This window comes from Gossypium hirsutum, chromosome A02 (genome assembly GCF_007990345.1).
Source record: "Gossypium hirsutum isolate 1008001.06 chromosome A02, Gossypium_hirsutum_v2.1, whole genome shotgun sequence".
In the NCBI taxonomy this organism is placed as follows: Eukaryota; Viridiplantae; Streptophyta; class Magnoliopsida; order Malvales; family Malvaceae; genus Gossypium; species Gossypium hirsutum.
This window is the reverse complement of record NC_053425.1, coordinates 7,243,160-7,387,338: the sequence shown is the minus strand read 5'-3', so window position 1 is coordinate 7,387,338 and position 144,179 is coordinate 7,243,160. Positions and strand designations below refer to the sequence as shown.

The following is a 144,179-nucleotide window of genomic DNA, read 5'->3' as shown; positions in this document are numbered from 1 at the left end:
GAGTACATAACTCATGTATCTCATTTAATCACAATATATCTAATTTTCATGTTTCAAACCACTATCCCATTTTAAATTCTCATACAATATCATCCAATATCAGTCATAGATCCGTTTTATTTAATTACCCCTATTAACACGACTCGGACTCAGACTCGAACGAATACACAAATCCAACCAACACACCAGTTTGGCACCCAGTGCCTCATCGGATAAATCCGAAGCAGTAACTGCACCTAGCGCTATATAAATTGACACCCAGTGTCTCATCGATTAAACCGAAGTAAATTGGCACCTAGTGCCTCATCGACTCAAAGTCGAAGAAATCCCTGAACTCTTCCTATCCTATGGCGTGTCATCTATATCCGACTCAGCCTGATACAATTAATAGGGTTCCAATTCACTTTCCAAATACAACCAATATCCAATTATCATATTTGCACGTATATATTCATTTCAATTCAAATAATCGATACATTCATAATATATATATACCAGTTCAATCCATTTCAATCAACTTTAATTCAATTCAATATCAAAGTGTCAAATACTCACCTCAACCACTTACCATATGCATTAAATCAAAAAACAAAAATTAGTAACTAGGTTTGGATTATAGAAATACAAACCGTGAATTCCGAGCTATTCGACGTCGATTTTATCCTTCCCCTTTTTAGTCGAGGATTCTAGTACGACGTTAGCTACGAAATTAAAACAATTAAAATTTCTCAATACAACAAAATTCAATTTCATATTGAATATTTAAATTTTTACTCAATATTTGCCTAAATTCCAATTTAGTTCCTAAACCGATACTACTTTTTATTCTTTACAATTAATTCTGTATTTTTATAAAAATTTCACTTTAAACTAAATTTAACTCCCTATTTTAGCTTAAACCCCTAAATTTTTAATTTTTTTACAATTTAGTCCTTATTACTCAAAATTTACAATTTAATCCTTTTTCATTTCTAGCTTTAAAAATCTATTAATTTAATCCCTAATACTAAAACTATTTAATACTAACAACATTTAAAATCTTAATCAATGCCAAAATTACAACATAGGTTGGGTAGCCCTAGGTACCGGGATTCCAAAGATATACAAATTACAGAAAAAAGGACTAAATTAACTAACCAATTGAAGTTTGAACCTAGAAGTCCGTAGGCCATGCGTTACATTCTTTCTCCCTTTCTTTCTTTTTCTTTCTTAGTTTTGTATGGCTTTCTCTTTTTCTCTTTTTCTTTTTTACCTATTTGTTTTATTATTACTTTAATTTATTATTATATAATATATATATTTACTTACTTATTAAGATAGCATATTTTAACTTTAATTATTATAATATATAAAATAAATTTACATATAATTATACATATAATTCACTAATGCCGTCCCACTTAAAGAAACAATGGAGTAATTGTTTCTTTAGTCCCTTCAATTATTTTTAAATTATAGATTAACTTTAACCTTATATACAATTTAGTCCTAATACTATAATAGCTCTTAATTCATACAAATTCACTTAACCGAAACTTAATTAACTACACAACTAGCTTCGTAAATATTTTTAACGAGTCCGATTTACAAGAACAAAGTCCCGAGAATGCACTTTCTTACACTCTTGACTATAGGGTCGTTACACTAAGGTGCTAATTTTTTTGTGAATGTACATGAGAGGCCCCTCTATTATAGGGACATGATCAAATTAGTCCTTCTATTATTTAGTGGATCAATTTAGTCCTTTTATTATTAAAAAGAACAAAAAAAAGACTAAATTGGAATAGAGTTAACATTTACCATTTAAAAAATATAATTTATTGTTTGATAGAGTTCATATTTTTAGAGTTATGATGAGTCTATAAATGAAATATTTTGTTTGGAATTAAATTAAAATTGAAAAAAAATATTTTTCAAAATACTTTTTACATAGTAAATATTAACTTTGTTACAATTTGAACTTATTTACTTCTTTTCAATAGTATAGGGATTGAATTGATCTATTTAATAATAGAGGGACTAATCCCTATAATATAGATAATTCCATAATTTTTTGTATTATATGTATCCATAAATATCTCTGCATTACTATTTTTAGTAAAAAAATTTAATTGAATTACACTAATTTAGTTTACAAGTCTACAATTAATATTACAACGCAACTAGTTATGCTTTCATATCCTTTTACTTTTATGAAATTGAATTTAGGAGAAATCAAACATTACTTAATTATCTTCTTTTTTTTAAATTTTGCTAGAGATAGAATAAACCATTAATTAAAATCAACTCAAAATTAATCAAAATAACTCAAAGTTCTTATAAACACAAGTTATAATCACATCTACTTAATTATGGCCAAAAAGAATAGTTGAAATAACTTAATTTTACCCCAAAAAAAGGCTTGATTGCTTGTTATTTATTATTATAGGTGTACCTCACATTTATCGGACATTTTGCAGGTATATTTTAACTTCAAGCAGAACTTCTTCTCCCAGTTAAACTTTATTATTATTATTATTTAGTTAAATTCTAATTACTCCAAGAATATTTTAGTACGATTAGACCTTTAATCTTAGCTTATTTAAAGGGGCTTTGTATCCCTATTTTGAGACGTAAGTTAAGAGGCAATTAAAATATGTAATACTATAGGGTTTTTCTTTTGGGTGCGAGAAGATGTAGTCTCAGATGAGTTTTGGTGAGAGTTTTTGTGGTAATTATGGAGAAAATTTTGTACCCCTTTTGAGAGAACTCTATGAGAATTTTGTACTCTCGTTTGTTTACTCATTTACTGAAAAATCAAATCCTCTTTTGCTCGTGATTTTTCCCTTTTTGAGGAATTTTACATAAAATATTTGTATTTACTGTTTATACGGATCGATCCCCAATAATTATTTTTTTAAAAAAATTATTATTATTTAAATAAAATAGACTAAGCACTGAAATCAGTTAATAAAGAAGTAATTATCTTGAATGTATCTTTTCAAGAAACGTCGTTGACGTGTACGTATGATATATAACATTTAAGGTTAAACCAATCATGCAAAACATAATATTAGAATCAAATAAATATGTACATGAAAATGAAAATGAAAGCATGACATAGTTGACATTTGAGGTTCTCCTTTTAGTTTTCTTGTGGGGATTTGCTTTTCTATATCATTTCTAAGAACTGTGACAAACGTGTTGGTTTTAGATAAGTTTTTTAGGGTAAGAAATGGAATTGGTGTTTATTGATTAGTATGTCTTTTGATTTAAGGATATACAACTAGATTTTGCTATATATAATTACCTTTTATCTTCTGTCATATATTAATATGTGTAGAAGTGAGTCCAAATGGCAAATTTGTAATAAAAAAATTTATATGTCAAATGAAAGAGTAAATTGATCTTCATTTATATGTCAAATCAAAGAGTAAATTGGTATTTCTGTTAAAATTTTCATTCATTTCTACTGTTAAAAACTGACATAGTTGACAAAATAATCAGACGGTTACATGTGATATACTATGCGTACTTCATTATGGTGTAAAAGAACTAATTTTTAACAAGAAGACATGTTTACTCTTTGATTTAATGTATAATGATTAATTTATCTATTTTTTAGTAGAAGAGGCAAAATACAGTCTAACTTCTAATACAAAGGCCTCTATGATACTTTTATTGATTTTTTTATTAATTATCAAAGTTGCCATCAATTATCAACAAAATATGAATTCAAAAATAAAATTAAATTTCTAGAGATATTTCTTTTCTAGAAATTAAAGTTTAAAAGGAAAATAAAAAGGATTACAGATGTCAAGATTTAAACCCCAAGTTTTTTAGATATAATAGAGTTGTCTATGGGTTGGGCCGAACCCTAACAAAATTTTAGGCCCGATTACTAGTTTTAGGTTCACCTAACTCGAAAAATGGGCTTAGATTTTTGCCCAAGCCTAGCCCGACCCACATTAATTTTTTTAAAAAATTTATTTATATAAAACAATTTAAAAAATATAATACACCAAATACACTAAAAATATTAAAATAATGTTTCCCAACAATGTGAAAATAAATTTAAAAAAATTCTTTATAATTAAACAACACTAAGATAAGTGCAACTTAATAAGCAAATGCCTCTAAAATAGTAGCAAAATTAACAATAAAATAAGTGTTATTCAATATCTAAATATTAATAACAAAATAGTAGCAAGATAATAATGAAATGGTAGCAAAACAGTGATAAAAGATGAAAAAACAACAACATAACATGCAAAAACAACAAAGATTTTTTATTGAAAATTTGGGTCGGGCTAGCCTGGACCAAAAAACCCTTACTCGAGCCCAACCCATTTTCTAAATAAGTTTTATTTTTTTACCTAAACTCATTTTTCAGATTCATATTTTTTTCCAAACTCTCTTATTTTTAAAGCGGATCAATTGACAACTCTAATATATATTTATATTTCATTTCCCAAAGAAATGAATTGGTTGGAGAATATTATAGAAATTTATGAGGAGATGTTCAACTGCTTAAATGATTTTTGTTTCTTTGACCCCCAACTCCCAAAAAAATAATTTTAATTTGATAGTTCATAAAATAAATTCTTGAAAAGTAGTCTTTTAACCTAGCTTATGTTTCATTAATGGAGACTTAATATTTGTTTTTTAAGGCATTCATCGAAATGAGTTCAACAACTAATCTTTTATGTTTGGTAGGTTCATTAAGGGAGCAGACGCTAGTCACGAGTTTTAAAATTACTCCAAATCTAGAGTAAAGATTAAACACTTAAGGTAAAAAAATATTTACTATCTCGCCTAACTCTCGTAATTTAAAACTCAGATATATTATAAAACATTAAAAGCTATTATTTTGAATTTAAAAACACTAAATTGCAAGACATCATGTTAATAATTAATAGTGTAAAATTATAAGGCTATGTGAATAGATATATTCAGTTATAAACTTTTTATTCCACTATGAAGGTATAAAATAATAGTTCATTATAAAGTACATAAACGTGTTTTTAAGATATTTTATAAAATATCTTTAGATTAGATAGCTTCCTAGCATCTAATATTTATAGTACCTAAAAATCTTGGGACGTTAATAAATATGCAATAATAGAGAAACAAATTATTATATTTTCTATAATTGTTATTATTATCATAAAAAAAAAAGTTTACCAAATTTAATATTTCACTTAAAGAAAATATCAAAAAGCTAACAAATTGTAAGTAATTTATTAATATTATTTAGTATACTTTTAATTATTTTATCATATTCTTTTCTATGTCAATTGGTAAGTTTTTTTATTACTCTATTAATCATTTAAAATAATATAAAAATTTATCGATTGAGTTTTAGTTTGATTGACATGAATATTGTTGTCAACGTAGAAAAACGTGGGTTCAAATATACTGAAGTGCATTATCCTCCTATTTATAGGTTGGGAGGGGATATGAGTATTTCTAGGCATTGTATTAAAAAAGTAGATATGAACAGAACTTATAATAAGATTATTTAAAAAAAGAGTGTAAAGTTTTAGAAACAGTTGAATGAAACGGTGATTAGAGCTCTTGTGAGACATCTACTTGGTATGGGCTCGAATCGTACTCCCGTTCCTTACCCTTCAGAGGCGGATACAAAGGGGGCTGGCAGTGGCCCTAGCCCACCTAAAATAGAAAATTTATATTTAAACCCTTGAAATTTTTTAAAAATTTTAAATTAGTAAAGGTAAAATTATACTTTGGCTCCTCCTAAAATTATAAAAATTCGATTTAATCCTTTAAAAATAATAAAGATATAGACTATAAAAAATTAAATTTTTATTCGGCCCTCCTAAAAATTTGTTCTGGCTTCGCCCCTATTACCCTTAATATAGAAAAAAATCATTTTTAATTATATATAATATCTGTAAAGAAGATAAATTTCATATATTTGGAGGAAAAAAATAAAAAGGAGCAGAATCAAACAAAACAAGATGAAAAAAAGGAGGGGTGGGGGAAGCAGAAAACGACAAGAAAATGAAATGTTGAAACTAAATAAGGGGGACACGTGGCAGATAAAGATCAGTACAAGTCAAATCGTTGGCTACGCTGATCTGATCGTCCTTCGTTACTGCTCTTTTTAATAGCTGTGTGGGTCCCGCCACCCCACCTCCCAATCTCTTATATCTCTCTTTCTATTTATTTTCCTCCAAAAATCTTTTTCATTTTCTCAATAACCAAACACCCTCCCCCACTCTTCCTACACTCTCTTCCACCACCATCATATTTCATAGTTAAAAAAAAAAAAGAGAATGAAATATGGTGGGATTAAGTGTAATTTTAGAGAATCAAAAGAGTGGTAATAATAGTAATATAATTAGTAAAAAAAGCCCACAAGTTATTAGCAAAACAAGCATGTTAATCAACACCACCACCACCACCAGCAAAGTTTCTTTTGTAAAATCTGAGTTAAATTACAGAGTTCCTGCTTTTCTCGAACAATGCTATCTTTGCAAACAAAAACTCTTACCTGCCAAAGACATCTATATGTACAAGTAAGTTTTTCTGTTTTCTTTTTTGGTTGGATTTCCCATATGACTGATTTGGGTGTTTTGAATTTTTTTTTGTAGAGGAGATAAGGGTTTTTGCAGCGTGGAGTGTAGGTGCAGGCAAATTTTAATGGACGAAGAAGAGATTTTAAAGAAAGCAAACTGTTCTTTGGCAGCCATGAAACCTCCTTCTTCTTCTGCTTCATCTTCCTCAGCTCAACGCCACCGTAAAGCTGGTAGAAACCATGCTTGTTGAGAAAGAGCTGCCAAGAACACAAAAACAAGGGTTTTTCTTCTCTTTTGTTTTGTACTAATTTGCAGTCTTAGTTTGAGGCTAGTTTTGCAATGAAAATGTTAATCCTCTATCGTTTTGTTTACTATTCCTGGATTGAAGGCTAAAAAGACTCTTTTTTTCCTTTTACTACGTAGTATTGTAAATAGATAGTTATATTTTTCTGTGTGCAGATAAATAGATAGATATAATATATATGTATATATGTATAGATATATGAGTGTCCATGGTTTGTTTTGTTCATTTCTCAATCTCCATTCCAGAAGTTCTTTTTGTTTTTCTTTTTAACTTGATTCCAGAAGTTTTTACAAGATATACATAAACAAAAAGAAAACGCTTAAGGTTAAAATCTACTATAAGTCCCTATACTTTGCAAAAATTTAAAATATATTTATTATACTTCTATTTTCAAAAATTTAGCCCTCTAATTTTTTAGATTTCAAATTTTAAATTTATGTGAAATTATCAACATTGTTAAATTTGTTGATATGACATTTTGATAATCAACAAAATATTGTGTTAACATAAGAAAAATAATAAATGAATTAAATTTTTAAAAATTGAAGTATAATAATTAAATTTTAAATTTTTAAATAGTATAGGAATTTGTGACATATTTTAACTAATATTTAAATATAACTTGATTTTATCACAATCACAAATTTATTTTTTAATAAAAACTATTAGCTCCTAAGTTTTTTTTAAGTTACCATTTATAATTAGATTAATTTTTAGATTAGAATTAAGTATTTAATTAATTTGAATGACTAAAAATATAATTGAGTTCTCGGTATTAAGTGTTACATAGTATTTTACTCCATTTATTGATAAAAGAATAAATTAATTCGTATACATTAAATCAAAGAGTAAATTAATGTTTTTTATTAAAAATTTTATTCATTTTTATTATTAAAAACTAGCATGAATAATCAAAGACAAACTCGTAATATAACCTTCTCGATAATACTTTTACTGAATGAATTTTCATAAGTAGGGTTGCATTTGGATGCTCAACATTTTGGTCAAACTTCATACAAAGAAGGTTACAAAAAGTTCATTGACCATATTACAAGTCTTACCCCAAATCAAAGAGCCCATAGGCTCACCCCTAAAGAAAAAGCTCGGAGGCAGAACCCTTGAAAACAAAGTTGATCCGCGTAACACCATCAAGCGGATTATAAAAAGAAGTCGCAATCGAGGTACGCCACAAGCACCATCAAGAAAAACCACCAAATCCACCTTGACAAAGTAAGCGGAAACAAGTTCGAAGTCAAAAGCCAACATCGTGATGCCAAGAAACGAGTGAAGGGGGGATCCAACCTATAGGCGGAGCTGATTATCGCTCGAGCCAACCGACCCCATGGCCAGGTAGTGATTCCTGGTCTATATCCAACACAATCCCGCTCGATCAAGCTTTCCCTAATTGATACATCATAACAACAATAAAGGAAGAAACATAAAATAGTCCTAATAAAAGCCTACACAACACATGTCGACTGTTTCTCCAGCTAGTCGGAGGGAATGGGCTCCCGAAAAAATCCAACTAGTCATATACGGTGACGGAATGGTGATAGTGGAGGCCCATTGGCCAAGAAACATTGAACAACCATGCGAATAGCCAAAGAGAATGGGTCGGGGACATCGAGGAAGGGGAATCATGGAAGCTCCCGCTTTCCCTCACCTAAGTCTACGACCAGACCAGAGAGGTGACAAGAACCAAACAAATCCATCTAAACACAAAACGGCAGCAAAGCTTGGATAGAGAAGGGTCACCATGAAAAAGGGGGGAAATGACAAAGGAGACGAAAAAGGGGGTAAGCAACACCGGCCAAGCGACAGGATGGCCACTCATGCACTGGAGGAACTAGGAATCTCAAGCAGTGCACGTTTGAAGAGAGAGAGAGAGAGAGAGAGGGAAACAAAATATTAGTTGATTGGTTTTTTGGTAAAGCCGTTACGAGTTGAATAGTTAATTTTTTATGATTAGTTTAGCAATATTTTTAAAATGTTTTTGTGAAAAGTGCGTAAAAGAGAAGTATTTTTGAAAAGTTTAGATTAAATTTAAGTGTTTAGTATTATCGTCAAAAAGTATTTTTAAAAAATAAAATATTTATTTTAGACATGTTATATTAAGTAATAAATATGTATTTAGATAGTGTTCAAATTAATTAATATTATTATATTTTAATAAGAATATAAAATAATTTATTATAACTTGTTGCTAATATTTTAATATATGAAATATAAATTTTAAATATTTTTAAGTAATAAATATTATTTTTTATAAATTTTAATTATAATATATAAACTATATTTTAAATATTTAAATATAACCATTAAATATTTTTAATTAAATATTAATACATTTGTATTATTTTTAAAATTTTTTATTTTTAATTAATGAATTTAACACAATTGTAATTAAATACAAAAATGGATAAAGTACTATGTTATTAGACAGGTGAAAAAATAATTAAGCACCAAAAGTATTTTTAGAAGAGAAAAAGTTAAAAATTTTAACTTTTCTTTTTGCGTAATGTTTTTCAAAAGAAAAAAAATTAGTCAAAAGTAGCTTGTTTAGCATAATTTTTTTTAAAAGTGTTTTTGGAGTTAAAAGTACTTTTTTTAAGCACTACTAAACAAGCCCTAATTAAAGATATGATGATAAATTAAGCTCATAAATTTTTTTATTTTGGTCGTAATTTTTTTTATTGTTTTACTTTTTTACCTCTAAATTTTACTCAAATTACTTTTTCCTAGATAAAAAAGTTAACTGAACTATTAAAACTTTAACAAAACATGATAATTTACATAATAATTCATATGTACTTCATTGTTAACACCGATAATCATTTTTAAAAAATTTAAAATTTTTTTATTAATTTTCATGAAATACGTGCAAATTATCATATGGACTATCATGTCACTGGTTAGCTTAGTTGAGAGTAGTTTCTTGTAATGCAAATGTTATTGCAAGAAAACCCAAATAGGAGATTAGACACCTCTGGAACTTGAATATGGTGCGAATGAGAATAGATTAAAAAATGGATTAAAAAATTTATTAGAGTGAAATAATTAAAAATAATATAATATAATGTAAACTATTTAATATTTTGATATACAAAATAATTTATATTTACGTAAATAATGAAAAACATTATACACATAAATTATGAAATCTATTTTGATTAATTTTAAAATAAAGTATGGGGACAATGAATGAGCGTTTGTTGTGTTCCAAAAAGACAATGTTCCATAAATGTTGCTTCATTCGGATTTTTTATTGTGAGAGGGAATGAAGATTTAGTACATTTAGTCAGACAAACAATTTTTATAGTCCCCATGAGATAAATACTACTATTTGCCATTAAGGACAAAAGAATTTCTTTATTTTTTTCAAACAACATGTGTTTGTTTTTTATCCATGTGTTTATAAATAAAAGGTTTATTTTATAATTGGGCCCCTAAAGTATACCTCTTTTCTTAATTATAGTACTTAAACTTTTTTTATCCCAATTTGATACTTTAAGTATACTCACTTCCCAATTTGGTACCTAAAGTATACTTCCATTATATTTTTTAGTCCTTTTTTTACAAGCGCTTTAAAATTTTTTCTTATAACCAATCACAAAGCACCGTATGGCATCTTTATATAAAAAGAACTTTATTTTATTAAATGTATATATACATTAAAAAATATAAGAATAAACTAAAATTAATATATATATATATATGACATCTAGAAAGTATATAAATAAATTATAAAATAAAATTTACAAAAAACATGATAATTGAAAAGAAATTAGTTGAATTTAATAATTACAAAAAAAATGTAAAAAAATTATAAAAATTATAAAAAAATTGTAATAAAAAAATTATAAAAATTATAAAAAAATTGTAATTTTTTTAAAAAAGGTTTAAAAATAAACTTTTTTTTATAAACTTTTAAAATATATACTTATAAAATTCTAAAAAGGCATTTAAATTTCAAGTATCTTTTTGTAACTACTAGAAATTTAAACACTTTTTTAAAAAATTTTATAACATTTTTCAATTTTTAATAAAAATAAGATTTTCCTAATATTTCAATCTCCGACAATGATACCAAAAACTTGATGGCCACTAAACTAACTAATAAATTGACTAATTCATGTGCACCCATCAATTAATAGTATAGTTATGGTAAGCATAGTTATCGTCCTCTTAAGGACTACAAATACTAGTAATTATCACCTTTCTATTATTTAACGTAATAATTCAAAAGATTGTTTAAAAATAAAATAAACTATCTAAATTAACTAATGAATGCACCAAAGAATAAAACATAAAAATAATCAAGTATCAACAAAGTGACAAAACTATACCTAGGTAAGAATCCACTTAAATTTCATCTATAATTCTCAATCTAATTTATGCATTTTTTTTCTTAGCTCTTTAATCCGTAGAAATCCTTAATTTATGCTAATATCTCTTTCAAGCAAAAGAGCAACTAACTCTAAATTGATTAATTGAAATTTATTTCTAATTAAAACCCCTATTATTGTATCAATTCGCTCTATGGATCCCCCTATTAGATTTGATTCTAATATGGTAGATTTATGTCGTTCTACTTCTAGGATTGCACACAACTCCATTTAATTATGCGGGATCTAATCTCAAAAGGGTCTATTCAACCTCAAACTTAAGCACATCAAAAATGGAGCAACACTTTACAATTATCAACCCAAGAACAATTAAGCATTCATAATTGAAAATAAAGAAAGTAAGGTTTTATGGCATAAAACTAGAAATTAAACTATAGAATCCATCCTAGGTTTCATCTCCCCTAAGTATTAAGAGAATTAGTTTATACTTGCAATAATAAACACAAAAAATACAATATGACCACTAAAATAAAAGAAATCCATGATAACTCCCTTGGAAATTAGCTTGGAATCTTGAATTTTGATGGAGAACCACTTGGAAATCGATTTCAATGGTGTTATTTGGGTAAATTTCGTGCTATCTCTTGATGGTTGCTTATCCCCTCATTTATTTCCTTATCTATGCCTTCTTAAAGTGTCAAAAAACTTTAAAAATCGCAACTTTCAGTTGTTAGCGCACACGGTTCCTGAGATCGACATGCCCTAGGCACACACCTGTGTGGTTTGTCCATGTGAACCTCTACTACCCGTGTTCAACTTCCGGACTGCTTCAATGTTCTAATTTTCGCCTGTTTTTAGGGGTGTTCAATCTGTTAACCGACCCGAAATAACATTAACTGAATTAACCGACCTTTCAAAATTTTTAACCGTTAACCGAACTGAAAATTTTTCAAAAAAATTAACCGAACCGAAATTTTTTCGGTTAATTCGGTCGGTTAACCGAATTAACCGGAAATTATATGTTTTTTAATTTTTGGTTAAAATAAGTATAAAATTAACCGAATTAATTGAATTAACCGAATTACCCGAATTACCTGAATTACCCAAATTAACTGAATTAACCGAATTATTTGTATAAAATTATATGTTTTTTATTTTTATTTTTATTTTTAGTTTTAGATTTTTATTTTTATTTATTAAATTACTTGTAATTTTTAAGATTGGGTTGGGTAATTGGGTTGGGTTGGGTAATTGGGTTAATATATATTAGATTGGGTATTTGGGTTTATGTTGGATTGAGTTTGAGTGATTAGTGGGCTATTTGTATATTATAGTTTTATTTATTAATTTTTTCGGTTAAACCGAAAAAATTAGGTTAACCGACTGGTTTCAAACCGAATTAACCGTTAACAGAAAACTCAAAAAATTATTAACTGACTCTCGACCGAATTAATTCGGTTAACCAACCGATTAACCGAATTTTTTCTGTTTTACCCGAATTTTGCACACCCCTACATGTTTTTCACTCCTGTTTCTCCTAAGTGCTCTATTAAGCATCAAAACATGAATATAAAGCATTAGGAGTATATAATTCACAATTAACACCACATAATCACTCAAAAATACACAAAAAATGAGACTAAATTAAGTTACTTTTGACAATTATCAGAGAGTATTATGTTAAATAACACACAAGTTTCAAAATGATAGATGAAAGATAGATATTACTATATCAAGGTGTTTGGTTTTTGAGAATTATGATATTTATTACTATGGTTATCTTGTGTTTGCTATGAAGTAAAACATAAGTGTTATTTATGAATGTACAATTTTACCCTTATATGTATTAACCATTTTTCTTCCTTTATAATATGGGTTAAATCTATCATCTATGAAGCTTTTACACATGAGAATTTCTTTAAAAAAAACACAAATTTAAAATATATACTCCATTTCTTAAAAAAAAAAACATAGCATTCATGTGGAAATAGTTAACTTGGTTTTCAACTAAATCAAGAGTGAGTTATAGAATACATACCAGTAATTGAGAATTAAATATCTTAGCGCTTGTTTATAGAGGAAATTTAAAAATGGAAAGAAAAAAAAACTGATAATGAATCATGAACACTGAAATTTTTCGATTAAAAAATTTACGTATTCATAAATATATCTGATATCGCTTGACAAATGATGAAACTTGAACAATTTTTTTCCTTTGTTTGACAATAGTGGAAGTAGAAGGTGACAAAAAGATTTGGAGAAGATGAAGTCTATAGAATTATCTTTAATACTCAACAATAAAAAAATTGTGTAATTTTTAATTTTAGATGAGAGTCTTATTGAATAAAAACATTAAAAAAAAGTGTTAACATAAGTGATTAGGGATGAACGTTTGATCGAATCGAATTAAATCAAATGAAAAAATTTTGAGTTAATCAAGTTGACGAATCTATTTTATCATCCTAACTCGATTTGAAAATTTTTCAAATCAAGTTGAGTGATTAGATTTAACTTAAAAAAATGATTTTGGGTCTTCGTAATCATTGTCACCCACCGTAATCAAATTTGTCTATCGTAATTAAATTTGTTATTAACTTTCATTCTCTCATAATTTATTTATTAATATTTTATTTACGGGTTAGCTTATTTGCTTGCTTAGTTGCTTCAATTATCTTCTGATTCTTGTCACTATATATTTTGAAATTAAAAAAATATATTAAATGTAAAAATTGTGATTTTTTAAATAAAATTTATCTTAAAATAAAATATTAAATTGATACCGACATAAAATTTTAACACGAATATTTTATAGCATCATCAATAATTCAATTTTAACAAAAAATTATAGAATTCAATATGATTAAACAATTCAATAATACAAATAGTACAAAATGTAAAATTTAATTTAATAGTATAGATAGTATATATAAATAAAATTATTACTATTTAGGTTTAGAGTTTTTTTTTGGATAATTTTAATTTTTGATTTAGGAGTAGAAGGTGAGAAGTAAAAGTTTTGGGGAAAATAAAAAGTTTTGGGGGCTGAGAGAGTAAAATTTGGGGGGAAAAATAAATGGAGTAAAATTTTGGGGGGGGATATTCAAAAAAGAATAGGGAGATGATTTTGGGGTAGGAGGGGGTGAGATGGGAGGGAAGTAAAAGTTCTAGGGGAAAATAAAGAGATTTGAGAGTTTGAGGTAAAAATATAAAATATTATAGTTTGATATTCGGTTTATTTGAATTTGAAAACCAAACTCGATTCGAACTCAAATTTTTAAAAAAATTTCGAGTTAACTCGAATAATTCAATTAATTCAAATAACTCAATTCATTTAACTCGAAATTTGATTTTTTATTTTATTTTATCAAGTCAAAATGAGTTTTGCTCACCCTTACAAGTGATATTTAAATATCACCTCCAAGATTGTTTTATTTATCCCCCATCTTGAAACAAAAAGTCATATGAGTAAAATTTCAAGCTTATCAAATAACTTATTATTTCAAAATTAGATGATACACTAGTATTAATTAATATATCACGTTAGTATTACCTTTACCAAACGGGTCATTAGTCGCTGTTACATGCAAAGAAGAGAGGAAAATAACACAAGAACTATAAAACTTCCAAGTCCCATGTAAAAAGTAAGGATGTTGGAATTGGATTGGATTGATTAGATCGATTGAATTGAGAATTAATTAATATATTAGTCTAAAGCAAAAGATTAAATAAGTTAAACCGTGAATCAATACGAACGTTGACAATAAGCTCAAACGCTACAGACGTTGGATGAAATAAAAGAAAGCAATTGTATTTTATTCCATTCAAAGTGAGTTTTTTCAGCACCCAATACAATGTATTTATATACTTTTCACATGCTAAATTTAGCATGATTCATCCTAAGAATATATAACTAAAAATCAGATTTTTTCTATTTATAGAATTTGACAATTTCAAAAAATCTATTTAATCTGTCACTAATTCTGTAATCTTTTTAATTCAATCTCTTTTCTTGCTTCTTGTTCCCATTTTGCTTGATTTCTAATTTTGGCACTCTAATTTCATTCCTAATGAGATTTAAGCAAGAAATCATAAATTTAGTAGTATTCTATTAAAAAATTAACCAAAAAATAGATACATTAAAAGCACAAAATTAACTTGCTATTAGTCACCCTACCTCTTTGTCCTTTTTATGAATATCCTTTAGGAGTAGTTGGATTTGGGTGCTAAGGCCATCTTAGCTATCATCCTAAGTGCCACATGATTCAATTGACTCATTTGTGTTTCATAGATGATTTTCCTATCTTTTGTAAGGTTAAAGTTGATTCTGTGATGGGTATTTGGAGTATCCTCTCCACTTTTTACCAGCTTTCTAGGCTTCAACTTAATGCAAGGAAAAGTGAGATCTTTGTAACAGGAATGTCTTGTGAGGAACTCAACCTTATTCATAGTTCTATTGGTTTTAAAGTTGGGCAACTGCTGGTGCGTTATCTTTGGCATCCCTCTAGTTACAAGAAAGCCTTTTGAGACAGGTTGCTAGCCATTGTTGGAGAGTATCAAATCTAAGATCACAGATTAGGCTGCAAAACAGTTAAGTTTTGCTAGGAGAATGCAGTTGATTCAATCTGTTATTTTTCAGATACAAAACTTCTTATGCTGGCATTTCATTCTTCCAAAAGGGATTCTCAATAGAATCAATCAAATCTGCTCTCAATTTTTTTTTTGGAAAGGCAACGAGGATCCTGCCGAAGGGGCAAGAGTGAACTGGAAAAGGATTTGCTCTCCTACTGTTGAGGGTGGACTTGAGATGAAGGATCTTAAGAGTTGGAACAAAGTTTGTATATCCAACTCATAAGAAACATCTTAGCAGGTCAGGGATCACTTTAGATTGTTTGGGTCCAAGAGTATATGCTTAAATGCTCCTCTTTAAGTCAAGTTCAACTGAAATGCAATATCAGGATACTAAAGCTTAGAGAAGAGGCTTTGGTTGTGCTGGAAAGCTCTGAGCTAAATGGGAGGAAGGTTACTATTTCCGGAATTTGAGAAATAATCAAACCAAAGAATGAGAAGATTGCATGGCACAAAACTGTTTGGTGTCCACTTCACGTTCCCAAATATTCATTTGTCTTTTGGATGGAAATCCTTGATCGTCTCCCAACAAAGGATAGGTTGATCAGGAGGGGATGGGTTTGTTTTGTCATGCTGAGAATGAAACCAAGGATCATCTCTTTGCTGAATGCACATTTGCGAAAAAAGAAAAAAGTCGTGGGAACAAGTTTTGCTTTTGTGCAATGTTCAGAGGACGACGATATATTATTTATCCAAGTTCACTTTGATTTTAGTTCAAATAGTGTTAAATGCCTAAATATGTTTTATTTATATTGATAGTCGACTGAAAGATGTGAATATGTCCAAATGCAACAACCGATGGCTCCCTTTGGATGAATGCGCGGTGGCTGAAGTTGCTGACATGCCTTAACAGCACCGTACCCCTCCAAAGGGACCTTTATAAGTAACAAAGATATGCAATCGGGAAACTATAATTGAAAATTATTAAAGAGAAAGACCGAAGAACCAGTAACCAAAAGACTGTAATTGACATCCTTGGTTCAGATCAGAGTTCAGGTGTAATAAGATATACAAGTTAGGCACAACAAGTCTAGGACAAAGGATTCACAAACAATACACGCATGCTTCATTTCATTCGGACCACTGCAAACCATAGCTGGCACAAGTAAAAGCCTCTCAATCTCAACATTATCAATCACCACTCTTCATCGTTATAACAAACATGATTAACCAGATTTGAAGAGCAAAACTGCTTTCTGGTCTAAGTAAAAATAAACAAAGTGGTTCGTCTCGTGAGTAACGTACGAGCCTGCATCAAAATCAAAGAAACAGATGTTTAATGAAACATGGTTTTGTATCGTAAACAGAATTTTCCCTCTGATTTGTTTTCAAATAAGCACAAGAAGATCACAAAGTAACAAGACCAAAAAGGCAGTACCTGTTTAACACCTAGAACACGAAGGAAATTTTCATCACGCAAAGAAATCTGAAAGAAAAAGGTTCTAATCTATGCATATAGTACAAGCACTACAACTCCAAATTCACTTTATGAATGACAGCAAAGAAGCCTCTAATAGTATTGAAATGATTAATATAAATAAAAACCAAGGAAGTGCAGCACTATCCGTCCAAGTTTATAAATACGGGTATTTTATCTAGGTTGTCTTCCATTAGAGTCTAGATCAAGGATTATATATCTAGCATACAATCCATAGGATAAGAGTATAATTTGGTTAAAGTACCTGAGCATTCCCAAAATTATAGCAGACTACATTACTTGGCATAAAGAAAAACTAGAGCTGCCTCTTTCAAAATCATTAAACGAGAACACGTGCAAATAAGAGTATATGATACCAATATAAATTGTAATTATGCCACATTAAGAAAGCTCTAACTGAATTAAAATCAAACATGGTATATTTACATATCAGTTGCCTATCTTTCCTTTCATCTAGGAGAAATAATGTGTTCTTTTAGTAATGAGCATCTAACCTAGTGACATCATTCCATCCCATAAACCCCATCCCTTTACTCAAATCCCTAGTTTTGTGCTCAGGACGTTAAAGCTGAAAGCTCCAAGGTCTAACCACTTTCTTATGCAACAGAAAAACCTATATTACAGATGATATACAGGTTGTAATATAGGTCCCACCTTAATTCCATTAACTATATGAAAGCAGCATAGCAACAATGCTGTTGGAGGTATTAAATAGGTTATTAAGCACATTGATGAAACAATATTAGCCCCATCGGACTAAATCCACAAATAACCAACTGCCATACTCACATCCGCAATGAAACTGCCTCTATGAAATCAAGTAAAATAGCAGATTAGGCATTAATTTGTTCGAAGAGGTGCCGCGAGAGCTGAAACCCTTGTTTGAACACAAAAAGTTACTAATCTCCCATTGAAGAACAACATAGAGTTTGAGAGCAAAAATTGAAGTAGGGGCATTCACCAAAAGCAATCAATGTAATAAAATTGCTTATTGATCTTAACCTAGAAATTACATAGCAATGAAGAAAGGCTGACCTTAGGACAATCCAATCTAACATCTGTACCATTAATGGTAACTAAAATAAATTGAAGTTAATCTCTGTTTTAAGCCTAGATCTGCTATGATTTCAACTATTTCGTAGAAAGTGTTTTCCATAAAATTGAACTTGTTTTTATACCAACATAGATCAAAATAAATCTAAATGGAAAAATGGGTTACCAAAATTGCGACCAACGATGCAATGCCAAGTGGGTCCATGTCTCTTATCGAATTCCTTCTTTATATGCTCGGCTACATCTTTTTCTACATTGTTCTTCTCAAATGCCTAATCAAAAACCCAGAAAAAAAAGCACTCAACAAATTTATTTTATTTACTAGTAAACGAAGATCAAATGAACAAAACCCAAAAATCGAATCGAATCGAAAACCAAGAAAATCGAGTAAAAATGGAAGATTGAAAAGAAAACCGAGAGAAAGAGAGAGAGCTAACAGCGATGGCAATATTGACAGCTTCTTTTTGCATGTCGTCTTTCATGTCAGCGCTTTTAATGACGACTTTCTTGGCAGCTAAAGTAGTCGATTCGGCGGCAAGCGCCGGAGAAGGCTTCCGTTCATCGGTTGCCGGCTTCACCGTTAGAGCTCCGCTGATGCTTCTCTTCGCTTCTTCACTGTTCATTTTCTGGGGGTGAGGAGGGGGTGTGTTCTTAAAAAATAATAATAAAATTCCAGAGCCAAATAAAAGAAGGAAAAGAGCTAAGAAAAAAGCGAAACGAAAGAGAAAAAAGACTGAAATTTCTCTCTAATTTCCTATTACTTGCATCCAGTCATTGTTCTGTTAAAAGTTGATTTTTCTTATGTAATAGTTGTCGTATTTGAATTTCATCCGTACATACAAATAACTCATTTTATCATTTTTATTTCCTAGATTCCACCTTCCACATTTTACCCACAAATATTTAAATTAATTTAAAAATTTTACTTTTTTTTTATTAATTTTGATCAAGATATATAATATATTTTATCATGATATTCATCATGAAAAAATTACTTATGTTCAGTGATTTGTTAAAACTTATTTTGTGACTAAATTGATATAATTATATGAATACTCTTCTGTTATGTTATGCTTGAAAGTTTTGATTACTTATATTTGCTTGAAAGTTTGTTATGAAATTACTTATATTTATATTAAATTTACATTGTACTTGTATCATTAATGTCGAACTTCATAAAACTTGAATTTGTAGCTCTTGATATTACTGGAAAGAACTATTTATCCTGAACGTTAGATGTTGGAATACACTTAGATGCATAAGGCCTAGGTGAAACTATTAATGAAGAAAATGAAGCATCTAGTCAATATAAGGCTAAAGCTATGATATTTCTTTGCCATCATTTGTCCTTTGGAATAATCTAAAAGAAAAATATGACTATAAGAAAACCGTAATACATTCTAAAGTTCGTTATGATTGGTTGCATTTGAGATTACAAGATTTTAAATTTGTGTGTAAATATAACTCAACTATGTTTGGAATCACTTCTCAATTGAAATTATATGGAGAGAACATAATTGACGAGGATATGTTAGAAAAAAAAAACATACTACACATTTCATGCATATAATGTTGTCCTGCAAACACAATACCATGAAAAAGGTTTTAAGAAATATTTTGAGTTAATATCTTATCTTCTTGTGGTTGAACAAAATAATGAACTTTTAATGAAAAATCATGAGTCACGTCCAACTAGTTCTACTCCATTCCTTGAAGCGAATGTGACATCATATAACAGAAATGATAAAGATCACGCTAGCAGTTATGGTTGAGGACATGGTCGTGACCCTGGTCGAGGACATGGTCATAAACTAGGTGGTCTTTTCAGGAATACCCACCAGAAGTGGGATCATAAGGATGGAAAGAATGATAAAGATACAACTGGGAAAGTGGAAAGTTTGTGTTATCGTTGTGGAGGTAAAACCATTGGTCCTATACCTATCATACACCAAAGCATCTTGTGGAACTATATCAACAATCATTGAAGGATAAAGGGAAGAAAATATAGACAAATTTTGTTTGTAAGAACGGCGAAGATGATTATGGCATCATTGGTACAACTCACTTGGAAGTTGTTGATTTCTTCACCATCATTGAAGGGAATAATTGATCTTTTAATTTTATTATTGTTAAGTATGACTCATATTTCAGTCAAATTTGATAAATAATCTTCTGGTTAAACTTTGTTTATTTGTTTCAATCAAACACTGATTAGTTTAAATTATTTTATTATTATTGAATTTAGCCTATAAATAGGCTATTTTACAACCTTAGAAAATACACCCATTAGATATTAGAACTCATAACACATTTAGAGAATTTTGTGTTTACGTTTTGAGGGTTCTTTATTTTCGAGTTTTCGGGGTTTAGTTTTTATCTCCATCTTTTGTACTCTTTGTTCTTTTACCATTATAGTAAAATTATTTTTACCCGTGGTTTTTTATCCTCTTTGGAGGGATTTTTCATGTTAAATTTGTGTGTTTAATTTTTCAATTTATTTTGCTATTTTTTTACTTGCTGCTTAATCAGGCTGATCCTAACAAGTGGTATCAGAGCTAATTTAATTTTCATAGATCAGCCCATTCAGATATGGTAGTAACAAAGTTTGAAATTGATAAGTTCGATGGTGAGACAAATTTCAATCTGAGGCAAGTTCTGATAATGACAATTTTAGTTCAAACCAGCTTGAAAAAGGTTGTTACTGGGAAAAAGCCTGAGAATCTAAATCAAACAGAATGGGAAGGGCTTGATGAAAAGGCATTTTCTGCAATCCAGTTGTGCCTTGCGAATACAGTATTGCAGGAGGTATTGATGGAGAAAACCTCATCCGCATTGTGGAAAAGGTTAGAAACTCTTTATGCTTCAGAAATTCTTTATGCGACTAAGTCTTTGGCTAACCGTTTAGTGTTGAAACAACGTCTATTTACGTTTCGCATGAACGAATGTGAACTTCTTAGAGATCACATCAGTTAATTCGTTATTCTTTTAAATGATTTAAAGAATGTTGAAGTTCATATTGACGATGAAGATCAGACTATGCTATTATTGTGCTCTTTACCCCCTTCATACAAGTCTTTCAGGGAGACCCTATGTAATACCCCTACCCGTATTCATTGCCGGAATAGGGTACGAGGCATTACCGGAGTTTACGAATTAATTTTTTTTTTCAATTCAACATATTTTCATGATAGATTCATGCATTTATATAAGATAACGTCATCACATATCTATAACCAGGTTTGTTAACCATACTAATGGCTAACTTTACATTCATTTCACGTTAACATTTACTTTGTTAGCTTATACATGCCATTGATTTCCAAAATAAAGTTTCTTTATATACCGAAATCCTGAGGTTGACAGTGTGATGTGTCTCCGACCAAATCCGACCTCCGAGCTCTTAACACTACAAAACAGGGAAAAAGGAAACGGGGTAAGCACTTTGTGCTTAGTAAGCTCATGTAACAAGAATTATACTTACCTAATATTTTCAATACAATATAATAAACATTCATATATCCATTCAATGCATTATTACCCTAACATGCACAAACTCAACATTCAAGTTAGTACAATAATTTCCATGTATCAATAATATATATATACCATGATTGATGTACTCATCAATACCATGATTTTCATTCCCTTATTATTTTTCATATTTATCCCGTTGAATTTATCGGAATTTCGATGGATTTTCAGAGGTACACTTTTAGTGTACAATTCCGGGTCCGTCAATTCATATTCATGTGCGTACATTTTCATTTCAGAGAGCACACTCCCGCGAACGTCAACCTTGCAGCGGGATTACCAGTCCAGGCTAAATCCCCTGCAATATAAACTCATAGAGTATTGTCGGGATTACCAGTCTAGGCTAAATCCCCTGCAACGACAATTACTCTAATGAGCTTGGATCTGAATTACTAGTCCAGGCTAAATTCAGACCCTAATTCGGATTACCCGTCCGAGCTAAATCCATTTTACACATATTCTTCGGGAGGGCTATATCAGGATAGGATCACCCGTCCGGGCTAGATCCTTTTTACCGTCAATTCCTTTTCAGAGATCCATCGAATTTTCCTTTCATTCAAACGGGATTTCTTCCCATTTTATCAAATATATCAATGTTTCATAAATTTCCATATAATGAACATTCAAATCATATTCATATCAAAAACATGCATTTCAAGCATTTAAGAATATAATTCAAGTTACATGAACTTACCTTGATACTTGTTTGTAAACAGTAAAAATCTATTAATCCCGAACTTTTTCCTTTCCTCGATCTAGCTTCGTATTTGAATCTTCTGGATCTAAATAAATAAATTTAATTATCAATTTAATACATTTCATGTTCATATGCAACATTCTCTATAATTCAACTATTATTTATAGTTCATTCAAAGCTGTCTACTTGAGTCATAGTCACTAAATTATTTATAACTTGAGCTACAGAACTCCAAATTAAGATCCGTTAATTTTCCCTGAACCTAGACTCATATATATTTTTACCATAAAATTTTCAGAATTTTTTGTTTAGGAAATAAGTACAGTTTATTCTTTAAAGTCACCCCTGTTCTGCTGTCGACAGTTCTGACCCTTCTTCACTAAAAATTAATTATCTCTTCATAAAGAATTCAAATGATGTTCTCGTTTATTTATCTTAAAAATAGACTCATTAGGGATTCTATAAATATAAATTTAAGACCCTAATTATTTTTATTCAATTTTTTATAATTTTTCAAAATCAGAACAGGTGAACCCGAATTCATTCTGACCTTGTCTCACAAAATTCATTATATCTCAAAATTTATAAATCCATTGCTTACAATATTTCTTCTATGAGAAACTAGACTCAATAAGATTTAATTCCATATTTTGTTCATCTTCTAATTCGATTCCTACAATTTTTGGTGATTTTTCAAAGTTAGTCTACTGCTGCTGTCCAAACTGTTTTTGTGCAAGCTGTTTATTACCATTTTTCCCCTAAGCTTTTAATAAATGATAATTTCGTCCCTACTCAATTAGCCTCTCAATTGAGATGATTTTTCTCAATTAACATTTTATTCTATCACCTTAAACTAGTTTACAACCTTTAGGAATCAGAATTTCAGCAATAGACTTTAATTCCAAACATTTTCACAATTAGGTCTCAAAAATCAATTTCCATTGAAATTGCCTAATAAAATCATCTCATAAACAAATTAAAGCTTTAATTTCATTCTATTTCATCATAAACTTACAGCACTCAACCATGGTGACTTTAAATTTCATCCATGAAATCAAAAACTAATGAATTTAATAGTAGGATCTAGTTGTAAAAGTCTTAGAAACACAAAAATTACAAGAAAAAGGCAAGGATTAACTCACTTGGTGCAAAAATTATGAAATACCAGCTTAGAGAACCCTCCTATGGCGTTTTTAGCTGCTGGAATTGAAGAGAAATGAAGAAAAATCTAGATATTTCCTATTTAGTCCTAGTTTTATTTAGTTAATTTTGCAATATTCCAATTTTACCCTTAATTTATCAATTTTTCTGCTGATTTCATGCCCTTGCCGTCTAGCCCAAATAAATTTTGGGTCTAATTGCCTTTTAAATCCTTTCTCATTAGACTTTTAAGCTATTTAATCATTCTAGCGACTTTTACACCTATTACAATTTAGTTCTTTTCATTTAATTGACTACCCAAACATTAAAATTTCCTAACGAAATTTTAATACCACACTAATAACATTTCATAAATATTTATAAAATTATTTTCGACTCGGTTTTACAAGATAGAGGTCCCGATATCTTGTTTTTACCCAATTTCTTCAATAATTTCTTTTTCTAACTAACCACTAAATCGGTAAAATTTTTCTATCAATATTTTCATACGATTTTCCTATCATATCAAATTTCATGTAAAAATATTGAAATAAATTTCTCTTTAAATCGGATTTGTGGTTACGAAACCATTGTTCCGATAACATTGAATTTACGCCATTACAACTTTCCCCCCCTTTTAAGGATTTTCGTCCTCAAAAATCTTACCAGTAAAGAGATTTGGGTATTGTTTCCTCATTGCCTCCTCCGGTTCCCATGTTGCTTCCTCAATCCCGTGCTTTTGCCACAATACTTTCACCAAATTTATCTTTTTATTTCTAAGCTCTTTTGTCTCCCGTGCCAATATCTTGACCGGTTCTTCACTGTAAGTCATATCCGGTTGAATCTCTACTTCTGTCGGAGAAATAACATGTGAAGGATCTGATTGATATCGTCGTAACATAGATACATGAAAAACATTATAGATTCTATCAAGTTCCGGTGATAATGCCAATTGATAAGCGACCGGTCCAATTCTTTCTATGATTTCATATAGCCCGATAAATCTTGGACTCAGTTTACCCTTTCGACCAAATCGGAGGACTTTCTTCCAAGGAGACACTTTCAGGAATACCTTGTCACCGACTTGAAATTCAATCTCTTTTCGTTTAAGGTCGGCATATGATTTTTGACGATCGGAAGCTGCTTTTAGACTATCTCGAATAACCTTTACTTTTTCTTCTGTTTCCCGGATCAAATCAATCCCATGTATCTTCCTTTCACTAAGCTCTGTCCAATATAACGGTGTTCTACATTTTCTACCATACAAAGCTTCATAAGGATCCATTTTAATACTGGACTGATAACTGTTATTGTAAGCAAATTCAATCAAAGGTAGATACCTCTCCCAATTACCTTCAAACTCTAGTATACAACATCGGAGCATATCTTCCAATACTTGAATTACACGCTCAGATTGACCATCTGTCTGAGGATGAAATGCAGTGCTGAAATACAACTGAGTACCCAAGGCTTCTTGCAATTTGTCCCAGAAACGAGACGTAAATCGGGGATCTCTATCTGATATAATGGAGACAGGCACTCCATGTAACCTGACAATCTCAGATATGTACAGTTCAGCTAGTTTATCTAAAGAATAATTCATACGTACCGGAATAAAGTGAGCTGACTTTGTCAATCGGTCTACAATCACCCAAATAGCATCTTTTTTCCTCGGAGACAAAGGTAGCCCCGATATAAAATCCATAGTGATTCTTTCCCATTTCCATTCCGGCATAGTAAATTGGCTGAAGTAACCCCGAAGGTACCTGATGTTCAGCTTTAACTTGTTGACATATTAAACACCTTGATACAAACTCAGAGATATCACGTTTCATTCCCGACCACCAGTACATCTTTTTCAGATCATTATACATTTTATTACTCCCCGAATGTACAGACATAGTACTGCTGTGAGCCTCGCGTAGAATCTTCTGTATGAGCTCTGAATTCTGAGGTACACATACCCTACCTCTGAATAATAAACAACCATCAGAACCAATCTGAAATTCAGAATCATTACCTGACTCACACTGTGCCCGTTTAACTTGTAACTTCTCATCATTCTTCTGAGCTTCACATATTTGCTGTAAAAATATTGGTTTAGCTCTCAATTCAGCTAGCATTGAACCATCATCAGTCAATGATAACCGGGTATTCATAACTCGTAAAGCAAACAGAGATTTCCGGCTCAAAGCATCAACTACAACATTAGCCTTACCCGGATGGTAATCAATAATCAAATCATAGTCCTTTATCAGTTCAAGCCACCTGCGCTGTCTCAAATTCAAATCTTTCTGTGTCATCAAATATGTCAAGCTTTTATGATCAGTATAAATATGACATTTCTCACCGTACAAGTAATGCCGCCATATCTTCAGCGCAAATACAATAGCAGCTAATTCAAGATCATGAACTGGGTAATTTCTTTCATGTGGTTTAAGTTGTCTTGAAGCATAGGCTATTACTTTACCTTCCTGTATCAAAACACAACCTAAACCATTTAATGAGGCATCACTGTAAATAACAAATTCCTTACCCGGTTAAGGCTACACTAATACAGGTGCTTTCGTTAATAGGTCTTTCAATCGGTTGAAACTTTGTTGACATTCATGTAACACCCCTTACCCGAGACCGTTTCCGGAGTCGAGCACGAGGCATTACTTAGCTTATCTTACCAATTCGGAGCATAAAAACTAGGTTTGAAAATTTATTTCATTATTCGCAGCAAATCTGTCCAATCGCGCAGCAGTTACTAAATTAATTATAACTTTAGATACAGAACTCGAAATTTAATTCCGTAAATTTTCCCTGAAACTAGACTCATATATCTACTCACCATAAAATTTTTAGAATTTTTGGTTCAGCAAATTAGTACAGTTTATTAGTTAAAGTCTCCCCTGTTTCACCACCTGACTGCCCTGACCTCTAGTCACTAAAAATAAGTTTTCTCACTGTAGGATTTTCATATGAAGTTCTTACTTGTTTCTACAGAAAATAGACTCATTAAGAAATCTAAGCATGTAAATTTCAACTCATAACAATTTTTGTACAATTTTTAATTATTTTCTAAACTCAGAACAGGGGACTCCAAAAGCAGTTCTGACCCTATCTTACTAAAATTCACATATCTTAAAATATAATTTTTTTTTTTCTACACCGTTATTTTTCCATGAAAATAGACTCAACAAGATTTAATTCCATATATCATTCACCCTATAATTCATTTTATACTATCTTGGGTGATTTTTCAAATTCACGTCACTGTGCTGCCTGAATTCTGTTTCTTTGCAAAATTTTATCCTTTCATGATTTCCATGCATAATTTATCACCTAATCTTTCATAGCAACAAACACCTTCATCCTTAACCATTTTAATGACCATACATCATCAAATACTTACACATCACTCATTAGCAAAATCATCATTACATACATACAAAAGAACTAAATCCCTATACATGCCATAACTCAAACGTGTTTCGATATAAAATACCGAGCAGTTGTAGTTGATAGTGTGGACGATCTCCGACTTCTTTAGGATCCTTGAAGTAGCTTTGCAATACTATAAGAGAAAGAGAAATAAAAGAAGTAAGCATAAAGCTTAGTAAGTTTACTAGCAAATAAATAACAATATTTAACTTAAATAATTAAACTCAATGTCTATATCTCTAGTTTACTCTTTAGTTAATCTCATACTAGTTCTCTTACTTGTTTACTTAGAATACTTGTGTGCATAACTTACTCAATCCTTGCTGCATCGTTGAACATCAATTGATAGTATAATAAGTTCTTAAGTCTCACAACTTACCTGAGCTTGCCATTTATGCTTTAAACTGAACTTTCATGAATATGATTCATTTACAAGCCCGTTGAGCTACATTGGAATAATAAGGATACTCGGGTCTCTTCTGATAATAACATGCCAAAGCCATGTCCCAGACATGGTCTTACATGGGATGTTCTCATGTTGGTGCCCATGCCATGTCCCAGACATGGTCTTATAGGGGACCTCCCATCTCGGTGCCAACGCCATGTCCCAGACATGGTCTTACATGGGACCTCTCATCTCGGTGCCAATGCCATGTCCCAGACATGGTCTTACATGGGACCTCTTTACCCAAATGTCATGACATTCGTATCCAGTACCATCCTTATGTATCAACGGGACTTTTTAATTTTAATTCTCTATCATTTCATGCTTAGATCATCATCAAATAAATTCATAAAATAAATTCATAGTTGCTGGAAAATAACAGCATTGATAATAAATATTGAAATATTGCATTTATTTACCGTAAACTTACCTCGGTACCAATTATAGCCAAATTCACCAACTTAGTCTTCAACTTTATTCTTCCCTTTGTCTAACCTCGAGTTTCGTACTTCTTGATTATGGAGCTTGGAAGCTTGAAAACCCTAACTATGGCTTCCCCCCTTGCTGATTTCGTTCATATGAAGAAGATGATGATTTTTGCCATCTTTTTCCCTTTTAATTCATTTTAATTACTAGATTACCAAATTGCCCCTAACTTAAAAATTTTCTATTTCACTTATCTCATGTCCATTTTTGTCTACCAAGTTACCAATGGTATAATTACCATATAAGGACCTCCAATTTAAAGTTTCATAACAATTGGACACCTCTAACATGTAGAACTCAACTTTTGCACTTTTTACAATTTAGTCCTTTTGACTAAATTGAGTGCCCAAACGTCGAAATTTTCGAACGAAATTTTCACTAAATCATTTTGTGAAATTGTAGACCATAAAAATATAAGAAAAATAAAATTTTTCTCATCAGATTTGTGGTCCCGAAACCACTATTCCGATAACCTCAAATTTGGGCCATTACAACTCTCCCCCCTTTTTAGGATTTTCGTCCTCGAAAATCTTACCAATAAAGAGATTCGGGTATTGCTTCCTCATTGTCTCTTCCGGTTCCCATGTTGCTTCCTCAATCCCGTGCTTTTGCCATAGCACTTTCACCAGATTTACCTTTTTGTTTCTAAGCTCCTTTGTTTCTCGTACTAATACTTTAACCGGTTCTTCATTATAAGTCATATCCGGCTGAATTTCTACTTCTGTTGGAGTAATAACATGTGAAGGATCTGATCGATACCGTCGTAGCATAGATACATGAAATACATTATGAATTTTGTCGAGTTCCGGTGGTAAAGCCAATCGGTAAGCAACTGGTCCAATTCTTTCTATAATCTCATATGATCCGATAAATCTTGGACTCAATTTACCCTTTCGACCGAACCGGAGAACTTTCTTCCAAGGAGACACTTTTAAGAATACTTTATCACCCACCTGAAATTCAATCTCCCTTCGTTTAAGATCGGCGTATGACTTTTGACGATCGGAAGCTGCTTTTAAACTATCCCGAATCAGTCTTACTTTTTCTTCTGTTTCCCGAATCAAATCAACCCCGTGTATCTTCTTTTCACTGAGCTCTGTCCAATATAATGGTGTTCTACATTTTCTACCATACAAAGCTTCATACGGAGCCATTTTAATACTGGACTGATAACTGTTATTATAAGCAAATTCAATCAAAGGTAGATACCTTTCCCAATTACCTTGAAACTCTAATGCACAACATTGGAGCATATCTTCCAATACCTGAATTACACGCTCAGATTGGCCATCTGTCTGAGGATGAAATGCAGTACTGAAATACAACTGAGTACCCAAAGCTTCTTGCAATTTGTTCCAGAAACGAGACGTAAATCGGGGATCTCTGTCTGATATAATGGAGACAGGCACTCCATGTAGTCTAACAATCTCAGATATATACAATCCAGCCAATTTATCTAAAGAATAATCCATACATACTGGGATAAAGTGCGCGGACTTTGTCAATCGGTCGACAATTACCCAAATGGCATCTTTCTTCCTCGGAGATAACGGTAACCCAGATACAAAATCCATAGTGATTCTTTCCCATTTCTATTCCGGTATAGTGATTGGCTGAAGCAACCCCAAAGGTACCTGATGTTCAGCCTTAACCTGCTGACATACTAAACATCTTGATACAAACTCAGAGATATCACGTTTCATACTCGGCCACCAATACATCTTTTTCAAGTCATTATACATTTTATTACCTCCCGGATGTACGGACATAATACCACTGTGTGCTTCGTGTAAAATCTTCTGTACAAGTACTGAATTCTTCGGTACACATACTCTGCCTCTGAATAATAAACAACCATCAGTTCCAATCTGAAATTCTGAATCATTACCTGACTCACAATGCACCCGTTTAGCCTGTAATTTCTCATCATTCCTCTGAGCTTCACATATTTGTTGACGAAATGTCGATTTAGCTCTCAATTCAGCTATGATTGAACCATTATTAGACAGTGACAACCGGGTATTCATAGCTCGTAAAGCAAATAGAGATTTTCGGCTCAAAGCATCAGCTACCACGTTAGCCTTACCCGGATGGTAATCAATAACCAAATCATAATCCTTTATCAATTCAAGCCACCCGATTCAGGCTGTACCAACACAGGTGCTTTCGTCAACAACTCCTTCAATCGGTCGAAACTTTGCTGGCATTTTTCTGTCCATTCAAATTTAACATCTTTCTGTAATAAACGGGTCATTGGAGAAGCTATCATAGAAAACCCTTGTACAAATCTCCGATAATAACCAGCTAAACCCAAGAAACTTCTAACTTCAGATACATTCTTCGGTGGACTCCAATTGACAATAGCTGAAATTTTACTCGGATCTACCCTGATGCCTTCTGCGGATACAATATGTCCGAGAAAACCTACCTCTCGAAGCCAAAATTCACATTTACTGAATTTAGCATAAAGTTTCTTTTCACGCAGAATTTGCAACACTATTTTCAAATGTTCTGCATGCTCAGTTTCATCCCGAGAATAAACTAAAATGTCATCAATAAAAACTACTACAAACCTATCTAGATACGGTCTGAATATCCGGTTCATCAAATCCATGAATACTGCAGGTGCATTAGTCAACCCAAACGGCATAACCAGAAACTCATAATGCCCATACCTGGTTCTGAAAGTTGTCTTTGGCACATCTGGCTCTTTTACCCGTAACTGATAATAACCCGATCGGAGATCAATCTTTGAAAATACTGTGGCACCTTTCAGTTGATCAAATAAGTCATCAATTCGAGGCAACGGGTACTTATTCTTTATAGTTACCTTATTAAGCTGCCGATAGTCAATACACAATCTCAAAGACCCGTCTTTCTTTTTCACAAACAGAACTGGAGCACCCCAAGGTGAATGACTCGGATGAACAAAACCTCTGTCAACAAGTTCCTGTAACTGTGCCTTTAACTCTTTTAATTCTATAGGAGCCATACGATACGGAGCTATGGAAATTGGGGAAGTTCCCGGAATCAAATCTATAGAAAATTCCACTTCTCTTTCTGGTGGCAACCCTGGTAATTCCTCTGGAAACACATCAGAAAATTCACATACAACTGGCACTGCTTGTATCTTTAACTCAGATACTTTAGTATCCAACACATACGCCAAATAAACATCATACCCTTTTCTAACACACCTCTGAGCTGTCATAACTGAAATCGTATCGGATAATCCCTCTGTCTGATTAGATTTAACCCAAAGTAATTCTCCATTCTGGCATTTCAACACAACATATTTTTGTCTTCCACCAATGATAAGCGGAATCTCTGAGAAGTGAGACCACACACTTCATACATTCTTCCGGTGTACAAGATAATTCTTCAAAAACCCTGATGGTATTCTCAAGCCAGAATTCTGCTTTTTCTGCATCGTCATCTTTGGTAGCCCGAAATTCTTCAGCCCCTTGCTTCCTAATCTTATCAACAGGTGGTCTCTCCCTGATAAATATACCTGCAGCTGGGGAAGATACATGGGGAACCTATGAATCTTGAGGGGGTGGAGGTCTTACAGCCGGATTCGTACAAACGAACTCGGCAAACCAATCAGTCATGGCTTGGAAGAAGGCTTCTCTAGCTCCTCCTCCCTGTCTATCTGATGCAGGTCTTTCACTAACATTAACATCTGATGGCACCGTCCCTTCTGCGGGAATAGGCGCATTACTCTCTACTTCATCTGTACTAGCTCGTTCAGGATCCATAACTATAAAAGAAAACATTTTAAAATCATCAGGAGTCGTCACACTATCAAAATATATAAGTATGGCATGTATAGGTAGACTCTTATTCTTACTGAGTATTTCCGAGAACCGACTAAACCTGCTCTGATACCAATAAAATGTAACACCCCTTACCCGAGACCGTTTCCGGAGTCGAGCACGAGGCATTACTTAGCTTATCTTACCAATTCGGAGCATAAAAACTAGGTTTGAAAATTTATTTCATTATTCGCAGTAAATCTGTCCAATCGCGCAGCAGTTACTAAATTAATTATTACTTGAGCTACAGAACTCGAAATTTAATTCCGTAAATTTTCCCTGAAACTAGACTCATATATATACTCACCATAAAATTTTTAGAATTTTTGGTTCAGCAAATTAGTACAGTTTATTAGTTAAAGTCTCCCCTGTTTCACCACCTGACTGCCCTGACCTCTAGTCACTAAAAATAAGTTTTCTCACTGTAGGATTTTCATATGAAGTTCTTACTTGTTTCTACAGAAAATAGACTCATTAAGAAATCTAAGCATGTAAATTTCAACTCATAACCATTTTTTTACAATTTTTAATTATTTTCTAAACTCAGAACAGGGGACTCCAAAAACAGTTCTGACCCTATCTTACTAAAATTCACATATCTTAAAATATAAATTTTTTTTTCTACACCGTTATTTTTCCATGAAAATAGACTCAACAAGATTTAATTCCATATATCATTCACCCTATAATTCATTTTATACTATCTTGGGTGATTTTTCAAATTCACGTCACTGTGCTGCCTGAATTCTGTTTCTTTGCAAAATTTTATCCTTTCATGATTTCCATGCATAATTTATCACCTAATCTTTCATAACAACAAACACCTTCATCCTTAACCATTTTAATGACCATACATCATCAAATACTTACACATCACTCATTAGCAAAATCATCATTACATACATACAAAAGAACTAAATCCCTATACATGCCATAACTCAAACGTGTTTCGATATAAAATACCGAGCAGTTGTAGTTGATAGTGTGGACGATCTCCGACTTCTTTAGGATCCTTGAAGTAGCTTTGCAATACTATAAGAGAAAGAGAAATAAAAGAAGTAAGCATAAAGCTTAGTAAGTTTACTAGCAAATAAATAACAATATTTAACTTAAATAATTAAACTCAATGTCTATATCTCTAGTTTACTCTTTAGTTAATCTCATACTAGTTCTCTTACTTGTTTACTTAGAATACTTGTGTGCATAACTTACTCAATCCTTGCTGCATCGTTGAACATCAATTGATAGTATAATAAGTTCTTAAGTCTCACAACTTACCTGAGCTTGCCATTTATGCTTTAAACTGAACTTTCATGAACATGATTCATTTACAAGCCCGTTGAGCTACATTGGAATAATAAGGATACTCGGGTCTCTTCTGATAATAACATGCCAAAGCCATGTCCCAGACATGGTCTTACATGGGATGTTCTCATGTTGGTGCCCATGCCATGTCCCAGACATGGTCTTATAGGGGACCTCTCATCTCGGTGCCAACGCCATGTCCCAGACATGGTCTTACATGGGACCTCTCATCTCGGTGCCAATGCCATGTCCCAGACATGGTCTTACATGGGACCTCTTTACCCAAATGTCATGACATTCGTATCCAATACCATCCTTATGTATCAACGGGACTTTTTAATTTTAATTCTCTATCATTTCATGCTTAGATCATCATCAAATAAATTCATAAAATAAATTCATAGTTGTTGGAAAATAATAGCATTGATAATAAATATTGAAATATTGCATTTATTTACCGTAAACTTACCTCGGTACCAATTATAGCCAAATTCACCAACTTAGTCTTCAACTTTATTCTTCCCTTTGTCTAACCTCGAGTTTCGTACTTCTTGATTATGGAGCTTGGAAGCTTGAAAACCCTAACTATGGCTTCCCCCCTTGCTGATTTCGTTCATATGAAGAAGATGATGATTTTTGCCATCTTTTTCCCTTTTAATTCATTTTAATTACTAGATTACCAAATTGCCCCTAACTTAAAAATTTTCTATTTCACTTATCTCATGTCCATTTTTGTCTACCAAGTTACCAATGGTATAATTACCATATAAGGACCTCCAATTTAAAGTTTCATAACAATTGGACACCTCTAACATGTAGAACTCAACTTTTTCACTTTTTACAATTTAGTTTTTTTGACTAAATTGAGTGCCCAAACGTCGAAATTTTCGAACGAAATTTTCACGAAATCATTTTGTGAAATTGTAGACCATAAAAATATAAGAAAAATAAAATTTTTCTCATCGGATTTGTGGTCCCGAAACCACTGTTCCGATAACCTCAAATTTGGGCCATTACAATTCATCAGTCCACTCGAACTTTACATCTTTCTGCAATAATTGAGTCATTGGAGAAGCTATCATACAGAATCCCTGTACAAGTCTCCGATAATAACTAGCTAAACCCAAGAAACTTCTAACTTCAGATACATTCTTCGGTGGACTCCAATTGACAATAGCTGAGATTTTACTTGGATCTACCCTGATGCCTTCGGCAGATACAATATGCCCTAGAAAACCCACTTCTCGAAGCCAAAATTCACATTTACTGAATTTAGCATATAACTGCTTCTCTCGCAGAATTTGCAACACAATTCTTAAATGTTCTGCATGTTCTTCTTCATCCCGAGAATAAACCAAAATATCATCAATGAATACTACTACAAATCTGTCTAAGTACGGTCTAAATATCCGGTTCATCAAATCCATGAATACTGCAGGTGCATTAGTTAGCCCAAACGGCATAACTAGAAACTCATAATGCCCGTACCTGGTTCTAAAGGCTGTTTTTGGCACATCTGACTCTTTTACCCGTAACTGATAATAACCCGATCGAAGATCAATCTTTGAAAACACAGTAACACCTTTCAGCTGATCAAATAAATCATCAATTCGGGGTAACGGGTACTTATTCTTTATGGTTACTTTATTAAGTTGCCGGTAGTCGATACACAATCTCAAAGACCCATCTTTCTTTTTCACAAACAGAACCGGAGCACCCCAAGGTGAATGACTCGGTCGGACAAAACCCCTGTCAACAAGTTCTTGCAACTGTGTCTTTAACTCCTTTAATTCTGTAGGAGCCATACGATATGGAGCTATGGAGATCGGAATAGTTCCCAGAATCAAATCTATAGAAAATTCCACTTCTCTTTCTGGTGGCAATCCTGGTAATTCTTCTGGAAACACATCAGAAAATTCACATACCACTGGAACTGCCTTTATCTTTGACTCCGATACCTTGGTGCCGAGTACATAAGCCAAGTAAGCATCATACCCCTTTTTGACATACCTCTGTGCTGCCATTACTGAAATCATATCAGATAACCCCTCTGTCTGATCAGATTTAACCCGGAGCAACTCACCATTCTGACATTTTAACACAATATATTTTTGTTTACAATTTACTACCGCATCATGCTGGGTTAACCAATCCATACCCAATATCACGTCAAATTCATCAAATGGCAGTAACATCAAATCAGCCGGGAAACAATAACCTCTTACCATCAGTGGACAATTTTTACAAATTTTATCCACTAACACAGACTGGCCCAGGGGGTTCGAGACTTTAACCACAAATTCAGTAGGTTCAACAGATAAATTTTTAACATTTGCAAGTTTAACACATATATATGAATGCGTAGAACCAGGATCAATTAATGCAGTAATATCAATATCAAGTAAAGAAAATGTACCAGTAATAACATCGGGTGCTGAAGCATCTTCTCTGGCACGAATGGCATATGTCCTAGCAGGTGCTCGTACCTCAGGCCTACCTATAGTATCTTTTGTAGCTCCTCGACTACCACTGACATTACCGGATGGTCGAGGTGGTCTGCCCCTCGAAACTAGATTACTCGGCTTCGATATATGTTCAACTTCTTTTTCAACCTTTTTCTGGACAATCTCTGAGGAAATGGTCAAAAGAACCACATCGGTAACAAGCCTCGCTCTTTAATCGACATTCACCAAAATGAGCTTTATTACAGTACTGACATCTCGGCTTAGGAGTGCCAACACTACCAATACTGGTCACTGATGGAGTAGAAGGTCTTAGATTAGTGCGTTGAGAACCTCGCTCTCTGCCCGAATACCCAATGGCTGAAGTAGAACGATCCTGATACTTCTTCAATTTCTTTGAAGCAGAAAACTGAGATTTTCCCATCGGTCTTTTACTAAAAATTCGAGCTTCCCTCTCAGCCTGTTTCTTTTCTTTGCTCAATTCTTCTGCTTTATAAGCTCTCTCTGCCAATGTAGCAAACTCTCGAATTTCAAGAATTCCGACCAGTAACTTAATGTCTTCATTCAACCCTTCTTCGAATCGTTTGCACATTTCAGCTTCTAACTGTACCCATTCTCGAGCATATTTACTCAATCGAACAAATTCTCTTTCATATTCAGATACCGATCTGTTACCCTGTTTCAATTCAAGAAATTCTTTTCTTTTCTGATCGAGAAACCTCTGGCTGATATATTTTTTCTGAACTCGGTCTGAAAGAATTCCCATGTAATTTCTTCTTTCGGAACAACTGAAGCTTTAGTATTCCACCAATGGTAAGCTGTATCTTTTAACAGTGAGACGGCACATTTCAGACATTCTTCTGGTGTACAAGATAATTCTTCCAGAACCCGAGTAGTATTTTCTAACCAGAATTCAGCCGTTCGGAATCATCATCAACTGCTGCTCGAAATTCTTTGGCCCCATATTTTCGAATTTTATCTACTGGAGCTTTCCCTTTTCTAACAGATTCAGTACCTGTACCTTGTGGGATCTCGGGAACCGGTGAAGGAGCAGGAGAGAGAGCTTGAACTTGCTGCACTACAGGGTTAGTTCTTAAGTATTGATTAAACCATTCATTCATTATTTGAAAGAAGGCTGTTTTTGCCTCCTCCCCTCGACCCTCTGTCTTGGGCCTTCTACTACTAGTTTCTTCTCTTTATACTGAAGCCGGAGCATAACTCCCAGCTTCCTCAGATTGAGCTCGGTCGGATGACATTACTATAAAAAAAACACATTTTAAATGGTCAGGAGATATCACACTATCAATAATAATTTAAATGGCATGTATAGCTAATCCCGTATTTGCTACATCGGTCCTAGAACTGGCTAAATTGTAGCTCTGATACCAATAAATGTAATACCCCTACCCGTATTCATTTCCGGAATAGGGTACGAGGCATTACCAGAGTTTACGAATTAAAATTTTTTTTTTCAATTCAATATATTTTCATGATAGATTCATGCATTTATATAAGATAACGTCATCACATATCTATAACCAGGTTTGTTAACCATACTAATGGCTAACTTTACACTCATTTCACGTTAACATTTACTTTGTTAGCTTATACATGCCATTGATTTCCAAAATAAAGTTTCTTTATATACCGAAATCCTGAGGTTGACAGTGTGATGTGTCTCCGACCAAATCCGACCTCCGAGCTTTTAACACTACAAAATAGGGAAAAAGGAAACGGGGTAAGCACTTTGTGCTTAGTAAGCTCATGTAACAAGAATTATACTTACCTAATATTTTCAATACAATATAATAAACATTCATATATCCATTCAATGCATTATTACCATAACATGCACAAACTCAACATTCAAGTTAGTACAATAATTTCCATGTATCAATAATATATATATACCATGATTGATGTACTCATCAATACCATGATTTTCATTCCCTTATTATTTTTCATATTTATCCCGTTGAATTTATCGGAATTTCGATGGATTTTCAGAGGTACAATTTTAGTGTACAATTCCGGGTCCGTCAATTCATATTCATGTGCGTACATTTTCATTTCAGAGAGCACACTCCCGCGAACCTCAACCTTGCAGCGGGATTACCAGTCCAGGCTAAATCCCCTGCAACGACAATTACTCTAATGAGCTTGGATCTGAATTACTAGTCCAGGCTAAATTCAGACCCTAATTCGGATTACCCGTCCGAGCTAAATCCATTTTACACATATTCTTCGGGAGAGCTATATCAGGATAGGATCACCCGTCCGGGCTAGATCCTTTTTACCGTCAATTCCTTTTCAGAGATCCATCGAATTTTCCTTTCATTCAAACGGGATTTCTTCCCATTTTATCAAATATATCAATGTTTCATAAATTTCCATATAATAAACATTCAAATCATATTCATATCAAAAACATACACCAATATTATATATAATAATACTAGAAATAATAATAACTAGTAATAATAATACATTAAAAATAATAATATGTTAATAACCAGAATATTAATAATAACAATAATAATAAGAGAAATAATAGTATTAATAATATTAGGAATGATAATAACAATATTTAAAAAACGAAAATAAATAAATAAATAAATAAAATGAAAAAGGACTAAATTGAGTTAAAATCAAAGTTTTGGGGCCAATTTAAAATAAAAGATAAAGACGAGGACCCATTTGAAGGCGCGTGCAACTGCAGAGGATCAAATAAGCAATTTACCCGAACACTTAAAACGACGTCATTGAAAGGAGGACCAAATCGCAAAGCATGATAAATTATAGGGCCAATTTAGAAGAAATAATAACCTGATTGCAAATTATTGAAAAAGCGGAAGGACCGCGCGCGCAATTAACCCCTAAGAGCAAAAACGCGCAGATCCTGAGTGGGTAGGGTCGGGTTGACCCGACCCGGGGTAAAATGACGCCGTTTTGGGCATTGAAGGCCAGCCCCAAAACGACGTCGTTTTGAGGGCCTTTAAAAGTCAAAAATCCTTTAAAATTTTCATTTTATCCGGGTTTTTAAAAAAAAACAAAGGGGAAGGGGATTTTTGTCTCTAGGGAAACCCAGAAACCGGCCAGGAGGGCCACCGCGCGCCATCGTAGCTCCGTCGCCGCCGGCCACCGTCCATGTAATAGCCCGATTTAGGCTTAGTCGGAACAGTGGTTTCGGGACCACAAATCCGACGAAAAAAAAAATGTAATGGCTTGAATTTTCAGAGGTGTCGGAACGGTGATTCGAGATCACTAAATTCGACAAATGGGTAGAAAATATTATTACTTTAGTAAGTATAAGTTAAATATGAAGTTAGGAAAATTTTTGAAATAGTGAATAGTGCACTAGAAATAAATATTAAAATAATTAGAATCGAAATGAGGTATCAAGACCTCGGGGATTTTAAACTGAGCCATAAATATTTTTATAAATATTTATGGAGTGTTAAAAAGTTAGTATTAAAGTTTCGTTAAGAAATTTTAAAGTTCCGATAATTAATTGAACTAAAAGGACTAAATTGTAACAAATGCAAAATTTTGGGAAATGATTAAATAGCTTAAATGATAAAAGGAAGAGGGCTTAAAAGGCAAATAGACCCAAGGTCTATTTGGGCTGGACGGCAGAGGCATGAAATCAGCAAGAAAGTAAGGAGAATTAAGGGCAAAATTGGAAAATTGCAAAATTTGCTTAATAAAGTTAGGACCCAAGTGGAATTATCTAGATTTCTCTTCATTTTTCTGAATTCTCATCAGCTAAAACACCATGGAAGGGCTTCTTCAAGCTGGTTCTTCATATTTTTATTACAAGTAAGTTCAATTCTTGACTATCTCTTGAAATTTTTGTATTTTTATGACTTTTACAACTAGGCCCACTTGTTAAATCCATTAGTTTTTGATTTTATGAAAGAAGTTAAAAGTTGATATGAATATGTGCTGGAAGTATATGATGATTTAGCATGAAATTAGAGCTTTGAATTGTTCATATGCTGATTTTATTGAAAGAATTGAATAGAAAGTGAATGTTTGGGACCTAATAGTAAAAGAGTTTGAAGATAGAGTTATATGTGGAAATTCTGAATTTCAATAGTTGTGTAACAACTTATAATGTCTAGTAAAGTACTAATTGAGAAAATTAGATTAATTGAGGGGTTAATTGAGAAAGGACCGAATTGTATAAACTGTGAAATTTGGGGCAAAATGGAAATCAACATTTTGCACTAAAGCAGTTTTGGACAGCAGCAGTAGTGTAATTTTGAAAAATCACCAAAAATTGTATAGATTGAATTAGAGGATGAATAAAATATGAAACTAAAGCTTATTGAGTCTAGTTTCTTATAAAAGAAATTATGTGAGCAATGGAATTGTAAATCATGAGATATAATAGATTTTGTGAGACAAGGTCAGAATGAATTCGGGTTCCCCTGTTCTGACTTTGGAAAATCATTAAAAATTGTACAAAAATGATTATGAGTTATAGTTTATATGGTTAGAATCCTTAATGAGTCTATTTTTAGAAGAAACAAGCTAAAACATCATCCGAATTCTTTACAATGAGATAATTAATTTTTAGTGAAGAGTGGTCGGAACTGTTAGACAGCGAAACAGGGGAAACTTTAAGGAATAAACTGTACTATTTTGCTGAACCAAAAATTATGAAAATTTTATGGTATGAAGATATGTGAGTCTAGTTTCAGGGAAAATTAACGGATCTTAATTTGGAGCTCTGTAGCTCCGGATAAAAATAATTTAGTGACTCTGACTCGGATAAACAGCTTTGAATATACATGTTAGTGAATATTGAAATTATGGTTAATGTTGTTTAAGTGTGTTATACACATTAAGGATGTGGAATGGAGAGGAGGAGGAGGAAAATTGGGAAATATATGAATGATTCGTGTATAAATGGTCATATGTTTGATTATAACTCATAAACGATGAAATATGAATGATGCTTATTTTTGTGCATTATTGATCATGGTTTAAGCTCATGTGTGAAAATAAAGTTTCATAGTATGTGTGTATGATATATTCAGTATATGATTTGGCATGAAATAATACCATGAATGGTTTATGAATTAACACATGTTGGTAAGCCTGATATATGAATAAATGATCAAATTGAGCGGAACGCCGGATTTGAGTACTTCTGATCAAGTGACAAAGTGATAAGTGGTAGCTTTAGCTACACTTATCTGATCAAGTGACAAGTGAAAAGTGATAAGTGATAGCTTCGGCTATACTTATCTGATCAAGAGACAAAGTGATAAGTGATAGCTTTAGCTACACTTATCTGATCAAGAGACAAAGTGATAAGTGGCTACACTTATCTGATCAAGAAACAAAGTGATAAGTGGCTACACTTATCTGATCAAGAAACAAAGTGATAGGTGGCTACACTTATCTGATCAGGGACAAGTGATAAGTGATCATACGTAAGACCATAGTTATACTATGGCAAAGTGAAAGTGAAGTACTCAATTTTCCGTGACCGTTCCCTAATTTGATTAAGGATGGTAAGTGACAAATGGGCCCAAAAGAATTAAAGTAAATGGATAAGTGGTAGTGTATTTATATCAGGACGATGTTGTTATTCAAACTAAAGTGATATTTTCATTGCTAAATTGAGAATTTCATAAATGTGTTATTGAATGGTATAATCAATAAACATTGAGTTAAATGGTAAATACGTATTAGTTTTGAATTTGATGTCATTGAATTGTACGTGAATTAAATGGAAATTGCTAGTGATATGATTTAAATTATGAGCATGAGAAATTGCGAATTGAATGAAATGGAAATGAAGCATTAAATTGCATGAGTATGTATCGGGTCTCGCAGGCCCTAATTATTATGATTATAATATTTTGAGGATATATTGTGAAAAGTTATAGAAACATGTTAATTATTTTGAAAGTTTTAATTTTGATGAAATTTTATAACTCGGTTAAATACGTTTACAAGTGTATGTGTTTTGGTAATGCCTCGTACCCTATTCCGGTGTTGGATACGGGTAAGGGGTGTTACAGTCCACGGTGGTCGGAATCTAAAAAAAGGTAATTTTTCTCTCCTTTTTTCGTTGTTTATATATATATGTGTCTGTATTTGCTTGTATAAAGAAAGAAAAAAAAGATTTAAAACTTAAAGGACGGAACGTCACCTTCTATTTCTCCGATTTCGTTTCTTATATTCTGATGTTCACTGCTTTGGTGTTTAGATCTGTCTTTGATATATGAAATCTATTGCTTGGTATTGAATTGGCCGAATCTATTGTATTCATTCATCAAGAATCCCTAAAATGGCCGACCCTTTTACAAAGTTATAAATCGGCTTTTATAGCCTTTACAAATTCTTTTTCTATTATTTTCTGTCCTTTCTCTTTATTGTCTTGCAGGTGCAGAGGGCGGTGGATGTGATGGGGCGGTGCTGCAGTGGGCAGGTGGTGGCAAAGAGTTGGTGGTGCGGCGCCAAACATAGGGTTAAGGTTTTCTGATTTGATTGGGGATGGGTTAGGCTAAAGTTGGGCCACGGTAGTTGGGTTTGGGTATTAGGTTTTAATGGGTTGTTGGGTTTGATTTGGTTTAGGTTAATGGGTTTAAATTGTGTGTGGGTTATAAAATGGGTTTGATGTTTGGACTGTTAGTTTTGGATTTGGGTGTAAATTGGTCAAAATTGACCTACAACAGCTGCCCCTCTTTGCTCATTGTCATGTAACGGTAATAGAGCAAAGACACAAAGAAAGGCCAATTTTGCCCATTCTTGCTGAGTCTTGACTTCTTTGGTGCTATTCTTGTTCAGGTAGTCTCTTTCCAGTCCATCGCATCTTATAGCTTTGGTTCAATCCACTGTAACTTCAAAGAGATAGAAACTTGTATTTTCAATCCACTCGCATCTTCAGGGGTATAAGATTCGTCGCGATCTGCTCTTCTGCAACTTCAGATAATATAAGATCTACAACTTCAATCCGCTCTTCTACCGCTTGAGTGAGATAAGGTTTGTGGTCTTTTCTTTTGCCACTTCAGAAAAGCAAGATCTGATGTCCTCGATCAGTGCAATTGCAACCTCAGGGAGACAAAATCTGGTGTCTTCAATCAGCTCCTATCTTTATTCTTTACTTGGCATGTGATCCTGAGCTCAACTCATTTCTTGCAATATGAATTGACTCTTTAAAACTAGATATTAAAACAGAAATTTAAAATAGTTCAGCACGTGAGCCAAAGCTCAACTCACTTCTCGCAATATGAGTTGATTTTTGAAAACAGAATTTGCAAAATAGATTTTGAAAATACCTCGGCATGTGACCCGAGGCTCAACTCACCTCTCGTAATATGAGTTGATTTTTGAAAAGCATAAACTGAAAAAACATCAATTGAAAATACCTCAGCATGTGAGCCGAGGCTCAACTCACCTCTCGCAATATGAGTTGATTTTTGGAAGAAATAGAAATTGAAAAACGGAATTTTGAAAATACCTCGGCATGTGGCCCGAGGCTCAACTCATCTATTGCAATATGAGTTGATTTTTTTTTTTGAAAAACAGAAATTGAAAATACCTCAGCGTGTCCTGAGGCTCAACTCATCTCTCGCAATATGAGTTGATTTTTTGGAAAATATAAATTGAAAAAATAGAAATTGAAAATACCTCAGTGTATCCTGAGGCTCAACTCACCTCTCGCAATATGAGTTGATTTTTTTGAAAAGCAGAAATTGAAAATTCCTTAGTGTGCCTTGAGGCTCAACTCACCTCTCGCAATATGAGTTGATTTTGACAAACAGAAATTGAAATTACCTCAGCATGTCCTGAGGCTCAACTCACCTCTCGCAATATGAGTTGATTTTTTTGAAAGACAGAAATTGAAAATTACCTCATCGTGTCTTGAGGCTCAACTCATTTTTCGCAATATGAGTTGAATTTTGAAAACAGAAATAAAAACATCAAAATACCAAAACCTGTCATCTGGTGGAACTCAGGTGTCTTTTCCTTTGATTCAGTACAGCTATCATCACATCCTCTTGCTCTGCTAGAATACTTGTATATGTCATGCATGATGTTATCATGATATGCACATGTTTGTCTTAAATGCCTTTATGCCTACATGATTTTGCTATGCGCCTCAGGCATGTTTGTCGTATGTCCTTTTTCGTCACGATTTTTGTGATGATCTGCATTCATTACTTCGGCTTTTGACTTTCTCTTTAGGCCCTGTACCAGTCCTCAAGCTTCATGAGCAATCTGTGTTTCTCAGATATCACTCTTTTGCCCCTAGTTGAACTTTGTTCTTGATTTGAGGCTCTTGTACTTATCAAATTCTTTTCCGAGTAATGCTTAACATTTCTTTTGTTTAGAGTATGTCATTTCACTATTTATCATGTAAATAAACCACATAATTAGATGCATGAAAATGGTCAGGTAGAAACAAAAGGGATACCTCACATTTATTTATTTCAAATGTAGCAAACAAAGAAAGTTGACCAAGAAGAGTTTAAAGCGTCATGAAAAGAAGGGGATTATATTCAATGGATACAAATGCTTAGATTTTCAACGTATGGACTCTTCCACGTTTCTTAATCAAGAAACTTTTCAAGCATGGCTTCTTGCGTAGAAGATCTCGAGCTTTCAGAAATGCTTCAAATACTATAGCCTTGTCGTTTGACCCACCGTTCAAATCGCCTAGCTCTTTAAGCCTAGGTTACTTTATTAGGACGCCCTTTCAGGTTTTCATCCTAATCTTTTGCACAATCAAGACGCCCTTTTCGGGTTTTCACCTTGATCATTTTTTTTAATATGCCCTTTTCGGGTTTTCATCTTGATTTTATTTTTTCAAGCATAATATTTCTTCACAACATCTGAGTTCACTGGATTCGGTAACTCTTTCCCGTCCATCTCGGTGAGAATCAAAGCTCCACCTGAGAAAGCCTTCTTTACGACGTATGGTCCTTCCCAATTTGGTGCACATTTTCCTCGTAAGTCTTTTTGTATTGGAAGAATCTTTCTCAGCACGAGTTCTCCTTCGTGGAATTCTCTTGGCCGTACCTTCTTGTCATGAGCCGCGGTCATTCTCTTTTGGTACATCTGTCCGTAACAAATCGCCTTTAAACGTTTTTCTTCGATGAGGTTTAACTGGTCATATCGAGCTCGAACCCATTCTGCTTCCTCTAATTTCGACTCCATTAAGACTCGAAGAGAAGGGATTTCAACTTCGATAGGTAACACAGCTTCCATTCCATAGACCAGAGAGAAATGAGTTGCTCCCGTAGATGTCCGTACAGATGTGCGATATGCATACAAAGCAAATGGTAGCTTCTCGTGCCAGTCTTTATATGTCTCGGTCATTTTCCCAATAATCTTCTTAATATTCTTGTTGGTCGCTTCAATAGCTCCGTTGATTTTCGGGCGATAGGGTGATGAGTTATGATGCTTTATTTGAAATTACTCACACACTTTATTCATCATCTTGTTGTTCAGATTCAAGGCATTATCTGAAATGATTCTTTCAGGCAAACCATATCGACAAATGATTTCTTTTTTCAAAAACCTGCAAACTGCAGTCTTCGTCATATTGGCAAACGAAGTGGCTTCTATCCATTTTGTAAAGTAATCAATAACCATAAAAATGAACCGGTGTCTATTAGAAGCTTTTAGGGAAATTGGCCCTATAACATCCATGCCCCACATAGAAAAAGGCCACGGAGAAGTCATGACATGAAGGGGCGAAGGGGCTGCGTGAATTTTATCACCGTAAATTTGGCATTTGTGGCATTTTCTTGCAAAACTAATGAAGTCGATTTCCATCGTCAACCGTAGTAACCAACTCTCATAATCTTCCTGGCCATAGTGAAACCATTGGCATGTGTCCCACAGATTCCCTCATGAACATCTTCAAGTATTTTTCTGGCTTTAACAGCATCTACGCATCTCAAGAGCACTTGATCTTTTCCTCTTTTGTACAGAATGCCCCCATCGAGAACAAATCCTACTGCCATTCTTCTGATTGTTCTTTTATCGTTCTCATTTGCTTGTTCGGGATACTTTTGGTTCTTGACATATTTTAATATATCATGGAACCATGGCCGTCCGTCTGGCTCTTTTTCAATGCTGAAACAGTGTGCAGGGACTTCATATATGCTCATTTGAAGAGGCATTATTTCTATTTCTCTATTTGCTTTAAACATTGAAGCCAAAGTGGCTAGGGCATCAGCCAATTGGTTTTCTTCTCTTGGGAAGTAATTAAAAGTTATTTCTTTGATCAGTCCTGCCACTAGATCGCTATATTTGACTAATTTCGTATCCTTCACTTCCAAATCTCCACGGATTTGGTATAACACCAGCGCTGAGTCTCCGTATACCTCTAAAGTTTTGATGTTTCGTTCAATTGCTGCACGAAGTCCCAAGATACAAGCCTCATACTCTGCTATGTTATTGGTACAGAAGAAGTTTAATCTAGCAGTAATTGGATAACGGTTCCCCTCTGGCGATACTAAGACTGTTCCAATCCCATGCCCCAATGCGTTCGATGCACCGTCAAAGTTCATCTTCCATGACTTCTCTTTTGATGACTCGCCCACTTTTTCTATAATGCACATCAAGTCTTCATCCAGGAAATCAAATCTCAATGGCTCGTATTCATCCGTTGTTCGAGTTGCTAAGAAATCAGCTATTGCGCTTCCTTTTATCGACTTTTGACTCACATAGATGATGTCGTACTCCGATAGTAAGATCTATCATCGTGTCATTCTTCCTGAGAGTGCAGGTGATTCCATCATGTACTTTATTGGGTCCAGCTTTGAAATTAACCATGTCGTATGATACAACATATATTGCCTGAGCCTCCGAACTACCCAAACCAAAGCGCCACAGAACTTTTCAATTGACGAGTTCTTTGCCTCATACTTTGTGAACTTTTTGCTGAGATAGTAAATCGCCTTTTCTCTTTTCCTTGACTCATCATGTTGCCCCAGTACGCAACCCATCGAATTCTCGAACACAGTCAGATACAATATTAACGGTCATCCTGGAGTTGGCGGTACTAGCACCGGCGGACTAGACATATATTGTTTTATCTTGTCAAAAGCCACTTGGAACTCTTCGTTCCATTCTCCCAGATTATGTTTTTGAAGGAGTCGAAAAATTGGGTCACACTGGTTGGTCAGTTGAGCAATGAACCGAGCGATGTAGTTTAACCTCCCTAAAAATCCTCTTACTTCTTTTTGCATGCGCGGAGGTGGTAGTTCTCGTATGGCCTTTAGCTTATCTAGATCAACCTCAATACATTTTTCACTGGCAATGAAGCCTAGAAATTTTCTCGAGGTAGCCCCAAACATACACTTGGCTGGATTAAGCTTTAACTGAAACTTTCTCAGCCTTCCGAAAAACTTCTTGAGGTTCACTACATGCTCTTCCTCCCTTCGAGATTTAGCAATCATATCATCTACATAGACTTCTATTTCTTTGTTCATCATGTCATGGAACAATGTTACCATGGCCCTTTGATATGTTACCCCAACAATCTTTAATCCGAACGGCATCACCTTGTAGCAGAATATTCCCCACATTGTTACGAAGGTAGTTTTCTCCATATCCTTAGGGGCCATCTTGATCTGATTTTACCCCGAGAATCCATCTATGAAGGAAAACAATAAATGTTTTGCTGTGTTATCCACCAACGTATCAATGTGTGGTAAGGGAAAATTATCTTTAGGACTTACTCGATTCAGGTCGCGATAATCGACGCACATTCGTACTTTGCCATCTTTCTTTAGTATCGGGATTATGTTAGCCACCCATTCTGGATATTTGGAGGCTTGTAGAAAGCCAACATCAAATTGCTTCTTAACTTTCTCTTTTATCTTTAACAGTATTTCAGGTCACATTCGTCTTAGCTTTTGTTGAATGAGTTTGCATTCTGGCTTTAATGGGAGCTTATGGACCACTACATCTTCATCCAATCCTGGCATATCCTGATATGACCATGCGAATACATCTTTGTACTGCGGAGCAAAGCAACCAAATTGTGCCTGGTGCTCCCTGAAATAGAGGTCTCAATCTTCACTTCTTGCTTCCTTTCTTCAGTTCCCAAATTTATTGTTTCAATAGATTCTTGATGAGGCAAAAGCTGTTTATCCTCTTGTTCCACTATTCTTAGCAAGTCAGGAGACGAGACATAGTCTTCAGCATTTTCTTCGGCTTCGAATTCTCCTAAACAAACAGCCTTCTCAAAATTGATTTCAGGATTCGCAACGAGTTTGTTCATGTCGTTGATATCTGAGCACCTGAAAGTTGAATGGAAAAGGAAACTATAGAGGAGCATCAAAGTATTGGGACCAACAGGCATGATGTAAGATATATGCAATGACAGGCTGTGAAAAGAGGGAAAAATTATGAAGTTAATGAGAATGTAAAGACTACGACAAAATGCATCTTCATTAATGTTCATTTAAATGATAAAGAACAAATCATAAGCTCTTACAAAAGAATCCCTCTATTACTTAGGGACACACAAAAAGAATAGTGTTAATATTGAGCATTACTCTGGAGAAGATTTAGAAACTACAAGGAGCTCCACAGCAGTCCAATTTTTCAAAACAAATTCAGGAGGATAAGGGCGTATCGTTGAAACATCTTTAATTGCATCACTTCCTTTGTCAATGACATTTATACTGACATTCTGAAGACCCCTTTCAATTAATAACATCGTGCTTCGTGGATTATCTTTCCCGGGGTATATCATTCCGGCATATGTAAATGTTTTTGACAAAGGAGGGTACGTTATGGGCTCCCATTCTAATTCTTGGCCTAAGGTTCTTGCGATCTTTCTTTCTTGATCTTTCTTCTATTGTTTTCTTCTTTGACGCACATCCAGTTGGAACCCTAAACCGTATCGAGTTTTATGATGTACTGGTTTTAAAGCCCTTACTATTCCTTGCAGGTACCTTCCCAAACCTTTCCTTGCTCGGGCTCCTCTTTCCACAGTCATCTTGATGCCCATTCTGGTATTTCTCGACAGTTTTGGCACGGGAATTTTGTTTCCCTCAGCGACAAATATGGCATTGACAAATTCAAGGGATTGGAAGGAACATTCTATAACATCTTTACTCACTTCAATGTATGGTGCGTCGGTAGAAATAGATGCTACAATGTCTTCTTCTCCTTCGACAGTGACCAAACAGCCATCCATGATAAATTTCGCCTTTTAATGGAGGGATGATGGGACCGCTCCAGCGGAATGGATCCAGGGTCTTCCCAAAAGGCAATTATATAAGGGTGTAATGTCCATGACTTGGAACTCGACATCATATATGTAGGGACCCACTTCTAGAGGGATCTCAATCTTTCCCATGACTTCACATCTTATCCCATCGAATGCCCTTACTGTGGAATGACAAGGCCTTAAATAGGACAGATCTATCGGAATTCTAGAAAGCGTGGCCAAAGGCATAACGTTGAGTGCCGACCCATTATCGATGAGCACGTTCGGTATTATGTAACCCTTGCAGCGGGTTCTGATATGCAATGCTTTTACGAAGCCTCTACCATTGGGTGGTATTTCATCATCACTAAAAGAAATGAAATTATCCGCGTTTAGATTATTCACGCATCTGTCAAGCTTCTCAACGAATATATTGTTTGCCACATTAGCTTGATTCAACACCTTTAACAAGGCATTCTGGTGTGGCTCTGAATTTAGTAGTAGAGACAATACCGAGACTCGTGCTGTCTGCTTGCTCAATTGTTCCACCACATTATATTCACTATGTTTGATAAACTTTAAGAATTCCTGTGCTTCCTCCTCATCCACAGACTTTTTAATTTCTTGCACGGGTGGAGTTCCCTGCTCGACTTCGGCCTCATACAGCACTACCTTTCCTTTTTGCTTCCAGTCACTGTTCTTCTTTATAGGCTCAATCTCTTTAGAACAGCACCACCTACTACGGGTAAAATGGCCTACCTCCCCAACATCTCCAGTTGTGGTTTCGGATTTTTCACCTTCAGGTGTGACGATGTTGACATTGTATTTCCACGGTATCGCCTTGTCATCCTTGTAAGGGAAATGATATGTACTTCAATGATCATCTTTGGTTTTACTGGCTCCTTCTTCGTGTCGTAATAAATTATTAACGGTCGATCGGCGTTATACGGGAAACCTGACGATTGATTGTTAGAGGAGCATATTTCTCCTCTATCGGCCTCTTCGCCTTTATTAATGATCTCAATCTCCTTATTATCCATCCGGTCTTGAAGTAACCTTTTAAATTTCTCACACGACTGAATGTCGTGCCCTACAATTCCATGGAAACCGTAAAAACCTTGACCTCCTTCTCTGAGATTTCTGTCGGGGCGACAGAGCAATCCCTTCTTAACCAGTACCTCCCAGATGTTCTGCAGAGGCGTTCTTATTTCTGAAACACATCTTCTGACTTGTCATTCGTCTTCTTTCCCCACCGCACTCACATTTTCTTCGGTATAATTAGGGAATGGGTTTCCGACCGTACCGCCAATACCATCAAATCGCAGAATGTCCACATCGATGAGTCCTTGAACTCTCATTTTGAAGGCAAGATAGTTTTTCGTAGAGTGTCCCTGGTTCCCAGCGTGGTACACACAACTAGCGTTTGGGTCGTACCATTTCGGGTATGGAGGCTTCAAAGGGGTCGTATAATGCGGGGATATCAATTGCTTCTCCAAAAGTTTTGGGTACAATTTCCCATACGACACAGGGATAGGAGTAAATTACGGTCTCTCAGGATTGGCCTTGTTGGCCTTGGTTCATTTCTGGGCTGGCTTTGAGCGGGTATAGTGTTTTGTGGGAATGTGGCGACGGGTCTTTGGTTGTTCATAGCATATACGAGGTAAGAAGGAGGTGGTGCTTGGTAGTAAGGGTTTTGATGAGGATAATAGAAATTCGGAGGTGGATAATTTCGAGGTCGGGGTTGGTTTAGATACGAATTAGGGGTATAACGGCTTCCCATTCACACCATATGGGCTTCTGGTTCTTTCTTCTTCATGGGCGCTACCCTTCCTGAACTTTCTTGACCTTCTATTCTACCGTTCTTGACGGCATTCTCTATAAGCTCGCCGGATATTACAATATCCGCAAAGTCCTTCATGGCACTTCCCACTAGTTTGTCATAAAATGGCGCCTTTAAGGTGTTGATAAAGAGAATGGTTATCTCCGTTTTTGTTAGCGGGGGTTCCACTTGGGCTGAGACGTCTCTCCACCTTTGAGCATACTGCCTAAAGGTTTCTGCTGGTTTCTTTTCCATCATTTGTAGAGTCATTCGATCAGGCACCATATCTGATACATGCTTGTACTGCTCACAGAATGCTGACACCAAGTCCTTTCAGGATCAAATATTTTCCCTACTAAGCTGGTTGTACCAACGAAGAGCCGCTCCTACTAGACTATCCTGAAAACAATGTATGAGTAGCTTATCCTCGTTCACATAACCGGTCATCTTCCGGCAAAATATGATGAGATGCGCTTTTGGGCATCTTGTCCTATCGTACTTTTCAAAATTCGGTACCTTAAACTTTGGAGGCAAAACTAAATCGGGTACCAAACTGAGCTCTTTAGCACTTAGTGCAGAGAAGACTTCAGTGCCCTCTATCGCCTTGAGCCTTTCCTCTAAGCTCCTATATTTCTCATTTGCATCGTGATCATCCAATTTCAACCTGGCTATCTCTGCTGGATCGTCCAAATCTGGCACGAGTGGATCCGCAGGACTAGCCCCCGGGTTTGATACGAACACTCCTTGCCCTAGACTAGCAGGTGGCGCGGGTCATTGCTCTAGGCCTATAGGTTCCCATTGAGCTTACCCTCTTTGTGTTGCGTGGGCGTGCGGTGGAGTAAATCCTGGAGGATGGGGCGGATCCTAATCAAGGTTAACCCTTGGCTGTGGTTCCACAACGTCAGGGTTCATAGGTCCCTTTCCTTTTACTAGAGTTGACATCATTTCCATTATCTTGGCCATTTGGTCCCTTAGCGATTCTTCTCGAGATCTCACCATTAAGTCTCTTGTCTCTTGCTGCGACTTGGCCAACTGCTATTGTAATTCCCTTTGGACTCTTTCTATCCTTCCAATTCTTTCATTGAATTCAGCCTCCATTGCTCTAGCTTATCGATGCGTTCTATACGAATGACGTGATTCCAGTCTTGTGGTATTACAACTACGAATTGTATGTTTTAACCTCAGCAAACGATTATGGGATATGCAATGAATGAATGAATGAATGAATGTATAAATGTCAAATGAATGTTAGTCATGCATGAATATGCAAGAATTTAGTGTTGATTTCAAGACGGCCTCTATTTAGGCATTTCATTTATCAAAAGAGTCCATTACAAAATATTTTGCCATTTTCGATTCAGCCATTACACAAACTTCCTAGCTATATCACCATATTTCTTTACTCGTGCTAAGAATTCTGATATGTTTGATCTTCAACTTGGAGGGAATTAGCAAATGAGAATTTTAGCTTCTTCCGATAATTGTACCACGTGCATGGCTACCCCACGAACTTCATTGATCAAATAGCTAAGTTGCATTTCTTTTTCTTGGAGGCCCTCTTCGTAAGCACGAATGTCTCTATCACACTGACTATTCTTTGCTTCCAAAGCCTCCAAGAAAGTATCTAGCTATTGTTGACGATCTTGCAGCATGTCTTCTAATTCTTGTATCCTCTCTTTTAGTTCTTAACGTTTAGATCGACTAGTCATTACTTTGACAGACACAGCTTCATATTCGGCATTCTTCTTCCTTAGCTCCATCATAGCCTGCGCAGCCTTTTCTTCTTCTTCCTTCGCTTTCCCTTTCCAGAATTCCATCCCGCCTTTGATGTTGCTTAATTCTTCTTTCCATTCCGCTGATGATTTGCCCAGCCCGCTATTCTTTATAGTGCCTCTTAATTTTTTATTTTCCAGATGGAGGTCCCTTAAGTCATTTCTTACAAGTTCAGCTTCTTTTTGCGCTTTCTCAATTCTGGATCTTTCAATCTGAACGTCGATCTTCAGTTGGTACTTTTCCTCTTGAAGAGCACTAAGGTCCTGAGACATCTTGGCATTTTCTCGTTCAAATTCTTGTCTTGCCATTTCTAGCTCAGATGGCACTTCTTCCGAGAAAGGATTCTGGACGGTGTAATTTGTCGATGAGACGTGCTGACTATTCATTTGTTGCTTTCTCCATATGACATAATCTTAGGTGAGAGTGTCAGCGTATAGGGCTAACTCCATGAGATGAATTCTCTTCCAAGACTTTGCGGTATCTCGGACCCTTTTCATATATCCTTTACCCGCAAAAACAAACTCAGACTGTGCTAATCCTCCGGTGGCGGGTATGAATTATCGTGAAGAAAATTGCCTTTGGACCATTAACGGAGCGTATCCAATTCCTCCCCATAACCCGAGTAGTGGCACCCAATTTTGATTTCTAACCTTGTATAACAGAACCGAGGGACGAATCCACGGTGCTCTCCATATTACATCTTCAGCTCGAAGGTTCTGAAAAACCGAAACCCGATACTCTTTGGTGACATCCTTTGGCCATTCTCTCTCAAGATAAGCTTCCAACGGAGCAAAGGTTTTCAAAAACATGTGGTACAGTGTGCGCTCTACTTTCCAGAAATGGCTCAAAATCCAGACATTGAGTAACTGCGCGCATCCGATAAAGTGTCATTTCCCCGTTTTCCTACAACTGTTTAAGGATCTGAAAGTCTCGGCCAAGATAGTCGGGACAGGGTTGATTCTTTGCTTTAATCTTTCGAAGAAATCCACCACCGCAACTTCTATGTGTCCAAGGACCTTCGAGAAGACGATCAATCTATAAATGGCCAAAGCGAAAAGATTCACTCTCTTCAACACATCGGGATGGCTTAGAACCAAATCTCGTAGGGAAAACCACGGGATATAGATGACTTCATTCTTCTTCTTTATTTGTTTTTCGGCCCATGTATCGGTCATATCTGTCAATTTCACTATTTTTTTCGTAAAGGTCATCAGTTTGGGCTCTTTCACATATATTTTGTAGAATTGCACATTATCAATACGAAGAAAAGCAGCTTATTCTTCTATAGTCGGGGTCATGTCTTCCTGATTGAAAGTAAAACATTGATAGGCCGGATCCCAAAATCTGATCATGGCTTGAATCAAACGCTCGTCTATGTTGATAGTGATCAGGTGGGCTATATCTCCGTACCTCTCAATGAAGATACCCCTAGTATCCAAGTCCTACTGATTCCAAATTTGAATCAAGTTTTCCAGATTATTCCGACGAACATTCACAGTTATGTGCTCGGGTAGATTAGAAACACATTCTTCCATTAAACTATCCCATTTTTTCTTTCTAGGTTTTCGAAGACCAATCCCGGACCACGGCATTTTTCTCGGTTGTTTGTACAATTAACTCTTCCATTAGAAACCCATTTTTTTGGCAACCGATCTCTAGTCAACACCTTCCTAATATGATGCCTATAATGCATGATGAAAAATAATGATGAGACAAACAACATTGGTTAGTAATCACAACAAATATAAATTACAGAAAATCCAAATAAAAAGTATAAATGTCAAAGAGATAAAAGGTAAGAGGCGTTTTTGGTGACTGTTAACGGATAGAGGTTCTGCATGGCTCTAATTAGGTGGCTCATACGGTTCACTACATGCAGTTTCGGTTCTAGACAGGTACTCGAATTGTTCGCGCTATCGTCTGCTAAGACTAGTACGAAGCCTCGGTAGTAGCCCATCACAGGCTCACGAGTTCAATTCGAGGGATTACATTTACTTATGCCTATGCGGAGGGACAAGTTAACTCACGAAAACATAAGTCATATGTAACCCGGAAGTACTCACTAGCCTGTACGGAGGGACGAGTTAACTCACGAAGGCGTAGCGTTTACTTTCACTTAAACGGACGGAGCCCGGGTAGAGAGCTCATGTTATGCAAAATGCAAGTGCACGGTGTGTAGGGAGAAACTCACAAACCTTTATGTTTTATTTAAAAACTAAACTACAAAAACTAAAAAACTGAGAGCTGAAAATCAACAAGATAAAACAAGTTAAAAGAATATTTACAGCATGATGTAAATGCATAATTTTTTTTGAAAACAAAATTTGAGGATCACGACTAAATATTAATGTGAACAAAGAAATTCGAAAATTTTAACAACACGTGTTTAATTCGACTCGACTCTCAAGAATGGTTCCCCAGTGGAGTCGCCAGCTGTCGCGACGTAAAATTTTTCTTTGGGTCGCTAATTGGGGTGTTTGTTTGAAAGTTTAAAGACCGAGTTTTGATTTTAAAAAGGGAGTCGCCACCGATCTTTTTTTTCTAGGTGTGATCGGACACCTAATAAATCATTCCTTTTTTGAAAGAAAATTGATTCTTGAACAAAAATGAATGCAGAGTTTAGGTCTACGTTAAAAGCCAGAGAAAAAATAGGGTTCGGGAGTCGATTAAGCGCGAGGAAGGTATTAGCACCCTCGCGACGCCCAAAATTGGTATCTTGTTAAACATGTGTTGTCTTATTTTTCAAAAATACGAGTTCAATTTGACATTTAATCGTGATCTGATCAAAACACGAATTTTTTTTTAAAAGTTTCAATTTCTTTTGAGAAGGGCGTTCCATTTTTAACATGAGCTGATGATATTCACCCAACATAGCGATGAAATCAATGACTTAATATTAAATCGACGCGTTGCCTTATTTATTGAAATTAGTTAAAAACAAGAATGAAAATATTTCTAGATAAAGAAAGTAAAAGGAAACTATATTGATGTTGAAATAAGATGTAAACAAATAGGCTAAATTCGGAACAGACAAATAATAATAAAAAGTTAAGAATATACGAATCAAATAATATGTAAAACATTAACAATGTACATGCGATAATAATGGTATAAAACAATAATAATGCATATGATATTAAACATGATCATAATAGTAATAATATAAACATAAAATGGTAATGAACATATATATATAAAAACATATAATACTAGATTAAAAGTATATAGCAGGAATAATAAAAATAACCAATGATAATAATATATAAATATATGTATGTACTAAAATATTATTAAAAATAAAAAGTATATACATAGCATTAAAATATATACATGACATATATAAAGATATAATATTAAAAAGATATATATACGTAATATATATATAATAAAAAAACACATATATATAATATAGTATTAATATATTTACGTAACATACACATATGAGAAATAATAATAATATTAAGAAACAACTATTAATAATATTACATAAATATAAACATATACATATATTAAAAAATTACATAGTAATATTAAAATACATACATAGTATATATACATATAATATAGTTATTAAGAAAATACATACAATATATAGTATTAAGAATATACACGATACATATGGTATTTAAAAATATAGTATTAAAAAAACATAATATATACATATAAGTATTGATTTTTAAAAAATAATACTAATAATAGTAACAGTAAAATACTAATAAATAATAGATATAGTAATAATAAGAACGTATAAACGGCAATATGTACAAGGGAAAATAATAAAAGAAAATTAGTAACGCTATATACACATAAACATAATAAAAATATTAAAATAAAGTAATTAGAAAATAATACTATGTACACAAATATATACATATACATATACATATAAAAAAATATACACTATTATTAATAATAATAATAAATATAGTAATAATATTATTAATCAAAAAAAAGCAAATATAACATAATAAAAATATTAAAATGAAATAATTAAAAATAATACCATGTATAAATATATATACATATATAATAAAACATACACTAATATTATATCTAATAATAATACTAGAAATAATGATGAAATATAAAAAGTAAATATAATACAATAGTAATATTAAAATAAAGTAATTAAGATAATACTATATATATATACATACATATATAAAACATACACTAATATTATATATAATAATACTAGAAATAATAATAACTAGTAATAACAATACATTAAAAATAATAATATGTTAATAACCAGAAAATTAATAATAACAATAATAATAAGAGAAATAATAGTATTAATAATATTAGGAATGATAATAACAATATTTAAAAAACGAAAATAAAATAAATAAATAAATAAAATGAAAAAGGACTAAAATTGAGTTAAAATCAAAGTTTTGGGGCGAATTTAAAATAAAAGATAAACACGAGGACCCATTTGAAGGTGCGTGCAACTGCAGAGGATCAAATAAGCAATTTACCCGAACACTTAAAACGACATCGTTGAAAGGAGGACCAAATCGCAAAGCATGATAAATTACAAGGCCAATTTAGAAGAAATAATAACCTGATTGCAAATTATTGAAAAAGCGGAAGGACCGCGCGCAATTAACCCCTAAGAGCAAAAACGCGCGGATCCTGAGTGGGTAGGGTCGGGTCGACCCGACCCCGGGTAAAACGACGCCGTTTTGGGCGTTGAAGGCCAGCCCCAAAACGACGTCGTTTTGAGGGCCTTTAAAAGTCAAAAATCCTTTAAAATTTTCATTTTATCCGGGTTTTTTAAAAAAAAACAAAGGGGAAGGGGATTTTTCTCTCTAGGGAAACCCAGAAACCGGCTGAGAGGGCCACCGCGCGCCGTCGTAGCTCCGTCACCGTGGCCGGAATCTCAAAAAAGGTAATTTTTCTCTCCTTTTTTCGTTGTTTATATATATATATGTGTGTGTGTCTGTATTTGCTTGTATAAAGAAAGAAAAGAAAAAGAAAAAAAAAGATTTAAAACTTAAAGGACGGAACGTCACCTCCTATTTTTCCGATTTCGATTCTTATATTCTGATGTTCACTGCTTTGGTGTTTAGATCTGTCTTTGATATATGAAATCTATTGCTTGGTATTGAATTGGCCGAATCTATTGTATTCATTCATCAAGAATCCCCAAAATGGCCGACCCTTTTACAAAGTTATAAATCGGCTTTTATAGCCTTTACAAATTCTTTTTCTATTATTTTCTGTCCTTTCTCTTTATTGTCTTGCAGGTGCAGAGGGCGGTGGATGTGATGGGGTGGTGCTGCAGTGGGCAGGTGGTGGCAGAGAGTTGGTGGTGCGGCGCCAAACATAGGGTTAGGGTTTTCTGATTTGATTGGGGATGGGTTAAGCTAAAGTTGGGCCACGGTAGTTGGGTTTGGGTATTGGGTTTTAATGGGTTGTTGGGTTTGATTTGGTTTGGGTTAATGGGTTTAAATTGTGTGTGGGTTATAAAATGGGTTTGATGTTTGGACTGTTAGTTTTGGATTTGGGTGTAAATTGGTCAAAATTGACCTACAACAAGGACCACATGGAGACCTAAAGTAATTGATTGCTAGTTGTCTTAACATGTCTCATCCTAATATGTCACATCACCACCACTGCAATGGTATCAAATCAAACTTTCATGTCAACAGTTCTAGACACAGCTAAGTTTGTCTCCCACTATAAAAGGGTCATGCAAACAACTCACGTAGGCCTATTCTTATATACTTCCCACACTAAACCTCTGAAGGCCTATTCTTATATACTTCCCACACTGAACCTCTGAACTATCTCCATGAGACAACAAATTCCTTCTGACCACCATACTCTCTCCTCCTTCATCAAACCAATATTAAGTTGGTGCGTTCAGTATACAGCTTCTACAATATGTAGTATCATTCACAATAGTGGAATTCATACATTAAGATATTGGTAAATGGCATCCTTTCATTGGCATTACATGATAGATGAAAAGTAAATGTGGTCACGGGTCGTTTGTCTTTGTGATAAATGACTTAATTACTATTTGATAGTAATTGATTTTTTATGAAGAAATATGTAATAGTTATAATGAGATAAAATAGTATCATATTGGGAGAATGGATTTATCCTAAAGAGATTAAGGATATCCGATGAGGGTAACACACTTATGACAAGGTTGTTAGACAAGCACTAATTGAGTAGCTTTCATAATGATATATAATTAGGTTGAGCGAAGTCATGATACTATAATGGAATGACTTCATGACTAAATGAGTTTATAATTAATTAGGATATCATGTATCCATTTCTTGGGTTATGAATTCCACTATTATGAATGATGCTACATATTGCAGAAGTCGTATACCCAACACACTAACTTTTAGTTATTTATCTATTTGAACTCAGGCTTTTACTTACATCAAAGTATACGAGTCATGCACACATAGTCCATCATCCACTTAGAATTAAGGTATGTCTCACTATGAACATCACAAGTGAATAAATCTATAAATGGATTCAAGATCTATTCTACTTGGGTCCTATTCTATGTACTATCAGTTCAGTCAGTCACATTTATGTCTCTATTTTCTGGGAGTCATCCACTTTGATGCCCAAGACAAAGCATCTCTCCTATTGGACCTGATAGACGGCATATTAGTCTTTCAATTGATTTTCTCATTTCCGATTAAACTTAAGACATGTTTAGGTTCATCTACTAATAAGTTATCTTTCTGTATTACGATTCGACCATACAATATCGTTTAGTATTAGTTAAACATTAGATAACCAATGAGCTAATATTTGCTTCAATTTTTCTTTGTGTACAAAAATCATTAAGGACAGTATACAAAGGGCAGTAATGTAATTAATGGATAATTTTATTAAACCAATTTGTTCGAAAAAATATAATTGTACATAGATAAAAATACTACACTTAGAGTACTAGATCCAACAAAAGGTTCCTCCAATGAACACACAACACATGTATCTACATATTAAAGATGATTACGGTTTCATTAGAAATCCAACCAACATGTCGTAACACATTACACGTTTTTCCAAATTCATAATTCAACTCAAATGATCAAACAAATAACAATCATTTATCATGGTATAAATTTAAACAATTTAAAAGGTTCAATTTTTCAAAATTCAAATTACATATTTAATTATATATATTTAAACTTAAAATGTGAATCCCTATACAATGTATAACACTTCGTCATAAACTTCAAGACACTTTCATCTCAAACACCCATGTTACTATTTTTTCACCAAACTCGTGAAGGTCACTTTATAATCTTCACTCGCCTAGGGGGCAATTGTTATACCTTGTATAGTGGACCTTGCAAACCTCACAGAAAACTCATAAGGAGCTTAACACGTGTCATCCAATGGAACCAACAATACCGTGAACCTGCAACTAGTTCACGAACCATTAATTGGTTCGTGAACTACAGCCTGACAAATTTTAGAACTATGCACCTCTGTTAAGGCAATATGAGGACAATCTGGAGACCCAGAATAATTGATTGCTAGCTGTCCTAACATATCTCATCCTAAGATGTCACATCAGTATCGCGGCAAGGGTATCAAATCAGACTTCCACGTCAACAATCTTAAGACACATAGCTAAATTTATCCCCCATTATAAAAGGATCATGCCAATAACTCACGTAGGTCTATTTTCATAAACTTCCCATGCTGAACCTCTAAACTATTTCCATGAGACCAAAAATTATTTCCGACCTTTGTACTCCCTGCTTCTTCATCAAACCAACATCTTATTTCCTTTATTCACTTCACTGATCAACACGGGATCAAAGTGGAAAAAATTGTCAAATTTTAAAACTAAAATGAATTGAAAAAACTTAGAAATCTAAGTGCAAAATAGTATCAAATTTAAAAACTAAATCTTACTTCATCCATTTTATCAACAAACTGTTTAACTGAGATAATAACGATGAAAACCTCATGGAGATGAGAACACAACTTTTAATTGCCCAATTAGACAAGAATTAGTCGTGGCTTGAAGACCCCCTAAATTAAAAAAAAGAAAAATCATATCTATTTACAACCAAATCATTCCACTTAGGTCGGACCAATTTTTATTTTTCTTTCTTTTTTAAGCCTTTGTGAAAAAATCTTTTCTCGCACCAAAGAAGAATCTAATGCTAAAATCTATTAACCAGTGCGAACATATTTTAATTAAATTATACCTTAACTAAAGTAACCCACCGAAGCATGACCCATTGACCTCTACTCTTCTTTTTCTTCACCTTGTTGGGTGCTCCAAATGTGCAAAGAGATCGTTCATGGACCTCGACAAAAATGTGCATTAATGAGACAACTTCGGTGAAAATACTATTGAAGAACTTATATTAAAAATTAAATTTTACTGTACTTTTTTATTTAAAAATTGAATAAATTAGTTCTTATACGTTAAATTAAAGGGTAAATTAATATTTTTCTGTTAAAAATTTCATCTATTTCTACTGTCACAAACTGGTGTGGTTGACGAAATAACTAAACAGTTACATGTGATGTGCCACATATATCTTATGTTGACGTATAGAGACTATTTTTTAATAGAATGACCAATTTATTCCTTAATCTAATATATAAAGATTAATTTGCTCATTTTCTAAAGGGACAAAATATAACTCAACTCCTCGTATAAGAACCTCTATGATATTTTTATTGACAACATTTAAAATTTAATCATTCAACTCAATTTATACAATAATTTAGATATCATATATCTAAATTTATTTAAATCCGTAATATTATAAATAATTTAATAAAGGAATAAAAAACGTCATTGTATAACTTAATAAACCAGCGGTAGGAAAGAACGTAATTTTCAGTAAGGAAAAGACCATTCAAGCCAATTGCTTGTCACGTTTGTGGTGAGAAATTAAGGGTTTTTTTAAGTTACAAATCAAAATTAATTATTATATTCATAAAATTCAAACACTGAATTTAGATCGGTTAAATTAAAAATTAATTAGCAAGTGAATTTGATTTTAAATTAAAAATTAAAATCGACTAGACTGATAAAAAACCGTCAAAACTAAATTTATTAAATATTTTGGATAATTAATAAGATTTTGGTCCAATAAATTATTTCAAATCCAACCAATGATCCAACATGAATAAAAATAATTAAAAATTGTTAAAATTTATTGGGTACATGAAAAATCTTAAATTTTATTTTATTTTTATATTTATTAGATAATTTTTCAGAAACATACGTATTCTTGTTACAAAATAAAATATTTGAATACTACTTTAACCTTTTACCTTACATTTAATTTTATTAAAATAAAATTCAAAGTGTGATTAATTATATACACTAAATGTTAAAAGATATATGTTGTGGCAAAATAAGCGGGGAGTTGGTGAGTAGTATTCGACAATGTTAATTACAGATTGATATTGAGGTGATCAAAAAATTTGTCTTATTTGATTTGATAATTTAATGAATATATTATGATCTATCTATGGAATATCAATAATTGGCATTTGGTGATTGGATTGGATGAAACTCTTGAAACAAGGAGGATCGATGAAGACTATGTAGCTATTTTGGAAATCAGATATTCGATTATAATAGTTATCTTCAAGGTGTTACTTTGTATTCACTTATATTCGATATTAGTAAGCTGAAATTAAATATATGCTTTAAGGCTTGTCTAGGTTTTGTAAGAGGGCTTATTGAGTGCATTCTAATATGTTCATTGAAGAATTGTTTTTGTGAAGGAGTGCAAATTGAATTGTAAATATTGTTGAGTGTTTACTGCCTAAGTTCTCAAGGGAAAGATTTGGAGGTGAAAGTTCTAATCTTTAGGTACAAAAATAAGATCTCTATACTTAAGGAATATACTATTTATGATGTATACGATCTAGGACGGTATTGTTTGAATTTTACTTATTAATGGGTCCTCCTTAATATTATTGTTTATGGAATATTTCTAAATTTGTCACATATCCTACATAAATTACTTGATTTTATTAAGACAGGTGATGAACAAATTTGTAATTTTCCCTTATCTTATATGATTGCAAGTTGCAATAGTTATACATATTTTTTTTTATGTTTTTATATTATAGATTATAGATATATTATTAATTATCAACCGCTACCTTTCGGTATGAAACTAATAAAATATAAAAGGGAAAATCCAAAAATATCAAATTAAACAAAATAATGTAGGGTCTAAAAGGAGTGATGATATTTTCTTTTGTAATAAACTATACTTTTTCAACTTGTCAGTTGGTTAGCTTAAGATATTCTTTTTATGTCGGTTTTAGAGTTTATGTTCAAGGTTTATGGTTGTTTCTGTCTCCAAGATTTGAATTTGCATTTTCCTTTTAGAAATGCAATGTGTCTTATAATTACACCCAGCCACTTATTTGTAATATATTTTTGTCCACTCTACTAAAAAAAGGGGCAATTAGTCCTTGTGCAAATTGGTCCTTCTATTAAAAATTCTATCTATTTCTATTCTTAAAAATTGACCTTTGTATTAGGGAATTGATTTCTTCTATTAAATAGGCATTAAATGCACTCTACTAATTCAATTAGGGTTTCACTTCCTCCCTCTATAAATAGATGGCACCGATAGGGCTAAAAATATAATAAGTTGCACACTACTTTGAGATATTGTTATTAAGCCCAAAACTAGTGAGAATTTATTTCTAAGTATAAATTCTATTTTCTTGGAATAAAAATTCACAGATTTCTATTAGAGATAGAGTTTTAATTTCCCACTGAAAGTAAAGTAAATAATTTATAGTTTTGTGTTTGATTCGGAATTATTCGAGCTCACACTCGAAGTAGATCGTGGTACGATAATAACGGAGAATGTTGTTCAGTTGAAAGGCGAGAACAAAAATGATCCATCTCGCTCAAAGCATAGGTATATTTCGGGAAAAGTTCATTGCTATAAATATCACAAACTGACTTGGTTTTTAAATTTTATTTTTTTCGCTATAAAAGAAAATCGTTCTCAAACCAGATTTTTTCCAACACCCCCAATATTGTAATGAACAAATTTGTACTTTAAGTTGCAAAAGTATTTTGGTTAAATTTTTCTGTTAGTCCATGTACTATGCATAAGTTGTGGATTTAGACCATATATTTTAATTTGGTCATTTTCAGTCATTGTTTAACTTTTTAGTACTAACAAAATGGTAGCTACTCAATTCATTAAATACGAAAAGGTCAAATCTTTTATGATTTCATCATACATGATTGAGTTGCGAAAACTTTTGGATAGGTATCCTACATTTGAACTAAATTCTTTCTAGTTAAAAATCTCTTTCTAGTTGCTCTTGAGCAATTAGGAGATTGTCTAGAAGAAATACGAGGTTTTGCTTTTGACGGCAACATGCTATGGGTGGTGATGTCGCTCATGGGGTCAAATCAATATGTTCTAAGAAGAAATATTTGAATATCAATCTCATCGATATCATCAATCTCATAAGTATCATACCGAATCCCATCAATCGAATCATTTTTGAGAAATGTGAGGCATATAAGGCATCTATTCATTAATAAGAAAAAGAAAAAAACATGAGCAGTGATTGGATTGATGATAAAATAGAAACTTAAGTCATGAACAGTGATTTAATTGATAATAAAGAAAGAGAATTATTGGTTCAGTTCTCCACTTAACTAAAAAAAAAAGAAATGATCAAATTCTATTGAGTCTGACTCATAGTAATTATTTATCAATGAATGACTCTGGTTATCAAATTATTGAACAATTGAGACCAATTTACTTACGATACTTAGTTGACATTCATAAAAAGTATCAAATGAATTGTGAGTTCAATACATCATGTTTAGCATAAAGGCTGATATTCCTTGCTCATTATCAGACAATCACTTATTCACAAACTTCGTGTAGGGCTAATAGTTTTCATTTCCCGTCTCGTGGAAAACCCTTTTCACTCCGCTTAGCCTTATCTCTCTCTCTAGGAGTATTTTAGTGCCATGTCAATTTACTATTTCTACATATAATTAATAGATTTAACAATTTCCGTTTGTATTAATACTAGAATTTTAAAATTCGAAAAATATAAAGACTAGAAATAATCTAGTTGGAGAACATAGCAGAATTTAACAAAATAGATTTAATTTCTATTGTTTGGTTAGGACTAAAATTTCAAAATTCAAAAAGTACAAGTACTAGTATTGACCAATTCAAAAAGTAAAAGGAATAAATTGATCAAATTGAAGTACATATACTAAATCCTCAACTTACGCAAAGTTTAGGATCTAGTGGCAAAAATTAACCAAATTTTTTAAAGAAAATTTCTAAATACAATCACAAAGTAATACATATATGATTAGTTAGAATTAGAATAAACTCTGATATAAAATATAACAGAATTGAAAATTAGAATATATCCGCATAATAAACTAAAAATTAAAATATATTTAAATCAAAATCAAAATAAATCTAAACATATCCTACATATCCTACATATAATAAGACTTAAACTTAAAATAATTTAAAAAATAATCCAAACCTACACTCAAACATAATAAAACTTCAACAAACCCCAATATCTCAACCCTACCAAAGCATAACTCTTGCAAAACTTATACATCTTTTGTTTTATTTATGTTTTTATGTTATTAATTATCAACCACTACCTTTTGGTATGAAGCTAATAAAATATCAAAAGGACAATTAAAAAATATATATCAAATTAAAGAAAAGAATGTAGGGACTAAAAATGAGTGATGATATATATTTTTTTCCTATAATATGCTATACTTTTTCAACCAACAATTGGCATTTAGTTTTATACTTCAAAAAATAAATTTGTATAAACTCTTATGTACTTCTTTCTCTCTTTTCTTCTCAAGCTATTGGCTTCCCCATCTTTAATCTTTCCCTCCTTTATAATTTAGTCCCAAACACATTCAACTCTCCATCTCTTTTTTTCTTCAATTTTCATTTTCACTTAATAATGGAAATTCTTAGCTTGAGTTTCTTTGTGGGTATTATTGGTAAGGGCTAACAACATCAATTTCCCCTTTATAGACATATACATATATATATATGTTCATGTAATATCATGTGTTTTATGTTCATGCAGGCAATGTTATATCAGTTCTGGTTTTTCTTTCTCCCATGTAAGAATAAATGACTTTTTTTTTTCATATTTCTTACATTCATTGTCATGTCGAAAAGTTATGTTGTTCGGATTTTTCATTTTTAAAGTATTTGTATTCGATAAATATATGTATCGGAATAACTAAAAAGCATGGGTTTGATTTGCAGTGGAACGTTTGAAAGAATAATAAAACATAAATCAACTGAAGATTTCCAGAGCCTACCTTACATTTGCACATTGTTAAACTCAAGTTTATGGACGTATTATGGGATCACTAAGCCTGGGGGACTCCTTGTTGCCACTGTTAATGGCTTTGGCATCTTTGTTGAAGCTGTTTATGTTGGTTTGTTCCTCATTTATGCACCAAAAAAGATGAAGGTAAATTGTTGAAATTAATTTCAAAAACCCTAATTTTTATTTATAACTTGATTGAATTATACATGTGAATTGATATGCAGTTGAAGACTGGGGTTTTGGTGGGGATATTAAATGTGGGTTTTGTAGCAGCTGCCATTGTAGTGACACAGTTAGCATTGGAAAGTGAAACCCAAATTGGTGCAATAGGGCTCATGTGTAGTGGTCTTAACATCATCATGTATGGCTCCCCTTTAGCTGCCATGGTAATAACTTTCATCTCATCTCTATTTTTTGATTTGTAGTTGGTGTTACGAAAAATCAAAATTTAAATAATCATCTTTTAAAAATATACAAAATTCGATCAAATAAAGTTCATTTATTTATTTTGCTAAGCTAAAATTAATTTAAGGAGAGAAGAAAAAAAAAGTGTTGGAGACTTCAATGAGAACGTCAAATATGCTTACGAATCTGAAATCAGTGATAAAAAATCTAAAACAACAAGAACCTTTAGTTGGTTTGGTTACATTACAATAATAATAATAGGGAATAATTTATATTAGGATAATCCTAAAAACTAAAGTTTTTAGACACTAATAAAATTTTGTCACATCGTCAAATTTTAAAACATAAAACTATTATTATTCACTCATCCATAAAGAAATTATTTCATGGACCCTTCCCACCACATTATTCATGGTTCATTTCCAATTGTTTAATAACATTTCAACAAACTTTTTCAGGTGATTGACACATAAGTTTGATAATTTTTTTATCTTAAATCTTAAACCTTAAACCTTGAATCTAGAATCACGAACCATGAACCCAAAATCCTAAACTCGAACATCGAACTCGTAACTTTGAACCCTTGAACCCTAAACAAGAACCATGAACCCCAAACTCGTAACTCATAACCCCAAACCCTTAAGCTCTGAACCTAAACCTTAAACCCTAAACTCGTAATCTTAAACCCTAAACCTGAACCTTAGGCCTAAAACTCAAACTTAAACCTTAAACCTTAAATCCTGAATCTAAACCCTGAACCTCAAGATTTAGGGTTTAAGATTTAATTTCAAGATTCAAGTTCAAGGTTTAGGGTTTTTGATTCGAGATTTATAGTAAAATAATTACTAAAATTATGTGTCAATGACATGAAAAATTACACAAAAATTACTTTTTTTTTAAAAAATAATTGGTTGCGCACAAATAAAAAATATTAACTTATGGAAAACTTAATTATTTTAAGTAATTTAATTAAAATTAAATTAAGTTAGAGAAGATATTAGATATTGATGAGTGTATAATAGTATTTTGTTATCTTTAAAATTTGATAATATGATACTATTTTATTGATACCTAAAAATTATACTTTTTAGGAGGATACTAATATAATTTATTCTCACCATAATAATAATAATAATAATAGAGTAAGTTTATCTTTCCTTGTCTTGTGTTTTTCTTTTAAAAATTTTCATGTCTTCTTTTTGGTGAATAGGCAGGGGTAGCCAAAGGGGACTGGTATGGGCCTCAGCCCCCCCTAAAATATAAAATTATATTTTAAACCTTTAAAATTTTTTAAAAAGTTTAAATTAGTAAAGATAAAATTACACTTTGGCCCCCTAAAGTTAGAAAAATTTAATTTAATCCTTTACAAATTATAAAAATATAAACTATAGAAAATTAAAATTTCATCCGGCCAACTCTAAAAAAAATTTCTGCCTTTGCCCCTGTGAAATATGACTTCAAAAGCTGAAGAATACCACATAGATAATAAAAAATATCTGCAAAACATATATATGCAATATTGTTGGGTGGGAAAGGATTGTATGAAATAGTGACGTCATGTCATCTGTATCCCTTTCTAATAGTTTTATGCCATATCAGTATTCTTATCCTGAATTTCAGTATTTTAATTTGGATTTGATTTTTTTCAGGATAAAATCCTGAAATTCAGGATAAGAATACTGATGTGACATAAAACTATTTGGAAAGGGATATAGATGACGTGGCGTCACTGTTTCATACAATCCTTTATCATTATCGGGTAATGAGGAAAATATCTTGACCTTTCAAAATAAATTATACTATTTTAAAGGTATTTTTGTCATTTCATATCTTTTATATAAAAAAAATAGAAATATAAATATACATAATAAGTTTTAGAACTTAAACTTTTATAGCTTTCAACATTTATATTTTCCCATCTAATCAAAATCATATTTACTAATTATATGACATATCATCGCAGGTGTAAATTAAAATCCTTGAAACTAAATACTATTAACTATATTTAAACATAACTAAATATTAAATATAATTGTTTTGTTTCACTTTCAAGTTTTAGGATATTCGAATTTCGAATTTTGAATTTCATGTATTTTATTTATTTATTTAATATTTGTATATATTGTTTCAGAAAACAGTGGTGACAACCAAAAGTGTGGAGTACATGCCATTTTTTCTCTCATTTTTCCTTTTTCTGAATGGAGGAATTTGGGCTTTCTATGCTTCACTTATGCATGATTATTTCCTTGGGGTAACTTTTTTAATTTCCTTCTTCATTTAATTTATCATCGTTAATTTCATAATTAAATGTAACTCTGTTAATATCGTTATTATTGAATATAAAATAAAATCATTTATTTATGTATATATTTATAGGTACCAAATGGGATAGGTTGTCTACTGGGAACAGCACAACTTTTGCTGTATGCCATTTACAAAAATGCAAAGCCATCAAACAACACCAGCTTACAAGGATTAATGGAACAAGGCTGGCAAAAGGAGCCCCTTATATCTCAGTGTTAAACACGAATATGTATAATATGGTATTTTGAATATAATTATATCGAAAAATATTTTATATATTTATCAGTGGAGCTTTTAAATTTTACGCATAAATTAGTGAGTTAATAATTATTTTATTTTGTCAATATATTAAATATTCATTTTAACTATACATAAAAATTTTAAATATCAATTCATATATATAAAAAAATTATATTTTTATATTTGTGTTGAAGCAAAAACATAATACAAAAATTGAATTACTCTAAAAATCTCATGACAAAACTATTAAAAAAGAAAACCCTCCATGGAAGGAAGAAGGGATTAGCTTCAGCAGCATGCAATTTATTATTAATTATTATTATTTTCCTATAAAAAGCAGTAAAAAAAATGAAGGTTCTAATTAATATATAGGTAGAGGTATTATCTTAAATGTTTTGTTTAGTCTAATATTAATGAGGAGGAGGACTAAGCGGTAGCACCACCGCCGATAAGTGTTTTAGGGGTACCAAAGATTCTTTGCCGGAAATCAGACACCATTAAAGGAAGGCCTTTGCGAAGGGAAATGGTCGGTTCCCAGCCAAGAAGTTGTTTAGCCTTTGAAATGTCTGGTTTCCTCTTGTGTGGATCATCTTCTGTGTTTGGTCTGAATTCTATCTTTGCATTTGGATCTATTGCTTCCTGTACCACCTGCAACATCATTCAATAGTACCCCCTTACAATACTCCCGAGTATGTGTCCGACACAGAGTATAAGATATTAGTGTTTTTTACCTCGGCAAGTTCGAGCATGGTGAATTCTCCAGGGTTTCCGAGATTGAAAGGACCTACGTGATCACCTTCCATCAACCGGATTAGACCCTCCACCTGTTGTAATTATCAGTGAATCAGATGAAAACTCGGTAAAAAGTTAAATGATGTAAAGTATTACCAGGTCTGAAACATATTGGAAACTCCTGGTTTGCTTGCCATCGCCATAGACAGTCATTGGCTCTTTCCTTAAAGCTTGGGCTACAAAATTGCTTACAACACGCCCATCATCGATGCACATTCGTGGTCCGTATGTGTTGAATATCCTAGCAATCCTCACCTGTTCATTCAATTATTTTAACAAACACACGTATCTGATGTTACTTATACCTAAGTTGGAATATATAAATATGAACCTCGATTCCGAGGCTTCTGTGATAATCCATTGTCAAGGTCTCCGCGGTCCGTTTGCCCTCATCATAGCAACTCCGTACACCTAACGGGGGCGGATCGGAAACGTGTTAATAAATCATCCACAGTAAACATGTATTTACATATACAGAGAGGCGATGGACTGACCAATGGGATTGACATTGCCCCAATAGGTCTCAACCTGGGGATGCTGCAAAGGATCACCATAGACCTCACTGGTGCTGGTTAGCAAGAAACGGGCACCAACTCTTTTTGCAAGCCCTAGCATGTTCAATGTTCCCACCACATTGGTCTTGTGGATCGATCCCAAACCCCAACCCAACAATCAAAAATCAAGGATCCCAAATCACAATCACATATAAATGTTATGTCAACTGCAGAAAAGAAAAACATAACCCAAATCTTCATATGTTATTGGGATGAATATTGTCTGAACCGACTCATTTTCATACATTGTAGAACACGAATTGTTGAGAAACTTCTCCTTCAGAAGAAATTCGAAGTGTCATTTGTCCAGAGTCAATAAATCCCTCAACAAATTTGGTATTGTCCCATATTAAAATTGTCTCCCAAACCAAAAGTGGAATTCATGGAGCAAAAACACCTTATATTGGACCAGACTTAACGCATGATCACCTATAAGGAATGCCATTAGATACCATTTAGGACATAGGTTCAACCCTACTAATAACATATAAACACCAATTCCTTGGTAGTGTATGTGCCTTCAGATATCATTTAAGGCATGGGTTCAAACCCTGACTGATGGTAGTAAATGGGCACCTTTTCTTTGGTGGATGGAAATATGTCATGCATAGTCTGATCAGACTAGATGCTATTTTGTGAATCATGTTGACAAAGTTGAAAGACAAAATCAGTCCCAACAACACTCCTGAAATAAAAAAATCTAAATATTTCAAGAAAAACGAAAAACGTAAGAAAGGATATGATGGTCTTGACAGGGTTGAACTTGTAATGAACAGGGGAAGCAGGGCAAGCCAAGTGATAGATTTGATCAACTTCCAACAGAATCGGTTCAACCACATCATGTCTTATGAGCTCGAACTTGGGGTTCCCAAAATGGTGCATCAAATTCTCTTTACGCCCCGTAAAGAAATTATCCACCACGATGACACTGTCCCCCCTCGCGATCAGCCGGTCCACAAGGTGGCTTCCCACGAAACCAGCTCCGCCTGTCACCACTATCCTCAAGTTCTTCTTCTTTAACCCCAACGGCACCTTACCAGTCGCCGCCACGTTCCTGCCTCGAAAACCTTCGGTGTAAGCTTCATACAACACCCTCCGAGTCACCTCACTCGACTCAGCTCCCAAACCACTGACCGAACCAGCAATCAAACCACTACCACCACCACCACCACTCAGTTCTTGAAACAACGAAGACGTCGAAACAGGGAACGAGTTAAAAAACAGAGCAGCAATGGCGATCCCGACAAGAACAAAGAAGAACCGCTGTTTCTGAGCAACATAACGGAATGGGGTTTTCCAGTTCCTGACAGGGGATGAAGGGGTCCCAGGACTGATATTTGGCGAACTTTGTGGGGTTGTCTGGTTCCTATGAATCAATTCAGACGCCATTTTTGTTAAAAAACAGGGGAAGAAGGTGTTTGGAAGGAGGAAAAACAAATGATCAAAAAAAAAAACCAGAGTTTAATTAAAACTTTTTTTTGGTTTGAATGTTTCCAAAGTGAGAAAAGGAGAGTAATGAGGAGAAAGTGAGCATTTGTTACAAATCACCGGTTCAGTAGGGCTCATGCATGAATATTGGCGCTGGATAATCGGTCTCGAGCTTTGTGGTTGGTCGGTGAGAGAGCTCTTCTTTTTTTTTTTTGTCTATTTTATTGCCATATTTTAACCATGTTTTTTTGCTTACTTATATGCCATTGCTTTTGTTTCACAATTACATTTTTTCATTATCGATGCTTTTTACATATTTTAATTATATTCACAATCCCTATACTCTTCGCATATTTAAATTTTAAATCTAGTTGATCACACTGGAACTCTATTAAATTTGATTATATTATATTTTTAAGAATAAACAATATACTTACTTAATCAATCTAAAATCGTGCGAAGACATTAAAAAAAAACATCGATTTTCATTCAGAAAATAATATGAATAACCTTATAATCTCATATTCAAAATTAAAACTTTCATAACACCAATATCTGATTTTTTTTTCACATGTGTAATATTGGCAACGAGAGAAAAAGAATATTTTGAAATTTATAATTCTTTGGAGAGTGATGCCAATTGGATTCCAATAATCAAATCAAAAGAATAGAAAAGCTAATGGATTAAAGTAAAAGGACTAAATTTAAAATGTGTGAAGTGTACAAGGACTTAAATAAGAGTTAAACAATTTCCATTTAAAAAGAAAAAATATATATTAAAGTCATTTAATCCTCGTAATCTATTTCCCTTATCCTCGTGTACGCGTTGCAGTTGCATTGGTTTCATTTGTGAAAAAAATGAAAATTATTACAATTGGTGTCTGACAACAATGCATTTCTATTTTTAGCCTTTATTTTGAAAATTGCTAATTCAAAGTTTACTTTTTCGATTATGCAAATTCATCCAACAAATTTAATTTAATTCCATCAAGGGGGCGTTTGGTTTGTCTAATATTAGATTACATTCTGTAATAAGATTACGAGAATGTAAGATTACGAATAAGATATGAGATTACATTGTTTAGTTATTTGGTTGGAGGGATGTAAGATTCCCTAAAATCACATTTTACTCTGTTGTCCTCGTTATAGAATTTTTTTTAACAAGTTTAGTTCTTTTAATATTTTTTAGTCTCAATTTCCATAAAATTATGATAAATTATTACAAATCTTACTTTGTATTACAACTTATATATTAATAAATAAATATATTGTGCTGAAATAAATTTATAAATCATAATTATAATAATTCATGAAAAGTGATTGCAACACCAGCCATATAATTGTAGTTATAACCATAATTAAATTATTAAAAATATATAGTCATTATAATTGTAATGTATGACATCTACTAGTTTATTATTAAGAAAATACATTTTTTTTTTGTTTTCAATTAGTTTTAAACTTTATTTAAGGAAAAACCTAAATTGATTAGAATAATAAAAATAAATAGCAAATTGTTCCAAAATTTAACATTACCTAAGGAACGGGTTGTAATGAGATTACACCCTATATTACAGGATAAAAATCACACCCTATATTACAAAATAACCATAATGTAAAATTACGGGATGACAAAATTACTATAGTGTTGGATGAAATCGAAATACTGTAATCTCATTACAGAATGTAATATTACGAATACAAACCAACTGCTCCTAAAAGCTTATTTAAAAATTTAATTACAATATCACAATTTAAAAGAATAAATTCAAATTTTAAGAAGATAAATTTATACAATTTTACCTTACCATTTCACCGAACACTTACAATTATAAAACAGCTTTACTCACAATTTAACCTCCAAACTAATCCAATTTTTGGATTGAACACTCCAAATTTATACCTAATAAATTTTCAATTAAAATAAATCAAACATTTTTATGTTAAGATCAAAAATTTGAAAATTTTGTGTAAGTTGACTTTGAGATGAAACTTCAACATTCTTGGACCGCCAGCAATGGCTTTAGAATATAATAATAATCTTAGTACGAACATCAAAATAGGGTCACTGAAATGTATCATTTATCAGGTGCTTTATCTAGGAATCAACAAAAATTGTTTTATCTCTGAAGCAAAGATTTATCATAATTAACCAAAAACTAGTTCTAATCTTACATTATCTCAAAATACATTGTAATAAAGCTGAAGATCGAGTCACCAAAACCGGACAAACCGAGGTGCGCAGCTAGAACCGGCGGATATCCTTGGGTGGTTTGAAGTTAAGAGGATGAGTTTGTTCGGTTGCGGTTTCATCTTCTTTCCACATTTTAATGGTCTTGTCTGCTTCACAGGAAATCAATCTTGTACCAGTTACATCATACGAGAGAGCGTAGATGCCGGCTTCACTATCCAACGAGCCTGTAGTAAAAGCAACCCTTTGTGTTAATCATCCTTCCTTTCCGACAATCGACAAGAACTAGTGCAAAAAGAAACCGGAAAAACATACCAGGTTGTACGATCGTCTGAGCTTGCTGGAAATTGTGACCACTCCTCCAATCCCAAAACCACAAACTCCCGTTGTCACCTTCAATGAAGGATTCATATCGGTAAATGATTAGGTTAGAAGCCTTTTTCCGGGCTAACAAAGAGGCATGTACACGATAAAGTTCAGAATGTCAGAATTATTTCGAAATGAAAACAAAAATTATAAGCACCTCCGGTAGCCATTACACCATCCTCATTGACGGCCATGGTGTTAATTATAGTCTTCTGCTGAGAGCTGCTCCAGCAACACAAACAAATGATGCTATGTTAGTTCATTATAAATACATACAAGCAAGCGTCTAGAATTCCAGCACGTAAGTAAAAGCGGCTTTTCACTTACAGCATATTGTGCAAGAATTCTCCCTTTGGAAGACTGAATTTCTTAATGTTGTCAGCTGATGCAGATGCAAAAGAATGCCTAAGACAAAATTCGAGAAACATTTTAAGACCATAGAATAGCAACATAAAATTCAGCCATAGCTCCGTTTCACATTAATTAATAAATAGGATGTAGGGGTACATACTCTTTAGGATGTGGTGCCATTGCTCGCACGGACTTCTTATGGTGTGTTAGAGTTGACATCGTTTTTCCTGGACATTGAACGAGTAATTTGTAATAAATGGAACAAAAGATGAGAAATATAGAAACCAGAAAGAAATTGTCACAGAAGTTCAGTTTACCGTATCTAAGGTCCCAGAATTTTATGGTTGTATCATGAGAACCAGTAACAATTTGCGGATCCTGTAACATGAGATATATAAATTCCATTAAAATATAATCTATCAACCCAAAACACAAATATTTAACAAAGTTGAATAAAAGAAACTTGAAATTCAATTTCTGCAAACATGTAAGGCAGAAATTTAACAATTTCCCATTTGAAGAATTGCGAAGGAAAGAAAAAGATCTTCGTACCGTTGGTCGAGTAAAAACTGAGCAAACAGTATTATCATGCCCAGACAGTGCAAAAATTTGCATCTTGGTGCGAATATCCCATACCTGAAATTTGTGATTTTATCAGATATAAAATCGATTGCATGACTCTACAATCCATAAAAAGTAAAACCATAAAGAAAAAAAACATAATTACATAAGCAGCTAAAATCAACTTGTATTACTAAAAACAATTTATGAGTTTCTGTGTTGAAGATTTTCATACCCGACAGACAGAATCACGTCCCCCAGTTAGCAAAATGTCAATTGTAGGATGAAGAGCCAAGCAATAAACACCACTTAGGTGACCATGATAGGACCGGATAACCTATACAGCAATTTATGAGTTTCAATAACAAGAACGATTTCATGGGATAAAAAATTCTTCTGAAGTTCTTATTTGTCCAAAGCAGCAAGTCTATGCAGTTCTGACCTTATTCTGTTCAAGGTCCCAGCATTTAACTTGCTTATCATCACCAGCAGAGAACATATATGTGTGTTTGCTACTGACAGCGAGGCCTGTGAATAAAACATAAATATCAAATTATTTTGAATCCCTGATTGATAATCATCATCCACAGCATGGTTAACCAGTAAAAACTATTCACACCTCAGAAAATTTCTCAAAACAAACCTCGTATCTGTTCAATGTGTCCAGTCAGTGTGAGCTTTAGCCTTCCACTTGCTACATCCCATATCTAGCATGCCAAAATTAAGACGACAAAAAGACAGAAGTCATTTTCAAAAAGTAATGACTCAATTTTCAAATAAATATCCATTTTATAGACTCGCATACTAGCAGAGGGGAAAAAAAGAGAGAGAGAATGGATAACTTCCAATCACACAGTTATATACCTTGATTGTACGGTCAGCAGAACCAGTACAAAACCAGTTGTTACTAGGATCAAAGGCTACTGATCTCACCCATCCCAAATGTCCACTGATGACCTGCATTACCATTTAAACATGTCAAGTAATCTACATGAACTGGACGACAAAGAAGCAGCCATTAAAGATGTTCAACAGGAAATAACTAAGGAAATCGACTGGCATTATACAAAAGTGAAATTACTGAATGTTAACTCTAGTAGCTTTAGTCATATAAACATGTTTATCATAAGACTAGACTAAGACATACAATCAGCACAATGGACAAGAAAGTAACCCAATAGAAAAGCGGGAAAGAGTCCAAAAGTGCTAGTGTGTGCCTGTGCCCACAAAGGGAAATAAAAGAGAAGACCATTTCTATGTCATTGCACATGCCCGTAAAATCAACAACAAACTCCCCTGACATTTCTATCAACCACCATGACAAATAGAAAGAGATTCTCACCCTGTAGTTCTTCCATGGACGATGCCACACGGGACGTGGCCATTTGCTTGGGATCCTTTCTATTATAGCAGAGGTTGTCAGCCTGTGTTATGAAGGAAACCATAAATCTACGATCTCTAAATGCCCTCAATTTGCAGGATATGAGTGGCATGCCACAACAGAATATAACTTAAATGGTTTCACCAATTTGCAATCCACTTATAGATCATATAACCAAATAAATACTTCTATATGCAAGTCACAACACATTTGTGCACATCCACCTACAAAGCTTGTCGCATGCCTAAACAAAGGTAAGTGCAAGATACAACAAATGATAGGTCTAATTGCATGAGAGGATTTTTCACATATTACAGCAGGTAAGCAACTAAAAAGAAAAGAAAAGAAAGGAGACCACCATGGAGAAGAATAAGAATGGTGCTTTAAAAATCACATTACAGTTTACTCAAAAAAGAATGATCATAGTTAATCTCAAAATTTTTGTTTTCACTATCAAAATATATGGAATAACTATCCTGATTACTATCCCTAACTAAAAAGGTGTCATCAAAAATGAAATTCTAAATGTCTTTGACGCCATCTAAACTATCAGCCTTACTGTAATAACTAGATCTGTCACTACAATCACGAATGTTTTTATCCGTACCATTTCTAACTGGGTCTTCATTTACACTAGTATTTTCAACAGGACGAAGGCTATTCTTTGATTTACTTAGCTCACATCTACATTCTAATTCTCCCTTAGACAATATTAAATTGAACCAGGATTTTTCCATAGAGCTTTCTAGCTATATTTACATGAAAGTACAATACATAAAATCAATTGAATATTTTATTTCCTATTAGAATAGGCATACTAGATACAATCACTAATGTTGTTAACAAACAATGATTGAATATTGCAAGAAACAATTCTCTTTTGTGAGAACCCAGAGTAGCAATTCATTATATATAATAGAACTCTTTTTTCTTTTCAACTAGAAATAGTGAGTTCCCCATGTTGTGTAAAATTTGCAATGAAAAAATTGAAGAAAGAAAACTTTCTCCTATCCTCCTATCAAGAACCTTTTTCGTAAAACCTCATCTACTAACATAATACAGAAAGTTTCTATTCCAACACGGAACCAAAAGGACAACATATAGGAAGAGCAGAAGAAGCTGTAATGCTTGGATCAATCCATTATCTGACACCATGGGATACAGGATAGAAAAGAATACAGCAATCCTAATGATTCATACATAGGATTAAATATGCACCCAGGAAAATATTTCAGTTGTGTTTAGTCTTTTATTTTTGTATTTAAGATCTTGTACATCTAGATAAGAATATATCTGTCCGAAATATAGACAATAGGATCGGCTCTATCCTTTCAGTAAAAGACTGGACCGAGTTTAATTGCAATTCAACAGCACAACTTCTAAAATCATCAATGAGCCAGAAGACACATAATAGGGAGAGAATGAGAAAACCTTTCAGAAAAGGGTGCAGAAGCAGAAGTAATGGCACTGCTCTTGCCTGAAGTACCATTTCTGGGAAAGAAAAAAGAAAGTAAAAAAAAAATAAAAAAATTAGTCAAATGAGTTGTCAACACAGTTTCTTCTAAATAACAGATTCCAAAAGAACTAGTATGTGCCAGCCTATACATCTATAATCGATCCTGTTTAACATTAAAATCAAAAACCAAATCCATTGTTTCATTGGGGAAGAAGATATCAGAATCAGCATATAAAAAATTTAGAACAAGAGAACTTACTGTCCCTTTGGTTGCAAAGATGGACCAACAACTAAAGCATTTTGAGCTCCTCCCTTCTGTGAATCCCTAGAATCAGCTGGACCTGCTCCATTTACAGCTACGGTTACGAAAGTCCCAAAATAGGCAACTAGCAACAAGCTACTAAAACAGAAATAAGGAAATACAAGCCAAAACCACGGTATAGCAGCAAGCTACTAAATACAAACCAAGAAACTTTAATTGAACAAAGTATAAAGCTAAAACCCTTCATTCGTTTCAATCAAATAAGAAAATTACCTGCAAGAGCAAGGGCATTCGATGGCACAGAACCTTGATTCCCGGTATCAGCTGCACCGGAATTAGATTGCCTAGAAGTCTGACCCGAGGCGGTTTTAATCCCACAATACTCAACATTTATCTTACAAATTTAAATAATAATAAAAGTCAATCATCCACATATAATTCAATAAACAATCCCCATTCTACAATACTACAAACAATAAAAACCTAAAGTTGAAACAAATCGAACTAACCTTGTGGCTCATGCGAATTTTTTTGCTACACTCAACCAAAAAAAGCAAAAGACTTTAGTTTTCAAGCAGGGTTTAACGGGATTTAAGTAAATAAATGAAGATTTGCAAATACCTTTCGGGGTCAGGAGCAGAGAATTGGCCATGGATAGGGCTAAAGAGATCGAGAGCGCGCTTTAGGGATTTAAGGCTGAGCTTCTTCAATGACTGTCGCTCAACTGGCTCCATCTCCAGCGTTGGTGCTGCCATCTTCTCCCAATTTCCAAGATTTGGGAGTTTTGGTTGATTCAAGCTAAACTGGAAAAGCTTAAACCCTTTCTTTTATTATTGAGAGAGAAAGGTGGAGAAGAAAGAAGGCTTCTAATACAATTTCGAACACAATAAAAAAAGGTTAATATGTGCTTTTAGTCCCTGTAATTATCCATAATTTGAGATTTAGTCCTGTAATTTAAAAGTTAAAAATTCTAATTCAATCACAATATCAAAAGGTTTTTTTTTTTTGTCAATGTCATGTGAAGATAATCTAATTAATATGTCTAGTTGGCAAACTTTGGCGAAAAATACTAACAATATTAATGATTGAACTGAAACTTTTAAATTAAAAAATCAAGAGAATCCTGATAATTTTTTAAGACCGCGAATAAAAAAAATACACTATCAGAGTATCAAATATTAACCCTATGTGAAAAATACTTTAAATAATAGTGTAAATAAATAGGTCTAATCGATTTCTTTGGATCAATTTTTCATATATAATCTATTTAAACCGCCCAACCTCCAATAATCTTAGTTTTAATCGATCTAATCGAACGAATTTAAGGTTGAATTGTAAGTCAATTAACCAACTTTTTTCCTTCTTGTCTAAAATAAATATTGTGTTTAAAATAATAATATAATATATAAAAATAATCTATATTATATATTTAAAAAATTAAAAATAATAATTTATTTTCTTTTCGTTTTCCATTCTCTTCTCTTATCCCTAACCCCTTAGTTGCGAAAGAAATATGATTCGGAACTTCCTTTTTCAAATGTTGCTTTAAGAGGACAACAATGGGTGCCATCAAGTGCTAAGAGTTGCTTGGATCATGAGAAGAATCTATTGGGTACTTTTTGCTTGCCTTTCAGGGATAAACTTCACTGCAATAAACACAATATTATGATTGTTATTTTGGAACTTCAGATTTTCTTTCATCCGATTGTGACAATTTATTATGCATGAAACCGTGATAACTAAACATGATACCAACATGTGCTTATGGACTCAATTTGCTGTGATGAAAATGTGTGGTTACATTCAGAATGACCCTCACAATCGTGGTTATCATTTTGAAGAGTGGCTCAGAAAGAACCGTTGCATCTTTACAACGTGCGAGTGTCATGCTCCGAGACTCAAGCTCTTACGCATGGTTGGAAGACTTGAGCACGGTCGGTCCAACTCTCAGACCATCACACGAGCATGCTTGGCGGGTGATTGATTAATAATTTTAATGCTTAATTCATGATTCCTTCTGCTTTTAGTTTTGCAGCCTTCATTGTTCACTCTGGCATTTGTTTTGAGTTCGAATATTTAGCATATCCACAACATATGAAATCATAAAGATTTGATACTCCAAATACATAAAAAGCTTTATAAAAAGTAAATCTACGCCCGGATGTGTATTCAACTCTCACCCGGAATCTACATAGCTTTGCAACCCAGACGAAAACAAAACTCCTTTCTTGTCACCCTCCTTAGGTATATCGGAGTTAGTATATGATTAAAGATTGATTACAATGTTTCATGATACTCAAAATACTTGCTAAATCTCCAGAGACTTCTATGTCGGTTGTTGGTCTTGTTTATGTCGCTCAAATATTCGTATCAGATGCCAAATGACTATGGCATATGATCATCTTTTAAGGAAAAATCCAAATATCCAATGCTAGTTCAAATAAATAACCCCCAACAAGTCTGCCTCCATTATCAATGGTCAACCCTATTTGTCAATTGCTAAGTTTTCATTTTGCTCAACTACAGAAGAAATGCTACAAAGATTAAAAGCCCTATGATACAAGAAATGGAGGATCAGATTATAGTGAACTAAAAATGGAGGTTGTAAATTGATGTTTAATGCCACATCCATGGGGCAAAGCAATGGCATAGATTGGTGTCATCCTAAAGTCTTCACCAAGAGCAGCAATAAGTAACAAAGTTTCCACAACTCAAACCAAGCAAAGTGAAGGATAGAGCAATAAATTATGAATAATGCTAATGTGATTATATGGATTAATCCAAGTTACGGATCTCAACAAAGAAGTGTAGACAAACTGACAATGACATCCCCAGAAATCAATCAGAACGAAACAACAAAAAGAACCAAACTCGAAGACCATTACTTGTTTGAATTATGTTATTATGCTAACTATCCTTCTATTGACACAATGATCATACTAGGTACCAACAGCAGACTGTAGAATTTTCATCACATTACCAAAAGAGAGGCATTATCGCTTGGAGGTGTCCACCGAAGTCTCATTGGCACCTCGGAATACATTGCAAATCAGTCCAGAACCATCTTAGCAGATGATCGACTATGGCAAAAGAACGCCCTTGGACTTGACAATATCGTGTGGGTTCCTTGTTGATCAATATACCATCTTCCTGATGCTTTGGCAGAATCTAATCATACCCTATTAGATCAGAAAAACCCAAGGTACATTATTTAACATTCAAACTGGGCATTGGTAACATCATATTCAAGAACAATCATATAAATAAACAGAAAGACATGGTTTAAAACCCACTACAGAATAAAGATATGACCATATGAGAGACACAATTTTGTAGTTAAAATTACCTTCATGCGAGTCCAAGATTTTGTAGTTTGTTACAGTGTGGAGTTGGCAAATTCTTATTCCAACGGCGTTTATGGCGTTCCACATGGCAATAGCGCCATAGCATATGTTTGTAATCCTTAATCACAGTATCCTCGACATTGGCTCTAGCAGCACTTCCCTGGGGAAAGTTCACATCAAACGTTGATGATTTGACAAAAAATTCCACCCCAAATTTCTCAGTTGTCTTAGGAATCTGATAGGAGTAATTCCTAAATAATGAGTACTCAGGCTCGGAAGTGGGCAGAAAAGCAAGCAAGAAAATCAACAAAATTGGCAACATTTGGAGAAGAATCAAGAAACTAGATCCTCCTCCTCTATGATGCTCCTCCCTCTGATGACCACCCATTCCTCTAGTCCTGTAAACTTGAGATGCCCTAAACATATCCCCTTGACCAAAAAATGACCTAAATATCTCATCAGGATCGAAATCATCATCAAACAAATCATGCTCATATCTTCTCCGTCTCTGTCTCACATTATGCCTCTGATTGTACTCAAATTGATCAACCAAACCAACTTGATCATACTGCCTCCTCGAATTATCATCGCTTAAACACTTAAACGCCTTGCACACAGTCTTAAATGCTTCCTCAGAACCCGGAGCCTTATTCTTATCTGGATGAACTTTCAAAGACAACTTCTTATATGCTTTCCTAATCTCATCAACCGAACAAGTCTTTTCCACACCAAGAATTGAATAATAATCCTTGTTTCTCTTAATCTGCCTAATCAGCTGAACATGTTCCTCTGTATAACTTCTGTCACCATCAAAACCCTCATCCAATTTAGTTGAACCGCCTTTATTCTCATCACTTAAAACACGCTTTTCACCAACAGGCGAAACCGGGGTCGTCCCAGAATCGAGATTTTTACAAGCATCCAAGAGTTCATCAACAGATAAAGTATGATTCAGGCGTTGAGCGATTTTAATGAATTTGAGCGCACGCTGTTTGTTACCAGAAGCAATTGCTTCTTCAGCAATGCGAACACATCTTAAAGCCTCATCTTTATTACTATCCATAACCAAATTTCTATAGTCCTCAAACCCTAATTTTTTTTTTCTCCCAACGAAATTCCACAAGCTTAAATTGAAACAAAAATTCCAAAATAGAACACCTAAATCAAAAGGAAATACAGATTATGGAATTGAAAATATTCAGACAAAATGTTTCGTATTAAGCAGAAAATTTAATTTTAAAATTGAAGATAAATTAAAGAGAGATTTGAGGAAACTTACCAGATCGAAAATTCGAAGTCCAAGAGAGAAAAGAGAAGTAGAATTCAACTGAATCACATAAATGACCCGTGTTTTGAAATTTATAGTTTATGGAAATCGAATGAAAATGCGCCACGTCATTTTCAATGACGAGGTATCAAGTAGAAGATCTAAGCTGCTTACTCTTTTTGTTTTGTTTTTTTTTTTTTCATTTCTTGTCCATCTCATGGAGGTGTTGGGCTGCAGCCTGCAGCACAAAACATTTTCAATTTGGGTAAATTAGTTCAATGTCACTAAAGTATTAGTAAATTTATGTTTTAGTCATCCATTTTTAAAAGGTTACAAAATGGTCTTTAAACTATTTGAAATTTTTCATTTAAGTCACCAAGCTGTTAAAATCATTGTTGTATGGTCTTATTTGTTTGCATTGCCTGCACCAATTGAAACCTCCCCTTCTTGATCTCTTCTATAGTTTGGTTTTTGTTTTTTTTTCATAAAATAACTTTGAAAGTTACGAATCTACAAACCAAAATCTAAACAACTTTTTTCTTTAATCTCTAACCCTAATCATCATATCAACTTAGATATAATATATGTTTTTCTACTCGTCAATGGGTACTAATCCACCATACCAGTCGTCGAATCATTGCTTGGAGCTCGCTACCCGGGCTTTTTTTTAAAAAGAAACTTAACATCCCAATGAGATAAATAAAGACTTTTGAATAATCTAGCAACTTAAAATGAAAAAATTTCAAATAGTTCAGTGACAATTTTGTAATCTTTTGAAGTTGAGTGACCAAAATGTAAACTTACTAATAGTTTAGTGACTGTGGGTGTAGTTTACCCTTTCACCTTTTTAATTCATTTTATTGTTTAAAAATGATCAAATGTGGGATTAAAATGTAAATTTTCCACTATACTTTATTTTGATTAATATTTGCCATTATATTTTGAGAGTATAGTTAAATTTGCCACACAACTTTTATGTTATTGAATTTTACTATCGAAATTTGAGTTTTACTAAATTTTGCCACTAATTGTCAATTGAGTTTTAGCATCAACTGGAATGGGTTCGAGTGCGCTAAATCGTATTATCCTCCTATTTATAGGTTGAAGAGGGACTATGGGTAGTTTTAGACATTGTACCAAAAAGAGCAAATATAATCAGAACTTATAATGAGATTGTTCAAATTAAAATTTGTCACTTAATATTGATTTTGATGATTTGAAAATAAAATTTAACAAGAAAAATATTATAAATTAATTTATAAAATAATAAAAAAATTAAAATATCATTTTTATTTAATAAAATAAAGACTTGAAAAATAAAAAATTAAGATTACTTTTTTATAAGTAATATTTTTTATCAATTGTTGATATTATATTAATTTATTGTTTTAAGTATTAATTTTTTATTAAATTTGTCTTCAACTTATTTTAAATTAAAATTGAAGAATAAAATTCAATAAAAAAATTAAAATTTGTGACAAAATTCAATCAAACAAAAATAAAGAGACATAATTCAAAAGTACAATTGAAAATATCAATCGAAATAAAGTGTAATGACAAATTTCAGCTTTCACCTAAAATATGGTAACAATTTTACACATTAACCCTAAAATATTTAAAATTATTTTTATATTAATAATACACATTTTATATAATTTATTTTTTTATGCTTATATAAATTAAAATCAAGAGAACAAACCATTAAGCTCAAGCCAAAATAGTTGGCTTGAGAAGGGAAAGCCTTATAACAGATGGTTATCACGTGATGGATGGCTAACAAGTCCTAATCAAGAGTCAGCAATAGTATCTTCCAAAGATCAAGGAGCAGGATCAACAAATGAATTGTACGAGTAGCCTTGCCAAATGAAGGAAACCGGTTTCAACCAATCACGAGTAATGAACGATTAAGCCTTCACACATGTAACCTGAGACTCTAAGGCACCCTCAACATTAAAAGACTCAAGTATATTCAATCTCGTACATGAACTCATATACTAACTATTAATGGCAGTTGCACATCCTAGATGCAGGGCCAATTGCATCTTTTTAAGGATTTGACTTACATATCTTAGATTATTTACTTACATCTTTTTAAGGTTTTCGAGTAGTAAATTTTGAGATTATAATTGGAGAAAAGATTAAATCAAGTAAGAAAAGTTTTCAAGAGTCCTAGTGTGATTTATTTACTTTATTTAAAGAGATACTGATTTTGAAAAAGTTAAAGTTGTAACGCCCCCTTACCCGAGACCGTCGCCGGAGTCGAGCACGAGGCATTACTAAACTTATTTGAGCACTTAAACAAATTTGAACAAGCTGTCCAACTGCGTCATAGTTGCTTAAAAATTCATATCTCGAGTTCCGAAACTCGAAATCAAATTCCGTAAATTTTTCCTTAAACTAGACTCATATATCTATCTACTAATTTTTTTCTAGAATTTTTGGTCAGGCCAATTAGTACAGTTTATTAGTTAAATTCTCCCCTGTTTTAGGGTTCGACTGCTCTGACCTCTGTGTATTACGAATTAGATATCTCCCTGTACAGAGTTTCAATGACTATGCCGTTTGTTTCTAATAAAACTAGACTCAATAAGGAATCTGTACATATAAAGCATAACTTCTAATTATCTTTTTACAACTTATGGTGAATTTCCAAAGTCAGAACAGGGGATCTAGAAATCGCTCTGGCCCTGTTTCACAAAAATTTAAACTTCTCATAAAATATAACTCATATACCTGTTTTGTTCCATCAATATGAAAATAGACTAATAATTCTTCAATTCCATATTTTATTCATCATCTAATTGTATCTCTACTATTTTTAATGATTTTTCAAACTCACATCTGAATCTATTTTATGGTAAATTTTGCCTATTTCATGGTTTCCATGGATTAGCTAGCAATTTAGCATACATAACACCAAATATGATCATGATTAGCCATTCCAATGGCTAATCATTACCAAGCATTTCCATACCACTCAATATCCATATCATAAGACCATATATACAAAATGATTATAATGATATACATGCCATACTCAAAATATACAAGCCATTATGCCAAGATGGTATACGGATAGTGTGAGTGGGCCTCCGACCGTTCCCGATTTCCGAGCTGGCTTGTCAAAACTACAAGGAATGAAAAGGAGGGAGTAAGCATAAATGCTTAGTAAGTCCATATGAAATTAATAAGCAATTACCAACATGCTTTTAAGATAACACACCACAATTGTACAATTATACATACTCAGCTTAAACTGTTTTATCGAGATACATTTACTAAATAATTTATTTCTGGAGCTAAGAAACTCCAAATTAAGTTCCGTTAATTTTCCTTGAAACTAGATTCATATACCTTTCTCCCATAAAATTTCCAGAATTTTTGGTTTATCCATTTAGTACAGTTTATTCATTAAAGTTTCCCCTATTTCGCTGTCCAACAGTTCTGATCTCTCTTCACTAAAATTATTTATCTCATAATTCGGACTTGGATGATGTTCCTCTATCTCATATAAGGATTTTAAATATATAAATTAAAACACATAATTATTTTTGTACAATTTCTAATGATTTTCTAAAATCAGAACAGGGGATCTCGAAGTCATTCAAACTCTGTCTCACAACAATTTAAATATCTTATAACATAAAATCCAATTGCATGCATCGTTTCCTCTATATGAAACTAGACTCATCAGGCTTTAATCTCATATTTTATTAAGCCCTTAACTCAATTTCCACAATTTATGGTGAATTTCAAAAGATACACTACTGCAGTAACCCAAAACTGCCAAGGCCATATTTATCCATTCACCACTATTCACTAAATCCATACAATATCATTTCATCCATCATGGTAAGAACACATAATTATGCTTCATAAGCATAGATCCATAATCTCAATGTCATCAAGTATTAAGAACTTATTCCAAATCGTGTCATTTTCATAGTATTCACCAATTCTTAATCTTTTCGGGCCATTTTACATTTTCGTTCATAATCAAATTAGGGAACGATTATGGAATTGAGTACCTCATTATCACAATGCCATAGTAAAACTATGGTCTTGCACATAGTCACATATCACATACCGAGGCCATAGCCCAGCCATGGTCTTACACGGATCACATATCACACTGATGCCATATCCCAGATATGGTCTTATACAGTAGCACATATCACACCGATGCCATATCCCGGATATGGTCTTATACGGAAGCACATATCACATTTCTCCGAAGCCATAGCCCAGCTATGGTCTTATACAGAAATCACATTTCACATGCTGCCATGGTCTTTTCCGTCAATTCGTCTTAGCCACTGAATGAAAGTACTCAAGTCCGTTGTTCCATTTAATTTGTACTTTTATTCAAATATCATTTTACAATTATCACAGTTTAATGACATTTTATATGCAATAATATACTATATCATTCATGAAATTTTCATTTCAAAACATTAAATTACACATTGCATTATTAAAAATCATATGAACTTACCTCGATATAAAATATTAGCAATCGAGCCTATTCCTCGTAAACTTTATTTTTCCCTCGATCATGACTTGAATCTCGTTTCTCTTGATCTATAATATAAATTATTTCTACTCATTAGCATTTATTTGATTTCTATTTCACTTCACAATTTATGCTGTTCAAATTTCAAAATTGCACTTTTACCCTAAAATTTACAGTTCTTACAATTTAGTCCCTGCTCAATTCATCCATCAATTGAACTAATTTTTTTCTCAATTAACACTTTTATTTTATCATTATAAACTAATTCACAACCTTTGATATTCTGAATTTCAACATCAACATCTAATTCACAACTTTTTCACAATTAGGTCCTAAATACCATTTTCTATCAAAATGACTTAATAAAACAACCTTAATATGAAATTAGAACTTAAATTTCATAATAATTCATCATATACTGCCCTTACTCAGCCAGGGTAACTTCCAATTTCACCCACCAAATCAAAAACTAATGAATTAGATGATTGGGCCTAATTGCAAAAGTCTTAAAAATACAAAAAAATATAAGAAAAGGGCAAGAAATAGACTCACATGCAGTGAAATTGTGCAAAACCAGCTTAAAGGCTCTCTCCCATGGCTGTCTGGCCGAAATTATGAGAAGAATGGCCTAGAAATCTCTTTCAATTTCAATTTATTTGTTTAATTTTGTTAAATTTACCATTTTACCCTTAGCTCACCTGATTCCAGATTTTTTTTTCTTGCTTATGCCGCCTCATCCTTTCCCTTTTGGCTAATTTTCCTTTTAAGTCCTCCCTCATTTAACACTTGAGCTATTTAATCATTTTATCAAGTTTTGTACCTTTTTCAATTTAGTCATTTTTAATTAATTGACTATCCAAACGTTAAAATTTTCTAACGAAACTTTAATACTAACTTATCTACACTCCATAAATATTTTTAAAAATATTTATGGCTCGAATTATGCATTCGAGGTCTTGATACCTCGTTTTAGACCAATTTACTTATTAAATTCTTTTCTCTCTCTTTTTTTTAACACAAAATTCACTAATTCAAAATTCTTCTAAATTCACACTTGACTCATAATTATTAATTTATTAAATTTTCAAACATACTTGTCGGATTTAGTGATCTCAAATCACTGTTCCGATATCACTGAAATTAAGTCAAGCGATGACTCTTTAATAAAGAGATCCAATTTTAAAAAGAATACTCCCGGAATATCTATTGTATCTGTTTCTTTATTGAAAACCTGCTTGAAACAAAAGTCAAGGAGATATATGTTCACATTTATTAAAGAGTGACAAGCCAATATACATTTGTTTAAGAGATGACTTGTTATTAGTTATGGAATGAGATTAAGAGCACTTATTCTATTTATTGTGAGGAACTTATTTTAGTGAAAATTGTTGTAAAAAAAAACTATTCTTATTGTTCATTTTGTAACTAAGCTTTCGAAGGTGAAGTCTTAGAGGGGAGAGTGGTCTAGCATCTGTATAGGAGTGAGTTTGACTTAATCACGTAGCGTATAAGTTGATTTATAGTGAATTATTATTCGAGAAATGCCCTGCAGACGTACAAAATTTTCAAACTATGTAACCAAATTTTTGTGTCAATGTTTTATTTTATAAATGTTAATAAGTTAGTCCATTTGCAACTAACATACATCTAGAATACAAATTCATTAAAATTTCAGTTGTTATCAGAGTTAGACACTTAAAGCGTTAGATAATGCTCCTACTGTTGAATTACCTAAAGAGATGGAATGAACCTCAATCTCAAAACCCCTTACGCTTGATGGCTAAAATTATGTCTATTGGAATGCACACATGAAAGGCTTTATAAAGCCTATTAATGAGAAGGCTTGGGAGGCAATTTTATCAAATTAAGAGTCACCTACTAAAGAAAATAATAAAGTTCAAATCATAAAACCTGAAATCACCTAGTCAATAAATGAAGACAAGGTAGCCAATTACAACTTAAAGGTCTTGAACATTATCTTCAACGATGTAGATCCTCAAGAATTCAAGCACATATTCAAGTGCATTTCCACTCATAAGGCTTGGATCATTCTTGAAATAGGACATTAAGGCACCACTTTTGTGAAACAATCCAAACTTCATATGTTAAACATCCAAGTTTGAAAATTTGAGATTGTCAATTGAAACAAGAATTTTTTATTTTTATTTATATGCAAAATTATATGGCATCTTTAACCAAGCTAATTTTGCTTTTGGTGAGGAGTACTTAAATGTGAAGCTGGTTCGAGAGATTTTGCAATCTCTTCCTAAACGTTTTGCAATAAAGGTGACCGTAATAAATGAGAAAAATAATATTTGATGCAATAAGAATTTATGAGATCATTAAATCCCTATGAACCTTGTGAGATGAATATCGATGAGTCCAAGAGGAGTAAGATTAAAGCAAAAAAACAACCTTGCTCTGCAACTTATTACTCTAGTTGTAATAAAAAAAGAAACTTATGTTAAAGATTTGCTAGAACAGTTGGCCCTTCTTAGAAGAAATTTAAAGAAAGTTATCTAGACGTATAATGACAGTGGTTGATCTTCAACCATGATTAAAAACAAAGATGATATGGTAGAACATAGAAACAAGAAGAAAGAAGTTCAATGTCATGAATGCAAATGTTATGGACATACCACGACTAAATGTGCCAACACTATTAAGAGGTCAAAGTCTTCTAAAGTTACATTGAATGATTCAAAAAGTGGAGTCATTGATGAAAAAGATAATATCAACAACCATGTTACTTTTACTTCCTAGTTGCAGACACTAGTTGCAGACACTAGTTGCAATTTATTAAAAAACTAGCAGTGACAATTATTCAGAATCAACAAAAGACTTTACAGAGATACACAAGGCCATGCTAGACAAATGGAATCTGGTACGTAAAGTTAATGAAAAGCTAACTAGTGAAAAAAAGTTCTTAATCAGGAAAATCACAACTCAATATTTTTTCTATCTTAAAAAATATAGGATTGAGAAACGAGAAGTTGGATGAGATCCTTGTTGTTGGTAGACGTGAACCATGACATAAATGCTTTGGCCGTTGCTCTTTCGCATAGTGATCCACCAATTTTTCACGAAAAAACTGCCACACAAAATATGGTTCATAGTTTCTTGGTGGTTACATAAAAAGGAGAATGGTTTATGAGCATTTCAACATATGGAATTTGAATTTTTGTGAGAGCTTTGATTTCTAAACTTTTATCCAAATATCATTATTCCTAAGTAGGTTTGGTGTAATTCAACTATCAATTGCTTCATAAACACTAGTAGGTATAAATGTTCCTGAATAGAGGAGTTTGAGCATAAAGAACAAACCACATCTTCATTTGTCGAGAGGGGTGCTTGTAGGAAATTATTAAGCAATGTAATGGACACAACATTTGTGCCCTTTCTTAGTCATTAAAATCAGACTTCGATAAAGCTCAATTTCTCTTCCTAGCCATAAGGGGGCATTTGATAGTAGCCTAAAGATTGCCAAATCTACACCAATCATCCGACTAAAAATTAACAATTGTCTCACTTTTTTCAACTACTAAAATCATTGTTTAAGAAGAGGACTACAAACTTGAAAACTAATTATCCTTAACAAATTTACCATTTTTATCCCATTGAAACCCAATAACATAACTCTAGCAAAGCAATGTGATTAATATAATAAAATTTAAGGCTGAGTAAAAAAATAGAAAAAATCGAAAAATTGAATTAAATCGAACCGAATACAACCCTAATAAAAATGTGTGAGAGATAAGTGACACTTTAGTCGCTAATATCACCATATAATGGCAAGACCTAACCAACTCAGTGTAACAATTTGGGCCAAGAACGAGAAAATCCCTATACCAATAAAGGACACACTTGTTCCTATTCCCAAACAAAGATAAAACCAAGAGATTCGCTTTAGCTTTAACCTTAAGCTCAAACCTCCACCGAAACCCTCGCTTATAAATACCATTCGTCCGATCTTTTCAAACCCCTCTCTAGCTCTCTCTCGCTCTCTGTAGCCGCCGCCTGCGTCTCTCTCTTCATCTCTCTGAACCAAAAAGTCTTTAGCTTTTCGCTTCGAGAGAGACCATGTTGGTTTACCAGGATCTCATCTCCGGTATTAACTCTTTTGCATCTTTTTTTTACCCAACATTCTCTCTGATCTTGATTTGTGTTTTCATCGATTTGTATCGCTTTTCATTTAGTTTTATAGCTTTGGTGGTTTTTATTAGATCTGTGTTTACTAATCCATGTTTTGGTTTTTTTGGGTTAGTTTCAATCGATAAAAAAGTAGAGATCCTAACAAAACTCAACATCAAAACAGATTTTAGCTATTGGGTCTATTAAATTTTAGTGAGCTTGAGTGTTTATAAAACTGGAAGAAGAACGGATCTTTTTTTATTGCTCTGCATAGAGTTATTAATTTTAGCTGTCGGGTCTTCAAATTCTAGTATCTTACTGTTTTAAAAGCTAAAAAAGATGGGTGCTTTTCTTTAGGTTTATTTATTTTGTTGATGCAAGTGTGTTGACCTTTGCAGAATGGAGTTGACTTTTTAAATCATGGCTTTTTAGCTTATGAGATTCAGCATCCTCAAATTTTAGCTGTTCGGTTTAATAATTGTGGTAACCTGGGTTTTTGTTTTTAATGCTAAAATTCATATATCTTTGATTATTGTGCTTAGGGTTTAATTTAGTTGCTTGTTGTTGCAAGTTTGTTCCGCTTTGTAGGATCAAGGCAAGTTGAACAAACTATGTTCTTGGTGTTTCTTAAACCTAAAATATAGGGATTTTTTATTGCTATACTTAGGGGAATCTTGTTGATGCAAGCGTGTTGGTTAGCTTTGCCGTGTTGAGTTGAATGAATTATGATGATTAATTTCAGGTGACGAGCTTCTTTCTGACTCATTCCCCTACAAGGAAATCGAGAATGGGATGCTGTGGGAAGTTGAGGGAAAGGTTAGTATATTGGGAAATTGTTAGCTTAAAAGGTTTTAGATTTTTCATACTGTGAATTGGGATCTAGATGCAGTTTGCCTTTTTTTTTTGCTGCTTTTTAGTGGGTTGTGCAAGGAGCTGTCGATGTTGACATTGGTGCCAATCCTTCAGCCGAAGGTGCTGATGAGGATGAAGGTGTTGATGACCAAGCTGTGAAGGTTGTTGACATTGTTGACACTTTCAGGCTTCAGGTTAGTCAGTTTTACTCTTTAAAACTATTTCACACTTATCAACTTTTGAGGTAGAACTTGAATAGTATATTTCGATACACACTTGCAGGAGCAACCCCCTTTCGACAAGAAGCAGTTTGTCGTGTTCATCAAGAAGTTCATCAAGAACTTGACACCAAAACTGGATGCGGAAAAGCAAGAGTCCTTCAAGAAAAACATTGAGGGAGCAACCAAGTTTTTGCTTTCAAAATTGAAGGACCTTCAATTGTGAGTTGCCTACCACTTATCGTACTTTATCAAATACTTTTTGGTTTTTAGTAAAACTAAAACTCGGGTTTTTTGTCGCAGTTTCGTAGGAGAGAGCATGCATGATGATGGATGCTTGGTGTTTGCTTACTACAAGGATGGTGCTGTTGACCCAACATTTTTGTACTTTGCATATGCATTGAAGGAGGTCAAGTGCTGAGGTTTGAAGCAAAGAAAAAAAAAGTGGTTGCTGAAGAATTTAGTCCTTTTTATTATTGCTTTTGTCTCTTGTTTTCAGTACTCTGCTAAAGACATAAATTATTTGTGGTTTTTGATGTTTTTGTTTTAATTGTTTGTTGTTTTATCATGGAATGGTTTCTATTTTTATGGGTTGGCTAAACAATAATTTAACTCTTTGTTCTATTACTACTTGATTTTATTGGAAGGACTTTTTTGGGACAAATATGGCATGTTAAACATAATATTATGACTAAAATTTAATTATTTTAAATGTAAAATTCATAAATCTATAAAAATAATTAAGTTATTTGTTTCTCTCGAAATAAGACTTTTTAAATGAGCATAGTTAAATGTGATATATATATATTCGAGTGTTCTGATGTCTAAACTATAATGGATGATAATCGTTTTGAAGAAGGATTAATTTGTGCATTTTCAGAATTGTCGGGGGTATTTGATTTAATTTTTTATTCAACTTCAATAATGTATCTTGGAAATTTACACGTAAGCAGAATTTAAGAACATCAAACTTTGTTGGAAAATTTAATGAAGTATTGGTCAACGTTGGTGCATGAAATAAAAGGCAATCTTAAATGGTTTATTCCATTATCACTTCAACCATTGTTAGAATCTTATTGTGTTATGTGTTACGGTTGTTAGTTTTGTGAAATTTCCCTTCAGTTCAGGCTTTTCACAAAATCTTAAATAATACTGATTTCTTGGTTCCGAATAGTCAAAGGCTTCTACGGATGTAGTCCACCTATGCTCAACACAACAATATGAAATGACACAAAATATATATAGAAATAAATACAAGATTATGTCAAATTTACATTGTATTTTAAACAAGACTGAAGGTATAAATTAGGGTCTAAACGTTATTCACATAAGAGATAAAATTTTTAAAATGATCATATAAAAGCTTAACATTTAGATTATGTAAATTTTAATGTGAAATATATGACAACTGAATCAAATATTAAACATAATAAAAACATAATTTAAGACCTAATATAAAACATTTGAAAAACCCTTACTTGAGTATTTTCAAAAAAGTTTTAACCTTCATTTTAACACTTTTAAAGAGTTTAACTCTAATTTGAACACTTTTGCAAAAAAAAAAAATTGACACTTGCGCAAATAACCCTCAATGTATCTCAACAAAGTTTAATAATGAAAAAACCTCAGCCGGTTAAACCGATTGTGTCATTGATTTTTTAATAATCATGAACAAAATAAAGAAAAAATAAAATAACTTCTAAAAATGAGAGGAAAAAATCAAGAAAGACAGTAAAAATATTAATATACATTCATTTTATACATTATAATAATAAAGTGAATGATTTTTTAACCCATTCACATTTTCATTGATAATACAATACAGTACCAACTGTTAAATCTGACAAACCGTCACCCATGTTGTGCTGAATTAAGCTAATCCCAATGCTTTATTGTTATACAAGAGAAAAGGTTGAAATTTTTTCATAATTTGATTTCCATTACAGATTTCTTTTTATTTAAAACAAAAGGTCTTTCACAATTCAGCATCGATTCAGAACCAATAGTAAACAAGTTATTTTGATACATTTCTTGATTTCAGCATTCATTCCATCCATTGGTGAGTGATACAATATCTGTATTTTTATCATAATTACATTATACATACAATTAACTATGCCAAATGAAATTAGGTAATACAAGAATCACAATTATTTTTCTGTTCCTTCCTTTTTTTTGAAAACCAAAAATGCAGAAAGCAATGTATGTCAGGTTTTAGTTTCCTACAATGTTCCATTCCCAGACTTATGTTGCTCCGATTCTTCAGTTTTTTTTTTCAAGTACCCATTAGATAAGGATATGACCTTCCAAAAAGATCCACTGATGCACAGGAAAACCTAAAAAAAAAAAATGAACATACCGGTATCCGATGATCCCACTCCGAAAAGTAACTTTGTACACAGCTAACATTGTTGTTTGATTTCAGACAAGCTGCACGATGGCAGCTACTCTCAAGGCGCCATTTTGAAGAAGATCAGCAAGTTCATCAAACAACAAAGCTGTCCTCCATCCCCAACCCTTGGGAGCTTTTGGTAGAAGAGTGCCCCTCTGTTTGAAGCTTCCAAACACCATTACTTCTCGCTTTGATGGACAAATTAGCTGAAAAAATGAAGGTATGAAAACACAAGGCCATCATAACCTATGAATAAGGGAACAGATTGCAAATGCTTCGATTTGAACTTAGACTTCCTAGATTTTTAAATTCTATATTAGGTAATAGAATCTATTACCTGATAACGAGCGGTGACCTTTTCCCGCGAATCGATAAACATGTGAACCTGAAAAGTGAAAACAGGATGTTTCATATTATTTAAAAGCTCCGGTTAACAAATATAGCAAAAGATTGTTTTCCATGGATTAAATGAAAGACCATCTCAAGCTTTGATTTGGCGAAACAGGGCTGACCTTTCCAAAAGAGTCGGTTATTTCAGCTTTCCGACGGTGAAGAAATAGTCCTGCGATGGGAGAAATATAGATTGAGAAAACAACTGCAAAATTGTCTTTTATGATCCTGAAAAAACAAAAGGATAAGTTCTCAAGTTTTTAGCCTTAGAACATTACCCAGAGTCCTACGTCCTTGAGGATCTTCATCATTAAAGGCCTGAACACTAACCTGTAAATTGAAACCAATCTTATAACGTAAATCTTCATACAAACATGGAATATAAAATTAAAAAGCTTAATAAATCAAGAAATATGCAAGAACATCAGGTTATTGGTTTATTAATTTTCTTTCAGATAAACAATCGAACCTATTCTGATTAAATAAGATATTAAGACAGTTGTGGAGTTGGAACTAAATCAGTCCTGGGGTTCTGAAAGGGTTTTTCATATTCAAATACCTTCCACAATGAACCGGCATAAAAGAACTCAGGAGAGTGCTTGACTTGACCATCACTGAGCCTGTGCACATCCTCAAATTGAACCCTGTAGAGCCAGCAAAAGATTTACAGAGCATTATCAGAATAAGTTTTTGACCAACAAAAATAAAAAAAGAAAAAGACAAATACTGAGACAAGATCTATGGATTTTAACAAAGGCAATATATAACAAATTGCACCCTAAAATCCCAAAAAATGTGCTCTTGCTTCTCTAGAACATAAGAAGTACGTCATTTAGACACAAGATCAAGAATGGCAAACCTATCAGTAAGTAATAGAGTTGAAATTATTACCGAAAACAAATTATCTTCCAACAAAATAGAATAACGCACAAGACACCAAGTGGAAGAATTTCCACCAACAACTAACTTCCATAGTTTATGGAAGCTTTTATATTACTTAATTGAAATTACAAAGCACAAACCAACAGTTATGCAAAAAACTTACCCAAAACGGAAGGAAGGGAAGTGACTTAGAGGGGTTTTCAAGTCCAATGATATAGAAGAACTAGTTGCATTCTCCCAGTCAATTCCAATGGCTCGATCTGGTGTCTCTAACATCTGCATGGCAATCCCACTAGTAGCTGGCCTTGCAATAGAAGTCATTGGCACTTTGCTTTGGGGATCCAACTCGCAACTCCTCTCTGTTTGTTCTTCACGAACATTAATGGCATTACTAGTGCCTCCTTGGCTTAACTCCACCAGAGCTGTTAAGCCACCTCCAGACATGTCTCCATTATGGTCGGCTCTAGCCTCTGAATCCTCATTAGCAGGAGACTGCTGGCCAATTCTGTTGCCCATACCAAAGGGCACACGAGAAAAGACAAAACGTGTTGGAGTCCACAAAGTTGCAGGAACAGAAGTAGCACCACGTCCAATACCTGCAAGCCCATCAATAGCCCCCCTAACCTGCACTCTAACTGGCCTAAAAAGGCCATTTCCTTCATCTTGAGCATTGTCAGCCACATACACATTTCTGATGTTGCCAGTTAGATGACTTTGTTCATGCTCTTGTACGTAATAGCCTGTAGTAGCTACTCCATGTTGAATACCAAACGGCTGCCTGCAACTGCATTGCATACTAGTAAGGCTGCAATTTGTGCATGTGTCAGCTCCAATTTCTTGCACCCTCTGGCGTAATAGCATCTACATTATAGCCATACAAGCAAAAACAATCAAATCCTCATCAAAGCCACATGCAGAGGCCAAATTTTTCCACAAGAGGAGGCCAAAATTTTAAGGAATTGTAAATGCTTATATTACAAAGGGAGAAACTCCCAAGATAAAAAGAATAGAAGTCTTTGCCATCTTCCATAAGTCTAAAATAAAATTACTCAAAATACCACCAGGTTCAATGAGTTCCTAAATATTTAACCTAAAACCCATTCATCAATGTCAATTGTGTTTGTCACCAGCATTACCGTTAACATGCTGATACATCAAGACTTCAACAGGTATTTCTTAATACAGCATCAGACATAACAGAAAAGGAAGCATATGGGTGCAGAAAACAAACCTGCAGCCAAAGGCCATCATTCAGAGCTTTGCAAGGAAACCCCAATTCTTCAAGTTGTTTCCTCACATTCAAAAGTGCCTCAAAGGACATATTGCAATATAGAAGAGAACCCCCTTCAAATATATTAACAAAGGCATCATATTCCTCACCAGCAACCCCGCAGTTCCCTTTAGCATAGCTTTTTACCTGTCGTTTACCCACAACCCTGCCACCCCAAGACAAAGAAGCCATGCTACATCTTCCCCAATCATTCAACATGAGCCCACTACAGGAAGAATCCTCAGAAGAGCAATGCTTTGATTGATCGCTTGCAAGCCAATTACTGTTATTCAACTGGTAGCACGAGTCTTCCTCAGATGGCCCCTCCATGGCCATTCCTCCGCTTGTTCCATCACCAATTGGCATTTCAACATATGAATGTGAAGTTCTTATGCCCTCTGAAAATGAACTACTAATTGATGAAGACTGATCCATGCTACAGGGACACAGAGATTCTGAACGAGCATATTTAGGTCGCTGAACCTGTTGGTCAGCGCTAGATATTCCGGCTGGTATGTCAACTACACAACCTGCAAGATCAGCTGGGAGCTTCTAAGTTCTGAGTAGTTATCTTTTAAACTTAAACGACTCAATTCAGATTCCAATTTCTTACCATGAAAGCTATCAATTAAATTTTTTCCCTTTCCTTTAGAAGACTCAAGAGAAGTGCCGACATCTATCTCAGAAGAGGAGGAACTTCCTTGACCAGATCTTTCCGGCTGATAAAAAGCACCTTTTGCGAGAACGGTGTACAATGCCAGTTCAAACCTTTTGATAAAAACAAATACAATGGTCACCCAACAGTATAAAAACAAACTGCCAAACCCAAGTTTAAGAAACAGGGCTGCGAATAAATCGTACCGTTTTTCTTCACTAGATACCCACAGCTCATCAGAGGTCAGTAATGCATGTAACGTCTGAGATGAAAGTTTAGGAAGCACCTATCCATGATGAGGAAAACCCAATGACCAATCAGATAAGCATACTGGAAAATTCATAAGAAATAACATTCACCATTAACCTATATTCCACAAAAAATGTTGGCTACTTAAAATTCGCTCTCTAGCATTCTAATTAGTTCCTCTACAATTAAGTCATGAAAATAAAATAACGAATACATATTAACTTGAGTTGATAAAAAGTAAAAACACCAAAATTGTAACCTTCTAAGCTTTACCTCTTTCAATTCCATGGCACCACTTTGACAAAGATAGCCCCAGCAAGCATTCCTCACCCTTTCTCCATGTATCCCATAATCTTGATTCTCGGCAAAAACCTAAATTTTACATCCCAATTTTGATTAAAAAAAGTAGAGAAAAAAATAAAAAAGAAACTTGTTAAATTATAGTTCAAACCTGATATGCTAAGAAATTCGAAGTCCAGAGCTCAGATATAATAAAATCCGTACATATAGCACATAGATCCTACAAGCAGTTTCGAGTTCCCAAAATCATAAACCAATAAACAAATTTTAATTTATTACCTCTGAAATGATTAAAAAACCATTTAACTTTAAAAGAACCTGAAGATCAAGAAATGAAGCAGCAGCTAAAACGCGAAACGCATTATTATCATTAAGCTTGGGATGGTGTCCGTACAAATAAGCCAACGCGACCGCAATTGCTTCGCCGTTAACGTTGCTGTCGTCGACGTTTAGCGTTACAACCGGAGAATTAGCTTCTTTCCAAGGCCCGTTAAGCATATTCCTCAATTATTTAAAAAAAATTAAAATTAGTTTATAATTAAAAAAATTTAAAACTTAGGTTTTTATTTTTATTATTTGTCATTCGTTTTAAACCTGAAGTAAGAGCTACGGGAGAGGATTAAGCGGTGGAGGTGGTAGGTGGATCCCATGGCGTTAACGACAATGTCGGAGAAGGAACCGCCGTTGAAACCTTCCATTCGGATATGTTCGCAAAGGGAATTGAGGTTACAATCGAAGGCTCTGAGTTCGCTGCAGCTACGGTCGTTGTCGGAGTGCTGTGGTGGAGGAGGCGGTGGCGGTGGAACCAACATTTTCAATTGCGGCTGGTGATGGTGGTGGTGCGTTGGTTGTCCGTACGATCGGTGCTTCGAGAATTGCGGTTCCATCTGAAAGGTCGCCGTTTATGGACATGAGGAAGAGAGAAGTTTTCTTTTTCTTTTTCTTTCTTTTTTTTTCTTCTTCTTTTAGTCAAACTTTAAAGATTTTTTTTAGTTTATTAATTAGTCAGTGACAAGGGAAAGGGAAAGGGAAAGGGAAAGGGAAAGTGGATTGAAACGAAGCGTTCTGCAGTTTAAACCAAAATGCATCCTCTAATTTGATAAATTTACTACACTTTTTGAATTTTAATATTTTAGTCTTCATTTAAACGGTAGCAATTAAATCTTTTAAGTTAAATTTTGCTACTAGTTATGTATTATGCATAAGTTATAAATTTAGTCTATATTCTCTAATTTGATCATTTTTAGTTCTTACGTTTTTTGAGTTTTAAAATTTCAATATTAACTTAAACAATATCTATTAAAATCGTTAACTAAAATAGCTTGACATTTCTATAAGTATTATGAGAAAACAGTAAGTAGTATGACATTACACATGCGATTATGTATTTGTTGCATGAAATTTTGAAAAGAATATAAATTAACATGGCTATCATTTGTATAAGAATAATATTTCAAAGTTTGAAAGTAAAAGGATTTAAAATAACTAAATTAAAATACAGAAACTAAATCCACCTCATACACCTAATATAAAGGAAAAGAATCTGACCAAAGTTCTCTGTAAATAGTATATATCACGTAACTTAAAAGATAAATCTCAAAACTACACATGTTATACTTCTTCCACATGTCCTTCCACGTGTCATCAACGAGCATCCCACATGCTAACATGTCCACGTTCATGATGGGCAAACCTCTAATCAAGTGAGCCTAGCGAATCTTGGACTATAGTAAACTTACAAACACCACCCTCGGTGGATACACGTAAGGTTTTAGACTCATTGATTATCCAACTGTCCTAAAATGCCATATCTTAATATGTCACATCACTGTCACTACTAGGAAACAATGTATAACTCCACTGTTAGTGAGCTCAGGACGCGTATACTTCTTTGTTCCCCATATTTAAGTTTACCATGACACTTGAGAGAGGGGGGCTAAGACATAACAACTTCTTCTCCTTCTTCTATCCAAACTAAACCTAACCTTCCAATACTTACAACCAAACATTTCAGACAGCGGTTCTTCGCCCCTACTAAGGGTGAACCACCACCTTCTCTTCCTTGTTAATCACACTGGTTAACAACATGAAATTTGGTTTAATATGTAATACTATATATGAACTTTGATTTTGTCAAACTTTATACATGAAATATGAACTTAATTCACTTTTCACAAATTACTAAAACAATTATCGATATAGCACCATTTTAAGTATACATATTGCAATACAAATAATTATATATATCTAATATAAAAATAAATTTATGTATTTATTCCTTTAAATGTATGCAATTGAATCAAAATTAAAATTTCATATATACATTTGAACCACAATTAAAATTTTATATTTATAATTATACCAAATCAAAATTCATGTATCAAATTGCCCATCTAATCAAAGTTCATATGTAACTTTGAAATTTATCCCATAACTTAATTATGTGATATTAAATTTGTAAGTTATGTATATTAAACACTTTAATGTTATCTTCTACAAGCCCTACGTGGATATCACACTGTGATTAATAGATTTATGGTCGATTTGCCAACTCAATTAATAATAAATTTTTTAAATTGAGTTGAACTCAAAATAAATTTTCAAAATTTGAATTTAATTGAAGAAAAATTGAATTATTTAAACTTATTCAATTAAGCTCATTAGCTAGTAAAATTAAATTTAATACCTATACTCAATTCAAGATTAATTATTTGTTCATTTGAAATTAGATTGGACCTTATCCAAAAAAAAGACTTGAGGGAGCAATGATTCAAACAGATAGCTTGGAAGTGGTCAAAGCTACTTAGGAATCTTCCTTGACAAATTTGAACTCCACCCTTATTAGAAGAATTCATCAACTTTTAGCAAAGGTCGGACATTGGGTCATGCAACACATTCCTAGAGAGTCTAATGTAAATGTTAATTGTATACTAAAATTGGCTTTTGATACAAGTCAAAATCTAATAGTGTTTGAAGAGATTCCGAAAGAGATGTTAGTAATTTCTCCTATTGTTAAAGCAAGTGTTAGCCTTGTTCAAATATCTCTGAAGTAATTAATTTGTTTTTAGTTTTGTTTCTTTCCATAAAAACAATGGAAAATTTTAGAATTAATTAAAAGAAATTGATTAAGCTCATGGTTTACTTAATCACTAAATCAATCAACAGCTCAAAGCTCAACTTGACTATTATGAAGTTGAATTTATGTCCCTTTTAGTTCATACTTTATAGGGTAAAATTGCATTTTTTCCCTCTTAATTTTTGAAAGATTATAATTTAATTGAAGTTTTTGTAATGCAAATTTGTTGTGATTAGCCTCCAATTAAACCTAAAGAACTTACCAACATAGATTCTCATCCTGACAAGAGGAGCTATAGGTGTTCATGGAATGTGCTTTCTTTAGTTGTTTAAATCTCATAATAGCTCAAATCTTAACTACATTAATTATTTTATTGTTTTATAATTAACTTTTAAATAATTTTTTTATTTAATATATTCATCGTAAAAAAAGATTATTAACTTTGTTCATAGGCGAAAGAGCGAAAGAATTATCTTTTTAAAAATATAAAAATAAGTTTATTTATTTAATATTATGTTTAGGAAAATCAATAGTACAAATTTAAAAAAAGATAAAAAAAACTAAGGAGTAGAGGTGCTCATGAGTCGGATTGGACTGGGTTCAGGTCGAGTCTAAGCATGATATTAACATGCTTTATGCTTGTCTAAGCTCGACTAAACTCAAAATAAGAGCCTAAAATTTTATCCAAACTCGCTCATATTTGCAAAAGATTAACCTAAACCTATTTTAGGCTTGAATATTATATTTTAGAAATTCTTTTAAAATGTTTACATATATTATTTTAATATTAATTTTTTTTAATTTATTGAAATTTTTATATAATATTAACATTATTTTAATGTATTAGACTAGTATTATATATTTAGTATAGATTTATTTTTTTAATGTGTTATAAATTATATAATATATAAAAAAACGTAATATAAAGTATTATAAACTTGAGAACGGGTCGGATCGAGCTTAGACCTTGAATGTTTAAGCTCAAGCCTAATCATATTTTAAACAGGTCTAATTTTTTACCCAAACTCATTTTTTGATCTAATATTTTTATTTAAATCCTTTCAAATTTCAGACGGAGCTTCAGGCTTAGACAATAGACTGGTATCCCAGCTATAAACAAAGTCTACTAGGGAGTTACAGAAAATTGATGGCCCCTTCAAAGATTCGACCGTTAGAATATAAAAGTCTAACGTCTCTTCTTTCCCTTCTTTCTTGAAAATTTGAATTTTTGCAACGTTCTTTAACCCTTTCTCTTTTTCCCCGTCAAAAAGTAAATTCAATTTCTCAAACCTTTTTATAGATTCAAATTTTGCCTAAAAAATCCGATTCAAATTTTGCCTAAAAAATCACTGTTTTGAGATCATAAATTTTTCCTCTCGCTTTCTGCTCAGAGCAAAAAAAAAATGGCGTTGCGACCCATAGATAATGCACTTCCCATCATACCAGACAGTCTCAGACCCAAGAAACAAGCCAAAGTGTCGATTCAACCCCAGAAAAAAGCTTCCGAGATCAGCGTAAACGATGAGAACAAAGCTCCTTTACCGCAACCCATAGATGCATCCGTTGATTATGTCGCTTCCAAGAATCTCAAACCCTTTCAAGACCCAGAATCAAACATCCAAGTAAATCCATTTTTACTATTTACTTTTTAAAAAATGAAGTAAAACCCTGTTTGCAATTTCACGATTCTGATTCGGTTTGATGTTTTCAGAGCTTAGTTGAAGGGTTAGATTCGAAGGATTGGGTGAAGGTTTGTCAGTCTTTGAACGATGCCAGGCGTTTCTCTTTATATCACCCAGGTCTACTGCTTCCAGTCCTGTAAGATTCGAACTTCTTTTTTCTAATGCCTGGATATGTATCGAACAAGGGTGTTGAACTGATAAAATGTATGTGATTATGCAGAGAGAAGGTAATGTTGGTAGTGGTAAAGTCAATGAAGAACCCGAGAAGTGCTCTTTGCAAGACTTCGATTATGGCTGCTTCAGATATCTTCAATGCCTACGGCGAAAAATTGCTTGATTCAACTGATTCCACTGCATTTGATCAGCTGGTGGGTAACCCAATTGACCCTGATCATCATTTCTCTTTTCCGGTTTTTGAGTTTCTGCTTTGATGAGTTAAATTTTTGGGTGGATTTACAGTTACTGCAGTTGTTACTGAAAGCTTCTCAAGACAAGAAGTTTGTGTGTGAAGAAGCCGATAAGTCGCTGACAGCAATGGTTAACTCCATTGCTGCTTTACCTCTGCTTCAAAAGCTCCGCAGATTTGTTAACCATGGCAACCTTAGAGTCAGAGCCAAAGCTGCAGTTTCCATTTCCAATTCTGTTTACAAAATGGTAAAACTACTAAGAAAACTCCATGGCTAAGTTGTTGTTTTCCATTCATAGAATGTTGAACATTGCCCAACTCATTGCAGGGATCAGAAGAAATCAAAGAGTTCGGGTCAGTTACCTTGCTTCAAATGGCTACGGATTTGCTAAACGATAGGCTGCCAGAGGCCAGAGAAGCAGCAAGAAGCATTGTACTTTCAGTATACGAGGCATTTACAGAATCCGAAAAGCTGGATACGGAGGAGGATTGGCAAAGCTTTTGCCAGTCAAATTTATCAACGATTCAATCTCAGTCAATGATCAAAGTCGTTTCTTCCCAGTAAGAGTTCAAAGTAGAAGCTTTAGAGAAGCAGCACATATAGTAGAATAACACTATGGGATTGACCTTCTGTCATGTAAATGCTGTTTTTACATGGTTTCTAAGTAGTCTACTATTTGCTATAGAACTCTTGTTTCCTACACTCTGTTCTTTTTCAATGATGGAATAAACACAAGCATTTCAAGCAGTTTCAACCTACTGTGGTTTGCCCTTTACTTCTTCTTGAAGTAACCCATGTCTCGACACTTGTATCTGACCGACAGATCCGAACATGAAAAATGAACAGTTCATCAAATGCAAAGTAGAATCAGCCAACATATATCTAACATTATATATAAAGCAGAATTAGCCAAAATGACATGCAAATACCAGCTATATATCAGTTAAAATTTTCCTTCCTATAAAAAATACAAAATTATTGAGTATGATCCAATCTCTCAAAGAGAAAGGATTGGCAATGGAGTGGAAATTGACGAGTAAAAGAATAAATATCAATAACAATGTATGACTATCACATGTCAACGTGTCCAAGGCATTATGAAGAAGCAGAGACCTTAACAGCTTTAAACGATGAATGAAGCAATCCCAACTCATCTTTAACTTCAAGTGGATTACCGGTCTCATTCCTAACTCGTTTAACTCTCCGACTAGCCAGCGATTTATGCATAAACCCATACATTTGCAAAATCTGGTTATCACCAAAATTGAAAGCTCTATCCATTTGTCTCAAGCACCTCTCGACAGAATAATCCCCGAACTTGCCGCACGGTTTACACCCAACGAAATGAGTAACCAAAGGCCATCGATGATCCCCTAATCCAGGATGATAGTTCTCTATCATTTCCTCGTAACGATCCACCAAAATTCCCCAATAACCATGCAAATAATAAGCATTCTCCAGATATACTTTTTCACCCCATTTAGCTCTTTCCTTGACCAACAAGTAAACTATGGCGGACTGATCATCGGCTTCAAAAACTGGCCTACCCTTTAACTCCCTAGTCAAAATTTTCCCAGCTTCTTCCCTAACCTTCCCTTTCGGACCCATAGGAGCCCAAGCATCTAAAAGATCAAGCGACCATTGACAATTCCTTAACAAGAAACTACCCGTGTTTAAACCAATCCAATTCTTATCATTGTAAACCATTTCATTCCACCCATGCATGACCATATTGAAATCTTTGTACCTTTCCCATGGGAGCTCGTACGCCATATCCGTAAACATCGCATCACTGTCCATCCACCAAAGGAACTCGATTTCGGGATGGGAAAGCAATAGCTTCCTAATCAATGGTAGTTTTGCCCAAAACCCCGCCATTTCCGCATCCAATAACGCCATGTTGTAAAAAATCTCGATCCCGTGTAACCTACAGTAATCGATCTTGTTCTTTATCGATTTCAATAAGTAATGATCACCGACCGGGTTTTCGCACGGTTTGGGTGATGAACCGGTGACGAGGAGGACACGGGGTTTGTTTCGACCGATGAAGTTCGGGAAATCCGGGTTGGTTTTGAGCCATTCGGATCTTTGTTGATCCCAATCGGATATTTTAGGCCCGAGAGAGTACGGCTTGTTCGGGTCAGGTTTTTCCTTTTCTCCTTCTTCTTCATCGATGAGAATCTTGGCGATATCAAATTCCGCGTAGTTCTTATTGTCGTTGTTGTTGTCACCCTGAGCGGCATCTTTTTGAGCATCTTCGAGTAAGCAGCGGGACTCAACGTGCTTGCTATGAGCGTCGGAGTGGTGGTTTTGGTTTTCGTCGGCGGAGTAACCGGGATTTACGGGGTTGAAGGTGCCATGTAGGACGATGACGGCTATTACAAAGCAGAGAAAGATTATTTTGGTTCGGGAACGGCGAACCTTTAACCACCGGTCCAACATGATGGTTTCCTTGCCGGCTCCAGCCACAGGTTCCGATTGTAAATAAATAGAAAAATCGAGGGAAAGCAATTCAAGACGGTGGAGTAGGAAAGTGAAGAAGGAAGGAAGAAAAAAAAAAGAGGGAAAATTGAAAAGAAACAAATGGAAAGCTGTAAACAGAGACAGAATCGGTTAATAATTTAATATTTTATTTTGGTTAAATCTTGCTTTCAGTACCTATACTTTGATGAATTTTGATATTTAGTCCCTTTACTTAAAATGTTTTAAAAAAATTCTTACATTTTTTATTTAAGAATCTTAATTCATTCATTAACATCATTAGTTTTTCTGTTGAATTTGATCAACTTTACATGTTAATTAGGCTATTCTCGTATCAAGGACATTTGGTTGATGAAAAATAAACATGTGTTTGGGCTCCAACTATGTCTGAAGTCAAGCTCAGTCAAACACCTAAATTGAAAACCAAATTCTTTTAATGTTGTTTTCTTCATTCATAAGACTTAAATCGAGACTTTGTTTAAAGAGTATGAAACACCTTACTATACACAAGAATTGGTAAAACAATTAGACTAAGATTTGGTGTGATAATTAAGCTAAGTTGACAAGTTTCAAAAAAATACTAACGTATTAATTGTGGACTAAGATTTTAAAATAAAAATTAAATCTCAAATTATTTCAAAGTATAAGGACTGAAAATAAAATTTAACCTTTTATTTTAGGTGTTTAACGGCAGCACGTTGTGGGAAATTTTATTTTATTTTATGTTTCATGATGATTTACTTACAGCCGTCGATGCGAAAGGTGGGGCCTGGTAAGAGTAGATCTACGGCGGTGGGAATTTCACTCGTAGTGTTAGTCAAATCGTCCAGTTCATGACTTCATGTACTCCCACTCACATGGGTTGTTTAACGTTAACAACTTGATTAATATATATATATTTTTTTAAATTATAAGATTTTGATTTATGCTATTTTAAGAACGGCCGAAAATAAAAAATTAAGAGCTTGGCATTTGAATGAGTTGGCTGTTCTAGATCTACTATACAATTATATATTGGGTTCAAATTCAATTTAAATAATAATATTTTTAAATTTTAAATATAAAAAATATAGAAAATATTTTTTTAATATATTTTAACGTTAAAACGGGTTGATAAGTCGAGCCAAGTTCACTTGAAAATTGACTTACACTTGAAAATATTTTTGGAATCAAGTCGTAATTTGTCTGATCTATGAATAACTTTAGTATCTGTTAACTCACGACATCAATTTAATTATAATTAGTAGTATATATATAATGTATTATTTAGTATTTGGGTTTGATATATTTTTTAATGTGGTACCTGTATTATTTTCTGGTTCAATTTAGTAATTGCCTTTGATAGAAGTTATATATTTTGGTATAAAATGTAAGAATGTTATTAGAATAAATTTATGTTAATTGTGAATTTGTTTAGTTTTGAGTTTAATTTGTCAAATACAATAGATGAATGTAATTTAAGTTGGGTTTCAAGGTGATTTAATAAAAGTTAATAACTAATTATTAGCTAATTATAAATTTTCATAAAATCAACTTTAAAACCCGAACTAAACATTAAAAATTTAACATTATTACCTTCAAGAATCATAATGTATAACTTTTGTTAAATGCATGTACCACATTTGATCGAAAAAATATAGGTACCATATTAGAAAAAAGTGTCAAACTCAAGTACCAAATTATATATTAAGTCATGCATATACTATTATCGAGTCAATTGAACACTGACTCAATTAAAAAATGAATAAAAATCATTATTTATATAAATTAATTTAAATTATTACGATGATATTTTTATTCTTTTAAATTATGTGATATAAAATCAATAAAATTTCATATCTACATTCAATTTAACTTTTTTAACCAAAATTTTATTTGAAATTTTTATCAACTTTTAATAAATATATTAGCATTATTGGTACCTACATAATCTAATATTTATTAAATGTGTTCGTTGAAGGTATTCATTTTATGTCTAAAATTATTGTTTCGAGAAAATCTCTAAATTTCCAATAGATTTCAATATTATTTTAAATAATATCTATACATTTTATGCATTAATTTTTTTTATAAATTAAAAAAAAAATATTAATTATGTTACGCATATGAGTTTTGCCATTAGATGACCTTCACCGCAACACCATGATTCACGTCCACTAAGGCTTCATTTGGGGCGGTGGTGCGGTGCGTTTAGCTTACTTTTTATCTTACGCTACAGTATCTAATCTTACTGTCACCGCTGTTTTTACACTAACTGCGGGTAAAGCATCGCCCATCTAAACTCACCCTAAATTCTGTCTACATGGTTTCTCCATGAATATTATTTTAATAGAACTTGAATAAAATGTGAGCCAACTGCCTTATAAAACCTATCGATTGCCAGAAAACAATGATCATTTGTCACACACTTTATAATCTAAACATGTCACGTTACTTAATTAACAAGGTGGGAGACAATCATGTGTCCCACAAAATCAACTTTATATAAACCCTAAACCCTATTGATATACTCACTCATCACCCCAACCTTTTTGTAGCTCTTTCTTTTCTTTTCCTTCCCTTCCCTTTCTTCCGTCTCTCTCGTTTACTATTTTTATTATCTTTATCACCTACACAAAACGATTCTCCATCAAAATAGAGTGAGCTATTCTTGAATTTTACCACATCCTCCTCCACACCACTTTCTTGTATCAACAAATTGCATTTTCATATATTAGTTTAATAAATAACTAAATATCTATTAAAACTAACTAATATTTGGCTTTAGTACCAACAAAAGTCCATTTCTGAAATTATTTACGAAAATGAGTCATTTTTAAAAATAATAATGGGTATGGACCGAAAACTCAAAAACATGCTGATATGGATGCGTATTCAGGGGATAATCCAAAAAATGCTTCCACATCAATGTTTTTTTCTTTGTGTCAGGCAAAAGAACTGCTCTGACGTGGATGCGCTTTTGGCCGTGTAATCTCCCGTGGGTTATTTGCTAATTAAGGCCTAGGTTTAGGGTTCTTGGGTTTGATTAGGGTTTTAGGGTTTAATTAAATTATAAAAAAATTGTTTAGGCTTTTGGCCATTGTAACACTTGATCTACCAGCTATTATAAAAAATTACAAAAAAATATTAATTAAATTATAAAAATGAAATAAAAAATTAAATAAAATTAAAAAAATGAAATTAACCCTTACTATTTTCATTTGGTCGATGGAGATATGTTTATCATCGAGACGAATTAATTGTCGTGCCATTACTAACATGATCAAATTTCTTAGAAATTATAAAAAAAATAATTCAAACAAAAATAAAAAACTTAGAGAGCTTTGAGAGTTTTTTTGAGAAATTTAGAGAGAAATTTGGAAGAATAATAAAATTTGGTGTGAAAAATGGGTTGAGGGGTTTATACTTTTTTTTTCCTAACCGTTGGAGGCCCAGTGGTCAGATTCTTAAACGGCTGTTAGAGGTGACCGTTGGGGGAAAACATGACCAAAAGCGCGTCCATGACAGCGCTCTTTTACTTGACACAAGGAAAAAAAATGCTGACGTGGAAGCATTTTTCTAGGTTATCTCCTGAAAATGCGTCCACGTCAGCGCATTTTTAGGTTTTTGCTCCATATCCGTTATTTTTGAAATGACCCATTTTTGTAAATAATTTAAAAAATGGGCCTTTATTGGTACTAAACCCCTAATATTTCCCAATAATAATTAAACAAATTTGAACCTAATAATTAACCTAAAAAACTTGTAAAATGCAAAGACATAAACATATACTTGACCTAATTATGGTCGGGCTAGACCAATGCAAAATTTTACACCTGCTTTCAAGGCTTGGGTTTGATCTGGCCTAAAAAATAGACCTAAAATTTGTCTAAGCTCGGTCCAGATAAAAAATGTTAAACTCGAGCCCAGCCTAACTGCCCATATTAAAAATATATATTACTTTTTTATGTAAAAAAATTAAAAGAAAAATATAATACATCCAATATACTAAAAATATTAAAATAAATAGTTCTCAACAAATTAATAATACTTAAAAAAATCTTTATACTTAAATAACACTAAAACAATTGCAACTCAGCAAGCAAATGCCTCAAAAATAGTAGCAAAATTAATAATGAAACAATAGTTATATAATATCCAAATAATAACAATAAAATAGTAACAATATAATAACAAAATGATAACAAAACAACGTCAAAATGACAACAAACATCAACAAAACAACAGTGAAAAAAAATTAGGCAAATTTGGGTTGAGCCTAGGCCAAAAAAATCTTACCCTAGGCTCAACTCATTTAGAAAACAAACCTCATTTTTTGTTTAAACTAATTTTTCAAGCCTATATTTTTGTCCAAATCATCCCATTTTTTAGACTAACCTTCAGGCTTGGGAGAGTAGCCTGACCCATTATCAAGTCTAACATATACGTATCTCTATTAGATATATAATTAATTTTCTTAGAAATATATGTTAAACCTTTGGTTAAATTTGAAAAATGTACCAATAAGTATTGGATTAATAGTAAGGTACATTACAGTTTCAACTATGAGTTCAATTCTTAAAAACAACATTATTAAGATAGAAAGTCATAAATCTTAAATATAAATCGTAAAATGGACGTTAAAGATATCAAAAAATTAAATTAGAAAATGTAATAATTAATTTGCAACATTTAAATATAAATAGTAAATTAGAGATTCATTTACGTCGGGTAAAATTAAAGTAATTTTATATATTTTCGTAATTGTTTTATATAAGTAATATTATAACAATTTAATCATTGAATTATCAATATAAATGTATTTGCATTACATGTAAGTAGTTAGAAAATTTTAATTTACTTTAATTTACTCTAAACTTGATAAGCATGATTTATATGAAAGAAATATTAAATATGACGGTTAAATTATTAAAATATTAATCATACAAAAAATTATGAAAATGTGTATATAAAAATTTTCTCCCGACCATTTCAAAATTTGAAAAAAAATAGATGAGTTTTAATGAGTTTGGATTATTCATATACAAGTATCATGGTGTTTATGTTGTACATACTACACAGACCCTTGGATTTTAAGTTAATCCTTAAACCATGGTTCATATTTTGAATTAATCTTCAAACTCAAAATATTTTAATCGTCGAAGTATCAATGTTGTATCATTCAGGCATTTATGTCGGCCTAACAATAAACTTGGGTGACAGATGCTAGCTCGAATCTAATGTGGATCATATTTACAATAAGTGGACCAGATTTTAAATATGTTTATACTTATTGTATGGTTAACTTTTTAAAAAACAACCATCCTAAATTTTAATGACAATTTTTGTTTTATTAACCCATCAAATCTATGTTGTCCATGTAACATATATACACATATTTTAAATATGTTCCACGTCATATCTTAAATCGAAAATCAAGAATCAAGATGATGTTGGAAAAACTTGATTGATAAAATACCAGTACTTTGAAAGTTAAATTAGAATATTTTAAAGTTTAGACCTCAATTTAAAATCTAGATTATAATTTGAGAATATAGTGAAATTTAAGCACAAATTTTCAATTTCAAAGCAAGGATTAAAAATAGAAAGTTCATGAGTCCAATCGAAATTAGATTTGGTTTCAAAAAATATTCTATATTCGAGGTTGACTTGTCTGTTGAAATGGAAACTAAAAAATTATTTAAGTTTAATTATAAAATTTATAAAATTAATAAAATTATTTTTAAATAGTAAAATAGATCTGAGCAGGATGGTTTTAATATTTTTTAAGGTAAACTATATTGGAGATTACTCTAATTTTTTTTATCAATTTAATCATTATTGTTAAAAAAACTGCCCAAAATAATCACTCTGCTATTAACCCCTTAACGGATTGTTGATTGGGCTAGCAAGAAAAGGAAAAAAAAATTCTTTTAGACCCTTTAAAAATTATAAGTTTTCAATTAACACCATTATTATATTGTGAAGTTTTAATTTTTTATGCTTAGGTAAAGGAAAAGACAACAATTTACCCTAGCTCCGCCTCTATGACGTCGGCACCCCTCCTCTCTATCATTTTTCCCTCGAACAAGAGAACTCCATCATGGTTTTCCCGCAAAAACCTTTCTCTTCCTCCATTGTTCATGTTTGGAAACCATGACAATTTTTTCTTATTCGGGTGAAAGACGACAGAGCGGAGACGGTGATGACATCATAGAGGGTAGAGCTATGGTAAATCGGTATCTTTTCTTTTGTCTAAGCATAAAAATAATTAAAACTTCGCGCGTATAGAAATGGTGTTAACTAAAATTTTGTAAATTTTTAAAGGGACTAAAAGAATAAATTTTCCTTTTTTGCAGGCCCAGTCAGCAATCCATTAAAGGTTTAACGGCTGAGTTACCATTTTGATTAATTTTTCAAACGGTAGTGGTTAAATTGATTAAAAGAACTAGGGCGATCAAAACAGAAACAACGCTATGGTGACCTCCAACAAAATTTACCCCAAATTTTCAGTAGAAGCCCAACCCAGAAGGGAATTTTGCCTTCCATCGCTCTCGCTGTCTTTTGTTGTTTTGTTTTTTCACTATTCGCTGTCTTTTAACTTTTGTAAACTTAGCCATTTCCCTTCATCTTCTCCACTGCTAACCAGCGAAAATTCTAATACTCGATAATGGTAATTTTCATTTTTGATTATTCAATTATTATTTTTCTTATTTTTTATTTATATCTAATTTGTTTCATTATATTTCTGAATCTCTATCGATGAGTATTTTATTAGGGATTTGATTTCCTGTTAGTGGATCTGATCTGTTCTTTCTGTACGAGGCAACCATATTAGAATATCTTTTTTTTGTCTTTTCTTTTATTTTACTTCTGAATCGTAATTTAGAAGTTGCTGAAAGTTTTATTTGGTTGTTGAGAAAATGCTTGGAAAGTTAATGTAAGTATTAGATTATACGAATCAATCAGTTTTGAAGTATTTCAACGATATGTTTCTTATATTCGGCTTATCAATGGGGTTAAGAATGTCATAAACTCTTAATCTATTACTGAAAACTGCAATAACTGTGAAATTTAAAGTCCTGTTTGGTTGCTGAGAAATGCTTGGAAACTGGAAAATTAATTCGAGTATTATATTCAAAAGTTTTTAGCTATTTGAAAACTGACCAATTTGAACTATATGTTTCTTGTTTTTGGCTTGTTAGTGGAATTAGAATGCAATAACCTATTGCTGAAAACAAAATTTGTTAAATATAGCTATTATGCTTTTTAAGTGTTTTTTATGTCACAGTGATTTGGAATTTGGTATATTAGAATGACTGAACTCTAGGCTCTAATTAATTCATTGACTGGTTTTTCCTTTTTAGCTTGAACTTTACATTCATTTAAGAAAGTTTTGCTTCCTTAAGTTAGATTAGAAGGATTGAACTTGAAACTGTTGCATGATTTATTTTCAGGATGGGAATGATTCTGTAGATTCAAAACAGGACACTACGGATATGGCACTTTTCGTGAGTTCCTCTATTCTCTAGCACTTTTATGTGTCACTAATAAATTTAGATTACAGATTATTACTTCTCTTCATGGTTATTTGGACCAGATGATATTAACTATGCTTTTAGGGAGATTTACCAAACATTGCACTTGAAACTGTTGGACCATCTTAAAGATGATGGTTCTATAGTTTAAATGACTTTCATCCAGCTTTTACTGAATTTAGTCTTTCTCTTCTTTTTGCAGGTCCAGAATCTACTTCAACAGATGGTGAGTTCTTATTTTCAATTGATTTGATATTCTGTATGGAGTTAAAGAACAATGAATTTTAAGCAGATGTAGCTAAGTTTGCTATATGCTTTCATGTTGCAGCAATCAAGGTTCCAAACAATGTCTGATTCCATCATCACGAAGAATATCCTTTTCATATTATCTGATCACAGCATAATACTTAGAAAGCTTAACCTCGAAGAGATGAATTGCTTCGTTTTTTTTCTATTACATCATAGAATTGTTGTTTTGTTGATTTTGGGATTCTTTTATGGGAGGCTGGCTAGGTCTTAAACTTGCTTTGCAAAATGCAAAATGGAGGGTCCTTAGTTTTCTACCAGGGTTTTAGTCTGTTCTTAGGTTGGATTTGTATTGTGGGGGAACTAGCTATTGGGGGGGGGGGGTTTCCGAATTTTGATTTCACTTGTCCTTGTTTCTTAGGTGCTACCAAATTAAGCTAACTTTGACTTTTCATTTTTATTGAAGACCCATGTTAGACATCCTTATCCAATGCCTACCCGAGCATGGGTTTGGGATATGATCCTCCGAGGACTTTCCAAATTCATAACAGTCTTAGAAAAATTTAACATATATATATTTCTGTTCCAAAGAAAATAAAACTGCATTCCGCTTGTAAACATTTTCTTGATTTCCCTGACTTCAATGAACTCGATGAGATGGGCAGCAGGATAGATGAGCTAGAACAAAGCATCAATGATCTCAAAGCAGAGATGGGTGCAGAGAACTCTCCTCCTCCAGTTCCTCCTGCGGTAAAAGATGATTCCAAGTCACCCAATGAATCCTAATGCGATAGCTTAAGGAAATTCGGCATCTAAAGCCAGTAATTCAAGCCTCCTCTAATTGCTATTTTCATAGACTACCCTTATATTTGTAACTCATCCTTTTGTTGAATGTTGAAAACCATCAGCAACATGCATCTTATTCTTTAAACAGAACTTTAAGGCCATGATTAGGCTTTTTAATCTATGCATATTTGAATACTGTAATAGCTATGTCTGACATGAATATTCACGGGTCACGGATTTCTGAAGCAATCAATCTAGATAGAAAATAGTACTAGTTTGCAAGATAGGTTCATTTTCGTGGATGTCATTACTCTTTAGGTCATTCTACTCTCCAATAGCTTAATTAGATTAATGCATTTTGCTTTGGCTCAACTAATCACAAAAAAACACTTAGGCATTATAGTGTTGCAAATGTGGTCCTGATTTTCCTTGCTGTTTATCTGTGTATTTGCTTGTTTTCCCTTTATTTATTTATATCTCTTTCCATACATACCTGTAAATATGACTAAGACATTTGGGGTGCAAATTTAGTTGTGTTGCCATAAAGTTAAGGATATGCCCAATTACAGTTGGGAGTACTTGGTTCCTTTACAATTTTGCATCGTTGTTCTTCTCAGGCATCCAATGCGATACTTCTGCTCCGTGTACCTATCATTTCTTTAAGCATTTGGGCTTTTGATTGAAACGATCTAATTCGGTTAATCGGTCGGTTAATAATTTTTTGGAAATTTAGTTATCGATTAATTCAGTTTGAAATTGGGTAAATAATCAAAATAACTGAACTTAATAATTAATAATACAAATTTTATGTACTTTTTTTATATGTTTATTCTTGTTTTAATAAGAAAAAAAATATATTTTGGTTTGATTAACTGTTAAAGGATTAAAAAGTTCAATTAATTTGATTAATACTAATTTGATTTGGTTAACCGTTTGAATACTCTTACTCTCAACAAATTAATTTTCCCTCAACAACTATCATGTTTGTGTTGTACTTTCGTATTATTCAAAATTATCTGCTTAATATTTTATTTACAATTGAAAAATTAGACAAAATTTATATATGACGTACACTTAACAAGATTAAAGATCCATACATCATAATTACATTTACTAAAACTTGAATCTAAAAAAAAAAGCACAAATTTTTATTGCATTTATTTTGTATGCAGCAAAGCAATACAATATAACTTACCTTGATTAAATCTAAACATGAAGGCTTTAAATGAAGGTGGGACTAATTTATTGTATCCAACTATCCAACTATTTTTCAACAACAAATTTTACTCTTTCTTTTCTGGGCCATTTGTTGTCTGAAATCTCCAGAGAAGAAATTCAGTGCCACAAAAATCAACCTAAAAAAAAAACTGAAAATTCATATCTAAGAACTGTACAAATAAATATCTTTTTTTTCTCTCATCAACTAATTATACAATTCCCATAAATATTTCTCAAATTTCATCCACACAAACAGGCATGAAAAATCGATAATTTGTAAAGAAGAAAAAAAATCATGTCTGCTTTTTTAGTAAAATTTAAAATTTTAATAAATATTATGATAATTTTTTTAAGGATAAATATTAAATTTATAACTTGGTTCAATTTACACTTTAATACATGAAGTTCGGTTTTGTGCAATTATACGTATGAAACTTAAATTGTGGTTTATATATAAACATGAAAATTTAATTTTGATTTAATTGTACACATTAAAGAAATCAATACATATATTAATTTCATAATTAATATAAGTATTTGTATTTGTAATATATCAATGTAAAATGACGTTAATTAAAAAATAATTATTAATGATTTTTTAAAAATCTCACAAAATAAAATTTTATATATGACATTGCATATTAAATCAAAGTTTATGTACAGGAGTTGGAAGGGTGCCCGGCCCCTCTAAAATGAAAAAATTTCTATTTTACCCCTTTAAAATTTTAATTTAGTAAACGTAAATTTACACTTTAACCCCCTAAAAATGATAAAATTTTGATTTAATTATTTAAAAATTATATTTTTACTATCAAAAAAATTAGTTTAATTTTTTCCTTAAAAAAATATTCTGGCTTCGCCCCTATTTATGTATTGTTTCAATATTTATCCCTTCTTTTTCTTTTGGGTAAATGCAAGGTTAGGATTTAATTTTTAAGATTTAGGATTAATATTTAGGGTTTAACTTTAACATTTAATATTAATATTTAGAATTTAGAATTTTAGAGACTAAAATTTAAGTTTTAGGATTTAATATTTGAGATTTTAAAAATTTATTTAAATATAAATCTTAATTTTAATTTTTCCCCGCACATAGCCCTGCCGACATATTTGTTACTTTGTTTTAATATTTTTTTAATTTTAAAAATACTTAAATTTATTACTTATTTAATACTAAACTTCTATACTTAAATTATTTAAATTAAATCAGCAAATTGATTTTTTTTTCATTTAAAAGAAAAAAACTTGGAATAAAAAAACTACAAAAGCAATATAAAAGAAATAAATCCAATAAAAAAAAGGAAAATAAAAAAAAGTAGGATTTAAATACAACACATTATCAATGTAATCATAATTCATGCTATTATAATCTCATCTTTATTCTGACACTTCTATATATATATAACACAAAATTTTGGAAAAATATTTGAAAACAACAATCGCATCAGCAAGCAATACACACAATTAAATTATTCAAATATAAGAAAAAAATAAAGATGAAATTAAATTACATTTTTAGAAATAGAGAGGCAACAATTTTTTTTTAATTTAAAGGATAATTTAAAAAATAGTAATAAATCTAACGCCGACAGCGCGTAATTCTACTGCACCCGCGTGAGTAAGGATTAGCCTGAGCTCCCGGCCGGCAGTTATAGTAGGACGCGCCACGTCGCGAGCATGGCACCGTGTTCCTCCTCAACGCACCGTAGCTAATGTATCGAGTCCTGGCTAAAATGCGCCTGCTGATCTCGGAGTCCATGGCGAACTCAGCATCGAAGTCCGAAGACTCCTCCCCGCTTAGCATCAGGCACTCGGCGATGGATCCGCGGCATTCCGATTTAATCGGGAGAAAAAGGCCGCCGACGACGTCGAGAGTGGGAGAAGAAGACGAGAGCGCCACGTGGACGGCCAGGATGGTGGAAATGGTGAGGAAAGTGAAGGAGAATCTATAGCTTCCCATTTTTGAGGTTTCTTAGATTTTGTATTTCTGTTGAAGGAGGGAGTGGAAATAAGGGCAGGATTTAGGATTATATGTGATTACAAGTCAGAGAAAGCCACTGATGTTTGGATGTATTTGCGATTCTGCCACTTTAATTTCGAGTTTAATTGTAATTTAAGAAAAACAGTTATTTTCTTTAACCAGACTTTGACGGTTTTGACAAACGTTGTATTGAGAATTACGCTCGTCATAGTTGGGTTAAAGTTAAATTAATTGAATTTAATTTAATTAATTGATTAATAGTCAAATTTAGTTTCATAAAAAATTAATTAATAATTTTTTAAAATTTCAATAATTAATTAATTCAATTTGAGAGTCATTATTAATAACCGTTGAAGCACTGGAAATTTAAATATCTAACTGACCATACAAAATAATGCCTCAATTTTCTCTATTACCATATAATAGGGTTTTTAGTCTGTTGTTGGTTACTTAGTATTTGAAGAGTAAAATATAAAAACAGTCATAAAACTATTTCTTTTGTTCTATTTTCATCACCGAACTATTAATTTTTCAATTTAATTATTTAATATTTCAAAATTAAATATTTTAGTCATTCTTGCCGTTAATTTATTGTGGGTTTGGATCGACGGTGTAGTGCAGTACGTTTAGCTTACTTTTTATCTCACGCTACAATATCTAATCTCACCGCCATCACTGTTTTTATATTAGTTACAAGTAAATGCACTACCCATCCAAACCCACCCTTAGTAATAGAAATATAATATAGACTTTTTTTACTCTTCTAATGTGAGAATGCAAATTTAATATTTATAAGTAACATTGTTAAAAGGAACAATAAAAAATTTTCGAATGTAGATTATAAAACGAGGATGAAAGTTTAAAAAAATATATAATTAAACACAAATGTGATGTAGTTGAATTGAGTAGCCCAAATCAAACCTACTTAAGCCTATAAGCTTAAAAGAGTTTAGTAGCATATTACTCCATTGGGCTTCATACTTAAAAACAATAGAATCAAATGGTAAAAAATAAAATTTGGGCCCATCCAACAAATAGCCCAAAAAATTAAATCTTTACCATAATTATTGAATTTTGATATAACTACAAAAGAGTCACTTTCCATCTTTCCTCTCAATTTATTCTAAAAATAAATATATATATTTTAAAATATAATTGATTGTAATAGATATCTTATATTGTGCATTATAAGAATGAAGGTGGTGACAAAAAAGAAATGTCCATTTTAGCTATTCATTTAATTTTTCTTCTCTTTTAATTCTTGAATTTGTATTGTTTATCAAATCACATCAAGATGGATAGAAAAGTTAACGTTTGCTAATTGTTAATAATAAAAAACAACTAACTTTTGATATTGAATTCACGTGACAACCTACGTGTATGCGACATTAGTAAAGTTAACAAAAATTAACTTTTTACATCAATGTTAGGGTGATTTGATAAATAACATAAGGTTAAGGCTTAAAAAAGATGAAAACTTAAATATAGGGCTAAAATGATTTTTCCTATAAAGTTGGAGGATCGGATAGGTGGTTACACCTTCTATCTATTCGAGGTTAATTACTAGACAGATTTGCCTTAAAAAAAGGATTATATGTTCTTTTGGTCCTCAACAGGCTCCTTGTTGTAACAAATTTTCTACTTTTAGAAACGTGGTGGGTGAAGATCCAATTTTTTTTTTTGGTTGAATTGGTTGCTATAAGTCTCAATTTATTGGTTGAAGTAGTGGATGGCCTTCCTTAATTAAATTAATAAAATGTTGTTATTATTATTATTTGAATTTCCTTTTCCACTTCATATTTTCTTAATAAAGACAAAGTTATATGTTTTAACCCTTAATTAATACCACAAAACCAAGTCGTCCATGCTTGTTAATTGTATTATAAATTTTTAATACAAACAAACTTTGGAATTAGATGTTGCCCACCTTACTTACCAATGTTGAGCCCAATTTCTGCCCAGGCCCAATCAAACCAGTCCAAATTAAATACCCCACTAAACCGACCATTAACTTCATCACCCTACTAAACCATCCACTACCTCCATCACCCCCACTAACTCCATCACCCTACTTGTTATAAGTTGTAAAATTTGGCTATAACAGCTATGGAAAAACTATTGTAAGAAAGGAATTTTTTTAGAGAATACACATACGAAATCAAAGAGAATACAAATCAGATTTTTAAGTTAACTTTTTATATTATTCAATTTTGTTTACTTTGGCGTTCACATTTTCTCTTTGCACAAACGAAAGAAGGGAAAAGAGAGGGAGTTTACCTCTGATTTTATTTCCTTTCTGATTTGGCCCCAAAGTTTTCATTTTTAGTTCAATTTAACCCATTTTTTATTTTTGTTATTTTACTGTTAAATTAATTAATTTGAGCTTTATTCTCATTATTTTTATATTTGTTTTTTTATTATTTTCTATTAATTTAATTAATTTGAGTTATGTTTTATATTATTATATTATTTATTATTATATATTTATTATGTAAATACATATATATATTTTTAAGCGAAGTTAATTACTTTAAATATAAATTTCTATTATATATAGACTTATTATATTATTTTTTTATATCATTGTTTATTATCGGTTACCATTTTTATATCAAATTATTATTATTTACTATTTCTCACTATTACTAATTTAACATTGTTATTCCAATTTTTTTTTTACTATTATCCCCCATATTTAATGTTATCGTCAACATATTTTTTGTTATTATCATCATGTTTTAATATTATTATTAATACTATTAGGACAATGTTTATTACATTATTGTATTTATTATTACTGTTGTTTTATTAATTATTTCTATTAATTACTATTATTATTTATTATTTATATATGGTTAGCATTATTCTCATATTATTATTTTCATGTTGTCTATTATCATTATTTTTTAAAAAAATCTATGTCCTTAATTCATTTATCCATTGATCTTCTCTCAAAATTTTTCAAAATAAAGGCAATGTTCGGTATTTAAAGAATTCGAAGAATCGTGCCCTAATGTACTGGGTTTCGCTTTCTTTGTTTGTTTTGAATATTCGAATATCCTCTTAAGGCTAGAACGCACGTTTTAAAGGCAAGCTCATAATTGAGGGTCAAAAATGTTGTGTCTTAACGTACTGGATGTAATGTTTGACCTTGAGGTGAGATGGTGTTTAATACACATTTGACTTATCTAAATGTTTTGAAAGCCAATAAAAGGAGGATCGCGTTTTGAACTCTGTCCAAATCTTTAATTTTTGACATTAAGACACTAAATAATCAATCAAGTACCAATTTTGGGCGTGTCGAGGGTGCTAGTCCTTCCTCGTACGTAACTGACTCCCGAACTGGTTTTCTATTTTCACAGACCAAAATCGTCGTTTTGAAAATTTTATTTATTTATTAAAAACGACCGTGTTTTGAGGTGATCCAATCACACCCTATTAAAAACGATTGGTGGCGACTCCCAACTTTTTGTTTTCAAAAGTCGATTTCCCGTTTTCAAAAAAATGGTTTCGACAACCAACATCAAAGATAAATACTTTTGAAGTATAAAAAGTCTAAACCGTAAACAACCAAAAGAAAGTTTAATAATACAACTTAACAAATAGCAAACAAATAGTAATATTATGCATTAAGCATAACAAATAGCAAAATAATCACACCTCTAATTTTTAATTTATAATGACATCTAATGGGCAATATCTTTCCATATCAATATCTTTTTTAATTATTAAAGTTTAATAATATTGATAAATACTTTGTTGTATTATAAATATTTATGATTACAACTTAGCATGCTTCAATTGCATTAAAATCAATAATGTCAAAGCTTCGTTGAATAAAAATATTGGTTTTTGAACGGTATTGAAAGATTTATATTTTAAATAAATTATTGAAATTTTGAATTACAATTTTTAACTCATTTAAAAAATTTAATTAAAATTTGGATAATACTTGGAACATTGAAACATTAATAATGTAATATTTTAACTCTACAAGCAAGATTAAGAAATCATCATATCTCTTTAATTAATATTTATAAAACACTAAAAAAAATAATGTAGAGTTAAAAACTTCCATAATTAATATATTAAATAATAACCTTCAAATTTTCATGAAAACTATTTTTTTAAAGTTATTTAAACTATTTCTTGCATAGAAAGAACTATTTAAAAAAAATAAATTTAACTTAATTTTACAGTTAATATACAAATGATTTGAAAGTAATATTTTAAGTATAAACATAAAAAAATTAGTAATGTACAAATAATACATTTTCATTACAATTTACTCTCCCTTTTTGATGGGAGTTGATTAGGATTAGGCTTGGAGCCATTCATGTAATTATTTGAGTGAAATATATTTGATAACAATAATGCAACCCCCAAGTTGATTTAGCTTAGAGGAAAAGAAAGAGAATTTAAGCGGAAAGAAGAGAAAAGAAGAAGAAGCAAATGCTATCGTTCACAAATCAAAAGGCCACTCACTTTAAATATATACCCAATATGCGGAGTTTCACAGCATCAAACCCAAAAAGTATATCATCTCTCAAACCCTTTCTACTATTTTTTTTTTTAAAAAAATTCAATAATTAATTTTTTTTAGTTTTATTTGTTAGGGTTTAACAAGAAAATTTAAAACCAATTTTAACAATAGTTTCGGTCCGTATAACTATTTAAATATATTTAATTTGATTCCGTATAACTATTTAAATTAAACTATTTTATAATGTAAAAACTTATTTTATATTCAAATTAATGTAAAAAGATAGAATTCAGTTCAGTTATGTTTAATATTTGGTTTGATTTCTAAAAGTCTAAAAGGGCTACAAATTAATCATAAATTTTAAAGCTATCCAAATAAAATCAGTACCTCTCATATTTAAAATTCATACTCAACACATATTCATAAATGATATATAAATGTTTTTCTAAAAAATTAATCATAATTCAATTAACACTGTTATTGTTATTGCTAATTCCCACCACTCTTTTTTACACTAGGTATATGTTTTAATGTTAATTATTTGTGTAATTCAAAAAAAAAAAAATTACCAGAAATCTAAAGCTATGAAGTGTGACTGGTATGAATGAATAAAAGTACCCTACCCATATTTTCCAATTTCCCAATTTATGCAGCCGCTTTAACTTTTTATTGGGGTAATCCAAATGAATTGCACTTCGTTGAATACAGGGTGAATAGGAATACAACATTAATTTCGGATGTCAGGGGAAGAAATACCGCCCCCCGTGGGGTGGGACCCGCATCTTTAGGCACCCATTTAATATTAAGATTTTATTTTTATTAATCAAGTTTACTTCTTTTTTTTTTTTTTATAAATAACTATTTTTATTAATTATTGATAACATATTAATTTATTATATTGAAGTATTAAATTATAAGGAAAAGTTATTAAATTTGTTTCAAAACATTTTAAAATTAAAGTTGAATAGTGAATTCAATGAAAAATAAAATTTTAGTTATAAAAATTCAATCAAACAATTAAGATACACAACCATGCCGCCTCTAGCAAACCATAATATTGGATGTTACAGGATCTGTCCATGTATAAGAATCAGCGGTGTTTTCTTTTGGAATTTGCTTTCTCTTTTTTATTTTTCATTGAATTCACTATTCAAGTTTAATTTTAGTTATCAACAATTAAGATACACAACCATGCTCCTTATTCGCCCCTATCAAACCGTAATATTGGATGTAATGTAGGTGTGTCATATCTTTTACAGGATCTGTCCATGTATAAGAATCAGTCGTGTTTTCTTTTCTTTTTTTTTTATCCATAAAATGTCTACATCTTTTAGTCCTCCTAACCCTGTAATAAAAAAAAAGCCAACCCCTGTAAAATCTTTTACAGGTCAAGGTAGAAAGTAAGGTAGACGGTTTGGTAGGGGGTATGGAGCATGGTTTAAGAAGACAATTGTTGATTGGGGTATTTAAATTTTACTTGTTAAGCATTAACTCGATTTCTTAGGTCTCTATTTTGTGGTGTATGTGATTGTCGGCAAGAAGAAAGAAAGATGAGGCATAGTAAAAAAAAAAAAATGGCTACGATTCATATATATTGACGTGTTCCACACTCTCATCATATTTCTTTTTTCTTTTCTTTTATTTTATAAAAATAGTTCATTTTTAATTTTGGTCAATTGATTTCTATCTATTTTAATTTTGAATATAATTAATTAGTTTAATATTTTTATAATTCAAGTAATTAACATCGTTTACTTTCAATTGAAATGTTACGTATATATAATTTGAAAGCAAATTTTATAATGTTATTTTCTCTTCTAATTTTATAATATTAAAACTGTGGTTTTTATTTTTTTATACTCAAGTTTAAGACTTAATTATTATAATTTAATTAAAAATAACTTTTCATTTATTTTTACAATATAATTAATTAATCCAAATAATTAACATGATTAATAATCTCAATTAAAATGTTGAAGTATAACAAGAAAAATCTTAAATCCTTGCTGTTTTGATTGCGATGATAATTTATTTTATTTTATTTTGCGTAGATATGTTAAAATATAAATCACAAAAAATCGTGATCACTTGGCTTGATATTTATTTCTATTTATTGTTTTTTAATCCTTATAAAATTAAAATTAAAATGGATTTTAAAAAATAAATAAATTATATTAAGGTAATCTTGAAATATATAATTTTTAGACATTAATAATAAAATGCCGTATTATCAACTCTTAAAAATATAAAAATCTTATTATACGTTCATTCATATTTAATATTTTCTTTAACTTAATTTAAATTAAATTACTTAAAAAATTAAAAAATTTTAATAAATAAACAAATATGTTTTTTTTTCTTTTATAATTTTTAAATCATTTTAGTTTTTATAATTTGAATATCTCTTATTATTATTATTTTTTAAAAAGCATAGTTTATTTAAATCTAACATATTCCCTTTCATTTTGTCAAATATCAAACATGCTTGTTCCCAAGGACACCCATGAAAGTGTTGTGATAATGTGTGTGGTTTTTTTATTATCACAAATTATTTATTTTGCTGTTAGTGTCTGATTTACAATCTATGTTTGAAGTTTATGGTTGCCTTTTTTGTGGAATTTTATCATTTAAAATTAAAATCCAATGTGATTTAGGTCTCTATTGCTTTGAATTTTTTTTATTACATTGTGTTTCTATTTTTCTATTTAAAATTTGAGGAGTATTCTTGGAAATTAGAAAAACATGATGAATTTTATCATGAATCAGAAAAGAAAAATTAAAAGTATAAAGGTGAAAAAGTTTTATGGATGAATTTGGAAATTGGGATATAACTTATAAGCTAATTTATGAATGAAGCCATTGTTAAACGAAATCCATAATCAAGTAAGCTAAACGCATCGTACTCAATCGCTCGTCTAAATCCATTTTAAGAACTCCAAAAATGATAGTATTTCTTTTTTTTTCGACGAGCTCTATGGCTACTTCATGCCCGTACGGTTAGTGTAAAAATAATGGTGACGGTGATATTAGATGATATAGTGGTACTTTAGCGTGAGACAAAAAGTAAGCTAAACGTACCGCATCACACCACACTCAATTGCTTATCTAAGCCCACCCTAAGAACTCCAAAAATTATATTATTTCTTTTTTTTTCTTTTCAACAAGCTCTATGGCTACTTAATGCCCGTATGGTTAGTGTAAAAATAATGGTGACAATTAAATTAGATAATGTAATGAGACTGTAGCGTGAGACAAAAAAGTAAGCAAGCGCACTACATTGTTCATCCAAACCCACCCTAAGAACTCCAAAAATGATTTTTTTTTCAACGAGCTCTAAGGCTACTTTATGCCCGTATGGTTAGTGTAAAAGCAACAGTGACGGTGATATTAGATAATATAGTGGTATTGTAGTGTGAGACAAAACGTAAGTAAACATTAATCTGATTTATATTTTGATCCATAATTGAATTGGATTTATATTTTTATAATAAAATAAAATAATGTTAATCTGATTTATCTTGAAAGTTTACTTTTTGAAAAAGAAAAAACACTTTCTTTTCATTATATCTGAATTAATTTGATTCCACATTTTTAATATTATCTTGGTTAATAAAAAATTTAAAGACCGCTTACACACTTTCAAGCTTCCATAGCCATGCAGGATTCTGGCATTGGGGATCTCTGACTCTCACCTTTTTTTTGTTTTTTTTTTGGTTATTTAAAGAATATTCAACATTATTACAAGAAATTAATAATTTTATTATTAAGCAAGAACCAAAAAGAATAATGACTGAAAAGGACAGAAGAAAGTTAAAAAAAAAAACATTTGTTGCTTCATCAAATCCTAAATTTTGATTAAACATTTAAATAATATAAATTAAAAGAATTTGCTGCATAAAAATAAAACACAATTTGAAAGTAAAGAAATAAAAGACGATTAAATTAAAATGATTTAAAAAACATAAAAGAAAAAAAAACATAAAATGACTCATCAAAACAAAATGGTTTAAAATGATTTGCGTGTAAGATTTAGTTTGTAAAAAGGAAAACGATTAAGGCCTTGTTCTTCATTACTTTTAGGATGAATTTTTTCCAAAAAAAGTGCTTTTACACAAAAAGTAATAAAGAACAGAGGTAAAAAGTAAAAGTTTTTCAACTTAATAAAAGTTCTTTTTCTTAGATGAAAAAGGAGAAATTTTGATGCTTTTTTCAGCCCAAAAGTGCTTTTGAGGCTATATTACTTTTTTAGCCTTATTTGTTCTTTTTTTTTCCCTCATTTTTTCTAATCTTAGAATCCATTTTCCTCTTTTTTTTTTCTTTTGTTTGAACTTTAATCTAAATATATGTAATATTTTAATTTGTTAAGTTTATATTTTTTATGTTATATTAATATTTAATATGAGTTATATATTCAAAGCATATTTTAAAATAAAATAATACAAATGTGTTAAAAGTATTAATTAAAAATAAAAAAAATTATTTTTAAAATAATATAATTGTGTCAATATCTAATTATAAATATTTAATTATTATATTTAATTATTTAAATATAACTTATATATTCTAGTTAAATTTAATAAATAATTAATATTAATTACTTAGAAATATTTAAAATTAATATTATATATTAAAATATTAAGAATAAGTTATAATAAATTATTTTTTATATTATTGCTAAAATATCATAATATTAACTAATTTAAACATTATTTAAATACATATTTGTTACTTTATAATATAATGTCTAAAATAGACATTTTATTTCTCAAAAGTACTTTTTAACAGCAATACTAAACACTCAAATTTTCAAAAATACTTTTTTACAATAATTTTTAAAAACACTTTTCAAAAACATTACCAAACATACCCTAACAGTCATGAAAGCGAAAATATGCTGCCAATAAGATTGTTTTATTTATTATGTTTTCCATAAGACTGCAAGAAAGAGAGAGAGAGTGGCAGGCGAATACTTTGTTGTCGGGAAAAAGGAAATATAAAGTGGAAAAGGAGATTCAAATAATAATAAATAAAAACATTTTATGGTTACATAAATAGAAAACGCTTTCAAAATAATAAAAAAAAAAAGAAAAAAAGGCGTCAATGATGTGATTCTTCCGTACCTACACAAATCTGATTCTCTCTTAAAAAGGAAAATTCATTTGGCTTTTCTAACAATCAACAAGCACCGCGACTGATTCAAGAAGCTATAAAAGTGTGCACGTGGACAGTCAGATTCGGAAACGCAACCAGATCTTGGAGTTGAAGGACAGCTGATATCTTAACTTAACCATGGTTAAATCTGGCGCCGCTTTAACTATTTTCCTTGTCAGTTGATACTATTTTTTTTAACTTAAATTTAAATTTTAAATTTTAAAAAGGTATCATTAGAAAAATTATCTTAAAATAGAAATATGAGAAATTAATGTAAAAGGAATTTTTTATTTATCTAATTTTGAACTATTTATCTATTAACAAAAGATAATAAAATTTATATGTAATTTATTCATTTAAAATTTTCACAATCTATTAACATAAGAGCCGAGATTAAGGACTTCACATTTACATTTTGAGTTACGAGATCCTAGCGGTGTTTTGACCACGGCACTTTTCTCCCTGCATTAGATGGCATTTTGATTTCAACACGGAGTCCCATAAGAATGTGGCATCAAGTCTTAATAATTTGTTTTTATACTTTTTTTTTCTTTTTCTCAGGTGCGTCAGTGCCATGTCAGGATTTATAGGCCTTTTTGATTAAACCCAATTGGTCATTTCGATTGAGGTTTGTTATTGCCTTTTTATGGTAAAGACAAAACTTTACCGTAATATTTTAATTTTGTTTGATTGAATTCACTATTCAAGTTTAATTTAAAAATGTTTTGAAACAAATTTAATAGCTTTTTTATAATTTAATACTTAAAGATAATAAATTAATATGTTATCAATAATTAATACAAATAGTTATTTATAAATTATAAAAAAAAGTAAACCTGAACTTTTTTATTTTTCAAAAATTTCTTTTATTAAATAAAAAATCTATTTTAATTTATTATATTTTAACATTTTATAAATTAAAAGGAAAATGTGAAGAAAAAGAAGAATGAGTGGACCATATGGCTTCAATCAACAGGCCTAGGTTTCCTCTGCAACCAAAGATCACGGAAATTGATTTTTGTTATATCCAAGTCCATTACAACCAATCAAACATAAGTTTAGTGGTGGGCCCACTTAATCGGATTGTAAGCTATATTTATTTCCTCATAAACATAGCGTTAGCGTCCAACTAGCATGCTTGGTCGAGAAGTTTTTTGGATTCTATAAATGTGATCAGTGTTTAATTTATTTATATTTTTAATATGGTTTTTAAGATGCATGTCACCCTCTCAATTTATTTATAGAATCTAAAAATTTTATTTTCATTGAATTTAACTATTCAAATTTAATTTAAAAGTGTTAAAATGTTAATATTTAATTATCTAGTTAAAGTTAAAATTAAAAGTACATTCCTATCATATTTATTAAAAACACCTCTAGCTCTCTCCAAAATTTACTTTATTCGGTAAATTCTATAAAAAATTAGCCCAATCTGATAATTATAACTAAAAATCAGTATTTTTGGGTAATTCACTCAAGATTGTGAGTTCAAATCTCACTATATACAATTTATTTATTAATTTTTTAAAAATAAAAAACAAATGCTCTAGAATAATATAACTTACTTTAAATATAAATAATTGTTTTTTTCTAATTTTCCTAATAGAGTTGACATGTGATATTTTAAGAAAAAAATCTTAATCAATAATTCGATTGAGTGAAAACCTAATTTTTGGTCAAAGGCTTGATTAGACTAGTAAAATTCGATTGGGTTGTAGTGCTTTTAAGAAAAAAACACTTTTTATTGTAAAAGCTCATCTGACGAGCAGAAGAGAACGGGCCCTTAAAAGCAAATCCAGACTTTCTTTTCAATTTTTGGTTAGCAAAGAAAAAGTTAAATCATAGCCATTGGAAGGGAGAGGGAGGGGATTGAGGTGAAAGAGTATGTTCCTTTTTTATGAAGCTCATCTGACTTATTTATCTCATAGAAACTATTAATTAATAGTGTAATAGCCAATTTTGGCCTGACCAATAAGAAATAAAGAAACAAATAAAACAATTAAAAAGTCCAAATTAAGTCCATTTACAACAAATATGTGGCCCAACATTTTATGACCAAAATCCCTAACCCAAAATTAAACTCTAGACCCAATTACAAAGCCCAAATCAGCCCTAGCCCACTATCTTAATAATTTTCAGCAACCAACCCTAGATACCAAAACCTTCAGCCGCCGCTCAGCCCCCACGCGTGCTGCCGAACCTTTAGCCTCCTCTCGGCCACCACGCCCCTGACCGTCGCCTCTTCCACGCGTCGCAATGCACCTGCAACAGAAGCAAATACAACAGCAAAAAGGAGCCCGCAAATGACAGAGCAGTAAATAGCAAAAGAAACAAGTAGAAACGACAAAAGAAATAGAAATGGAGGGTCGCTTAATCGGCCTTTAAAAGCCAGGACCCATTCTTTGTATTTTTTTTACGAACACCAGCAATCAAAAACAAAAAAACACAAAAGGTTGATATTCGAGTTTATTTTCTTTGTTTGCATTTTGTTTTAATTTCTTTTTTTATCTGTACTTACAAATCTATTAAACAAAAGTGGGCATAAAGAATAAAAGAAGAAGGGAAGGCTCACCTGAGTTACATCGTGGCCGGTCGTCGAAAGTTTCTCTCCACGGTCGGAATCGGGCACGAAAAGGGGTGAAAGTGGGCCTTTTTCTTTCGATTTTTGCGGGCATGGAGGGGTTCATCTTCGGATCTATTCAAAAGGGGGCTAAAGGTCCCTTTTTTGCGCATCACCGGCCACTGGATTCGGTGGTGGTGCGGTGGTGCGACGGACGGTCGTGGCCCTTTTGGCCGGAGACAAAGAGAGAAGGGGGAGGGGGTGTTTTGTTTTTTTCCTTGGAAAACAAAAAAAAAAAGGGCAGATCAAAGGAATGAATGAAATTTGGGTTTTATTTCACCCTTGAAATGACGTCGTTTGGAGGGTGGGGTCTGTGCACTTTCCCTAAAAGGGAAATTTATGCGTTTAGTCATCCTCTCTCGCAACCTCGTTCAATTAACCCCCATTTTCTATCTTCTTTTGTTTCTCAAATTTGGCCCTCAGATCTTGTTTGGTTTTCGTTTTGATCCCTAATTAACTATCCAATATTTATACTTTTATACCCCGAATTTTAATTTGTTTTTAAGCCATGTCCTAAATCTATTTAATTCATTTATTAACTTTTTTTTAAATGTTTCATTTATATGTTATTTCAAATGTTTTATATGTTGTTTATTTACATCTATTCTAACTCATTTTAATGTACTATTTATTCAAATTCTTATTATTTATTTTAACTTACTTTATGTATATATGTCACTTTAATCTATTTTATATGTATTATTTATTTCTTTATTCCTTACCCATTATATATATGTATACATATAGTCTATTTCAAGCTTTTTACATCTTTATAATGCTTTAAAAATTGTTTTGTTATATATATATTTCAAATTATTTTATATTTTAAGTTATTGTATATTATATATTTCAAATGACTCTCTTTATATTACCCTTGAACGGTTACTATTATAAAATATAATTATATTGTCTATTTTTAGTTCTTTTACGTATCATATATTTTAAACTCCTTATTAATTATTTTAAAATTAACTTATATATTATTTATTTTAAAATTATTCATATATATCATTCTTTGATTTGCTTTGTGTATTTGTAATGGCCTAAATTCAAGGTTATCGAAACAATGGTTTCGTAACCATAGATCCGTTTTAAAGAGAAATTTATTTCAATATTTTTCTTGAAAATTGATATGATAGGAAAATCGTATGAAAATATTGATAGAAAAATTTTACCAATTTAGTGATTAGATAGAAAAAGAAATTATTAAAGAAATTGGGTAAAAACAAGGTATCGAGACCTCTATCTGGTAAAAACGAGTCAAAAATAATTTTATAAATATTTATGAAATGTTATTAATGTGGTATTAAAATTTCGTTAGGAAATTTTAATGTTTGGGTAGTCAATTAAATGAAAAGGACTAAATTGTAATAGGTGTAAAAGTTGCTAGAATGATTAAATAGCTTAAGAGTCTAATGAGAAAGGATTTAAAAGGAAATTAGACCCAAAAGTTATTTGGGCTGGACGGCAAGGGTATGAAATCAGCAGAAAAAATGATAAATTAAGGGTAAAATTAGAATATTGCAAAATTAACTAAATAAAGCTAGGACTAAATAGAAAATATCTAGATTTCTCTTCATTTCTCTTCAATTCCAGCAGCTAAAAATGCCATAGAGGGTTCTCTAAGCTGGTATTTCATAATTTTTGCACCAAGTGAGTTAATCCTTGCCTTTTTCTTGTAATTTTTGTGTTTCTAAGACTTTTACAACTAGGTCCTACTATTAAATTCATTAGTTTTTTATTTCATGGATGAAATTGAAAGTCACCATGGTTTAGTGCTGTAATTTTATGATGAAATAGAATTAAATTAAAGCTTTAATTTGTTTATGAGATGATTTTATTAGGTAATTTCAATAGAAATTGATTTTTAGGACCTAATTGTGAAAATGCTTGGAATTAAAGTCTATTGCTGAAATTCTGATTCCTAAAGGTTGTAAACTAGTTTAAGGTGATAGAATAAAATGTTAATTGAGAAAAAGCAGCTCAATTGAGAGGCTAATTGAGTAGGGACGAAATTATCATTTATTAAAAGCTTAGGGGAAAAATGGTAATAAACAGCTTGCACAAAATCAGTTTGGACAGCAGCAGTAGACTAACTTTGAAAAATCACCATAAATTGTAGAAATCGAATTAGAAGATGAAAAAAATATGAAATTAAAGCTTATTGAGTCTAGTTTCTCATAGAAGAAATAGTGTAAGCAATGGATTTGTAAATTTTTAGATATAATGAATTTTGTGAGACAAGGTCAGAATGAATTCGGGTTCCCCTGTTCTGACTTTGAAAAATCATAAAAAATTTAAGAAAAACAATTATGGGCTTAAATTTATATGTATAGAATCCTTAATGAGTCTATTTTTAATATAAATAAACGAGAAAATTATTTGAATTCTGTATAAAGAGATAATTAATTTTTAGTGAAGAAGGGTCAGAACTTTCGACAGCAGAACAGGGGTGACTTTAAAGAATAAACTGTACTTATTGGCTAAACCAAAAATTATGAAAATTTTATGGTAAAAATATATATGAGTCTAGTTTCATGGAAAATTAAAGGATCTTAATTTGGAGTTCTGTAGCTCAAGTTATAAATAATTTAGTGACTATGACTCAAGTAGACAGCTTTGAATGAACTATAAATAATAGTTGAATTATAGAGAATGTTGCATATGAACATGAAATGTATTAAATTGATAATTAAATTTATTTATTTAGATCCGGAAGATTCAAATAAGAAGCTAGATCGAGGAAAGGAAAAAGTTCGGGATTAGTAGATTTTTATTGTTTACAAACAAGTATCAAGGTAAGTTCATGTAACTTGAATTATATTCTTAAATGCTTGAAATGCATGTTTTTGATATGAATATGATTTGAATGTTCATTATATGAAAATTTATGAAACATTGATATATTTGATAAAAGAGGAAGAAATCCCGGTTGAATAAAAGGAAAATTCGATGGATCTCTGAAAAGGAATTGACGGTAAAAAGGATCTAGCCCGGACGGGTGATCCTAACCTGATATAGCCCTCCCGAAGAATATGTGTAAAATGGATTTAGCCCGGACGGGTAATCCGAATTAGGGTCTGAATTTAGCCTGGACTGGTAATTCAGATCCAAGCTCATTAGAGTAATTGTCGTTGCAGGGGATTTAGCCTGGACTGGTAATCCTGACAATACTCTATGAGTTTATATTGCAGGGGATTTAGCCTGGACTGGTAATCCCACTGCACGGTTGAGGTTCGCGGGAGTGTGCTCTCTGAAATGGAAATGTGCGCACCCGGAATTGTACAATAAATGTGTACCTCTGTAAATCCATCGAAATTCCGATAAATTCAACGGGATAAATATGGAAAAATAACAAGAAAATGGAAATCATGGTATTGACGAGCTCATCAATCATGGTATATATTATTGATACATGGAAATGATTGTACTAACTTGAATGTTGAGTTTGTGCATGTTAAGGTAATAATGCATTGAATGGATATATGAATGTTTATTATATTGTATTGAAAATATTAGGTAAGTATAATTCTTGTTACATGAGCTTACTAAGCACAAAGTGCTTACACCGTTTCCTTTTTCCCTGTTTTGTAGTGTTAAGAGCTCGGAGGTCGGATTTGGTCGGAGACACATCACACTGTCAACCTCAGGATTTCGGTATATGAAGAAACTTTATTTTGGAAATCAATGGCATGTATAAGCTAACAAAGTAAATGTTAACGTGAAACGAATGTAAAGTTAGCCATTAGTATGATTAACAAACTTGGTTTTAGATATGTGATGACGTTATCTTATAAATATGCATGAATTTATCTTGAAAATATGTTGAATTGATTTGGTTGATGTGGATTGGTCTCGATTTAGTATTACAGGGAAGATTAGATATTTATAAAGGGGCTATATTGAATATAAAAAAAAATTAATTCGTAAACTCCGGTAATGCCTCATACCCTATTCCGGCAATGAATACGGGTAGGGGTATTTCAGTATTATAGATTTTAAAATGCTTTATACATTATTTTATTTTAAACTTGTTTTATGTATTATTCATTTTAAATTGTTTTATTGTTTACTTTAATTTCTTTCCCATATGTATTATCAATTTCAAATTTTTATATGCATTATCTATTTTTCATATACCATTTATTTTTAAAATGTTTGTATATTACTTATTTTAAATTTCTCACTACATAATATTCATTTTAAACTTATTTTCATTATTCATCTTAAATCACCTTACATATCATTTATTTTAAACCCTTTTACATAAGTCATTTTGAATTATTATATATATGTTAATCACTTTACATTTGCTTTTTATTTATTTATTTTAAACCCTTTTTATATATTATTTTTGAATAGCTTATTATTTTAAGTTTATAGAATGATTGTTCTTTAACTTCTTTTTGTATGGATCACTTCTTTTTGAATTTCCCTATGTTTTTATCTTAAACTCTTTATATATTATTTATTCTTTATATACATATATTTATGTTAAGTTGTTTTTTTTATATTACTATGTATATTTTTTTTAAATTTATTTTTACATATTACTTATTTTAGACTTTGCATTAATGGTTTTAAATTATTTTTTATCATTTACTTTAAGTTGCTTTTATAGTATTTATCTTAAACCTTTTTCATATATATTTTATATTTAAGATCATCTTATTATTTGATTTAAGTTGTTTCATACTATTATTTCATTTCTATGTTTATTAAGCTTAATGTTAAATAATGTATGTTGTGAAATTATTGCTATTGCATGTATGTAAATTTGCTTACTCGTATTCATATTATTGCCATACGCTTGTGGAATATTTTATGCATGAATAATTGTTCCATGTCGCACCATACTTCATTCCATATCATTGCCTCAAATTAAACCCCAATGTATTTATCCAATAAATCACCTTATTTTAACCTAAATAAATAACAATTGTTGTTTAAATATTGCATTCGCTACTATTCAAAAACGAAAATTTCCAAATAAGGCAATGTTATGCATTTTGAGATATCGAGGAATTGTGCCCTAACTTACGGGGTTTTGATTTTCTCGTTATTTCTAAATAGCTAAATATCCTTTTCGAGTTTTAAAACACACGGAACTCTCATTTAAATTAAAGGACGACCTTGTGCTCGGGAATTCATGGTATCGTGTCCTAATTTACGGGATGTGATACTCCGATATCTCGAGATAAGGAAATCTTTAAACAAATTGTTTTGAGTTAATTCAAGAATTTTAAAATCGATATTAATAGAAAAGGATCATATTTTAACTTCATTCCCGATTTTTAATTTTCGACATTAAGACACTAACTAATCAATTCGGTACCAATTTTTGGGCGTGTCGGGGGTGCTAATCCTTCCTCGCACGTAACTGACTCCCGAACTTGTTCTCTTGAATTTCGTAGACCAAAATGCCATTTTAATTTTGTTAAAACAAAGGTGATCCGATCACACCAAATAAAGATCGATGGCGACTCCCGTTTTAATTTTCGTTTTCAAAACAAAGTCAATCCCCGTTTTTCAAAAAAAGGTTTCGACAAATAGTAAATATATGGTTTAATTATGATGAGCAGGTTGATGTTGGAGGAAGCATTGACGGGCTATATGTGGAACAACGAGTTGTTAAATTATATGAAGGAGACTCTTGTAATATTGTGGATTTGAAGTTTATTACATTGAATTATATTAATTGGGGTGGACTTTAATAAAATAAACTGTTACGTATTTGTCGTCTTCTTTCTCCTTTTACTTAGCTTTCGAATGTTTGCGATTTTGGCTCTCGGACTTTGCTCTTTACTTGCTATTTGGTTCTAGGGTTTGCTGGAAAGCTTAATTTGCACTTTTATTGTTTATTTCTAGGATTTTATGATTATTATTTTTGTTTTGGATGAGTCTAATGGGGCTTGTCGTAACCATTTGTTGAAAAAACGGGAATCGACTTAGATTTTGAAAATGAAAACGAATAGAGGAGTCGCCACCAATCCTTTTTGGTGAGGTGTGATCGGGTCACCTTTAATCATTTTAATAAAAGTTAAGATTTACTAAAACGATAATTTTTTGGTCTACGAAAAACAGAAAATGAGTTCGGGAGTCGGTTACGCACGAGGAAGGATTAGCACCATCGGTAAACCCAAAATTGGTACCTAGTTGATTAATTAGTGTCTTAGTGTTGAAGATTTAAAAACTTGAAAGACTTTTAAATACGATCCCTCTTTGTAAAAAGCTCAAATGTTAAAGACCTTCCCATCTCAAAATATGAAATGTCACATCCAGTAAGTTAGGACACGACATCTTGAATTTTCGAGAGCGAGTTTTCCTTTTATATAAAATTTGCGTATTTTAATTTATTAAAAGGGTATTCGATTATTTAGAGTAAACGAGAGAAATCGAAACCTAGTAAATTAGGGCACGTTTTCTCGAATTCTCAAACACTGAATATCACCTTTATTTTAAAACAAATTCTAATTTCGAGGTGACAAAATGTCATACTCGGTAAGTTAGGACACAACACTTCGTGTCTCCGAGAATAAGCATTTTTCTAAACTCGTATAGTGATTTAAAAAGAAAAAAATGAATTGCAGTAACCTTTGGCCCTTTTTTTTAAAAATCTGATTTAAACTTCTTCTTTTTTATTGTCTTCTCCAAAAAGAACCCCCATTTTCAATCAGTTCTTCCCCCCTTTTTTACAACGAAAATGTTAGGGTTTTATAACCCATTTACATTACTGTATTCATTATCTGCTCTACTATTCCTGTCTTTTCCATCCTTCCTTTTATAGGTAATAGTCGGTGGCGCTGGCAGAGCAGTTGGCGGAGTAGGTGGTGGCAGAGGCTTGCGGCTAGGGTTTCCTCTCCTACTGAAACTAGTTTAGGTAGTGGGCTTATCGGGCCATTAGGGTTTTTAATTTATTTGGGCTTTTTGGGTCATTTGTAATTGGACTATAATATTTGGACTCTTTTTTTTTTGTTTTTATTCTTTATTTTTTATTTTGGTTCTTCTCTGGGCCCGGGCAAAAATGGGCTTGTACAATTTTGTTACGAAGTGATCACTCTTTCATTAGGTTCTGTTATCTCCCTAACGGTAATCCTACGTGGCAGCCCAACTAGATTTTAAGTGCCAACTTGGGTTTTCTAATGGGATGAGAATAGATTTTTTATTAAATAAATTTAATTAATTAAAAATTTCAAACCCTAAATCTTAGTTAAAAGACCGTTCATCCCCCTTTTTTTTTAGTTTTCTTTTTCAATTAACTAAAAAAGCTATTATCATCAAAAAAATTTATTCACCTACAAAAACAAAAGAGGATTCAATGGAGGGTCCAAGTATGTCTTCTTCATCGACAAATTTATGTTCTAAAACTTAAAATGAAGTCGTTGTTGACAAATAAGAAGATGGTAATCGTTTTTGTTCCCAATCATTATATTTTCCAATTCTTCACGTTCTTGAATAATTAGTTTCTCAATCTGATTTTTTCTGATTTGAATCTGCTTGTTTGTTCATAATCCCTTTGTGGGTATCCTTTTTTTCTGATCTGAAATTCTTTTAGTTGTTAATATTCATATCAAGAATTTTAATTTAGGGTTTCATTAAACAATAAAAAAATCCAATCTTTTGTTTTTTAGTATTGAATAAAAGAGATAGAGGAATGCAAAGAAGACATACCTGAACCCTCCATTGAATCGATCTTTATGAAGCAGTCAATTTGATTTCAACTATTTTGATCTTAATAATAATTTTTCCAATCAAATGAAAAAAAAATCATTGAAGAAAAGAAAAGACTGAAGAAAAATTAAAAAGAGGAGATGAACAGATTTTTTAGTTAAGGTTTAGGTTTAAAAATTTTAATTAATTAAATTTTTAATTAAAAATCTATTTTCATCCCATTTAAAAATCCAAGTTGGCATCTAAAATCTAGTTGGACTGCCACGTAGGATTACCGTTAAAGAGATAACGGAACTTAACGGTAGAGTGATCACTTCATAACAAAATAGTAACATAAGTGACTAAAACGTAACATTTCAAACATAAATGACTAAAATGTAACCTGAGGCAAATAAAAGTGACTATTTTTGTAGATTACCCAATTTAATATTATATATATTTATTTTATTTATTTACTTACTTATTTATCATTTTTTATAAACTTTAAAATGATTTATTATTTTATCATCGCTTATTATTATTATTATTGTTGTTGTTGTTGTTGTTGTTGTTGTTATTTATATTTATCATTTTCATTATTATTATTCTATTATGCATATTAGTACCGTGATTTATTATTACTATCATACCTTTTATATTTTATTAAGCATATTTCACCATTATTACAACGAATTTATGTTGCATTATCATAATTTGCTAAGCATGATATTTTTTAACTTATTTAGCCGCTTTTATATCATACCCAAATAAATTAATTACACGATATTTCAAACGTTATTCGTTTTCGCACTATGCATAAAAAAGAGATTTTTAAACCAAGATTAATTTTTATTATTTTGGAATTAGAAAAATTTTGTTCTAACTTACAAAATATGGTTTCTTTCTATAACCGAAATAATCAAATATCTTTTAAAATAAATAATTTTTTGTGTTTATTCTTGTTTCGAGGCTTTAAGGCATTGTGTCATAACTTACGGGACGTAATCCTTTTTCTCGATTAATGTGAAACATGCTTTTTTTTGTAAAAATAAAATTAAGTAATATTTTAGCAAATGATCGTATTTTAAAATCTCTTCAAATTCTCAATTTTCGACATTAAGACATTAATTAATCAATTAGGTACCAATTTTGGGGGTCACGGGGGTGCTAATTCTTTCTCGTACGTAACCGACTCCTAAACCTGTTTTTCTGAATTTCGTAGACCAAAATTGTTGTTTTAATAAATTAAACCGTTACAAGGTGACCCGATCACACCTCATAAAAAAGGATTGGTGAAAGTCAATTTTAAAAAAAAGTTTCGACACTCATGTATCTTCTTTTATATTATTTTCTAGAATTTTCTATTTTTAAATAAATTTTATATAAAATCAAGGGTTAAATTGACAAAAAACATAAAAGTTGAGGGTTAAAGTTGTCATTATACCAACTAAAACTTTAACGATCAAATTGTACCATTTTTAATTAACTGATAAAAATAAAAATTTAACCATAATTCAGTAAATAACAGTGTAATTTACCCTAAAGAAAATTAAGTATAGCCGCATGGTAATGCACTAAACATCTTCTTAACTACTATGGTTTCTACTCATGCTGCTTTTGCGTCAGGTTAATTATTTATTTATTTGATTACATTATAGAATAAAAATTTAAATATTAAAAATAAGTATATAAATTAAATTTCAAATTTGAACAAAATATATAGATCAAATCATTCTTAAAATTTAAAAAAGGATAGAGAGATTGGAATTGAAATTTACCCATTATGTTCTCATGTAAAAAAAAAGGAAAGAAAAAAAATGGACTAAAATCTTTAAAAAAATAATTACAAGTGTTCTCGTCTATTTGATGATTGTACGGGCCTAAATTTACCCGGCCCGTCAAAAACCCAAAAATGACAACAACCCAAATATAAAACCAAGTCTTGTAATTTAGGCCCAAGACTAAAACCTAACCCAAAAATATGGCCCAAAACATAAAATAACACAAAAACCCTAATAGCCTAAGGCACCGCGCCTCCATGTGCGCCCTCGGCACGCAGACGCCCGAGATTCGGCTCCGTTGCACCAAAATGACAATCTACAGCCCCGTTGACCCTCGATGTACCTGCAAAAGAAAGCAAAAAAAGGAAACAAAGAAGAAAAACAAGAACGAAAGCAGAAGCAGAGATAAAAGCCATAAACTTTAATAATAACAGCAAAAAATACACAGTGTTGAAAAGGCTATAAAAGCCAGAATCGACTATGTAAAAGCTCTCTCTCTCTTTTTTTTTTACAGCATATTAATCAAAAAAATTCAAAGCCAAAAAGGTGATTCTTTTTTCGATTTAATATTTCGCAACTCTTTTTAGCAAGTTTTTTCTTGTTTCGGTATTATAGGGATTATTTACAAAAAAAATAAGAGGAAAAGGACGAAAGAAGGTCACTTACCTGAGCCTTGAACCGTTGGTATCATCGGAGTTCTTCTCTGTTAAAATCAAATCCAACAAAAGGGGGAGACTTTCTTTTTGATTCTTCATAGTTGAAAGCATCGAATCCTTGAATATGGATCTAAACGGGGTAAAGAACGAGAAGACCAACCCTTGTCGCTCATCGTTTGCGGTGGCTACATGGTGGCTAGGGTTTGGTCTCTTCAAGGTTCGTATAAATGGGGGAAAAGAGGGGTGTTTTCAGATTTTTTTCTAACAGAAAGAAGAAGAAAAATGACATTTTTAGCTTAAAGTATAGGGGTAAACGGTGTCGTTTCGCACCAGAATTACCAGCGCTTAAACGGCGCCATTTAGGTGCTAGACCCGTGTGACACGACCCGCGCAGGCCAAGACCCGGGCATTTTTTGCCATGATGGGTTATTTACAGATCTGGTCCTCCCGCTTTAGTGGTCTGTCGCAATTCGGCCTTGTTCTCTTTTCTGTTTCTTTTGATTTTTACCCTGTAATTTTTGCAGCATTCGGATATGGTCCCTATTGAAGTTACGTGTTTTGAGGGACGGGGATATTGCCCCATTTGGTGCTCCATCTCATTCGCGTATCATAATCTGGGCCAAATACTTCATTTTCATTCCATTTTGTTCCTTCCAATTCTATTTTGATTTCGATTTAATCCTTCCTTGTTAATATTATTCTGTTATCAATTTAACATTTAGCATTCTATCTATCATTTAATCTTATTTTTATTTCTATTTATTTATTCTTATTCGTTCCTTTATTCAACATTTTTCTAATATTCCTTATTATTATTAGTCACTATGGTCTATTTTATCGCTTATTTATTTCTTTATACATGCATTTTTACATGTTTCGAAGTCCACTTTATTATATGATTATTTATTATTATAATCCATTATTATTCCATCATCATCCATTCGTTTATTTATTTACACCCCGTCCATACTTACAAGTTCCAATTGTATGTGTTCATTATTTTGATATTTTCATCGTCATTACTTCATTAATTTACTTATCCTTTTTTTATTTTTTTTAAAAAAAAATAGATTATACGTGTTACCTTTTGTATATGATGTTTCACTACTATTATTATTATTCTCACTATTATCCTTCGTTACGAAACTACTATGTATATTATTGTTATTTCTATTATTATCATAAGTTTTATATTTACCTATACTATTTTTTTTTATTCTTTCGTTTTCAAACACTTAAATTTAACTTCATCTTCATATATATATATATATATGCATTTCACCTATTTTCATATCACCATTTTCTTTCATCTTTATTATTATTATTACTTTTATCTTTATTAATGTATTATTTTTTGTTTTATTATTATCAATATACGTAACATTATTATTAATGTGCTATTATCATCATCTCCTATTTTATCATTTTTATTCTTGCTATCGTTTTTATTTGTTTGTTTTATTTAATATTTTTCACCATTTTCTTTACTTATTTTTTTGTTATCATTCGAGTCTCCCTTTGTTTTATTAAATAATTTTATTTATTTACATATAGTTTTCATTACCTCTTTATTTATTTTGTCAATCATTTTGCACTCATTGTGGTTATTCACGTTGTTGCGTTTATTACGTCTTTTAGTATGCACACTAATATTACAATTTCATTTCGCATAACATAATAAAATCATACCACGGTTTTTACCCGATACATAAAAAAGATATTTAAACATAAAGGCAATATTCCATTTTTTGGGGATTCGAAAGATCGTATCCTATGTGCTGGGTTTCGATTTTTTTGTTTGACCCCAAATAACCGAACAGCCGAATATCCTTCTTAAAATTTTAACGCATAAATTTTGAAAATTATGAGATGATTTTGGTATCGAAGATTATAAGTGGGTTTGCCATTAATTTTTTTATTATTATAGAAAATTGTTCATTTCATCTCTAACGAGCTGGCTTATAAGTGGGTTAGTGGAGGCCACAAAAGAAGAGAAACACTTGGAAGAGTACTGCTTTCATTGGAGCTTCGATAGAAGGTATTTTTGTCAAACTTTATCATTTGAAAGGCTGAGATTTGTGATAACCTTCTATTGGAGCTCCAACAGAAGGGGGAGATGAAGGTCAAAAAAGACAAATTTATAAGTCTAAATTTAAGTGGGAGGTAAGTGTGAAAAGTTGAAAGAATTTTTTTTTTAAAACTTAAATTACAAGAAATAGTACTAAATTGACTTACCATGCAAAGGATAAAAAGGTCAAATATATTATAATTAACTACCAGATTAACAAAATTAATAGGCTACACTTTAATTAACCTTTATGCTAAACTCATAAATATTAAATAGTAATATTTATAAACTTGAATATCGAAAATAAGATTCCAAAACCATCATGTCCGACACCATAGGCTTTAAAATTATTACACTTGTACTTTAATTAACAAAATTTAACTACTTAAACAAAAGCATATCTCCTGTGTCTTTTATGAAAGTTGCTATTTAAATAGTATAAAGCATAATTATAAGAAATTGATTTTTTTATTATTAAGCAAGAACCAAAAAGGATAATGATTAAAAATTATGATCATCAACTCGATCAATTTTTTCACGTGACTTTCTTTTTGAGGACTTGATTATTTAATTAGCAGACGAATTACAAGATTATTTAACTATATAAATAATATAATAGTTTTGCATTTTAACTTAATGGTAAATATTTGTCAAAACGACGTAGTTTTACCTTTTTAACTTTAGAAAAGGTAAACATTCACCGAAACAATATAATTTTGCCTTTTCTTATTCAGATTTTCCGATAACTCGAATTGTGTAATTCATATTCAAGTTAAACCAAAAAAACTAATTTTTTTTAATTTGGGTTTATCCGAATAACTTGATTAACTTAAATTATTTAATTCAAATTTTAATTTTTTATCGAGTTTTTCTAATCGAATCAAATTTTGTTCACCCTTAGATGTGATTTTTTTTATTTACGGGGTAATTTTTTTTTGTTAATTACAAGAGGAGAACAAAACTCTAATAATAATACGACTAGCATAATTCAAATCCAAACCACACTTGAAGTAGTGAATATCCTAATCAATATTATTTATTAGGTGAATTTTGTTTTTAACAGATGTATCCATAAAAGTCAACATTAATTACAAAATATTTTTAAGTACTTAAACAAACGCATATTTGCTGTTGAATTAAGCTTATTTCTTTGATCAAAGTTGCTATTTAAATAATAAGAACCATTATTATAAGAAATTAATTTTTTTTAAGCAAGAACAAAAATGAATAATGACTAAAAAGGAGAGAAGAAAATTTAAAAAATTAAAACAACCACTCGTTGTATTATCAAATTCTCAAATTTGATTAAAAATTTTAAAAATTAAAATTAAAAAAGAAAAATTGCTTGCCTAGAAATTAAAAGAATTAAAAAATACTGACGACATAAAAACAAAACACGATTTGAAAGTAAAGAAATGAAAAACGATAAAATTAATAAAAAAAAACCTAAAATGATTTAAAAGTTATAAAAGAAAAGAAACATATTTGTTTATTTATTAAAATTTTAAATTGTTACATAATTTAATTAAAGTTAAATTAAGTTAGAGAAAATATTACATATGGATGAATGTATAATAAGATTTTATGTAAATTATTAAAATAGTCACTTTTGTTTGTCTCAGGTTATATTTTAGTCATTTATGTTTGAAATGCTACGTTTTAGTGTTGTAACATTTTAGTCACCGGGTTGTTAATTTCTGTTAACGGTGTAACAGTTAGCTGACGTGACATGTTAAATCATCATTTCAAATGAAAATTTTAGGTTAAATTCTACAATTTGTCCTTATATTTTTCATTTTGAGCATTTTTTGTTTTTTCTTTTATGCTCTTTTTAACTTTTCTATAAAAGTTAATTTTAGCGTTTTTCTTATATTATTACAA

General features: G+C 31.9%; 12 protein-coding genes and 2 long non-coding RNA genes across 15 annotated transcripts; 5 read left to right on the top strand and 9 right to left on the bottom strand.

Moving 5' to 3' along the window:
* Nucleotides 1–6,189: 6,189 nt before the first annotated feature.
* Nucleotides 6,190–6,936, top strand: LOC107933216 (FCS-Like Zinc finger 15). The gene is made up of 2 exons (XM_016865379.2): nucleotides 6,190–6,521; nucleotides 6,597–6,936. The coding sequence occupies exons 1-2, from the start codon at nucleotides 6,286–6,288 to the stop codon at nucleotides 6,769–6,771; spliced, it is 411 nt and encodes a 136-aa protein (XP_016720868.1). The 5' UTR covers nucleotides 6,190–6,285; the 3' UTR covers nucleotides 6,772–6,936.
* Nucleotides 6,937–16,740: 9,804 nt separating this feature from the next.
* Nucleotides 16,741–19,124, bottom strand: LOC107933245 (dynein light chain 1, cytoplasmic). The gene is made up of 3 exons (XM_016865403.2): nucleotides 18,726–19,124; nucleotides 18,455–18,560; nucleotides 16,741–17,046 (listed from the first exon to the last, which is right to left on the bottom strand). Exons 1-3 carry the CDS (start codon nucleotides 18,909–18,911, stop codon nucleotides 16,964–16,966), a joined length of 375 nt encoding a protein of 124 aa, XP_016720892.1. The 5' UTR covers nucleotides 18,912–19,124; the 3' UTR covers nucleotides 16,741–16,963.
* Nucleotides 19,125–65,189: 46,065 nt separating this feature from the next.
* LOC107933225 (bidirectional sugar transporter SWEET17) lies at nucleotides 65,190–68,730 on the top strand. The gene is made up of 6 exons (XM_016865384.2): nucleotides 65,190–65,400; nucleotides 65,490–65,526; nucleotides 65,675–65,885; nucleotides 65,966–66,127; nucleotides 68,278–68,397; nucleotides 68,523–68,730. Exons 1-6 carry the CDS (start codon nucleotides 65,361–65,363, stop codon nucleotides 68,667–68,669), a joined length of 717 nt encoding a protein of 238 aa, XP_016720873.1. The 5' UTR covers nucleotides 65,190–65,360; the 3' UTR covers nucleotides 68,670–68,730.
* A 123-nt stretch (nucleotides 68,731–68,853) lies between these two features.
* Nucleotides 68,854–71,606, bottom strand: LOC107933206 (UDP-glucuronic acid decarboxylase 2). Its single transcript, XM_016865372.2, has 6 exons — nucleotides 70,778–71,606; nucleotides 69,977–70,124; nucleotides 69,814–69,893; nucleotides 69,579–69,737; nucleotides 69,422–69,514; nucleotides 68,854–69,338 (listed from the first exon to the last, which is right to left on the bottom strand). The coding sequence occupies exons 1-6, from the start codon at nucleotides 71,423–71,425 to the stop codon at nucleotides 69,117–69,119; spliced, it is 1,350 nt and encodes a 449-aa protein (XP_016720861.1). The 5' UTR covers nucleotides 71,426–71,606; the 3' UTR covers nucleotides 68,854–69,116.
* Nucleotides 71,607–73,451: 1,845 nt separating this feature from the next.
* LOC107933242 (protein pleiotropic regulatory locus 1) lies at nucleotides 73,452–78,910 on the bottom strand. The gene is made up of 17 exons (XM_016865399.2): nucleotides 78,654–78,910; nucleotides 78,542–78,566; nucleotides 78,306–78,426; nucleotides 78,030–78,111; nucleotides 77,746–77,805; nucleotides 76,276–76,357; nucleotides 75,798–75,890; nucleotides 75,577–75,640; nucleotides 75,376–75,461; nucleotides 75,169–75,270; nucleotides 74,925–75,008; nucleotides 74,690–74,750; nucleotides 74,533–74,599; nucleotides 74,349–74,426; nucleotides 74,179–74,243; nucleotides 73,971–74,048; nucleotides 73,452–73,882 (listed from the first exon to the last, which is right to left on the bottom strand). The coding sequence occupies exons 1-17, from the start codon at nucleotides 78,785–78,787 to the stop codon at nucleotides 73,710–73,712; spliced, it is 1,455 nt and encodes a 484-aa protein (XP_016720888.1). The 5' UTR covers nucleotides 78,788–78,910; the 3' UTR covers nucleotides 73,452–73,709.
* A 1,867-nt stretch (nucleotides 78,911–80,777) lies between these two features.
* On the bottom strand, nucleotides 80,778–82,825 carry LOC107933244 (chaperone protein dnaJ 49). The gene is made up of 3 exons (XM_016865402.2): nucleotides 82,656–82,825; nucleotides 81,379–82,534; nucleotides 80,778–81,211 (listed from the first exon to the last, which is right to left on the bottom strand). The coding sequence occupies exon 2, from the start codon at nucleotides 82,437–82,439 to the stop codon at nucleotides 81,381–81,383; it is 1,059 nt and encodes a 352-aa protein (XP_016720891.1). The 5' UTR covers nucleotides 82,440–82,534; nucleotides 82,656–82,825; the 3' UTR covers nucleotides 80,778–81,211; nucleotides 81,379–81,380.
* An 8,245-nt stretch (nucleotides 82,826–91,070) lies between these two features.
* On the top strand, nucleotides 91,071–92,984 carry LOC107933238 (translationally-controlled tumor protein homolog). The gene is made up of 5 exons (XM_016865396.2): nucleotides 91,071–91,264; nucleotides 92,030–92,103; nucleotides 92,205–92,333; nucleotides 92,422–92,579; nucleotides 92,661–92,984. The coding sequence occupies exons 1-5, from the start codon at nucleotides 91,237–91,239 to the stop codon at nucleotides 92,776–92,778; spliced, it is 507 nt and encodes a 168-aa protein (XP_016720885.1). The 5' UTR covers nucleotides 91,071–91,236; the 3' UTR covers nucleotides 92,779–92,984.
* Nucleotides 92,850–99,537, bottom strand: LOC107933215 (uncharacterized). 2 transcript variants are annotated; one of them, XM_041089855.1, is made up of 13 exons: nucleotides 99,090–99,537; nucleotides 98,814–98,997; nucleotides 98,647–98,715; nucleotides 98,469–98,567; nucleotides 98,153–98,232; nucleotides 97,905–98,059; nucleotides 97,253–97,821; nucleotides 96,185–96,882; nucleotides 95,699–95,783; nucleotides 95,418–95,469; nucleotides 95,262–95,311; nucleotides 95,087–95,134; nucleotides 92,850–94,955 (listed from the first exon to the last, which is right to left on the bottom strand). In XM_041089855.1, exons 1-13 carry the CDS (start codon nucleotides 99,380–99,382, stop codon nucleotides 94,779–94,781), a joined length of 2,559 nt encoding a protein of 852 aa, XP_040945789.1. In that variant the 5' UTR covers nucleotides 99,383–99,537; the 3' UTR covers nucleotides 92,850–94,778. The 2 variants fall into 2 exon arrangements, with proteins under 2 accessions (XP_040945789.1, XP_040945787.1); XM_041089853.1 differs by having other exon boundaries at nucleotides 97,253–97,833; nucleotides 99,090–99,486.
* A 3,121-nt stretch (nucleotides 99,538–102,658) lies between these two features.
* LOC107912444 (TOG array regulator of axonemal microtubules protein 2) lies at nucleotides 102,659–104,407 on the top strand. The gene is made up of 5 exons (XM_016840628.2): nucleotides 102,659–103,193; nucleotides 103,283–103,389; nucleotides 103,474–103,621; nucleotides 103,713–103,907; nucleotides 103,988–104,407. Exons 1-5 carry the CDS (start codon nucleotides 102,975–102,977, stop codon nucleotides 104,222–104,224), a joined length of 906 nt encoding a protein of 301 aa, XP_016696117.2. The 5' UTR covers nucleotides 102,659–102,974; the 3' UTR covers nucleotides 104,225–104,407.
* LOC121215391 (xyloglucan 6-xylosyltransferase 2) lies at nucleotides 104,349–106,227 on the bottom strand. The gene is made up of 2 exons (XM_041089849.1): nucleotides 104,774–106,227; nucleotides 104,349–104,472 (listed from the first exon to the last, which is right to left on the bottom strand). The coding sequence occupies exons 1-2, from the start codon at nucleotides 106,100–106,102 to the stop codon at nucleotides 104,416–104,418; spliced, it is 1,386 nt and encodes a 461-aa protein (XP_040945783.1). The 5' UTR covers nucleotides 106,103–106,227; the 3' UTR covers nucleotides 104,349–104,415.
* Nucleotides 106,228–112,575: 6,348 nt separating this feature from the next.
* LOC107912442 (heat shock factor-binding protein) lies at nucleotides 112,576–114,891 on the top strand. Its single transcript, XM_016840625.2, has 5 exons — nucleotides 112,576–112,793; nucleotides 113,578–113,631; nucleotides 113,861–113,884; nucleotides 113,987–114,029; nucleotides 114,554–114,891. Exons 1-5 carry the CDS (start codon nucleotides 112,791–112,793, stop codon nucleotides 114,688–114,690), a joined length of 261 nt encoding a protein of 86 aa, XP_016696114.2. The 5' UTR covers nucleotides 112,576–112,790; the 3' UTR covers nucleotides 114,691–114,891.
* Nucleotides 114,892–117,253: 2,362 nt separating this feature from the next.
* On the bottom strand, nucleotides 117,254–117,944 carry LOC107908414 (protein RALF-like 33). Its single transcript, XM_016835573.2, has one exon. The coding sequence runs from the start codon at nucleotides 117,866–117,868 to the stop codon at nucleotides 117,488–117,490; it is 381 nt and encodes a 126-aa protein (XP_016691062.2). The 5' UTR covers nucleotides 117,869–117,944; the 3' UTR covers nucleotides 117,254–117,487.
* An 11,558-nt stretch (nucleotides 117,945–129,502) lies between these two features.
* LOC121215387 (uncharacterized) lies at nucleotides 129,503–130,638 on the bottom strand. Its single transcript, XR_005911243.1, has 2 exons — nucleotides 130,096–130,638; nucleotides 129,503–129,785 (listed from the first exon to the last, which is right to left on the bottom strand). It is a non-coding gene; the product is annotated as an uncharacterized lncRNA (long non-coding RNA).
* Nucleotides 130,639–139,587: 8,949 nt separating this feature from the next.
* On the bottom strand, nucleotides 139,588–140,868 carry LOC121215386 (uncharacterized). Its single transcript, XR_005911242.1, has 2 exons — nucleotides 140,241–140,868; nucleotides 139,588–139,917 (listed from the first exon to the last, which is right to left on the bottom strand). It is a non-coding gene; the product is annotated as an uncharacterized lncRNA (long non-coding RNA).
* Between the last annotated feature and the right edge of the window lie 3,311 nt (nucleotides 140,869–144,179).

Coding starts and splice junctions, on each gene's coding strand:
- LOC107933245 (XM_016865403.2), bottom strand. CDS start 18,911: ATGAACAGTGAAGAAGCGAAGAGAAGCATCAGCGGAGCTCTAACGGTG. Junction 18,561..18,725: donor CTGTCAATATTGCCATCGCT/GTTAGCTCTCTC, acceptor GTTTTTGATTAG/GCATTTGAGAAGAACAATGT. Junction 17,047..18,454: donor CATCGTTGGTCGCAATTTTG/GTAACCCATTTT, acceptor ATTTTGATGCAG/GCTCGTACGTTACTCACGAG.
- LOC121215391 (XM_041089849.1), bottom strand. CDS start 106,102: ATGTTGGACCGGTGGTTAAAGGTTCGCCGTTCCCGAACCAAAATAATC. Junction 104,473..104,773: donor CATCGTTTAAAGCTGTTAAG/GTCTCTGCTTCT, acceptor TCTGTCGGTCAG/ATACAAGTGTCGAGACATGG.
- LOC107933206 (XM_016865372.2), bottom strand. CDS start 71,425: ATGGCGTCTGAATTGATTCATAGGAACCAGACAACCCCACAAAGTTCG. Junction 69,894..69,976: donor GGGCAATGTCAATCCCATTG/GTCAGTCCATCG, acceptor CGCCCCCGTTAG/GTGTACGGAGTTGCTATGAT. Junction 69,339..69,421: donor CCATGCTCGAACTTGCCGAG/GTAAAAAACACT, acceptor ATGATGTTGCAG/GTGGTACAGGAAGCAATAGA.
- LOC107933216 (XM_016865379.2), top strand. CDS start 6,286: ATGGTGGGATTAAGTGTAATTTTAGAGAATCAAAAGAGTGGTAATAAT. Junction 6,522..6,596: donor AAAGACATCTATATGTACAA/GTAAGTTTTTCT, acceptor TTTTTTTTGTAG/AGGAGATAAGGGTTTTTGCA.
- LOC107933238 (XM_016865396.2), top strand. CDS start 91,237: ATGTTGGTTTACCAGGATCTCATCTCCG. Junction 91,265..92,029: donor TTACCAGGATCTCATCTCCG/GTATTAACTCTT, acceptor GATTAATTTCAG/GTGACGAGCTTCTTTCTGAC. Junction 92,580..92,660: donor AAATTGAAGGACCTTCAATT/GTGAGTTGCCTA, acceptor TTTTTGTCGCAG/TTTCGTAGGAGAGAGCATGC.
- LOC107912444 (XM_016840628.2), top strand. CDS start 102,975: ATGGCGTTGCGACCCATAGATAATGCACTTCCCATCATACCAGACAGT. Junction 103,390..103,473: donor GGTCTACTGCTTCCAGTCCT/GTAAGATTCGAA, acceptor GTGATTATGCAG/AGAGAAGGTAATGTTGGTAG. Junction 103,622..103,712: donor CCACTGCATTTGATCAGCTG/GTGGGTAACCCA, acceptor GTGGATTTACAG/TTACTGCAGTTGTTACTGAA.
- LOC107933244 (XM_016865402.2), bottom strand. CDS start 82,439: ATGGATAGTAATAAAGATGAGGCTTTAAGATGTGTTCGCATTGCTGAA.
- LOC107908414 (XM_016835573.2), bottom strand. CDS start 117,868: ATGGGAAGCTATAGATTCTCCTTCACTTTCCTCACCATTTCCACCATC.
- LOC107933225 (XM_016865384.2), top strand. CDS start 65,361: ATGGAAATTCTTAGCTTGAGTTTCTTTGTGGGTATTATTG. Junction 65,401..65,489: donor TTTCTTTGTGGGTATTATTG/GTAAGGGCTAAC, acceptor ATGTTCATGCAG/GCAATGTTATATCAGTTCTG. Junction 66,128..68,277: donor GCTCCCCTTTAGCTGCCATG/GTAATAACTTTC, acceptor ATATTGTTTCAG/AAAACAGTGGTGACAACCAA.
- LOC107933215 (XM_041089853.1), bottom strand. CDS start 99,382: ATGGAACCGCAATTCTCGAAGCACCGATCGTACGGACAACCAACGCAC. Junction 98,233..98,468: donor GTGCCATGGAATTGAAAGAG/GTAAAGCTTAGA, acceptor CATCATGGATAG/GTGCTTCCTAAACTTTCATC. Junction 97,834..97,904: donor TTTAATTGATAGCTTTCATG/GTAAGAAATTGG, acceptor AGAAGCTCCCAG/CTGATCTTGCAGGTTGTGTA.
- LOC107933242 (XM_016865399.2), bottom strand. CDS start 78,787: ATGGCAGCACCAACGCTGGAGATGGAGCCAGTTGAGCGACAGTCATTG. Junction 78,112..78,305: donor GAATGCCCTTGCTCTTGCAG/GTAATTTTCTTA, acceptor TAAATGGAGCAG/GTCCAGCTGATTCTAGGGAT. Junction 74,751..74,924: donor CAGTTTTTACTCGACCAACG/GTACGAAGATCT, acceptor CTCATGTTACAG/GATCCGCAAATTGTTACTGG.
- LOC107912442 (XM_016840625.2), top strand. Junction 113,632..113,860: donor CTACGGATATGGCACTTTTC/GTGAGTTCCTCT, acceptor TTCTTTTTGCAG/GTCCAGAATCTACTTCAACA. Junction 114,030..114,553: donor TGATTCCATCATCACGAAGA/ATATCCTTTTCA, acceptor ACTTCAATGAAC/TCGATGAGATGGGCAGCAGG.